The 138337-nt window shown below is 40.6% G+C and overlaps 5 protein-coding genes across 10 annotated transcripts; 4 read left to right on the top strand and 1 right to left on the bottom strand.

Annotated features, from left to right (window-relative positions):
• Positions 1 to 18889: 18889 nt before the first annotated feature.
• LOC101165857 (prickle-like protein 1) lies at positions 18890 to 56641 on the top strand. 2 transcript variants are annotated; one of them, XM_011491044.4, is made up of 8 exons: positions 18890 to 19135; positions 44534 to 44731; positions 46240 to 46353; positions 48110 to 48247; positions 53412 to 53615; positions 53693 to 53879; positions 53964 to 54938; positions 55030 to 56641. In XM_011491044.4, exons 2-8 carry the CDS (start codon positions 44546 to 44548, stop codon positions 55974 to 55976), a joined length of 2751 nt encoding a protein of 916 aa, XP_011489346.1. In that variant the 5' UTR covers positions 18890 to 19135; positions 44534 to 44545; the 3' UTR covers positions 55977 to 56641. The 2 variants fall into 2 exon arrangements, with proteins under 2 accessions (XP_011489346.1, XP_011489345.1); XM_011491043.4 differs by lacking the exon at positions 18890 to 19135 and adding an exon at positions 39429 to 39754.
• A 1719-nt stretch (positions 56642 to 58360) lies between these two features.
• Positions 58361 to 78660, bottom strand: pphln1 (periphilin 1). Of its 4 annotated transcripts, none has more exons than XM_004083008.5 (11): positions 78535 to 78660; positions 78059 to 78095; positions 75109 to 75173; positions 74761 to 74979; positions 74621 to 74682; positions 73941 to 74057; positions 73599 to 73777; positions 71681 to 71767; positions 67894 to 67949; positions 61919 to 62053; positions 58361 to 59055 (listed from the first exon to the last, which is right to left on the bottom strand). In XM_004083008.5, coding segments are annotated over exons 2-11 (1194 nt in total). In that variant the 5' UTR covers positions 78060 to 78095; positions 78535 to 78660; the 3' UTR covers positions 58361 to 58782. The 4 variants fall into 4 exon arrangements, with proteins under 4 accessions (XP_004083056.1, XP_011489342.1, XP_011489343.1 ...); XM_011491040.4 differs by having other exon boundaries at positions 78398 to 78587; XM_011491041.4 differs by lacking the exon at positions 71681 to 71767.
• On the top strand, positions 78607 to 81316 carry zcrb1 (zinc finger CCHC-type and RNA binding motif 1). The gene is made up of 8 exons (XM_011491042.3): positions 78607 to 78744; positions 78884 to 78986; positions 79141 to 79169; positions 79296 to 79407; positions 79497 to 79604; positions 80041 to 80150; positions 80232 to 80307; positions 80982 to 81316. The coding sequence occupies exons 2-8, from the start codon at positions 78903 to 78905 to the stop codon at positions 81126 to 81128; spliced, it is 666 nt and encodes a 221-aa protein (XP_011489344.1). The 5' UTR covers positions 78607 to 78744; positions 78884 to 78902; the 3' UTR covers positions 81129 to 81316.
• Positions 81317 to 81578: 262 nt separating this feature from the next.
• LOC101157658 (YY1-associated factor 2-like) lies at positions 81579 to 99919 on the top strand. The gene is made up of 4 exons (XM_004083007.5): positions 81579 to 82688; positions 83048 to 83173; positions 94901 to 95056; positions 96022 to 99919. The coding sequence occupies exons 1-4, from the start codon at positions 82663 to 82665 to the stop codon at positions 96272 to 96274; spliced, it is 561 nt and encodes a 186-aa protein (XP_004083055.1). The 5' UTR covers positions 81579 to 82662; the 3' UTR covers positions 96275 to 99919.
• A 1262-nt stretch (positions 99920 to 101181) lies between these two features.
• On the top strand, positions 101182 to 113181 carry gxylt1b (glucoside xylosyltransferase 1b). Of its 2 annotated transcripts, none has more exons than XM_020714197.3 (7): positions 101182 to 101492; positions 102114 to 102315; positions 103219 to 103350; positions 103846 to 104097; positions 104173 to 104296; positions 106040 to 106212; positions 108583 to 108709. In XM_020714197.3, the coding sequence occupies exons 1-7, from the start codon at positions 101281 to 101283 to the stop codon at positions 108619 to 108621; spliced, it is 1134 nt and encodes a 377-aa protein (XP_020569856.1). In that variant the 5' UTR covers positions 101182 to 101280; the 3' UTR covers positions 108622 to 108709. The 2 variants fall into 2 exon arrangements, with proteins under 2 accessions (XP_020569856.1, XP_004083054.1); XM_004083006.5 differs by lacking the exon at positions 108583 to 108709 and adding an exon at positions 111613 to 113181 and having other exon boundaries at positions 101183 to 101492.
• Positions 113182 to 138337: the final 25156 nt, after the last annotated feature.

Below are 138337 nucleotides of genomic sequence, written 5' to 3'. Positions count from 1 at the left end.
GGCTCTGGCAGGTGTAAAGCTGTCATACTCAGTCATTCAGAAGAATGGAAATTTCCTCACTCTCTTCCCACTTTCAGGAAGTAGCTTTGTCTAAAAAGTCAACATTTTATTTAAATGACTTAAATGCTGTTTAACTTCTACACAATAGAATTTTTTCCTTTTATCTGGACTTAAAGATCAAATTTTTAAACCTTTGTTTGAGTTTTATTTTTGTTGAAGGTTGAAAGGCAACAACACTTTCGGCTGATAGTTTCCAGACATGAATGAATGTGGCTTTCAGTGCAGGTGAATGACAGACAAACAGCAAAACACTAAAGGGGTAACACTACAGACAGGATGACTGATTGACCAGGAACCAGGAGGCATGCTGGCTAAATACAAGCCAAACTTTCTCAGGCCCCTTCAGCACGTTGCGTTCCAACCATCCCTCAAACCTGCCTCTTCTTTTCCTTTTCCTCCCCCTGATGTCCTCCATCTGTCTGAAATGTTCCCTACAAGCTTGTCTGCACGTTTTTTTGGACAAAAAATGATGCAGAGCAATCGGCAGCTGTAAAAGTGAAAAATGTGTTAAAAAACATATGAAAAATCAACTTTGCAAATTACTCAATAAACTAAAACAGTTAAAACCACTTTTGTTGGTACTAAATAGGTATTAAATAAGGAAACTTTTCTACGTAAAGTTGTTTGAATGGAAACACTGCACACAACACACCAGCTCCTCCCACATGCGGCAGAGGAGGTCAAAAGCTTTTCTAGACCTCATCGCGGATGATGAGAGATCCGGTTTATTTAGCTGATGCTCCTCTGCAACCAGTGAGAGGTACTTCATAGCAGCAGGGGGCACAGCAAGAGAATGTAAAGTGGTAAATTCAAACATCCCCTGATTTTCTTAGATTTGTATATATATATATATATATATATACATATATATATATATATATATATATATATATATATATATATATATATATATATATATATATATATATATATATATACACATGTATATATACACGTGTATATATATATATATATATATATATATCTATATATATATAGGTAGATAGATATATATACACACATATATATATATATATATATAGATATGTATGCATATATTATGTTTATTCCTTTTGTTGTCTGTCATTACTTTTGGCTAAATCATGGTTTAGAATTGTGGAAAATTATTGCTGTAGATATGTGAGCATAGTTTTCAAATAACTACAGCTACCTATTATTATCATTACTGTTACTATACTAGTTTGTGGTTTGGTTTTTTGGGAAAATTGCGGTAAACAGGTCCTGTGTAGTCCTTCCTACTACTCAGATACCATAAAATAGCCATCATCCTCTAAAAGGTTGGTGATCCCTGGACTAGCAGGTGACACAAGGACACCATATGACAGCATCACCCTGAACAACACACATTATCCTGACAAATACTTCACGATACACACTACAATCCTACGTTCTGTTTTCATGGCGTCACTTGAGGTGGCCATAAGGTGATTTCCAAGACACACGCCATGGGCCCAGTCAACCCAAAAACCTGCAGCACGCGTACGGGTCCAATGTGTCTAAGGCTTTAATTCTACTTCAAAAACAAGGCGAAACAAAAACATCTGGTCTTGTTTGAGATCTGCTGTTTTCAACCACATCATTTTTCGTAAGATTTGGAATTGATTGCAGATCTTTATTTAAACTTGTGAACAGCAAGGTTCTCATACTCCAAACTGTGCAATACAGTGAGCTATCCTGATTTGATTCTGTGAATCTGCCAGTCACATATTTCTTTTTGTTGTTTTCGTTGCCAGAGAGGCCCCCCCCCCCCAAGAAAATTATTTCTTATTATCAGGCCAAAATCTGAATTTCTTCTCAAGACTTCGGGAGACCGGATTTTTATTGTTTCTTTTGCTAAACAAGTCTGCACGCATTAGTTAAAGCCCTGCACGCTTTTTTTTCCGGCTGTCGGGGAGGATATTATTGCATCATTCCTGCAGCGTATATCACAGCCAATGAAGTTATAGGAGCCGGGTCTCTGCACGTAGAGACACAACGGTGCATATATCATCTGAAACCCAACACTGGAGAAATTTTCAAATTCTGAAGTGTGCATTAGTATAAGCCACTCGCATTTAAGCTCTTCTTTGTGCAACATGTGTTTTTCATCGCTATTTTAGCCAGTTTCTCCTTGAGCTTTGGGTTTATATACCTGAGGTTGGCAAGTTGGAAGAATTCATCAAATTCAAATCGCTCACAAGAGAGGTGTAGCATCAAACCTCTGATATGTGTGGACGAAATCCCTACATGTGCAGGCGACCCACCCCAGAGATGCTAAAAAAGTTCCTATGGTCTGCAAATCAAACGCCATCATCATATCTTACTATGTTTGGCTTGTCGTGTAGCTTTAAGGATGATTTGCTGCTTTAACAACAGGAAAATTCATATCCAGGCTGTCAAAGGCATTTGTTCTCTCCCGCCTCCCAAGTTGGGTTGGGGTGCAATCTAAGGTCTCTGTTTCCCTTCTGCTTTTTTTTTTGTGATCCCTGGTCTTCTTTCTCCTCCCCCATTCTTTCCTTTCGCCCACCCTCTGATCTCCAGCCTTGCCCTTGGCTGACACGTCTCCTGGATGGTGGATGGTTGTGTGTGTGTGAGAAATTCCTAAGGGGTGGCTCAGGAGCTATGTGCTGTCACAAACTTCCTCCTCAAGGTTCTGGCCTCAACTAAAGAAGAAGGAAGACTCTTGCTCGAAAAGGCCTTTGAGGAAAGGAATCGAGAAATATCTCGATATTTTGGTGAAACTTAAGCTGATGTGTGCAGTACACATGAGATTAAATTCAACCTGCAGAGAGGCTGAATTATGATAATTAATGTCAATGGTTGTACTGCTCTATCATTCTTGCCTGACAGAAGCCCCCTTCCCATCACTTTCACATCACACTTTACTACCTTCCTTGAAGGTCCTAAGCGCTTTAGAGTCACAGTCCCATTCACCCACAAACAGATGGCAGATCCACTACCTAACACTTGTCCTAATCTATAACCACTAGGAGCAATTTGAGGTTCAGTGTCTTACCCAAGGATAGACACATGGGCGGGCAAGGCGGGAACAGAACCTGCAATCCTCCAATTGGGGTCAACTGCTCTGCCATTTTTTTATTTTATTTTTTAAATAAACTGCTCCACCGCCTGATCTTCCTCATCTTTTTGGTCCTCCTGGGTTTCTATCCTGTGCAATAAATATGATGTTCCTCATTTGTTTATCTCAGTTTGTATTGTTCTCACAATCTCCAAACCAACGCTGGTTCATCAGTGTTTTTGAGCTTTCTTTTGTCGCCTGGTACCGGCATAAATCCCTGACAAAATTATCTGCCCCTTAAAGGCCCTAAAGCCTCCGGATCTGTCTGCTCTGCGGTGAATTGATGCTACTGAACTTGGCTTGCCCTATGGATTACATTTTTAGATATTCCCTCTGGACTCTGTGTGTCTGGCTTCTCTGACTGAGCCTATAATCACACAGAACGCACATTTAGGTTATGGTGTTCACACTGGACAAGCAGGTAGGCAATTCTTAGTTCATTTTTCTACTGTTGACCAGTGCATGTCCACCACCTAAAGTTGGAAGAGGATTAGAGTGAAATGTCGTAGCGGCTCAAATCTCGCAAATCTTGCACCTGGCTTTTTCTTTCACAGCTCTATTCTGATTAATGAAAGACTTGGTGTCATATAATTCCAGCAGGAAACACATCATAATTATTTATTTCTCTTTAATGATCAATTTTCAAATGGTTGGCACTTCCATGAATTAAAAGGGACGCCATCCATATGTCACTACCAAATCTGAGTCCGATATTGGTCAAGGTTCAGTCTGGTCTTACTTTCAATGAACAGCCATTGAACATGTGTTTTGTACATAGAACCTGAAAACGGTCTTAGAAACATGCAAAGCGACGTATGAATGCCTGAGTTTTGAAGCCTGAAATGCGCATTTACGCACGCTTACATAGACTTTTTATTGGAAATGGTTGCCTGAACACGCATTGCCAAGGGGTGTTGAACGTAGCTTAAGACTTCTTCTCAGCCTAAAGTATTCATTCATTATTAATTATTAACCTTTTCTCATGGGTTTGTCAGTTTTCTCAGTCGTACATCCTAAATTCCCATACACAAACAAAAACTGCACACTTTTTCAGCTGAATCGTACATTTTAAAATCTGTAGTTTTGAGGTTGGGTTACTGCTCATCTTCTTCCTCGAAGAGCTGATCGTATGCACCGGTCTTTGGGTCAGTAAAGGTTTAAAAATTAGACAGTGCTACATAGGAAGGATTTAGTATTAACTCAGAGAGTGAAGTCATGGCTTTAAGATCCACAGAAAGACCAGGATAAAGCAGAGGATAGAAGAAATATGTAATAATGCAATATTTTAACCAAGTAAATGCCATGTGGGAAACTTTTCAGATTAATTGACATTTTACCCTTAAGAACTGAGAAGCACTAACTTTAAAAGAAAGTTGAGGGTTTTTTTTTCTTAAGTATATGGGTTTTGACTGTTTTATATGTGTCTAGTGACTATTTATAAATGATCGGTGGAGTTTAATGCCCAACTGACCACCATCAGTTTAGTGCCCTGAAAAGTTCTCTTCTGTCACCCAAATTGGTTCCTCTTCATTGAACATCCAATGAGCACAGTTTCTGTATAAACATGACCTTCATAGTCCTACTAAAAGGTCACCAGAAAGATGTTAAATGATCACGGTGTCGACTTTTTCTGCATTTTTACTTCCTCAAAAGAAAAAGCAAGGAAAAACAATGAAGCTGTCTGTAACACTTAGCCAATACATCATAGTGTGTAGTTATTATAAAGTGTGACCAAACTGTCTTTTGATAGTCCTTTCTGATTCCCTGCCGACTCATATTGGAGGTCTTGTTCTCCAATGACGAAGTCTGCACTTGTTCTTTTTGTTTTACGGTCTTCAATCATTTTGTCTAAGATTCAAATACATATCAAAGAATCTCCCTTGACTAGACAGATGCGGTTTTGGATGGATCAGGACTCAACTGTGCTAGCTAGCACAGAGCTGAACAACACCAAGGGAAGGAATTTTGTGCTTACACCGCACAACCCCATACAAAGATAATTAAAAGAGGCACAGAATGGTAGAATCCAACGTCCGCTTTGATAAACGGGCTTGATGCTCAAAAGGAAATTTTGCCTCTTTGCCTGTTTGTTATTCCTTTAGACTGTCCGGGGTCGTGCGGTGTATGGGGCACGGACAGCTCTCCAATCTAATTAGCAGTTTGGCTTTCGCTTCCCCACTAAAGTGACGTCCCCGGCTGGGTCGTTACATTGGTGTCAGAAGTGGGATGCTTGGCCGCTGCTACGCCATGGAGAGCTACGCCGTGGATGCGGAGATGCGGCAACTAATCCTGGAGGCAGTTCAGGAGAAGGGAGGAGTAAGGGCGACATCATCTCCCTGATGGTTTGAGCACCCGCCGTCATCTGCAGCCTGTCCCTAGGAGTCGGGTCTTCACACCATCAATGGACCGTCCGGAGCAGTCTGTGATGACGGTGCATAGCCCAGCTGAACTTTCACGACACAATGGCTTCTCACCGCTGGAACCACACCTGGCTCAGGTCAACTTGGCGACCGGCCATGAGGGCTGTAGTCCCGAGGAGACTCATCCCACACCCAGGCCTAGCGTTGGAGGGCGCCACACTCCAGGCACTGAAAGCAGAGCTTCGCTTTGGGGATCAGGGTTCGACGTAACGGATCTGACAGCAGCTGGAGTCTCGTCGCCGTAGCGACGAAGACGAACACCTGGGATGCCTGGGGACCTACGCTGCTGATGTGCAGCTCTTCGCTGGGAGAGGGTCTGCTCCCCCATGGTGACGTGCACCCTGATGGTGGTGCTTCCACGGAGGCGGGGACTGATTTTCCTGGCTGGGCACATACTGACATGGGACTGTGTCAGTTGCAGATGTGCTAACCCAGCTAGTTGGGAGGAAGACTGTACACGGTGGTGGTTGTAACCCAGGATTGTGTGAAGGAGTCTTCAGTCAGTAGCCGCGTTTACATGGGCAAAAGTAATCGGAATGAACGTCTGATCGGAAAGAAAATGTGTCATGTAAACGCCCCGTTCGGAATACTCTGCCCCGATCAGACTCATTCGGATCAGAATTTCTTTCCGATCGAGATAGGTGGGTTATACCGATCGTTTATCCGATCGTGGAGCATGTAAACGGTCATTCCGATCGTGTGTCACTACTGCTCTGGTTTACGTCACGCATAGACGGTGTTTGGCTGTGAGAAAGCTCATACAGGACCGTCCAGCTCTACGGACGCCCCGTGAAAAGCGCCGCTCCGCTCTCGCCCCGCTGGCTCTCCCCTCTCTTACACCCCTTACGAAGGGAATGCGGGGAAGGGGCGCTTCGTACCCCCCGACGCTCACTCGGTCCACTGGCACCCGAGTGAACAGAGGAGCTGGATTAATAATTTTGTGTCCGAGGGGGGAGGATGCTTTGTTACGTGTGCGTTTTTTTATGTGTGGGAGAATCCAGACTGCGAGCCGCGCCGCCGCTCTGGGTTAGCGGCTGCAGGACTCAGGAGGAACGGTGTTCGAACAGACTGAGCTCCGGCCGCTAGCTCAGAGTGGCTTTGGTTGGGGCGGTCTGTGTGAACTTTTCAGAGCAGAAATCAGAGCAGAAATAAATGTCGCGGGGTTTCACGTGGATTTGTGTTTCCAGTTGTGTCCCGACAAAATAAAGGCTGCTGTTATTTCCAGACATTTATGTGCGCTAATATGCAGATTGCTGCGTTTGTCGCACGGTCCTGGATTCTCGTGTCCATCAAGGCTAACGTTGTTAGCCCGTGTTAGCCTGTCCTCAGCCTTCTTCCAGCTGTTTCATTCACAAAACAGCACTGACCACACAGATTAAATATAACGATGAGCGAACAGGCGCTTCATAATATTCATGACATTAATAAAAGCACGTTTGAAAGGTCGTCTCGTATTACGGAGCTGCAGCACATGCTGTCTCTCTGTGGCAGCGGTTTGTTTACAACGGGATCTAGTTCCGCATCCGGGTGATTTTACACTACTGCACAGTGCGCATGCCCAGATTATTCATTCCGAACGAAAGCGTGAGCCATGGGAACGTTTGTTCTAATCGGAAAAAGGTTTTCTGTGCCCATGTGCACGGGTGAATTTTAACCCGACCATTGATCCGATCAAGATATTCTGCCCATGTAACCGCGGCTAGTGTGTCCATATGTTTTGCTATTTGTGTTGTGGTGTTCTGCAGCTATGTGAGGGTTGTGTGGACACTTAACCCTCTTAGGTGGGGGCAGTGTAGCGACCTGGTGGTTAGCCCCGCCTTCAGCCCCTAAGGCTCATGGGAAGTGGGGAGTTTTGGGGTGAACCCTTGAGTGAGAGGGTTGTGAATTGAAGTGAGCTCCATGCTGTTTGGACTGTTAATGTGTGCTTCAATAAACGGGCTTGATGCTCAAAAGGAAAATTTGCCTCCTTGCCTGTTTATTATTCCTTGAGACTGTCCGGGGTCGTGCGGTGTATGGGGCAAGGACAGCTCTCCAATGAAACCATCTAATTAGCAGATTGGCTTTCTCTTCCCCACTAAAGTGACGTCCCCGGCTGGGTCGTTACACAATGTTGGCTGGAACTGTAGAACTTGTTTGGAAAATGCAACACGTTAGCACATGTTATAAGCATTAGCCATGTTAGAAGCATTAGCCAGGTTAGAACCATTGGCCACGTTGGAAGGGTTTGTCACGTTAGAAGCGTTAGCCTCTTTAGAAGCATTAGCCACATTAGAAACATCAGCCATGATAGAAGTGTTAGCCGTTTTAGAAGCATGAGTCACGTTAGAAGTGTTGCCCATGTTGGAAGGGTTAGCCATGTTAGCAGCATTAGCCACTTTAGAAATGTAGGAAACATTAGGCACGTTAGCAGCATTAGCCACATAAAGCACTAGCCATGTTAGAAGTGTTAGCCAAGTTAGAGATGTTTGCCACGTAGATGCATCAGCATATTCAGAATACCTGTAGCTCTCAACCTTGTTTGCAACAAGTAAAAAAACAGACCCATGTCAGTAAAGCAATTGTTACATGACCACGCTGACACCGAACCTTGTTAGTGACCTGTAAAAAAAACCACATCCTGACACCGCTACACGTTAGCTGCGTCACAATAACACCCAACCTTGTTTGCAGCAGAATGAATCCCTATATAAAGCACTCCAGGTCATAAGGCACACTTTTGTGGAAGGCTCATAGTGCGGAAAATATGGTACTTTTTTTTTTTCCTTAAAGAGAAGCTGATGACCTTGGGACAGAGACGTGCGACAATACCTATTCCATAAGAATCTAGTTTGAAGAGATTCTGCAAGACACATTTTAGATTTTCTGTCTAAACCCCGACTGTCATGAAATGGCTTTCAGGACAGAAGAACTAGTGAGAAAATGGGGGCAGAAGACAACATAGCTTGAGCACCATCCAACCCAATATGGTCAGAAACTCAAAAGTGAAACATTCCACTTCTCCATCATACCTGACAAAGCTCTGAGGTGTGCTTACTTGGCAGATTACCTGCTGGTGGTCCTGTTCAGTTGGGTCGTAGCATTTCGTTTGAGATGTGTGTAGATGCCTAATTAGAGGTGTGTGTGTGTGAGTGTAGGGACAAGGTGTGCTTTCAACCATGAACAACTCATCTACTAAATGAGATTAAGGTTTGACCAGCGTTTCCTTGATTTCAGACACCTGTTTATGAAAATAGCACACTGTCAGGAAGCTATCTCTGCAGGGGGGCTGGAGACTGCTGATTTACTAGTTTCAAAAATGACCTCACCATGGGGGCAGGAATTCCAGAAATGTTGATGGCTTGTGTTCAGTTTTATCATGAGCTTTTCTCGCACAAAGAACATACCAGAATTAGTTGGCTAACCTTTTTTATTGTTACACTATCTTTCACCCTCAGAGGTCCACTTGTCATTCTCACTTAAGCAATTCACTCGGAAAGGGTATGAGCTCTTCGGCAGGAAAATGACTTCTATAGTTGAAAGCTTAAATTTATTTAAGTTTTCAAACAGATTATGTGTGAACTTTTTCTTTAAGTTTTTTATTTCATGTGTTTAATTATCTTTTCTATGTTTTTGTTTAATATAGACTGAGGGTGAGGACTAAAGTTGTTTGGCACAATGGCTACTCTGCTAGCATAGCTCACTATATGCTCTACGGAAACAAAGTTGGGACACAAAAGAAAGGAAATTTGACTTGGGTTATGTCCGAATTCCTTCACTACTCCCTAACCCCTAAAAGGCTAAATAGTACAGGACTGTCTAGTGCCCTGGATTTTAAAGCATTTCGGACATATGGTCACTTCACTGCAAATATAATGTCACCTGTTTACAGAAGTAAAAATCTAACAAATCTGAACATTTTTCAAAGACTATTAAAGAATCTACTGTATTATAAAGATGAAAACTTAGATAACTTATAAAATAAATTGTAAAAAAAAAATTTCAAGTGACAAATCGTTCAAACACAACAATGCATTGTCGTCTATATTCCCAAATTTAATGAGCATCTTTAATGAGCATCGATGCATGCTAGTTTTAGGAAGAGACTTCTGGGGAAATTCTGGGGAAATTTCTACACAAGATCTTGGAACTGAAGGCTAATTCCCGTCCTACGTCCTAACTACTAAAAATCTAAATAAAAATATTATTACTCCTAGACCTCTTAAGTTAGCACTTTTAAATGTCAGATCCTTAGCAGGAAAAACATTTGTAATCAATGATTTTATCACTGAGAACAAAGTTGATTTTATGTTCTTAGTTGAAACCTGGTTAGATGAGAACAGCAATGGAGCTGTTCTCACAGAGTCAGCACCTCCCAACTATGGTGTTTTTAGTAAGGAAAGAACAAGCAGAAAGGGAGGGGGGGTTGCAGTTTTGTTTAATGAAATGTTTCAGTGTAAAAAGTTATCTTTTGGAAGCTTTCCATGTTTTGAATATGTAGCACTACAGCTGAAGGCCTCACTCAAAACCATATTTATAAATATCTACCGCCCCCCTACATACTGTGCAGAATTTAACATTGAGTTTAGTGAACTTCTGTCCATAGTTTGTCTTGATTTTGACTGTATTATCATGGCTGGAGATTTTAACATCCATTATGGAAATCTTGAGAACAAAGGGACTAAGGACTTGATAAACACTCTGGACAATTTTGGATTGACTCAACATGTAACTGAGCCCACACACGACAGGGGGAAAATTCTTGATTTATTGATTTCCAAAGGTCTGAACATCACTAAGGTTACTGTATGTGTCCTAGGTCTGTCTGATCACTGCTGTGTTTCCTGCGAGAGCATTATTCCAGTATGCACAAATGTTTTAAGGGAGGAGATCACAAAACGGTATATAACTGAAAATACTAGTGAGCTGTTCAATCAGATGTTCTCTCTGACTCCTCCCCTCTCAGGGAATGCAGTCAACGAACTTGTTAACAGCTTTAATTCCAACATGTCAAATATCATGGATAATATTGCTCCTAGTAAGGTGAAGGTGATTTCTGGTAGGAAAAAATCTCCATGGAGAAATTCCATTATTGTAAACAATGGAAAAAGAGAATGTCGGAAATTTGAACGCAAATGGAGAAAATTTAAACTACAGGTAGATTATGACATTTATAAAGAGAAACTTCACTTATATAATTTATAACTGTGCAATGCAAGAAAGTCCTATTTTTCTGAAATTATTACCAAAAACTCCCATAATGCTCGGGTCCTATTTAATATAGTCGACAGGTTGACAAAACCCACTGTGACAGTGGCACCAGAATTTTACTCCATCAAAGGCTGTAATGACTTTGCCAAATTCTTCAGGGACAAAATCAAAAACACTAGACAAATAATAGTTTCATCAACTACAAGTTCAAGATATGAACCCTATCCTCTAGAAACCAGTATTAATCCAATGGCTCAGTTTCAACCCATAAACAGCAAAGAACTGCTGGGCATTCTATCGCAACTGAACTCCTCCTCTTGCTGTCTGGATATTCTACCCACAAGCTTTTTCAAAAAAGTCTCAAAGACATTGGAACCAGACCTGCTCCAGACTATCAACTTGTCGTTAACATCTGGCATTTTCCCAGATCCACTGAAAACAGCTGTAATTAAACCTCTTCTAAAAAAGGACAGTCTAGACAAAACTCAAATGAACAACTATAGACCGATATCAAACCTGCCATTTTTAAGCAAGATCATTGAAAAAGCTGTTTTCCATCAGCTAAATGAATTCCTAATAAAAAATAACTGCTATGATGCCTTCCAGTCAGGCTTCAGACAGAATCACAGCACTGAAACGGCCCTGATCAAAGTGATTAATGACATACGTTTGAACACAGACAGTGGGAATATGTCAGTGCTAGTTCTACTTGATCTCAGTACTGCGTTTGATACAGTCGACCATGCAATACTACTCAGACGACTGGAAAGCTGGGTGGGTCTCACTGGGCCAGTATTAAACTGGTTCAAAACGTACTTAGAAAACAGGAAATATTTTGTGTCCATTGGTAACTTCACTTCTGAGCCAATAGAAATTTCATGTGGAGTACCCCAAGGCTTCATCCTGGGACCACTTTTATTTAACATCTACATGCTCCCACTGGCCCAAGTGATAAAGAACAACAACATTAGCTACCATAGTTATGCAGATGATACACAGATATATATTAGACTGACACCAGGCGTAAATGCATTGAGGAAATTAATGACTGGATGTGCCATAATTTACTTCAGCTAAATAAAAACAAAACTGAGGTTATTGTCTTTGGGGCTAAAGAAAAAAGGTTGGACGTCATCATAGAGCTTCAATCCATTCAACTAAAAACTACCAACCAGGCCAAAAACTTGGGTGTATTGATTGACACAGACCTAAATTTTGATAAACTCATTAAGGCAGTTACAAAATCAGCCTATTTTCATCTCAAAAATATCTCAAGGATTAAAGATCTGATGTCTAAGCAGGACCTGGAGAAACTAGTGCATGCTTTCATCTTTAGTTGACTTGATTACTGTAACAGTGTGTTTACAGGACTGCCAAAAAAATCTATCAGGAAATTGCAGCTTATTCAGAACTCTGCTGCCAGGGTTCTCACAGGGACCAGAAAAGTGGACCACATTAGTCCAGTTTTATGGTCTTTGCACTGGCTACCTGTCTGTCAGAGGATAGACTTTAAAGTTCTGCTACTGGTTTACAAAGCTTTGAATGGTTTAGCACCAAAATACATGGCTGACCTCCTGACCCAGTATGTACCAGCCAGACCTCTCCGCTCTTCTGGATCTGGTCTTTTATCAGTCCCTAGAGCCAGAACTAAGCATGGAGAAGCTGCATTCACTTTCTATGCTCCACAGATCTGGAATAGACTTCCAGAAAACATCAGATCTGCTGAAACACTTAGTGTCTTTAAATCCGGGTTAAAAACGTACCTGTTCTCAGCTGCATTTAATTAATATGTATTCAAAAGTTTATGTCCGCACTGTTTATTTATGCTTGTTTTTAATTCACATCTTGTTTACTATCTTTTAACTTTATTTTAATGATCACATTTTTACTATTTGTTTTTAATTGTTCTTTTAATTTTTTATGTAAAGCACTTTGAATGGTCTCTGGACAGGAAATGTGCTATATAAATAAACTTGCCTTGCCTTGCCTTGCCTATATAGTGCAGGACTAACTAGTGCCCTGGATCACTAGTTTGTTTTTTATCAAACGACAAATCTGTCTTCACTGATGTCACGAAGTACCAACCTAATAAATATTAACATTTTACGAATACAATTAATGAATCAACTGTGTTTTGATGAAAAGTTTGATGTATTATAAAAAAATGAATTAAAATACTTTTCCCCCAAAAAAAGTTGTTCAAACGCAATGCATTGTGGTCTATGTTTGCCAATCTAGTGAGCATCGATGCACATGGGTTTTTTGCAGAGACTCCTGGGAAACTTCTAAGGTACTCAATTTTGGATGGTAGATTATGACATCTCTACAATAGGGCGAACGCACCATAGTGCACTATGTAGAGAGTAGTAAAGAAACTCGGACATAACCGTAGATACAGACGCCCCAAAAAAATGGTATATTCCTTATATATTTGGCCCTCTAAGTAGTAAAGAGTTTGGGTGCAACCTTAGTGTTTTGTTTTTATTTTTAGCAATGTTTCTTGGCAAAAGAAGGGTTACCACACTACTGGAAACGTGTTTATGTCTCTTTTAAATGAAGCAATATTTTTTGGAAACATCGATTTATGGGTTTAGCAAATATTGGAAATTGCTAGCTAATTGCTAATTAGAAATTCTGTTGCTATTAAACTGAAGCTTCTTTTAGAATAAAGGTAACTGGGGCCAGATTACATTTTTAAAAATTAATAGAATTTTGGGTATTTGCTACTGTAGTTAGGTATTTTTTGTCATGAAATAGACTCCAATTTGCCTAAAAAAAAGTAGGCTACACAAAGGTAATAACAATTGTTTGGATTGTTTTTCCCGCTTGTTTTCACACTTTTATAAATAAAGATTAGAATTCTGAGAAAAGCCATCTTACAATCTTACAATACTTATTCATTCATCCATTTATCTTCTGCCGTAATATCCCTTTCGGGGTCACGGGGCTGCCGGAGCCTATCCCGGCCACTTGTGGGCGAAGGTAGGGTACACCCTGGACTGTTCGCAGGGCCGCAATCACACACCCATTCACACTCACACTCACTAGGGTGTTTTAGAGTTGCCAATTGACCTATAGAGCATGTTTTTGGACATTGGGAGGAAGCTGGAGAGAACCCACGCATGCACGGGGAGAACATGCCAACTCCACACAGAAAGGTCCCGCATTGATTTTCTGTTTCCCCGGCTGGGGACTTGAACTGGGGGCAAGAAGGCAGTCTACACTCAGACACAGCTCAATCTCTGAATCAAATTAGAGGTAGTAGGATCATTATTATTCCACTAGTACATCTAGATCATAACTTTTAGGAAGCTGACAGAAATGTGTCTCTACTGTACATTCCTACAGTTACCTAATCCTCTCTGATTTGAGTGAACTAATGTGTGTGATGACAGATAGCTCAGTGATAACAGTGCACCTCCTCCAACCCCAACTCAATGACTAAGATTATTTAAACAGATACACAAAGGAGAAAAAAGAAAGCATTTGTAAGAAAAACACAAACAGAAGGGATAAAAACTGTCAGGACTTGTATGTGACCGATGTAAAAGCAATAGCCAGGAAACGAATAACAAAGTTAAATGGGGGAATGATTCTTCTAAACTGTTCTCTTAAAGACATAGTCAGGGAATGTTTTGGTATTATGAAACACCGATTCCCACAGTTTGATTGGCAGTTTTTCTTCAGGCCAAATATGGAACCACTTACCTCACTCACAAAAAAAGGGGGCAAAGGGTTTTGAAGCCGGGTTGCATGGGGTCATGGAAAGAAGAGGTTGTGGGTCAATACCAGGAAAGGAAATTTTTTTTTGCATATTATTCATTTAGAATCAATTCTGCTTGTATCTGAAGCTTTTGGAGCCAAATGGAGGAATTTGCACAACAACACATGCGGCTAGTTTGTTGTCCGTGGAACAAGAAGGCTCGTCTTTCGTGCCACAATTTCCCAGGGTTAAATGTCGCCTTAACGCAAAAATTCATTGCTATAATAATCTGTCATGTATCCTAAAAAAATATGATAATAATGCAGAATAATTAACCCTGTAAAGCCCAGTACACCAACAAAATGACAGACCGTCTTAAATTTGATCCACACATTTTTAACATAAATTAACCGTAGTTTAAATAATTAATCAACAAATTTATCATTCTCTCAAGTAGTCAATTACAAAATCGGATAACAATACATGAGTTATTCTTACCGTAAAGTATTAAAAATTAGCTGAAATATTTTCCCACCAAAAGTGTTCATGGAGGCAGCATTTTGAAATGAGCAGGAATAGCCTTTCTACTGCCCCTAGTGGAACGATGATGTACTACAGGGCAGAAAACATGGACTAAGTTATATACAATGGGTCTTTAAGGGGGCCTAAATAATGTAAAATCAACTTTTTGAGCTTAAGTGTATTATAATGTTCATTCCTCACGGTAAACAACCCCAAAGTGGTATTTTGATCCGTTCACGCATCTTGTCTAAAAACTTGCGCTTTGACCAGCAAAAGTAGGTTCTCCCGTTTATACGCATGAAAGTGAAGAACAGCCCCTCCCAAACTACAAAGTCAGAACAAAATCGTTCTTATGTTTGCCAAATGTGATATATTCTCATATATATGTAGTTTACTCTGAAAGGCTTACGAAAAGCATGATATGGGCCCTTTAAGGACATTTTTAATCATGCTAATAGGATAGGGGTCTCAGAAATACATTGATAAAATATGATATGAATTGTTTAATAGGGTTAAGAGTTGTGATAAATTATGATTTTTTATTATTTACAAATAAAATGTCATTAGTCATTGTTTTTTTGTGAAGTGGAGAGAAAACAACAACATCAGAGATGTGCGACTCGCTCCGCCTGACCGTGACACTTTTATCAACTGGGCTGTGTTTCTGCACAACAGAAGGCGACAAGGGCAGGATTTTCTGACCCAGAGGCCCCTTTTGTGCTCTCCACATAGCACTGATCCTGATTTCCTCTCCGGCTGCATGTGTTGGCTTACCTTTTATTCCCCCTGTTCTGCTGTCTGTGTTTGCTGCGAAAAGAAAAGGCTTAATGTTACCGATGTCTGCGCGTGGAAACACAAAGTGCCGGGGCCACGGGGAACCGATTCTATTCTGAATTTAGTGAAAGGGAACAAGAATCGGATCACAGATGCTCGGAATTTTCCCTGGAAATTTTAGGCTACGTTCACACAGCCATCAGTAACACACTTTCAAGTGACTCCTCTAAAAGAAAGGTCTATGTTAAAGTACATATATGCGCGTTCCGGGCTTCCGCGTTCAAAGCTCTCATGTTCGCATGTCACTACACAATTTTAAGTCTGTTTTTGGGCTCTACGTACAAGACATGTGATCACTGAGCGCGAGTTGAAAGTTAAACCAGTTTGAACTTTGACCTCTTCTAACTTTATGTTCCAGACATGAGCTAGTAAGCTGTAGAATAAAGAGAAAAAAACTAGAAATAGAAGCCCCTCCCTGCCTGTCCATTGTGAACACCATATGCGTTCAAGAACGCGCGTCACATTCCCGATTTGACTTCCTTGTAACTAAGGGGTTTGAGGCGCACTGCAGGTGAGTTGGCTGCAAGAGTAAACAGGCCAAATCTGCCCAAGGTATGAACTGTAACTCTATGTTGTAAATCAAGCTGTCAGAGCGCCGGCGGAGCAGCCAGCAGGGTGAACGAGGGCGTCAGTGGGTCCTTGGCTGTGTGGGCTAACTGGCTGGCGGGGACAATAAGCCGTACTGTTCAAGCCACTCCGTCTGCCCAGTTGCCAGCTTCACAGACTCCCGAGCCTCTCTCCTTCCACTCCATCTCTTACTCGTCTGTCTGAATGCTCAGCTTCACAGATAAGGATCTCCTGCTCTTAAAATACTTTATTATTTTGACAGTTATAAAGCTCAGAGCTTTCTTTTTAAGGCACTGAAAGAAAGAAAACAGTTCTGTCATAATGCAATGTGTGGTCAGTAATTCAGAACATTTGGTCAGTTTGGGAACAGATTCAATGGTCTGCATGTGCCAAATATTCAAAAAGAAAACCAGGAAAACCCAGCTGCACTGATCAGGAACCGATTAAAGATACAAAGTTGATGCACCCTGAAGCTAACATCAATTATCAGCTTCATTGTTTTGAAAATCTGTACACATATTTTTGTACACGTGTCATTTACATTTGATTATTTTGCAAGAAACACCAGGATTCTGGAAAATTTCACCCGTGCTCCAGGTATTTATCTGAGTCACTCTGGTTTTGTCTAAAGATGTCCTGGATCGATTTTAGGTCAGTGAATTGAATCAAATCGTCCAAATTGAACCAACATTGAAAGTGAATTGAGTTTGCAACCACAGTATCGTTGTTAAAAGGAATTGTTACACACTCACTTCTGGCTCGTCTCGCGCCCCCAACCGTCCTCCAACTCCATCTGGATGAAGCTCATCTGCTGGACTATTTAAACATCTAGTTGTAGAGTTACATAAGCTAATTCTTCTCTAAGACTTCTGGTACATCATCGGTCCATCCTAGGGAAGGATCCCTCCTTCATGTGGACATCCTAGAGGTTTCTCCTTTTTTCCCCCCTGGAATCTGTTTTTTTAGGAGTTTTTCCTTATGGAGAAGGAGGGTCTAAGGGCAGGGATGCCCCGTTTAGTTTAGTTTAGCAATCAGCAATTGTATTTTATGACTGATCTTATGTTTTGTACAATAAGGGAAGCCCATTAAGACAACTGTGATTGGGATATATAAATAAAACTGAATTGAAATGAAATTAACCTTTCAACATTATTAATGATGACAAAAATGCATTTTTATTTTTATAAATTATTCATTTGTACTGTATGTTACATTTTTCTATCAGTTTGATCTCAACGTTAAGCTTCTTTATTGTTTCCCAAACCGTTCATGGTAAAAAAAAAAAAAGGCTCATAAATGGATTATGATTGTAGTTTTAATGGATTCTTAGAACACTTAATATCTAAATTATCTCTCCGATCAACTTTTGATCCACTGTAAATGTGTTCCCAGTGGTCTTTTAATTGTGATTATGCTGTTTTTAGTCAAAATCGTAAAGCCTTTGTCATTTTCTAGGACATAGTTTCTGCAGAGCGGCAGGAGTTCATTAGAAATTCACCTCTTGAGTTGTGTCTTGTCTTCCCCTTGCTGTCATCCCTCTGTTTTTGCGCACTCCTATAGCTAATATCACAACCTAGCATTAGGGGTAAGACAAAAATGTTAAACATTATCAGAGCTCGGATGGGGAAAACAAAAACGTCCATGGATGTGTTTGTCCGAAAGCGGATGCATCGGAATGGAGCGGAACAGGGAGCTTGTGAGCCCCCAATTTTATATGTTACCTCACAACTTCAAGCTTTTTCCAACTGCATTTTTTTTCATCTGCTCATGTGACACAACAATTTTAATAACTAAAATACTCGGAAATGCAACTCTGAGCTCAGTTTTATTTATAAATATCCTGCATCATCAGAAAAATCCCACAAGATCCCAAGATTTTACAACATACTGAGAGATGTTTTGTCAAAAGTTGAGAAACAAAATTGTTAAATGACAAGGATTGCCTCTGGCTACTAAAAAAAAAACTATTCCCCATTGCAGACAGATTGGTTGGCATTTCTTTTAGGGAGTATAAATAAATAAATCTCTATTCTTTCTATTAATATTTGTGGGCAACTAGTCAAAGTCAACCTTTATAAATCTTAAAAGAAAGTAAAGGAAGCCCCTTTTCATCATTTCTTGAGCAGCTCTGCCTAAAATAACTGGAGAACTATTCCAAAACAGAAGCACATGTTGTGACATTTGCTAAAAATCTGAAAAACTGTTGCAGCTGTCAGTCAGTGTGACGATAAATGCCACACAAGCAGGAAGGACAACTTTTGTTGTGAGAAATAATCAGGCTTTGTGATCAGTCTAATTAGGGATTTACCTAAAATCTTTGGCATATAAGAAAAATGAGGATACTTTCTAGCAGTTATTCTGTCATATTTGGGTTTGATCCCTTAAAATCATGTACATGTTTATGGTTGGGAGGGTGGTGATCCATCGGGGCGTGGGGGAAAGGGTGGGGCGTGTTATTGTATGTGTGGAGGGGGGGGGTGCGCTCCAGCTTGAGCCAATGAGCGCAGCGCAGCTCTTATGTCTTTTCTGGACGCTTTCATTTGGTGCCAGAGCTGCGCCTCGCTCAGCCCTGGTCAGCGCCTGCTCCGCTCTCTGTCCGGCTGTCTGCATCCGTCCACGGCCATGCTTTCCTGAGCCGGTCTGGACCCGAACAGAACTCCATTTTCCTTCCTTTTTTTAAAAAAATGGCAATCCGAATGCATCCACAGTTGTGATTTTATATCCTAAATATTAAGGAAATATTCAACCCACTTCTACAACCAGGTGAGTGTTTGCAGCTTTACATTTTAACTTTGTTATTGATATTACAGCTTTTGATGCGTTTTTTTTCTTTTGGTGTTTTACCTTAAATGTAGAAGGGAAAAAGCGAAACAAAGAAAGTGCGACATTTCTTACATCTTTTAGAATTATTCTTAAAACCATCTAAAAGCAGTTTAATTGCCAGGCATAACTCAAAGGAGCTTTGCTTTTTTGACATGTTCCCCGCGGCAGATTAGAATTCTGCGCCTGGGCTGCGTTTGAACCTTTAAAACGGTGCGTAAAGACGCACGTAATGTGTTTTTTTCCCCGGCTTTCCAGATGTGTGGACTCAGCTGTTGCTTGTCACTCAGGTGGACTCTCCTTCTATTCTCTGTTTTATTGTTCGCCTCAAAAGCTCCTTTGACGTTGTGTTTTTTTTCTTTTCTTCTAATTCTTCCCCAAACGCAAAAGTGCGTAAAGTTTCCAACTCACGCGTAAAGTTACGCACAGCATTTCTGAGAAAACCGTTTTATTTGCATGTTTAGTGACTTTAATCTATGTTCTGCATTCCATCCTTTATTTTATTTTTCTTTATTTCAATACTGTCAGGCGCGCGGAGATGTGCAGCAAACTTTCAGAAATGTATGCAGTGGTGGCATCTAGTGGAAGGAAGGAGATGCAACCGTTTAGAGCCAGATTATTGTTTTTCTGCAACAAATCTTAACTATTAGTCTATTTTGTACCTTGAAATAAAAAAAATAGTTTATTTTAAAGCATGATGTGGTCATGCAAACTGCCTTGTTTGTTGATCCAGAGTTGGAGCGGCAGAGAATCAGGTGACTGGAAGTGTATCTCCCCCGCCCCTGTGGGAGGCCAGTCAGCCAAAACTTTGCTGGGGGTATACAAACCCTGTGATACTAAGCCTTTGTTAATGAGTATGTATCTGTGTGTGTCCTTGTTTGTGTGTGGTACCGGGGTCCTAAGTACCTGTGCATGTGGGCGTCCATTACTATTAATGTGTTTGTGCATGAATGTGCCGCTTTCCTGAAAGCCTCTCCTCTTTTTTTCCTGTGTTCATGCACGTGTGCTTGTGTGTATGTGCGTGTATGTGCGTGCTTGGGATACAAAGAGAGGTGTTTGGACTCAAAAGTTAACCGGTTGTTAATTGGTTAGCCATTTGGACCACATGGGAGTTTGAAGTCAAGCAGTAGCTAAAATAATCAGGATGTTGGGTTTGATTGCTGCCCACTCTGGGATTTATTCCATCCGAGGCTGGAAAGAGAATTATATTTATGAGGAACATTCTTGCTGGTTGCTCCTCTAAGTGTGCCGTTAAAGGGGGAAGGGGGGCAGTTTCTTGGCTTTACACAAACACTGCTTTGGAAAAAATAAACTTAACATCTGCTAAGATACAAACCCTGCAAACTTCAGTAACTGATATTTCATTGAAGGTGGTATGGGGTGGGCTACTGGACTCCACCCCATGTCTTTCCACTGGACGAGTCTTGTTGAGACCAGATTATGAGGACAAAAAATGTAAATTAGGGCAAAAAAGCCATCCCACAATCTCTTATGCCTGCTAAGAACTGTATAAATAAGCAATTCAGGTCTGTAGCCTGATTGCTCACACCAATATGCATAAAGAGGAGGAACTTATGGTGTCATTATGGCACCTTTAAAAGCACCAAAAACTAAAATGTGATTTTTATTTTCATTCATTTATTCATTTTCTAGACCGTTTTTCCCTTTCGGGGTCACGGGGCTGCCGGAGCCTATCCCGGCCACTTGTGGTTTTATTTTTATTTTTGTCTATATAATTACAAAAAGGTAGAAAAGGGTATACCAGATATGTGAGCAATAATCAGTGTGTCTCCCAAATTAATTAGTCTGATGGGCAGTTTTCTACTATTGTGAATGGTAGTGATTTTATTTAAATCAATGTGGTCATGTCACTGATTTGTGCTGACTTGACGATTTTTTGCGTTTGTAGCTATTTTGGCCAATGCGGACCTATGCTAACTTTTCTGGAAATGAACATTAACAGTGTTACAGTCGGCAAATGTTGTTAGGACACAAACAACGTGGCTGTTCTGAAGCTAAAATATCAAATGACATTGTTTATTTATGTTGCTTGCCTGAATCCCATTATCAGGATTTTTTAAAAAGTTTGAGCGATGTAGTGAAAAACTTTTTGATACCCCTATATTATTTCTAGGGGGTGTGTATCGGCAAGAGCCTGGCGATACGATACGTATCCCGATCGGGGGTCTAGGTGGACAACAAGGACGCTCATGAATAATTAAATAAATATTGCCCTAACAGGATTTTAAATCGATACAAATACCGCCAAATACATCGCGATATTATTGCCGAACTGACTTTTTCCTACACCCCTTATTATTTCTTTTTTGTGTGTGTTTATTTTTGTAGTAGAATTAAGCTGTTTTGCATTGCATTTACTTTTTTGTGTGAAACCAGCCTCTAGTGGTTAGTTGGGGAACTGCACCTGGATACAAATATTTGGGTTTTAAATGAGGTTCAGTCTGGAATGGGTTGTGCTTGGTTTAAAGACTCACTGCAAACATCTTTTGATCAATTTTAAAAGCATTCCCAGTTGTCTTTTAATTTTGATTTTGTCATATTTAAGTTAAAATCAAACAAAATAAAAAATCGATGTTGTTTTCTAGCACATACTTTTTTGCAGAGCGGCAGGAGTTTGTTAGAAATGCACCTCTGAGTTGTCGGCGGGACCATTGACAGACCCCCCCACCCCAGCCCCCGCGGAGCAGGGAGCTCAGAAGCTCAGGTGGCCCAAACTGCCTTTTTTTGTCTGCTGCTGATTCCCAACGATTTAAATAAAGAAAACCACAAATGCAAATTTAAGTTTAATTCTCTTTACAATTTCAGTCTTTTAATACTTTGTTGTATTACTTTACTTTGCAAGAAAGGAAGCAGAGCTAACTGATGTGAAGCCTCATAGTCCAAAGAAAAGCAAATCAAGTGAAAGAGTCGAGCATATGCAGAACAAATACAGATACTTCTGAAGGACTTAGTGGACAATTTTCATTTTCAGATTAGATTTCAGAGCAGAGTCTCCCTAGTTTCTATTTCTTCCCTTATGCAACCCAGTTTCTACTCCTCTGCTTGGGGGACGGGGTGAATGCCGTAGAGAAAATCCAGCCTGGATATTATTTTGATATTGTTGGATGGTCTCCTGGAAAACCATTTTTTTTTTTTTTTTTTTTTTTGGGAGTTCTGGGTTTAGAATTATTGGCTCCAAAACTTAAATGTGATCATGGTAGCTGATGGTGATTTTAAAAAGCCCCAAAAAGTGCTGCCTGCAGACCTCGATAGAAAGAAGCAAATTTGATTATTGATTAGAGGGGTTATTTATTGACCTGAAATGAAACTTTGCATGCATTTGTCATGTCAAACCTGGCCTTATTCCGTGTTAATGTGTGGCTGTGAGCTGATTTGCTGCAAACTGCTAACTTCAGGGGGGTCGGGGGAGCTTTCACACACACCTTGTGTCCCACTGTTTGGCTTGGAACACAGATTAAATAAGCAGGGCAAATAAGGACGTGAGCTGAAACGCCAGTCTTATACTTACATGTGAGCGTGAGCATATGAGACAGGGGGGCAAAAAAGAGACTTCCATCTATTAGTGAGTCAACACTGTTCTGTTTATACATCTCTCTGAGCCTAAAACCAACACGCGTACACAGAGGTTAGTTTGTTCAGTCATAGTGGATTTAATCGAGTGTGGAGTCGTGTAAATCATTCCAAACCTCAGAAAAGGCAGAATTCCTTAAAATCTCATCTCTGTGCACACATGCTTCTCCAAGCAGCCGTCCTTTGCGGTAGTGGGTAAATCTGCGTTCACATGCGGGCCAAAAGTGTGTTTTCGAACGCGCTTTCAGGTGGTCGCTACCCGATACTAGCGCATGTCCGCCACCTACTGCTAGAAGAGGGTCGGTGCGAAGCGTTGGTGCAAATGTCGCAAATCTTTTTTTAGGCCGTTTCTCTGGCAGCTCTGTTCCAATATATATAAGAGACTTGGTGTTGTAGTAGTTCGGCCAGACACAAACCGTAAATATTCATTTCTTGTAAAAGATTGATTTTCTAATGGTTAGCGCTTCTGTTAACAAAAATTGACACAATCCATACGTCACCACCAAATCCAAGTCCCTGATTTGACTTTCAACTGACGTTCAATGAATGCAGGTTTTGTATGTAAAGCTCGATAATGGTAATAGAAACATGTGTAGATACGCATGAACGCAAGAGTTTTGAACATGGAATCTTAAAACGTGCATTTACATAGATATTTTATTGGAAGTAGCTGCTTGAGCGCCTTACTATTGGCGGTGTAAGCGTAACCTTAGACATTACTGTAAGCATCCTACAGGTGTTCTACTTACGTCCACTTACGGATCATAGTCCCTGTCCTCAAGAACATATTCAATCCTCACTAGTAAATCTAGGTCAAAGTTAAACCTATTTTAACGTTTGACACGCGTCCTGTGGAGGCGTGTTTTTTTATGTCACGTAGAGCCTAAAAACTGACTTAAAAACATGAATGCGAGAGTTTTTAACACGGAAGCTTGAAACACGCATTTACAAAGACTTTTTCATTGGTGGCTTGACTGGCATTGCGAAAGTGAATGTCGTGAACGTAACTTTAGAAAATTAAGAAATTAGGCTACGTTCACACTGCAGGGCTTAATGCTCAATTCCGATTTTTTGAAAGGCCGTTCACATTTCCAATTAAATGCGAACTTTTGTGATCTCCTGTGTGACCGTGAAATGACCCAGAAGTGACCCGCATGCGCAGAAGAGTACTCAACGGTGAACAACGTCACTGTTGTTTGCTGAAGTAGCTAACGTTAACATGGATGTCAACAACAGTGTTGTCAACAGCGGAGCTCTTTTTGCAGTATTAAATTTATTTTCACAAAGGAGCCAGCACAATTACAATCTTTTCATTTTAAGAAGGCAATGGAGCCGGGATCGTCTGTACCCACTGTTGTGGAATGCGGGATGTGTATGTGCTGGGACCGCGCCTGTGTGTGTAAGAGAGAGGAGAGAGCGCGTGGAGTGGGGGGGGGGGGGGGCAGCGGAAGTGTTTAAGGTGCGCGCATTCGTGTTATGTGTTACGAAGAAAGGAAAACGGTAATAAAAGAAGGCTTCCCCCAGATTAAATGCTATTGACTCTTTATTAATCCGCCCTGGAGAATCTGAGGGTCCGAACGGGGAAGTGAACCCTGGAGGAGGATCCGCCTTTGGCCCTGGAGAAGGTCTACCCCGCGCTTCTGACCACAGTCGGAAAGTAAAAATAGTCATTGCGGGAAAGGTTCAACACCGCGCTCGGCCATTTCTCTCGAAACGTTTTAAAAACCGCCCGGTTGCAGTAAGAGCCCTTGAGTTTGGCTTGAATAGAGCTGTCACCTCAAATATCAATCAAATCGGTGACCTCGCATCCCTTCCACTGACTGGTCTCAGCAGTATCGTCCGCCATGGTTGATGTCTATGTTCTCGTTCCCGCCTACTTCAATGCAGAATTATGAAGTTTGTAGCGTATCAATAACGTACGGGTCGGAATACATGCGGCCTGGCCGTTCAGACGGAGGTCGCATTTCAAAAGATCAGATACGTATCGGATACAGGACCACATACCCAAATGGCCTGGATCGTATTTGAAAGGGGCAAAAAAATCGGAATTGGGTCGTTTCAGTCTGCAGTGTGAATGTAGCCTTAGACAATCGAGGCATAGGTTCTGTGAGCATTCTTCAGGCGTCATACTTACCTCCACTGATCACGTGCTCTCCAAGCGTCACTACCAAATCTAGGTCAAAGTTCAACCTGGTTTAACTTTCATCACACATCAAAGGACTGACGTTTTGGATAGAGGGCCCTAAATGCAGAAACTTGACGCGTTTTGAACGCTGGATCCCGTTCCTGTAGACTTTTCATTGGAAGAGGGCGGTGTGAACATAGCTTAAGTGATGAAGCAGCAATCAGTGAAGACCAGACAGCCTCAATTTTTAGGATAAAAGTCCATTTTGGGGGATAAAAGTCAGCCTAACAATCATTTGTGCTGTACAAATGGCGCTAAAGTAGGCGTTTTAATCCTGAAATTGTTTCTAAAAACACAATTTAGACAAGTTGTCTCAACATCTTTGAGTGGAGGCCTTCTTCAAGTCAAAACCCCGACAGGGATGGGCACAAAACCCATCCCGACAGGGATTTTGTGTTACCTAGATGTGCGCCCCGGTCTTTTATTTTTTACAGACGCCGTCGTCAAGCCCTAACCTAGTTACTATAAAAATATTATGAGTTGTAACTGCACTCAAACGCTCCTTGCCGCTTTTATGAGATGTGATTAAAATGCCCGTCAGGCATCAGTCTCGGTTGAGTCTTTCATGCGCGTGGGGGGGCTGAGACAGCACGACTTCGTGTACAAACACAAGTTATGATCCTTGTACTCATTGAGTGGTTTCAGACCAAACCCTCGAGGCCACGCTGGCTTCGCAAACCCGCTATTATGGTCAGCTTGTGGGAAGCAAAAGTAATCCAAGTCTTTAGAAGTCCTTGAGACGTTGAGTAATGGAGCTGCGTTCAAAACTTGCAGCCAAAGCTGGGATCGAGTGGCCTGCAGCGCTTACCAGAACTGTTGGTGCTGTCGAGAATCCCCGACTCGATTGGGGGTCGAATCGGCACCAGCTTAATTACCCGTACACACACAAATCTCTATTTGATGATTTAAAGCCACTCACGCACTGAAACGCACACCTGCCCAGACACTGCCAGTCGCCAGCTACGGAGACATTAAAAGGAATGATTATTAGATGACAATAAATAAAAGGCTTTAAAGCTCAAGTAAAGGTAAAAAAAAAAGAAAATATTTAAATAGAGGAGTTTCTTCTGTTGGGAAGACCGCTGAGGAACAAACCTCACAATTATTCTCAGTCAAATGACCACCCTGAGGCGGCGCACAAATGATAGGCTTCCATTTTGTTTTTGATTGGAGTAAAACATGAAAAGCTCTTCAGAATGCAGTCAGAGGCCATTCAGACACATTGCAGGAAAAGAAAAAAACTGGATTTTAGGTCTTTAAGACTCCACTGGTGGATATTTCAGGGGTTTTAACACATGTGGGACCGATATGTTTCAAATTGGATGATTCTTTTAAAAAACTGTTTCATACCATAGTATTTCTGTGCCAGCCTTAAACTATATCCTTATGTATGATATTACCTTTGGCTCCATTTGGGTGCCGCCCATTTCATGACGTCAACCTAGACTCGGCCTCAACAGAGTGTCGCCCACGAAAACAAACAACATCCAAACTTTTGCAAAGAAGGATTTGCATACTGTGCATATATTTTAGTCGATCCCCGCAAGCTCCGCGGAGAAAGTGGGTGTTTGTGTTTGCCTGGGGGCGGGGTTGGCAGCGCAGACTCTTCCTGGAAGTGGCTGTTCCTCACTTTGTGATGTCACAATGTGAGAACCCACTTGTTTTTATGGATTGGGTGGGGCTAGTGGTCAGGATGCAGGTTTTTAGAGGAATACTCAAGGTCAAAATATCGTTTTGGGGTTTTTATTTGGTCAGTAAATACAATTATAATACACTGAAAACCTCAAAAAGATGATTTTGCACAATTGTAGGCTCTTTAAGTCCTATATTTTTAAGGATCAAAAAGAAAATTTTCCTTAAATTTTAAAATAATTTAAAAGTGCTTAACTTGTTTATTTTCTGCCCCTAAAAATCAAAGAAAAACATCCTATCGTCATATCAGTTAATCTATTCATAAATCTAAACGTTTTGTATTCAACGCTCTTCCTGACATTTCCTTCCACATTTACCGGGCTTGGGACAGGCACTAGCAGGGCCCTGGTTTTATTTTTTTTTCCCTTTTTATGTCTGACCATCCATTCTTAGGTTTTTGCATTTCATTTATTTATTTATTTATTGTGTTTGTTTTAAAGGTTGTTTCTGTTTTTTGGGGGGAATTTCTTTAATTAATTGTGGATTTTTGTGGGCCATCACATTTGGGGGCTGTAACGGCACATGGGGGGGCATGTCCTGTGTTGGATCATCCGAAGCGCTGTGTACCTTTTATCCCCACTTCTATTGTTTTATTTTGTAGTATTTTTGTGCGGCGAAATTCCAAACATAAACCGTCAAACAGCTAAATCCTTGGATTGAAAACAATGTGCTCGACTAGTTCTTGGTACGGTTTGATAACAGGGCGGTCGTGGCGCGCCCCGCCTCCAGCTGTCTCCACATCAGCTCACAACATCCCAAAGGAGCACTGGAAATGGCTCCCTCCCTCATTCCAAATCTAATGCCACCCCAGAGTCAGGAAATGCTCTCTTTAGATAAACACAGTACATGTTAGGGGGGAGAAAATTACAGCGTTTTCAAGAAATTTGTTAAATGCAGCTTTTTTTTCTTGGTGTTTGCAGAAGTTTGGGTTTAGGATGTAACAAATCCTTTGTGTTAGTCATTGATCGGTTCCCACATGATGTATATTACATACCTAATAAACATCTATAGTAGACGCCTACTGGAAATCAAAATAGTATCAATAACAAATGCAGATTCTTTTGTGTCCACTTGAATGAGATTGTTTAAAAACCAAATCTTTTAGCATACGTCATGGTAAAGTTGGAGTCCTGCCGACCCAGATCTGTATTTGTTCTTCACAGCTTCTTGCACACGCGTGTGGTTTTTCAACTCATTTGAACAGTTAAAGTCGGCATCAGTGTTTAAAAATTAATCAAAGGAAGCGCTGCGTCATTTCCACCCATCCATCCATTTTCTTAACCCGCTTTTATTCTTTTTGGGCTACCAGAGCCCAACCTGGCTACTTTTGGGCAAAGGTGGAGTACACCCTAGCCTGGTCACCAGCCTGTCCTTTCTTTGGAGAAAGAAAAAAAATCCTCGTTAAATAGGAAAGAATCACGTAAAAGCTCGTGATAAGTTACCCTTTGATCACAAAAATCCATAAAACTGAAAAGATTTGCAAAATGTGTCCTAGAAAAGAACACTGACGGAAGAACTTCATAATCATAATTAAAAGACCACTGAGAACGCTTTAAAAACAAGATGATCAAAGCGGGGCATTTTGGGTAGCAGTGCCACTAAAGGGTCACCTGTTGTAACTATAGATTGGTCCATTTTAGTCTTTGCCATGTGATGAGTAAAAGTAAACCAGATGAAGAAATATTACCCACTTGATCAAACATTCTGTGTTTTATTTGGGTTAATATTTAAGGAAGTACATTTTATTTTGAAAGGCGACGTGTTTTATTTTTTGACTGACAGCAAGCCACAACACTTTAAAACAACCTAAACCAGGGGATTGTTTTTGATCAACATAGCACAAATTTGTCTTGTGCGGTTTATAACCCTTGTGCTATCCAAGGCACGTTAGCGTTGGGAGTGGGGTCATCTGGACCCCACAAGACAGTGCGCTGAACCTTTTTGCTTCAATGATCTTCACTGGTGTCTATGGATTATATTAAATCCTCTTCAACTTTGTCCCCCTTTGTCATGGTAGGACTAACACGACAATGAAAAAGTGGGGTCATTGTGACCCCATAAGATCGCTCAAGGAATAAAATATCATTTTTCTCAATTGAGTTGCATTTTTGCTGAGTACTGACAAAGAAAAAGCCCCATCCTGCTAAGATACTGACAGGTTTGGTTACTGTCTGATTCATGAAAGAAGGTTTAATGGTTCTGAAAGAGAAAAAAAGTCCCCAGGATTTAGCTTGAGGGCCTCTCAGACATCTGCTCGTATCTCTTATAATAAGTGTTGCTGAGCCTCTGGGAGTTACTTGCCATTATAAACCTCTGCAGGCTCGGAACTTTAGCTGAAATCCCACCGTTTTCCTTCTGAAGGGTACAAATTGTTGTGCATCCTTTTGTACTGCTTCTCCTCGGTTGGATTCCCATCTGTTGCAGATTAGTCTTCCCTGTGTGTTTAGAGAGTAAAGCCTGCTGCGGAGTGCAGCTGATAGCAAACCCAGAGGGTTTTTAGTCAGAACTGTCAGGTAGGTCTGAATTAACAAAGAGGGCCGACGGAGGCCTATGGTTGGGTGGGAGTGGGGGATAGGGATGGGGGGTGGGGGTGGCGTGGGGTTTGCTGCAGACGTGGAGAGGGCGAGAGAGGCCCTGAAGTCACAGACCAAAAACCTGCTTTCCGCATGCCGTCCAGGGTCGAAGCAAATCCGACCACGGGGTCCATAGCAGACAAACCTTTCGCTAAAGTTGCCGCTCACGCCACTCCCACTGTGAAGAGTGGAAGGCAAACGTTCACACAACACACTGCCTTGATATCTATCACCCTTGTGGGATCCAGATGTGTCACCGACATGTTAGCACGCGGAGCTGCTAACATGTGATTTGTAGAAGTAGAAGTGTGTGGTTTCCACGGAGCGTCTGAGACACTCTCACTCCACCAGTGAGCCCATTTACATGCCCACAAACATCCCACAAGCGGGAATAATCTGATTTATGCCGATTAACATAGAAATCTACTCTAGTATTCGACCTGCTTTATTTTGCAGAAATAGTGTAACTTTCAGAACTTCCTCCAGTCCGAATATGCCGGTAAATATATGTTGCTGCTGTTCTCTGTAAGCCCTGAGAAAAATAAACCTGGTTGCCTCATGCGTTCCCAATGGGCTCTGCAACATGTGTTTGAGTGAGTGACCACTTTCAATCAAAGCTATAGATAGATAGATAGATAGATAGATAGATAGATAGATAGATAGATAGATAGATAGATAGATAGATAGATAGATAGATAGATAGATAGATAGATAGATAGATAGATAGATAGATAGATAGATAGATAGATAGATAGATAGATAGATAGATAGATAGATAGATAGATAGATAGATAGATAGATAGATAGATAGATAGATAGATAGATAGATAGATAGAATTTATTGTAATTTGCACAGCTTTTACACTGACATACGATATGAATTCCAGTACAACCCGAACAAGATCATAGTAAATGTGCTGCCTTTCTTAGGATGGGTGTAGATACGTTACAAATGGGGGGGGGGGGGTTATAGGGGCAATGGTGACAAAAAAAGTCATATCTAAACACTGTGATACAATATGTAGATACAAGAAAAAAAACTAAACAGTTGAACACAAAAGCACATATTCACACGAGCACATGAAACTTTAGCGTTCACACATTGCTATGCAAGTTTCTTAAGTCAGTTTTGGGGCTCTACATTCAAAAAGTGCAATGATTGAAGGCACGTCAAAAGTTAAACCAGGTTGACCAATCAGGGACTTGGATATGGTAGTGACGTGGGCATGGGAAAAGTGTAAAAAAATCATTCAATATTTCACTATAGACTATATGATGTAAATGTTAATTGAACTGTTCGATAGCTCTCAAAATCAAAAAATGATGGGATATTCGGTGGGAATTGTAAGGAATCTCACAATCCCACGAACGATTGACTGCATTCAGAGTCGAAGAACTCCAAACTAACGATTCCCAGGTTTTTTTTTGTGTGTGTTTTTTTTTCTAAGCTAAATGATGGGAAAGTGAAGGTGCTGGTTGTGTAACACCAAGACGTCATGTGCGTGTATATGTGTCTGCTTGTCTGTTCCGCTCGACTGCCGATGTATCCCTTCAGGGTCCTATCATTAAGCCTCTGTGTACACAACCCCGATCCTTAGCCCACATTTATCTCTTATTCTAAGTCATGGTGGCGGGGGGGGGTTCACACGTACAGGACACGTAACGTCAAGTTAGCGCGGTTTTCCCATGCTCAACATGATCTAATACACACATCATCATATCTGGCTCATTTTACCTCATTTTGTTATTTTTTAATCTGTAATACAGGAAATGACTTGCGTCTTTATTGGTGCTCGGCTCATTAAAGCCATATTTCTTTTGGCTGAAACGCTGCACGCCATAGATCTATCAGAATGGGACTGAATATCGTTGTGAATATTAAGGCCAACAATAATACTAAAAAAAATAATAAAACGTTTCAACAAGTGCAGGTGACGTGTGTCGCTCTTATTGCTCGGTCAACAAGAGCAAAGTTAGGTCAGTTTTTTATCTTTGCCATGAGAAGAGCACCTTATATTTAAAGTTTTATTTATTCAAATTGACTGAAGCTAAACCCCCTCCCTCCACAAAAATCCTTTTTTCGCACTGGAAATACATCAAATTAAGAAAATACAAGCTTGGAGGCAAGTCAGCACCACATCAACACAGCATTCCATCTGTGTTCATACACGCAGGACACTCAGAAACCGTGTAGAGTTTGAGCGGCTCTCCTTATTAGGTCAGACTTCTATTTACTTTGCATCTGTGAACCCTAACCTCTATTTACATCTAAATGATCCTAATCGTGACCCATAACATTATCATCTTTCTATTTAGTCAACAAAGTTGGTGTTTTTTTCCAAGGAAAGGTCTAATAAGGTAACAAGCACAGACTAGACACACCTATTTCTCTCAGAAGAGGTGGTCACAATGTTGATAATGTCACCTGGCTTTTATTAGAGAAGGAATGCATCGCTTGACAAAATCAAATTAAATGTAATTGGATGTGCTGTTTTCCTTGTTCCACACAGACTCGTACCTATTATAGAAAGGCAACTTTAATAGGTTTCAATAAAGACCCACTTCAAATAAAAAATAGTGTTTTTAGTCTTTTTTACATGAAGAAAATTAGGCTTAACATTTTATTTCTTTACTCAATTCGTTGGGAATCAGGAGCCGGATAATAAAAAAAAGCTGCATTTGTGATGTAGAAAATACGCTGGGCGGGGCCACAAGCTCCCTGCTCTGCTCCATTCTGATGCATTCGCTCAGTCTTGCTGGGTTGGGGGGTGTGAGGAGCAGTAAGCTACAGGAAGAGTGTGCAAACAGATGGATGATGGGAAGTGGGGGCAGGTTTTCTCAGCACAACTTAGAGGTGAATTTCTTATAAACTCCTGCCGCTCTGCAGAAAACACGTCCTAGAAAATTAAAGGTTTTGAGATTTTTCGCTAAAAACCGGATAACGAAAATTACAAGACCACTGAGAACGATTTTACAATACATCAAAAGATGATTGGAGTGGGACTTTACAAATGCAATGCTCAATGAATATAATCGCTGATTTTGCATTTTCCTTTCTGCAACAGTTTAATCAGAGTCTGCAATGGAGCAAGCGAAAATGAAAGGCAGCATTCTGTGGTGAGCCGCTCAGTGCTTTCACCATGTTGTTGTTAAGCTGCAACATCATTAGTAGAAAGAAAATCATTTGTTTCCGATCCATCATGATTAGTCGTCTGCATTATTACGCCTCCTATCATCAGATAAAGCTCGATAACATTTGGCAAAAACATAAAGCACCCGCAGGGGTGTTGTGCATGTGTGCAGCTGGATTTAGGTATCGACGCACATTGGATAAGGTTAACTCCGCCTAAGTGAACAAGCTGATAATAATGTCCAGAATGAGCCTCCGTAATATGTTTTGGCAACTTGAGTTAACAGCAAAATGATTCCTCAGCCTAATCTAATCAAGAGTCTTGCAGGTATTTACAGAAAAGCCTCGTGCAATGTTAGAATTCATGCTGAAGCGGAGCAGTAAAGGCAACAAAGGCTGACAGATACTAATGAGTCGCCTAGCTGCAGCCATTTAACAGCAAGTTTGACTGTTAATAAGAAACTAACTTTAACTCCAATCATAGTAGATTCAGTTCAGTTTGTCGACCTTGTGGACTGGTGGACCCAATATGCAGGAGACCAGGCTTCATGACAGAAACCCAACATTTAACACATTGACCAGAACAAGTCAAAAACCAAAGGAGCGGCAAAAAAACAAAAAGGGTGACAAAGCAAAACAGATGACTTAAAAAACCAGACACTTAAATACACTGAGAGTAATTAACTAAATGAAAACAGCTGTGGATGGTTAACCTAAACATGGAGTGACTGACTCAGAACATGACCAAAAACACAACTGAAAACCAAAGTAAACCCCAGAATCTTCACAGTACCCCTTCCTAAAAGGGCAGATCACAGATGTCCAAAGACAAAGCCACACATGAGAGGAGAGGACCTGGAAAAAAAAAAACGGGAAAAAAAACAGCTAAACCAGAAAACAGTCAGGGCTCCGGCAGCCAAACAGATTAAAGGAGTCTCAGAGAACTCCTCCTCAGGAACAGGCATGAAGACTCACAGACAGGGACGGCAACATAGAAGGAGAGCAGCCCCAGTGACCCTCCTCTAGAACAGGAAACATAGCCAAGAGGAATCCTCAGGGGCAGGGAACATGGAGGAGCGGTCCTCCTCAGGCACACACATGAAGAGGAGCGGCCCCAGTGACCCTCCACAGGAACTGAACAGGGAACATGGAGGAGCGGTCCTCCTCAGGCACACACATGAAGAGGAGCGGCCCCGGTGACCCTCCACAGGAACTGTACAGGGAACATGGAGGAGCGGTCTCGATGTCCATCCTCATAAAAACACGCATGAAGAGGTGCATCCTCTGCAATCTTCCACAGGAACAGGAAAAAAACAGTGGTGACAAAGTTGAACATGCGACCTGACCACCTTGGACCAAGCAGAGTCAAACATCATTTTTGTTATTGTAAATGCTCATGTAAGTGACAGACATCAAACGTTGTTGTCTGTCGACTGTGCTGCATCTTTTCCTCACTTGTGAAAAAGACTTACGGTACTTGAAATCCTCCAATTAAAGAAAAATGCTGCCATTTTAATGCATAAATGTCTGCCCTATTTATTTAAATGGGGCAGACGAGTGGGTTAAACCACCTTACTGAAGTGTCGATTCTCTTCTTTTGTTGGCATGCAAAGATAACGCTGAATGTAAGCTTTTGTCCTCATTGGAGAAATGTTGTTGACGTTTCGTCTGTGAAGGGACGTCTGCTCACTGCTTTTAAATAAAGCAGAGGTGAATGTCAATACGCACCAACATGATGCAGAACCATAGATCTGTGGTCTCCATCCCTTTCAGGCCACGAACCGGTTTGAAGTTGAAGGCTCTTCTTCTGTTTCCATTTTTTTGTGAAAAGAAACTTTCCTAAAACATTTGGCTTGGTTTTACCTTGCTAGCTTGTGGTAGCGGATGTATTATTTATCGACTTCACATGGGTCAAGAATGAGTCGGATGTGTTGGAAAGGATGCAGTAGTTTTTCAAAATAAAACTTCCTTCACAATCAGATTATAAATAAATTGGAAAAAATGTAGGTTGTTTTTTTCTCTGCTCGGCTGTTTTTAGTTTTTATTTTTTATCTTTGCTGTTGCCAAAGTCTTTAAAAATAACTGATGGAAGCACAAACAAAACAGACAAGATCCTTTAATCATCTTTGGGTTTTCATCAAGTGAATTTTACTGTCGTTCAACTGTAAATGTGGTTCTGGGATCTCTGCAACACCAGAATTATCATAATTTATTATAACAGGGATTTATACAACAGTCATTTTTAGATTTAACCATAAATCTAAGAAGAATCCAGAGCTTTCCTGACATTTTTGCATGTGTTGATGGAAGGATTTTGTCATGTATTAGGTTAAGCGACTGTTATAAAAAGGGGAAACTCAAGAACCATTAGTGGTCCAAAGCCGTCCTCACACTCCACCATTTCCGGCATTTTATTGCACTTTTATTGGATCCTCTGTTGTCTCTGATGTGTGTGAGTAACACTCTGCATGGGTTAATCTTAGCTTTTACGACCAGAATCTTAAATTACTCTTGGATTGAACGGGTCAAAGAAAATTAGCACTGACCTGGCAGAAGGACTGAGGGATCTGATGTGCAACAGCAAGTCCAGCCAGGGAGGTTAGTCAGCCTAGGTTTGCATTTCCTGTCATGAAAAGCGGCTGTGAGACATCCGTCAGCAGGAATATGGCAGAATGAGGTCAAGTGGTGGATTAGCAATAGATGGTAATTGACATCTGCATAGGAGGCCTTCATATAGAGCCTGTCGTTGAAATACAAGTCTGAATGTTAGAAAGTGTTAAAATTTCCCAGAGGAACCTTACCTTCAAATTTAAAAGTACTGTTCATTTTCATTTTTTTTCTTTAACAGCTTTCTTTAATCCTGTAAAGTTAAAGTACCATCATACCTCAGTGTGTGAAATTTGTTCTCCGCATTTGACCCATCCCCAGGGGAGCGGTGAGCTGCAGACACAGCTGTGCTCGGGAACCATTTGGTGGTCTTGGTTTTTAAAGCTTTTAACAAAGCCTTATGGGTAAGAGGTGAAACGTTTTCAACATTGAAAAACCAAGTCCAGATGACAATTTTTAAACCTACTACTGTGATGGAATCATCCTGGATGAATGAGACTCTTCACAGACACATTTCTTGTAATGTTCGTGTTAATCTGAATTTTTTCTTTATCCCAAGTTCTTCAAGTTGTAAACTGTTCAATCAAATGACTCAACAAAAGTATGTGGTTTCACGTAAACCGTTCAAAATGTTTGATTGACAGATACTCACGAGCCAGTTTCAGTAAAAGGGGATTTGGACTTCGAACAAGCTCACTCCTGATCGGTGACAGTGGTTGCCATAGAAACGACAACATGACAGAGACTTAGAACAGTCACTGGATAGTTAATATCCCTTTATTTGATAAGCAATCGAGGTATGAGCAGGATAATTCCAGCTGAGGGGTCCATCATCAGAAATGAGTGGATTTTGCGGAAGCATACGCCTGATGTGATCAGCCTCCTGCATCATCATTAATTTATGATAATTTGTCTTTGTCTGGGCTTTATCTCTTACACAATAGATAATAGTTAAAGATTAAAAATGGGATTGACTCGAAAAAAAATAATGCTCTAACTTGTCTGTATTAACGGTGACTAACACGGTATTTTTACACCCCTAATTTTTTTTGTTGTGCAAGATATTGAAGTTAGAAACGCACCAATCAGAAGCCTCAATAAAGGTATGTGCTCTCACAACAAACATTCAAACTTGTTGACAAACTCTCCAGAGCCGCTTTCAGTGTGCGGACTTCCTACAAGCTCACTCCTGATTGGCAGGAGTAGTTGCTATAGAAACAATACGCAGACCAACTCGGACCAATCACTGCTAACTAGCGCTGTCTGACTCCAACGTGAGGAAAAATCGGTGATTAAATTGACTTCATTTCGTTGGAGAGGGAAGTAAGTCATTTTCTATGGGTCTAGTTCTCATATACAGTCAATGCCAAAAATGGGTCTAGATTTCATAACCTCCTGCCACCCAGGGGTTTGGCATATAAACTGCAGCATTGTGTGTTGATGTAAGATTCTTTGACAACGATTATGCTGGAAATGATTTTTTTGTTTTTTTGTTTTTAAAGGGAGTGAATTGGATTTTCTGTTGTGTTTCTATAAATATCTGGCTATTTGTGTACAAACAAGGTCTTCGCCTCAGAGGCAACATACAAAAATCGGTAGAATGGGTGACAAAAACATTTTCCTTTTACCCAGAAGCCCTGGTTCAGGGTTTTGGCCAAAAATAAATTGTAAAATAGTCTGGATTCATCCTGTTTTGGTACTTTCTGTGGAGTTCCAGCCACAGGCTGCCTTTAGATAAGTAAAAGGTTTGTATGCAACCTTATTTTGCATTTTCACTTGGGAGCTGTTGTAACAAACCAGACTAACTGCATTTTTTTTTTTTATTTTAAAAACATTCATCTCTCAGTGTTTTCTGTGCGTTTGTGTCACATGGGGCCATAGGGCACCAAACTCTGTTCTTAAGTTCCTGGTAATCAGTCTTCAACGTCTGAATGAAACCGGGACACCAGCCTTTCACCACAAAAGCATCTCAGAGAGATTATTGTGAAAAGTTAATAATGCTCAGATGCTTTCTGGACAAAAAAACGTCAAGATTATGCAAATTTATGAGTTCATGAAACCACAGTTTGTTTGGGTCACTGCTTATAGTCAAGTGACAAATCCTAAAAGTGAGTTTTTGAAATGTCTTTATTTTCGTTTTGTTTTGTAATCTTTTGTCTTTTAGAAGGAAGTTGAGGAAACTACAAGGTCTGTTGTCCTCTTGTGGTTTTTCATGATAATCAGGTCTTTGGCCGCTACCCTAACCTATGTCTGAGGAATAGATTTCATTTTTTGTCTGAGAAAATAGACCCCCCACACCCCAACATCACCAGATATGATCTCAATTTCTCTTTCCCTCACATATAATGAAGAACTTTTCTAGAAAGACACAAATGTTTCCTCAATGGTTTATCGAACGGCTTCTGAAGGATCCGTGAAATTCCTCTCCAGATTTTTTGCAGAACCCACTTGCTTTAAGGGCTTTCTCTGATAGGCTGGACAGTGAGGGTCCGCCCATCGCGTCACCTAGCTTCTAATACACGATAGTATGTCTGCGAATAAAACGTCTCGTGCTAAGTTCACACCAGGCTCGGAAACTTGGGTGTTAAGCGAACGCTGCGTAAACTGGCGTAAATGAGTGTTTTCGGGCTTCTGCGTTGAAACCTTGTGTGTCCACGCATGACTCCGTTTTCTCTGTTTCCAAAAGTTAAACCACTTTGCCACTACCAAATCTCAGGGATTTGGTAGTGGCATTTGGGTTTTCGCAACACCTAGGTGCCAAAATCGCTTTTAAAGAGGAAGTTGATAATTGGGGTTTGTGCTCAGCTGTAATTTCATGCATCGGAATTGAGCTGTGAAAGAAAAAGGCTGGAGCAAGTTCACAAGGTTTGCTCCGCTTTAATATTTTGCACCAAGCCTCTTCCAACGTGCGCCAACGTAGCGACAGACCTGTGTGAAAACTATATGCTAAAAGCGTGAACAAAATCCTAAAAACCTGTTGTTTTCTAGGACATAGTTTCTGCAGAGCAGCAGTAGTTCATTAGAAAATTCACTTCTGCATTATGGGCAGACTTCCCATCATCCATCAGTTTGCATTCTGTCCCGCTAGCTTACAGCCTCTCGCACCCCCAACCTAACATTAGCGGTGCAAAAAAAGTGCTGAGCAATATTTGGAGCCATCCAGTCGTGCAGTTTGAGCCGGATGCCACCTCAGATGAGGACGCAGACGTACACGGATGTAGTTGCCTATAAGCGGATGCATCAAAATGGAGCGGAGCGGGGAGCTTGTTGCCCCCCCAGCATATTTTACACAAATAGGTTCTTTTTCAACAGCTTTTTTTCATCTGCTCCTTATTCATGAGGATTTCAATAAGGAAATTGCTCAGAAACAGTTTTAATCTAAAATTTCTCTCTGTATGTCCTCCATCATGAGAAAAATGCCACAAGAACATTTTAAAAACATCAAAAATCCCATTTTCATGGGAGCAGATCTTTAACTCACACAAAGAGTTCTCCACCTCCTTTCCAACGGAGTCATTTATTGTTTGTAACAGGTAACGTGACAAACAGCCCTGTTGCCCTCTCTGACTTTGTGGCGTTGATAGAGGAGAGGGCAGCTTTGTGGACGGCACCATTCAGCAAACTCATTTGTAATCTGTGACTCTCTAAATGCAGCCTTTGCTTCTTCTTCTTCTTCTTGTCCTTTTGCTGTGACTGATAGTGCGGAGCTTGTCAAACATCGCCTGACCCATTCTTGCGAGTTTCGTCCGAGTGCGGATTCTCCTCCTCGTATTGTTTGGTACTCACTTGCCTCCGTCCGCAGTTAGAATAAGTCTCCTCTATAACTAGATCTGGATGGCTGGGAGTTGCCTTAAGTGTTCTTCAACAATGACATCATTGTCATCGCGCGAAGTGAGAGATGAGAACAGGAGGACCCTATTCTTCGGACTCATTCAGTTCTCCAGAATGAGAGAGAAAGGGGGGGGCGGCCAGTTTAAGGGGACGGGGTGAGCTGGCAGAACCCGTGCGTGAGAATATTCAGAGATGCATGAGGCCAACTCCAAAGCTAGCGCCGACATTTGTGGCTGAGATATTGGAGCAGATGGGCCAGGACCCCATTAAAGACCCACACTGGGGATCTAATCAGCACCTGAATACAAATTAATGTGACATAATGGGATCATATGACCTCAGAGACACCAGGAGACAGAAAATAGAGCTATTTTGTCTTAAATGTTTAAAAAAAAGAGGAAAATTCAGTGGGTTTTTATGCTTTAGCTGCAGTTTTTGCTCCAAAAGCTTAAGGCGGATTCAATCCATGAAAGTGAGCACTCGTCTGGCTTGTAGAGCGAAAGATTCTGAAAGAGGGAGGAAAAAAAAAAAAGAGACAAAGGAAGGAGGAGATGTCATGTCATCTGGCTCTCAGGAATCCTGTAGTTTTAGGGTGGGGGGAGGAAGGGGTGTGGAGGTTGTTGATTCGGTGTGAGAAGTTGACATGCAGTGGCTTTCGGTCGCACTGGGGGAGGAGGACAGAGGGCGGGAAGGGTGAGGCAAGCATCTCCCCCAGGGGCACAGACCTTCATTGGGATCAGACTCTCCACACTTAAGTGTTGAACAGGTCGCTCCGGTACCTGCAGACTTTCAGACAGACACTCCTAACAGTCGACTTTCAAACTCAGAGGAAGGTGATCTGGAATGATCTGGATCTGTTTGGAGCTCCGATGCTGCGGAGATGTAGCCACAGGAGCGGATCTGAGAGCAGCTTTGTTGTTGCGGAGGTGGATAGGAAGATTCCTTTCCAGCAGGTAAGCCTCAAAACAACTGAAGACTGTTGTTTTCAGACAAATCTTTCAATCCTTAACAGATGTGTGCGTGTAGCTCCACGCCTCGGTTATTTTCCAGCGGTGCAGGTGGTCTCCCTCCAGCTGGGTCCAGTCTTCCGTGCCCCCCCCCCCCCCCCTCCCCCACATCACTCATATCCATTTGGCCTTAAAATAACACTCTTCAGCAGGCAAAGAGCAATGACCTCGACCTTTGAACCACACTGAGTAATAGTTTTCTTAAAGTAAATCTTACGACATAAAAAAACTATACTTTTGACATTTGTCCTCTAAATTAACTGTCAGAAAATAAAGTTTTTTTATAGGATCAGCTTGAGCACATATTTGATTTTTAAGGAAGCTAGTTTAAATGCTAGAGCATCCTGAAAAGTACGTCAGGCTCAACCACTACTATCATTTTTAATTTTAAAACATATTTGAGACCCTCTATCTCAGTAGCATGATAAAAATGTTTTAAAGTTCATTTCCCTTAAAAAAAAGTCTGTCAGTGTTTGTAAAATGTTGTTCAGCCTCGACCTCTGATCGGAAGATTGTGGGTTCAATTCCCGGGTTGCCCGCCCATTTGTCCAAGTGACACAAAGTACAGAAAAAATAGTAATTGATGTGATCTACAGCAAACAAAAAAATTATATTCCAAAACTTTTTTCTTTGGATTTTCCCCAAAACATCTTATTTTTTCTGTCAATTCTTTGATGTATTGGGATTTTACGGAGTTAAAAAATAAAAAAAGTGCTTTTTTCCATTTGACTACTTAACCACCTTCTGTCATGTCTGCACAGCTGCCTGAACCATAATAAGGTGAACTTTCTGACAGTTTTTCTTTTTTTTTTGACAAAGACAACCCTTGTGTTATTGCCAAGTGGTGACACGGTGAAATGTGACTTGCTGCAGGTTTAGGCTCAGTCACCTTTTCCATGCGAGGATGAGGAGCTGAAGGGCAAACAGGAGTCAGGGGTTTAATAAACAAACATATACCACACATCCTAAAAACAAATTTTAAGTGCAAAACAGTTCAAATCATCTGCTTCTTGTTTCTGATAAAAAGTGTTTTAAAATCAGTCATTGTGTCTGAATGCCCCCTAACCCCTAAGATTGTGTGGGACTCTGGTTCACTACGGGTATTTTTTTTTAATGATGTCAACCATTGACCTCACTAGCAATGTGACGTCACCAGTGCAATGCATTGTGGGCTGTATTTGCCAATCTAGTGAGCATTGGCGCACCCTAGTTATTTGTTTTTTCATCAGTGTGTCTTGCGTTCGTTGATGTGCGCAGATGTCCGTCGAGGGTGTGGGTTGACGGGTCTTCACGCGAATTTAGTTTTGAGCAGTAGTATTTTACGTAGTTTTTATGCAATTGTCAAGTGAATCTTATTCAATTGTGCATGGTTTTTTTGGAGATAGTCGTGGCTTTCCACGACTGTTCCGTATATGTCTAACGCAGTGTTCTTCAACCTTTTCTGAGCCACGGCACACTTTGACCTTGACAAAAATCCCGCGGCACACCAGCATCCAAAAATGGAAAAAAAAAAGGAGAAACTCATAGTCTGTATTGATTTACACGTGCATTTTTGTGATAATTGTGGCAGAAAAAGCAGGAAGCTGCCGCTGTTTTTTTTAAAAGATGTAATAGAAGTTAAGTTAGAAGATTTAAAAACTGTTTGGTGTGTGTTCGTTGTTTCAAGACGTTTAAGAGGAGAGACTCATTGTGCGCTGAGACGCTGTCACTTTAACCCAATGCATTATGGGAGATGTAGTGCAAACAGCAGCCGAACGCAGAGAGACAAGCGTCTCTGAGCTTCATTGTTTTGTTCACTTTTCCACGGTCTGACACCGGATTCTGCAGAAAGCTACACCGCTAAAGATGAGCTTTAACTGGTATTTTTGTTAGAACTGAGCGACTTTATGAGCTGATCAGAACAAGGAAGTGAGGACTTGAACCACTTCTGATTGGTCAGACTGATGACGTGTGATTAAGCCTTTCAAGAATGATTGGCGGAGACGGTTAAAGGGGCGGGACTTTTCAGAAAACAACTGACGCTACGGCTACAGCATAACCATAATAAACACAATTCAAGGGAATGGACAGACCATTTGGAATGATTTAATAAGTATGCATGGACAAAATAAAATGAACCCATGATTCAGATCTTTTTTAGGCCTTCAGAGAAGGCTTGAAGGCCCTGACGGCCCACCACTGTTAAATTGTACGAAGTGGCTGTGTGACACGACCTTAACTGGCTTAAGGCCCGTACACACCGGGACGAATATTCGCCAGGCGTTATTCGCCAGCGTTTTTCGCCACGTTTTTTGTGTTCACACCCAGTCGATTTTCGCTGACGATGAGTGGAGTGAACATGCTATTTCATTCCCTGACATTAGATGGCGCTTAATGTAAACAGAAATACTCCTGTACACAAGGTGGCGCTGCACAACTTTACGCTTCTTAAAGTCGCTTTTCACTCAGAAGAAGAGAGCAAGTATTTACACGCTTGTCAGAATCAAACAAAGAAAACATGAATATTTCAAGCACCAGTAACTCCAACTGGTGCTTGGTTCAGGGATATTTTAAAATGTCCGTCATTATTTCGTTGTGGCAGTGTAGACGCTACTTGGCGTCTATCTTCTTCGCTGGTATGAGTGCTCAGCAAGGCAGTTTTGTGTTTGAGCGCCCCCAAGTTGTGTTTTACTGTAACTTCAGAAGCTCCAGACACGTGAGCAAAAGCGCCATTCTCATTGGTCGAGTAGATTTCGACGCGACGCGTCGAAAAAAAAAAACGAACCCGAGGCGTTTTTTTTTTTTTGCCGCTTTAACGCGTGGCGTTTTTTCGCGTCGGTGTGCACACTCTCATTGGTGCCCTTTGTTTAGTCACGAGGCGTTAAACGAAATTCGTCCCGGTGTGAACAGGCCTTTAGATGAGATAAAGCAGGACAGGCAGAGAAGAAAGTTTCTGCGTGATAACAGTATCTACCCTACCGTAAACCTTTCTGGATTAGTTGTTGAAGAACAAAGCCACACTCGCAAACCTTTTCGTCCTGTGATTAAAAAAATAAATAAAAAAAAGCAGGTCGACCTTTAACTGAATTCTGCGCTCTTGGGCCTTGTGTGTTTATACTTCTAGGAGGTCCAAATGAGAGTTTATAGGTTTAGATGATCTTTAAAGAAATAATATCCTGTTTTAGTAGGGTCTACAGCAAATTTGTGGGTTTTTTTTAAGTAACAGTACTTCTGCAGTTGAATGTTCATCTGAGTGCTCCAAAGTCACTTTCGACAGGGTTATAACTCACACTACAGAAGCCGTGGAGTTGCCAACACCCCTGAAAGTGCTGTTCTTATGTAAAAGGTGGAATCTCCATACAGTTTGGAGGGCTGCTGTGAAACGACTCCCATTCTTGTTTGGGATTTGCATGCCAAAGAGGCAGAAGGCAAAGCCAGCCGACGACTGGCCTTTTCAACACATCCGGCGGCCTGTTATCAATCAGGGCCTGGAGAACGTAGCAGCTGAGATAAGGAAGCTACCGCTAAAAGAGGGAGGGGGCGACGAGTTCACGTACCGACCCGGCTGCTATCAGCTCGTAAAAGACGGAGAACAAAAGCGATTTGAGATGCTGCTGCATGGAGATGGATGCAGCCTGAATGGACGTTTGCTCAGCTTTATTCTGGAGGCAAAGTTTGACCACGTCAGCAGCGGATAGTAAAAGCAACAGATGTTTTGCAAGAAACAGCTGGAAATGTTCAATCGTTACATAAACTTTTTAAGAGATGGGGGCTTTTAAAGCTACATGTTTGCTGAAGCATGCAATAAAATGCAATCTTCGATCTTTTTAAGTTTGTCTGGAGGCATTATTTCATCAAGCAGTATGCAGGGATGGTTAAACAAAGGAAGTTTGACTAAATAAAAGCACTAATGGGAACAAAAAATACTTCCAGAGTGTGACTAAATGATTCTTTTGTCTTGATAAGAAGAAACCTCTTGGGTTTTTTTATGTTTATGCGGCTATTCTGATAAAAGTTTTTTAACACTGCCTGGATGAGAGCATTTATCTTATTGAGTAACAAAAATAAACACGGACAAAGTGACTGATTGCAAGCACTAACTTGAGGAATTTATGGTTTGTGCAAAGAAAAACTGATCAATCTGAATGTTTAATTAAAGTTTGGACACACCAAGCATTGGTTCAAAAACATGCTAAACACGCTACACGCCTTATGCACGCTAAACGCAGGTTTGGAACAGTCATGGTTTTCACATTGGAAAATCTGAATTCTTCTTATTTTTCTACTGTTTACTGGCGCCTAAAGTTGGAAGAGGTTAAGTGCGGAATGTCGAAGTGGCACAAACTTTGCTATATTACGAAATATGAAAGATTCTGCATCATGTAGTTCCATCCGGGCACAAACCGCGATTATTACTTTATTTACTCGTCTCCCTACTTCCGTGAATTCAAAGGAAGATCATCCATAAGTCACTACCAACTCGGAGTCCCTGATTGGTCAAAGTTCAACCTGCTTTAAACGGCAATGCTCGTTCAATGGCCACACGTTTTGTTCGTACATGCTCAGAGAAACCGCTGTAGCTACACGTAAATATCAGAGTTTTGAAGCCCGAAAAGCGTGTTTACGCACGTTGACATAGACTTTTCACTCATAGTCGCCGCTTGAACGCCATGTCGATGTGAGCGTGGCTTCAAAATAAAAACGTGCATAAACATCAATCTTCCATCTGTCTTCATCTGTTTGCAGCACCCAAGAGCAATGAATTTAGAGCGCAAAGACAGAGGGGAGCGGCCCTCACCTCGAGGCCCGGACGTGGAAACCCGTGCTGGAGGGAAAATGGGAAAGACGAGCGTCGGCTTCCAGAGGAGCTCCACCTCCGACGACGACTCCGGATGTGCGTTGGAGGAGTACGCCTGGGTGCCCCCGGGGCTCAGGCCCGAGCAGGTAGCTGTCCCTTCCAATGATGTCAGTTGAATAATTAAAGCTCCGAGTGTTTTGGTGGATCTGACTGTCACCCAGAAAAGAGCTGGAAAAACCCACAGAAGTGGAATTTCAGTTGGCTTGAAACAGTGTTTGAGTTCAAATGAGGGGATTTGTACCAAAACGCTGTTTGTTACGCTTTGCTGGAAGATTATTGTGGAGTCAGATCAGAATCAGCTGAAAGGGAATAAGACAACAGATTGGAAAAAAAATTTAAATTTGAAAACAGTTTAAAACTCAATAGTAAACTTGAAAGAAATTAAAATACATACATAAAAAAGGTAAATCTGAAAAAATAAATACATTTTAAAATTAAAAGACATTGACAATCAGAAAAAATACTTTTTAAAGAAATTTAACAAATTTGCAAAAAATATTAATTTGGAAATTTAAAAGAAACACAATTTTAAAGAAATACTAAATACTTGAAAAAATATTGTAAATTTGAAAGCAATATTTTTTAAACTTCAAAAAATGGGAAAATGTTTTTGTAAATATTTTTTTTAATTAAAAAAAATTGAGAAAATTTAAAAAAAGGAAATCTGAAAATATAATATTTAAACCTTAAAGAAATATTGAAAATGTTTCAGCTTTTTTTCGAAACATAAATTCTTTCAGCTTAAAAATACAAAATTAAAACAAAAGGAAATCTGAAAAAACATAAAATTCAAACTTTAAAAAACATTAAAAATGTAGAAAAAATGTAAATTCAAAAAATAAAGATATTTTAAACTTAAAGAAAAATATTTAAAAAAAGGAAATTCTGAAAAAATATATACTTAAAACGTTAAAAAAAATACTGAAATCAGGAAAAAAAAATTTACTCGGTAAGAAATTCTAACTGGAAAAAAAGTAAACTTGAAAGAAAATATTGAGAATTTGAAAAATAAAAAGTATATTTAAAAGTTTTAATAAAACAGAAACTATAACCCTAAAACTGTCACCAAATGAAAAAAAGTGTACTTTGCGCTTTGTGCCCATTGGCTGCTGGGACGTGAGTGACATCCCCAGGGAGAATATGGTGTAAATTTAGCAACACAACAGCGTCTGTTGTTGGCTCTGCATATGGCCTCCCTCTGATGTGTTGTACAGTGAGAACGCTCTCAAAGTTTGAGGTTTGACTCTTTTTCAATAAAAACCTTCATCTCCTCTCAGTCAGATGCCATGAAATCATTGTTTATGTTCAATTGCCCCACATGTTGCTGACGTTTCGGTTTGTTCTCGTCAGGGGGAATTAAGAAACCCAAACATTAAGCGTTCCAGTCCGTTGGTGTCTCCTTGTGGGTTGAGATCTCACAGTGACTGGATTCACATTGACGTCTTTGGCTGTCAGTCAATGAAAAAAGACAAACTTTCCAATACTTTGGTAAAAGCAGGAGCCTTGAAGTACAGGAACAGTCAAGTCGCGTGACCTGACATGACTTCACTGCTGTCCGTCTTTCTAAAAACCCTCGTGCGATTCCTGTGTGCAGGTCCAGATGTATTTCTCCTGCCTGCCTGACGACAAGGTGCCGTACATCAACAGCCCAGGAGAGAAGCACAGGATCCGTCAGCTCCTCTACCAGCTGCCACCACATGACAGCGAGGTAAATAAAACAGAAACTGGATTATTATTTGGGAGATGGAAAAACTTGGATCATCTTTTGATCTATTGTAATAGAGTTTAATCGCGATGATGCTGTTTTTTAGCCAAAATCCAACAACTAGTGTCGTTTTTAAGGACATAGTTTCTGCAGAGCGGCAGGAGTTCATAGTTCACCTATGAGTTGTGGGCGGGACCTTTATCTATGACATTAAAGCTGTCATAGATCAACACAATAAAAAGACATGAATAGACATTTTTACTATAGTACTGTTCACAAAGGTTGTCGTGGTGGTTTTACCCATGAGGTGTTGCAAAAGACAAGCCCACGCTTGACTCAACCAAAGAAAATTAGCGCTTTTAGTTGGGTTTCGGATCTGAAAAATGACAAATTTAGCTTCCAAAGAGAAAAGAAACGGGGTAATATTTCCAGGAAGTAGTTGATCTCTGCTATCTTTGGAGAAGGTTGGAAAAAAATAGTAGATTAAGATATGGTTCTCTTTAATTAGTAATCTGTGTGTACAGATTAAGAATAGCTCCCTCAATTAAGTAATCTGTATACACAGATGAAAACATTTTTCTACTAAATTAATCATCTTTATGCCCAGATTAAGAAATCGTTCTCTCAACTAAATTATCTGTTTGCTTAGATTAAAAATTTTTACCAATAATTTAGTAATATTTATGCACAGATAGAGCAATTGTATTGTTAACATTGTAATCCATGTGCAGATTAGGAAATAATTACTTGAATAATTTGTGTGCACGGATTGCAAAAATGAATGAATAATCTGGTAGTTTGTGCAGATGGAATTCCTCCGATTTTTAATTTTGACACCTGCTGGGTTCCTTACCTCCTTATAACCCTTTGTGGGCGTTATTTCAGCTGCCATGTGGAAAGTGGAGTCCTCAAGTTAAGGACGTAAAAGGCGCTGTAAACCCGCAGCGTCCTTAAAAGAATCTGGATTGCTTGATTACAGAGTGTTGCAAGGACAGCACTCAAGACTAAACACCAACGACAGCATCATTTGTACGTGCAAGGGCAAGCCTATCAAGTGTAAAAAGGCCGTCTTTTGTTTCACTATCAGGTAATAAAAGAGAAAGAGTTTAATGGCACTTAGCCCTGAAATAAGCTGCAGCTGAGTAAAGTCTGTGCGGCCATTCTGCTCTTTTTCCACAACAATGGCCGCATTCTCCGAAAACCAGACGAGAAAAAGTGTGGTGACGGCAAAGCACACAGCGGCTTTCCCCGTACGACCGTTTTATGGCGTGCAAACTGGCGTTCCTTTCACATCTGCGTTAGTGGGGTTTACATTCGATGATGCGGTTGGAGGGCTCTCACCACATTTATGATGTTTGTCGTGCAGGAGGAATGAAGTGGCGTATCAAAGCGACATTCGAGCACGAGCTCGTCCCACAACAGCGAACAGCCGGGTCGCTTCTTTAAACTCTAAAAAAAAAAAAAAGGATCTGGCGGTTATTCTAAGCGACTGTCTAAACAACCGTCATGACAGTCTTTTATCTTGACTTTCATCCCCATTTGTAAACACAGATGAAGGATGTGTGCGTGTTCCTCCAAAGTGGGCCTTCAGGGGAATTTGGCTTTGATTAAACCCTTTTCATGACCATATATGGACTTTTGTTGTTCGACTCTCTCTCTTAAGGTTGAGCAGCAAAATAAAAGCAGGTCTATCAGCAGCAACTGTGAGAATTTAGCTCTTCAAAAACGTGTTTTTTGTTACTTTTTTTCCCCCCATCAGGTGAGCTATTGTCACTCTCTGACAGAAGAGGAAAAGAAGGAGCTCCTTATGTTCAGCTCCCAGAGGAAGAGGGAGGCACTGGGGCGAGGAGCGCCGAAGATCCTTCCCAGAGCTTTGCAGCACGCTCGCTGTGAAAACGTAGGTTTCATCACTCACACGCTTGCTTCCGTCAGTTGGTGGCGGTTGAGCTTATCTTATTTTAAGCGCTACAATAGTCCAACTGTCCCTATTTCTAGACCACAGTCATCTTAAAATAAAACTAGTATCACACATTTTTAGATAAATTTGTCTTTGTAAATGTTGTAAGTCAAATCAAACATCTACTAAGAGTTAGAAAAAACGTATTTCATTCGAGCATTCAAGCGGCTCGGTGAGCGGTAGCTCGGTTGGTAAGGTGAGAGACCGCCACGCAGGAAACCAGAGTTCGATTGAAAAATGGTACTGGGGCAATTACCATATCAACGGCGAGCAATTAACATCACCCAGTGAGGGCCTTTGGGCAAGACCCTTACCAGCATGAATGCGCATGAATGATGATGGTCAAAGGGACTGTAAGCGCGAATTGGCAGCCACACCTCTGCCATCACCAAGTATAGAGTAAATAAAAAGTGAATTGAAGAGTGAATGAATAATCAGAAACTATAGAGATAAGTTGTGGTGTCCCACAGGGATCAATTCTGGGCCCGCTGCTATTCAATATATACATAAATGATACACTCAATATTTCAAAGCTTATGAAACTCACATTATTTGCTGATGACACAAACATATTCTGTTCTACAGACAATCATAGGGAACTTATCAATCTGGTAAACACAGAGTTAAACAAAATAAAATTATGGATGGATTACAACAAATTATCTTTGAACATTGATAAAACCAAAGTGATGTTTTTTGGTAACTACAAAGCCAATACCGAGCTCTCAATTGAAATAAACAATGTCCTAATTGAAAGTGTTACAGAAATCCAATTCTTAGGGGTTGTTATCGATGTCAAACTAAATTGGAAGCGACACATCAGACATTTACAAACTAAAGTCTCAAAAAGAATTTCAATCATAAATAAGTCTAAACATATATTAGAATACAACGGTAGATATTTATTGTACTGCTCCTTAATATTACCATATTTGACTAACTGTATAGAAATTTGGGGGAATAATTACATGAGCTCACTACATCCTCTCTTTTTACTTCAAAAACGAGCCATCAGAATTGTACATAAAGCCGGATATCTTGATCATACAAACAATCTAGTTTATCAATCTAGACTTTTAAAACTGTATGACCATGTTGATTTGACAATGCACAACTTTTATACAGAGTCAGTGCGAAATCGTTACCATTCAACATCCAAAAACAGTTCTTAGAAAATGAAGGAGGCTACAAACTGAGGGGATGTGGGAACTTCAAGATCAAACTGATAAGAACCACAAAGAAAAGTTGCTGTGTGTCAGTTTGTGGCACTAAACTTTAGAACGGGTTAAGTAATGAGCTCAAAAAATGTTCCAATATCCAAATATTCAAGAAAATGTATAAAGAGACTCTTATTTCAGGATTTGAAGATAAGAGGAGTAAAGGCTCAATAGGTGTTTGAATAATTCCAAATTATTTCCAGAAATGTGTGAACTTGATTGTGGTGAAATAATCAAAGCTCTTTTGATTACAACCAATGAGTAATATATTGTAATGTGCAATGATGATTACTAAAATGCTTAAATTACAATCAATAAGCTATTGATTTGTTTACTTGATCTGCAATATGTAGAAATAATTACTGATTTATTGTGATAATATGTTCCAATAAGAATCAATGATTATTACATATTGGTTATAGATACTGTTTACTGAAATTATGAATGACTGTTTTCCGAAGATAATGAATTATTTTGTTACTTGAAAAGAATCTATCTGATCAGAACCAGATTACAAAAACTGTAAAACTATAAAATGAATGAACTCAGTAGGGGTGGGATTATTTAAATTCACTTCCTCCCACTCCTTTTCAAGCAATAAATCAAGATCCACTTGACTTTAGTTAATTATCACTGTATTTAATTAAGCAAATGTCATTTAAGTGACTTTTTTGTTTTGCTTTATTTTCTGTCTTTTTAAACTATGCAACATTTCTGTAATGCGTTTGATAAATACATGTAAATTCTTTATTGCTTTGACTACAATACTTGAAATAAATCATTAAATCAAAATCAAAAATCAAATCAATAATGGACACATTGTACGCTCTTTGAGCATCTGGAAAAGCGCAGTTAAATCCTATCCATTATGCTTTTCTGAATAAACGACTCAAGATATTATTACTTCAAGATTCATTGTCTTAAAACAAGTTGTTTCAACTAGTTAGTTTGGTTCATATCAAGTGTAATCAGATAAACTAGAAACTACATTTAAAATAATACACGCTCGATTATGTCTTTGCAGTACAAACCTATTTTCAACTAAATAAGATATTTTCAGTGGTAAACGTTCATAACTGTACTTGACTGGTTCTCATCATATCTGGTTGACAGAATCTTCTGGATCCTATTTTTTAACTGCTCTGCTGTTGTTTGGGGTTCCACATGGCTCTATATCGGGACCACTTTTATTCTACTGAAGCTGTGGAACACGTTACCACTGAGCATTTGGCTGGCAGCCTCACTGTCCAGATTTAAAAAACATCTGAAAACCCATTTTGATGGCCAGTCTTTTGACATGGCACAAGATTTTTTTTTTTTTATTATTCTTTTTACTTGATCCTGCTTTTATCAGTGTTCCTATTTTAAAATTATATTTATATTTTACTTTTTTTTATTGTTAATTACTTAATTGTTGTCTTTCTCGCTTGTGGATTTTATTTTTTGGCGCCTTGTTTGACTTTAGTTATGCTAATAAATAAACTAGAAACATCAAAGCTGTCCTACAAACTAAAAAAGAAAAAAACAGTTCAGTTCTTCATCCTGAAAAAGTGGAAGTTTGTTGCATGCATGCTGGTATTTCTATGTTTGGAGCGTCAAAATAGATCTATAATGGCGAGATTTATTAGCACAAAATATATACCTGCTCTGCCTCTTACCAATTTTACAACCATGTGGTTGTATTCATTCAATAAAATGGTGCAATAGTAACTAATAAAACATGTCCGGCCCATTGTAACGGAGTAAAAACACTCAATTTTTAAATCAAAAATCTACTTAAGTACCCACGTCTAAGTTCAACGGAAAAAAGTGAACAACTGGGGGTTATTCTTATCCTGTGTGGCATCCACTGTCCTATCTATGGTAGCCTAAAGGACAATCTTGTTTGATATTTATAGCAGTTTTAATCACAGGCACAAACTTCCTCATTAGAACAGAGGAGGAAGCGGGGGGGGGGGGGCTGCAAGGTTTCTGCTCGAGCCGAATGACGAGGCCAGTTCCTCGTGAGAAGTTCAGCCAATTTCCTGCCACCCATCTACATCGCAGCATGAACGACCACAAAAACACTCGAGCTAATTAGTCCTTCTTGCAGAGTTCTGTTTGCCCCCCCCCAGCATAACAAGTCCCAGTATGTGGGGATAATTCCACATTAACTGCTGTAATTAGATCTGTTCCCTGTGTGCGGCTGCTTTGCAGGAAATTTTATGGAATGCAATGCACCCCGCTGTATGAAAAAAAACCTCCTAAAAGTTTTTAACATTTCAGCTTAAAAAGAACAAAAAAACACACAAATATCTCATGTTTTGTCGACCCAATTTGGCACCAGTCGCCTCAACCATGATCGTATTTCAGAAAAACATCCTTCCCAAGTGCTAAACATGGATTCCCATGTGGTTTTGTCCAAATGCATCCATGACAAGTGACTAAACCCCATTGTGCGCTGGGATCCGGGGGCAACAGCCACGCTAATTCCTGCTGAACAGGCAGATGGAGCTTGTCATTGCTCAAACACGGATGCAAGCCCCCCCCCGCATAAGCCAAAGAGATTCACAGGAATACCAATGGGTGTGCATTTGCACTCATGAACATACCTGCACATTCACAAGGACTCTGTAAATACATCCTGTGGTCAACGGGGCATAGAGCGTTCGGATATCAGGAAGGCATTTGCACAAATATAAACACACCTCTCCAGTTTCTTTGCACTTTAACCCCGAGGGACCCCCATAACCAAGGCCCCCTGTGTGTCCAAACTGGTAATAATGGCTAACAGCTGGGTATGCTATCCCTTAGCTGCCCATTGGTGTGTCTCTTGAATGCTTAGATATATAAATACTGCAAGTTGAGGCATGCTATGTAAAGATTCCTGGAGTCGTAAGATCTATCAAGGCCATGGTTCTCCAGGAGACACGTGGTGCAGCACCATAAATAATTGATGCCTTTAGAACTACGTGAAACTGCCATTTGTACAAATAAAACTGGAAAACATTCTGAATTTTGCTTTTTGGCATGTCAAGGGTTTCCAGAGCACATTACCTTTTACCAATTCCTGCAGGTGGCTTTGCAGAGTTTTACGCCGGATGCCCTTCCTGATACAACCCTATATTTTATCCAGGCTGGGGACCGACACAGGGGGACCCTGTTTTGGGCCTCCACCCTGTATTTTATCCAGGCTGGGGACCGGCAAAGAAAGACCCAGTCTTGGGCCCCTTTTTGGCCACATAGTCTTGCCCAAAGGCCTACACTGGATGAAGCTCATTGCAAACCCTGGGAATTGAACCCTGACTTCCTGTGTGTCGTTAAATTTTGACAACAATATGGTTTTATTAACCCATTAATACCAGAAATGTCACAGACGACACCAAAATAAAAAAAAGGCCCTCTGATTTTCTGTAAATCTTTGACCGTTTACTTGATCACAATGAAACAGCTGCTTTTTGTGTCAATTCGTAACAATGCGAACACATGCTTTTCATTTCAACTTTACACCGAAATACTACAGAACTGTACAAAGCTGTTGTTCCCTGAGACTAAATCAGCTGGAATTACATTATTTGTGGGAAAAGAGTTACAGTGGTGGAAACGCTGTAAATACTGAAGTTAAAGCGCCTGTGTATAACTGTGTAATAACTTTATTATTGTATCGATTATCGTAAGATACTTTTGGTTTTTGTCTTTTTCTGCATGGGTATACTCACTGCTACAAAATATCTGGAAAAAATGAAAACCATCTCCTTTGTTTTTGTTATGACCCATTCATAAATTTTCATTAAGCTTATTAGCTATCAATTTTGTACTGTAAAAATTTTTGCTAATTGTGCGTTGTCAGTTGTCATTCAACTTCAAATGTGACCAACAATTCATATCTGTTTGTGTGAACTCCCCAGTGTTGCAGCGGCATTAATGGAGGTGAGATGGCAGTTTTTGCGTCCAGAGCCGGGCCAACCCCCTGCTGGCACCCAGCATGCTTTGTATGCTCTACGTGTCAAGAACTACTGGTGGATTTGATCTATTTCTTCAACAATGGCAAGATTTTCTGTGGAAGGCATCACGCCGAGCTCCTCAAACCACGATGTTCTTCTTGTGACGAAGTAGGCCCCAGTAGTTATGGTTTTAGGTCATCGAAAGGGACAAATGCTTATCAAAGCTACGTCTTTTTTCTGTTTAGATCATCTTTGCTGACGAGTGTACTGAAGCCGAGGGCCGACATTGGCACATGAAGCACTTTGCTTGCTTTGAGTGCGGGACGATGTTGGGTGGGCAGCGGTACATTATGAAGGATGGAAGACCTTTCTGCTGTGGCTGCTTCGAGTCCCTGTATGCTGAATACTGTGAGGCCTGTGGCGAAAATATTGGTAAGTCAAGAATGGTATTTGTCTTTGGGTAGGGTCAACTTCAGGACCTGACTTTTTTTTTTGTCTCCACACAACCATCTGAAGGGGTCGATCATGCTCAGATGACCTACGAAGGTGTGCACTGGCACGCCACCGACCAGTGCTTCTGCTGTGCCCAGTGTAAGATGTCACTGCTAGGTTGTCCCTTCTTGCCCAAGCAAGGTCGTATATACTGTTCCAAGGCGTGCAGTCAGGGGGAAGACATTCACGCCTCAGACTCCTCGGACTCTGCGTTCCAGTCGGCCCGATCTCGTGAATCACGCCGCAGTGTCCGCATCGGGAAGAACAGCAAACCTGCAGAACAGTGGAGACAGTCGCAGTTGTTCAATCTCTACAAGTATGGGGACGGCGAGGGGGATGGAGATGCTGATGGCAATATTGATATTGTGGGGCAGAAACTTGCCCGCCTCGACCTGGAGGAAGAGAGGTTTTGGAGGGAAAGGGAGGAACAGGATCCTAGTGGTGAGGAGGAACCAGAGGAATGGGCCCAGCATGAGGACTTCATGACTCAGCTCTTACTCAAGTTTGGAGACAGCGGAATGCTACACCAACTTCAGCAGCCATCTGCTAAATCACCCAGTTCCACCAACGATAGAAACAGGCTATTAAGTGTATCTGATCCATGGCTGAAAGCTGAGTCTGTACTGCTGGGGATCAACAGCTCCTCTCCCACCCCTGCCAGCCCCACCCAGAGCCAGATCTCTAGCCAATCCCTGTCAAACAGTCTCAGTCCTGGATTAATGGACAAGAAGCACCTACCTGAAATGTATTGGGCCCAGTCACAGGATGGACTGGGAGACTCGGCTTATGGGAGTCACCCAGGTCCTGCAAGTGCCAGAAAGATCCAAGAACTGGAGCTGGATCAAGATCAGGAACAGTCAGGTGCAGGAAGACAGGCTTTCTGGCCAGAAACAAGGGAGTGGTATGAAGACTCCCTTGAATGTATCGCTGACGAGCTGAGGAAAGTTGAGAAGGGCGTTGGAGATTCCATGGATTCTCTGGCACTTTCAAATATTACAGGTAAGGATTGTACTTGAAGAACAAGCTCTGTAGTGTATGTATTTAAAAAAAATGTGCATGTGATTGATTCTTCCTGTTTTACCCCTCCTAGGCACGTCTGTGGATGTAGATACCAGGGACAGACCTGCACTCTACTCTCTTCATGCCATGCAGGATTCCTCTTTGCTGGAGGGCTGCGACAAGATGAGCAACATGGGGACCTTTAACTCCTCCCATCTTCACCACAGCGCCAACTCGCTTACCATTAGCATAGAAAAGGGAGTGGAAGAGGCAGAGCAGGGAGTGGTGCTCGGAATGAGGGGAGGCATACCAGTGGGACTTCACTCTCCACAACCCGAGTGCCTCTCTCCATCGTTTGCACAACCTCCAGCCCTAAGGAGGAGCAAGTCGCAGTCCAGGCCACCTCAGATGGTCAAATTCTCAGAAGACACTGTGGACAATGGATACAATGATGGCTACGAGGCTAGCATGGCAAAACATCCCATGAGCGAGAAACCCCAAAGGAGGCTATTCTGCCCAGAGGAGATGGGCAGAGAGAGAAGCCACTCCACGAGTCACCACAGGCGCAGCAGGCAGCACCATCACCGACAGAGCCGGCACCACAGGAGCCGCAAATCCCGCTCGGACAACGCCCTTCACATGATGCCCGTGGAACGAGCTCACAGACCATTTGAACAGCAGATTGTCAGAGACCCTCAATGTGGCGCCGTACGCCTCCAGCAACCCCCACACATGCTGCCCCTTGCCTACTCTCAGACCCGATCCGACTACATGCTCCGCTGCTCGGCACAGAACGACCCGCGGCTTGCACATTTTGCGGAATTTCAGAGAGACGAGGACGACTGGTGCTCCACTTGCTCCTCGTCATCCTCGGACTCTGAAGAAGAGGGCTATTTCTTGGGCCAACCGATTCCTCAGCCAAGACCTGCCGGGAAATACTATGCAGAGGACTACCCCACTCGGGTAACCGCCCTGAGCCCAGGCTCTCAGACCAGTCGTCGGAAGAACCGCCGCTCCAAAAACTGCATAATTTCTTAACATATGAACGTCAGAACAGCCATTTCTGTCAGGTTGTTTCCCCAACTACGATGGTTCAGTTCACAGGTTTTAGAAATTCAAACGTCATGGAAGATAACAGCAAGGAATTCACCTTGCTGCCTTTTTTTGCTAAAACTCTGAAGTTGGACGCTCTCATTTAGACCCAACAGACTAAACAAAGTCTACAGTGGACATGGAAACTCTTCCCCCGCCTTTTTTGTCATTCCCATCGTGCTTTTCAAATCGTCCCATTTCTTCATTTGAGCATTAAAAAAAGCAACACTATTGTACAAAAGTGCATCATTCAAGTAGAAAATAAGAACTAACCCTTTTTTTATGCACAATAGCACAAAATCAAAATGTATATATTAAGTTAAGATTTTATTAATGGTATTTTTCTATACACGGTTTGAAGAACTGTTTAATTTTGAAATGTATAATTAAAAACATAGCATTTGTGCATAAAAAATAATTCATGGCTATTTAATAAGACGGATGTCTCCAAACACGGTGTTGGTGTAGAAATCATAAACCAGCAGGCAGCAATATTTCCAGCTGTTTGATAATGAAAGTCGCAGAAACACAAATAAATGTTTTGTGATTTAAGGATGCTTGTAAAAAAACATTTTGCTTCCCTCAAATAAAAGGAAAACAAAAAGCGGTGATGAATTGTTTGGTTGTTTAATTTTTTTTACATGCCCTGTACTAACATTTTGTGCGTTTTCCACGTATGAGATTTCATTCTTTCGTGACACATGCGTGATGATTCCAAAGAGCTTCTTGCGTTCGTTGATGCGCGCAGATGTCTGAGGGTTTCCGCCAACGGGTCTTTACGTGAATTTTGTTTTGAGCTGTACAAGTTTTTTTTGTTGAGAATTACGCAGTTTATGCGTATTTTTCCTAGTTAGTCCACGTAAATCTTATGCAATTGTCCTTGGGTTTTTCAAAACGTATATGCAAATCTGTGGCTTTCCACAACTGACTTTTAATGCATGTACCACCAATTTACTTCTTGCTTCTCTTGTTATAAAGATAAAGATACTTTATTGATCCCAGCTTGGGAAATTGGGTTGTTGCAGCATTAGGCTCAAGATACAAACATACAAACAAGGGGTGACAACAGAGAACAGAAGAATCAATCAGAAAGAAACATCAGTGAAAAACAGATGTATTGCATGACAGCTCTGGAGAATAACAGACAGACCTTAACCCTTATGCTATCTTAGATGACCCCACCCTTGAATTGACGTGTTCTCCCTACCATGACAAGGGTGGATAAAGGTGGAAAGATTTCATGTAATCCATGGACACCAGTGAGGTTCACAAATCATAGAAGAAAAAAGGTTCAGTGCACTGTCTAGTGGGTCTAGATGACCCAACTCCCAATGTTAAAGTGCCTAGGATAGCACAAGGGTTACATGAGTTTATCTATTGCAAATGGATGACAAGTTATGGAGTCCAATGGAGTGAGTTAGGAATGGTCTTCTGTAGCGGTTGGTGTGACAGCGAAGCTGCCTTAGTCTGTTGAAGAAGGTGCTCCACTGACTGTCAAGAACAGGATAGAGAGGATGCTCCGGAAGGGAGAGAGCACAGTGCCCTGTGGGTTCCCCACACTGCTCAATCAGACATGGGTTATGTTTAAACATACATGACATGTTTCGACGGACGTTCAGTCATCGTCAGAGTTGTCATCAGCTGATTGTGCATGACGTACATAAAAACAGTTAATCGTCACTGAGGCGGAGTCACCTGTCAACTTGCTGTCCGTTTGCTGCTGGAGGATGTTGCTCCAGGTATGGGAGAGCTGGAAGGCCCCCCTCATCCCGGTTCCTGGCTGACAGACAGTATGAACTTCTTGCATCGATTTACCATCCAATGTATAACATTGATATTGTGTATACGTTAAAATAACATAATTGACGCACAAATCAGAGCATATAAACAGTGCAATAATCCTAAACAGTTCATGTATGATTGGCATATTGTGTGGCCTTTAGATTTACTCTACGTGTTGTCTGCATGATTTATCCGTACTTTTTCCGTGGTTTTAACATGCCTCTGTAAAAATGTAACGTAAAGACCACAACTTTTCTCGCTTTTTCCGCGTATGACTACTTTTCATCCGTGCTATATGTGCAAAATGTCATAGTGGCTGTGTGACACGGCCATGAAATCATGATTGTATTTTTTCTGTTGGTTTGGGGCAAAGCCTGCTGGGAAATGGAATTTGTGGCTTTGAAAAGCCTCCATATTAAAATGAGTAATAACCACAACAATGAAAATAATACACATCTGAAATGAAACTTTGTGCATCAGGGTGAAGTGTTATTCTCTTTACAATCAGAGTAAATCTAGTTTTGTAGATGCAGAAAAATTAACTCCACTTTCTTTTATGTATAGTATAAATTTATACAAGTTTCGTTTTGCCAACATACAAGCGTTGCAAAATTTAGCAGCACAAAACACATTTGACTGCTACAAAGTATGACAATATTGAAAAAGAAAATGTACAAAAAGTGTTATCATGCTTGAGAATTGTTTTTTTTTCTCAAAAAAAAAAATCACGTTTAAATAGTGAGCACACTCGGGAACCGTTTCCACGGTGATGTCAAAGCATTCTTAAATACATTTCCTACCAAAATTCAACAGAAAAATCAAAACCATTTGAATTCATTTCTAACATAAAAGACACAACCGTAGAAAAAAAGAAAAAGTGTTCAAAAATAATACTGTTCTTTTCTGTCCTATTTTGTTGGTGGGGTTGCTATGGAGATGGTTTCGTCCAGCATCCTGAAAGTTTGACGCCTCAGTAGGACGAGCTGTGATTGACCCCTGTCTTTGAGTGTTTGCTGGGCGCCGCTGACGTGGAGGGAGCTGTGGAGTCGCAGGTGGGAGGCTCTGAATGCGGCGCCGCCTGGTCCAGCTTGTTGATGAAGTGTTTGAGGTCCTCCAAGCAGCGCTCGCGGATCTCCCCGAGGTTCTCCCGGAGGGGCACCTGCAGACGGTTCTCCAAGTTGGGGTCTTTGGCCACCAGCATTTTCACCACCATCCCGAAGGTCTCGCAGTCCCTGCGGTACACCTGAAAGCGAGGAGCGGAGGAGCACTGAACACACCGATGCACGGGAAACAGTCGCCGTTTTGAAGAAACGCAAATGCTCATGTTTAGATGCTTACATCACATACATTAAAAACCTCCAAATACTTTAGATCTTTGCTCCCAGCTGAACACAGAGGGGATAAATATGGTTATAAACATGAACTCTTCATGCTTCATGTTTGTCAAAGAGAAAGAGCTTCTGGAATCTAACGCTGCTGTTTGCTATGTAGCGTGTGGCGTTTCTGCATAGAGACAGCAACACGCTTTCGTGTGTACAAGTGTGTGGAAGGAGCAGACGGGTCAGGGCCGGCATTCGCCGGATGGCAACAGTGGCTTCTGTCGCCTGCCGGGCTTATTTCTGGATCCTCACAATGATCCCAGAACAGAACGGCCGCACGGAGAAAAACCCCAAATAAAGAGCTGCTGTCGAAGCGAGTTACCGCGCCAACGCCGTCGTTCCCGTTCCTAAATGTGGTGCACGAGCGTGACCAACAGCACACGGCTGCAGTTGGTGGCTCTTGTGGGATTTTTCTCATGATGTAAAGAAAATAAACCCTTTACGACTGACTGATGGCTGCGTGTGTGAATATGGAAAACAGATGAAAGTTTTGGTCACAAACTGCAACGGAAAGTGACTGAAGGAACCAAAAGCCATCAAGGCTTCCTGATCTATTTTTAGACATTTTGGGCTGAGATAGACGTGAAAATAGTGAAAATAAAACCACGCGAGGGCTAACAGGCTCATTTGTGATCCTGCTAAATGGACTTTTTTTGCCTCCATTTGGCTCTCACTACTTCTGTTTCCTAACAGTAGATTTTTAAATGAGAGGATAAAACACAGAGAGCGGACATGAGTTGTTCCTGCTTTTAAAAACATAAACTCTTGTTAGAAATGAGCTTTGATTGCTGCGAGACTGAAGTTTTTAGTTTACAAACTCAATCGGAAAAAGAACGGTGTTGTCGTGAAACTCTTTTTGTGTTTCAGACACACATTCCGGTCGTGTCTGTGATCTTTTCTGTTCCCTACAAAGCGTCCAATCAGGAAATGTCTCATCAGGGTGTGGACGACATTTTCAGAGACGAGCGGAGAGTACAATGTGGTGAAAACGCACTTCCTGGAGTCCAGCCTCTTAACCCCTCAGGCAGGAAGGAGCAAGTTCTTGATGTGTGGGGTGGGGGGGATTCTGTGGATCCCCAAAACGAGAATCCTTGAAAATCAAAGAGGTGGAGGAAAACCCCTAAAAAAATGCCTTTTGTAAAGAAACAGGCTGTTCATCTAAGGTTTGCTCTAATACTTTACCTTTAAAATCTTTTTTTGTGTGGCATTCCATAACTTTTTTTTTTTTTTAAATATTCCAAAATTCCATGATAAACCACAAACTCGACAAAAAACACATTTGTTGTTCACTTCTCAGCATTTCCCTTCAGTCGCCACAGCGAATCAGCGTTCACCGATTCACGCAGGCCGTCAGGCAGAGGCACATTTTACTCCTTAATCACAAATTGTTTACTTTTTTTTTTTTTTTACAGATTTTCCTGACTTTGGAACAATCAAGTTTTTAGTAAACAAAGGAAAGCGACGAAAGCACCTAGACTACTTAAAGACGTCATCAAAAAAAATGTTTGTATTTTAAAAAGAGGAGATTTGAGATTTTTAAGAACAAGAAATCCAGAAAATTTATTTTTTTGTACATTTTAAAAGAAACCTTTCCTATTTTTTCCATTTTTTCACAGTGGAAAAAACCAGCAAGAAGAAAGGAATGATGGGATAGAAAAATGTTGGGTACTGGAGCTTCAAGTGGGAGTGGCATGAGTACTTCAGGGGCAAAGCTGCCTCAGGTTTAACCATTAACTGTATAAGAGAACTGGACTGAGTGACTCCTCCCCCCTCGCTTTCCAAACAGGAAGTACAAGCTGGCTCAACGAAGCCAAAAAATAATAAACAGCTATTACTCAGTCATTCTATTTATCAGAATAACCTTTCTCACTCTGATACCTTTTTTTAACATAGTGTTGCTAATAATGCTAATTCTATCCTTTTTTTTCTATAGTGCAAGTTATTCATCATTAAAAACTGACCAATCTGACATAGAATGTTCCAAACATTGGGTTTACTTTCAAATGGGACGCCTGTAATGTCAAAAAACTTCATTTGGCTGAAGCCAGCCGTAAATCCCTTTCTATTGGTGACATCACACTCACTCGGTCCAGTTCTTCTATACAGTCAATGGGTTTAACGCTCGCAGGAGGCCTCGGTGGCGCTCACTGGTGCAGAGACGACCTTCATTAGATACCTGAGCAGAGCTGGAATGTCTGAGCGCCACATGAGCAGAGCCTGGGGGGTTCGGAGCTCTACTCAGCAGCTGGGTGCTGGATTTAAGGCGTGCAGGATTCCACCTCATGACCAAGTTTCTGCTCTGCTGACTTTAGGCCGACATTTCTATATTAGATATATTATCCAAACGTAGCCCAAAGGGGGTCAAATTCAGGATGATTCCAAATCTGAGTGTGAGTAACCAGTTTTTTCCTCCTGTACCTCAAAATCAACATTAAAAAAACAAAAATCCAGCCAATTCAAGAAATTTAAGTTGGTTTAAGTCTTTTTGGAAAACAATTAGGTTCTTAAAAATTGGAAAAAAAAAAAAAATGGAAAACGCCACTCTGATGCGAAGACGATTACGTTTTTTTTAACAAGATCCCAGTAAAATGCTCTGGTTTTCCAACTTCAACAGAAGTAGAATTGCAAAAATATACACAATATGTATATTGTAAGAAGTAAAAAGCTAAATTTTCCACATTTCTTTTTAAATTTCCTTATTTCTGGCTAGTTTTGAACAGTTTGTACCTTCTCTATCTCCAGAGCTTTGGCTGAGATGGCCGAGGCCCGCCTCTCCTGGAAGTTATCTGTCGACTTGTTCTCCTTGACAACCGACGCCACGGCGGGCTCCTCTTTTTCCACGTCTGGCGGATGGCTGTCCTCCTGGAAGGGATGGAAGGACTCAAAACTCAGTGGGACAGATGTCAAAACACCACAACTGGAAAGAAAGTAACCTGAGGGATGACAAAATTCTCTATAGAGAGGAATATATAGAACGTGAGTCAGTAGCTGGCAGATGAACATCAGTCCAACCCTCTGCCTGTCTACCGACGTTACAAAAAAGATGAGATTGATGAAGCGCGCTGAAGGAGGAAGCGTGGCTTATTTTAGCTCTACACAAAGTTAGCGCTGTGTGATTCTGTGGAAGCAAACTAGCAGATCTAAGAACTCTAGACACATAGAGGCCGTGCCCAAACTCCTTCACTATTCACTACTACGTGCACTATATAGGGCAGTCGCCATAATTCAGGATGTCCAAATTTAGAATTCCGAAATCCAGTTTCCAATTATTTCCCAGAAGTCCCTGGAAAAGGCTGCTGTGCATTGATGGTCACTAGATTGGCGAATATAGACCACAATGATAGACCACATTACGTTAGAATGATTTGTCTTTCAAAAAATGTATTTACATTTATTATTATATTTGATCAGAAATCTATCATAAATATTATATATATGGTTTTTATTTAATCAAATGGATGACGTAATATTTTCCATTTAAAGATGAACGGCGATTAAAATGTTTTTTTTTTCTTGTGGCCTTTTACTGACGATGAGTATGGTATTTCTTGCACACATTAAAGCATTATTAAAAAAAACAAAAAAAAAACAGTACGTCTTACAATCTAGAGCACTTTATACATGGATTACTTCTGGTTGCGTTTATAGATGTTAAAGCCATTTTGAGAGGTACACGGTGTTAGTTGGGTTACTAACTAGGCTGTGAGTTAGCGTAGTCACAATAATGTTAGTTTTAGCTGTATCTGTCTGTTTTTTTACTTCATAACAAGGATGGGTGCTATTGTAACTATGCTAGCGCAACTTGTGTTCGACGGAGTCATTTTTTTTTTAATGTCTTACTTTTAAGGTTAAAAGTTAGCGTAGTCACACTAATGATTGCTTTAGCGGTATTAGTCTGTTTTATGTGTGTTGAAAACAAGGTCACAAATATTGTAAACACGCCAACGAGGCTAACGTTTTTAACGTGGTTAACATGTAGCGCGTTACAAACAGGTTCTAGTGTTGTTGGGAACACACTTAAAAGTCTGACAAACTGACTTACTTATGTCTCTTTGCTTAATGCGCCTTATATATGACGGGTTTGAACAAAGACCATTCATTGATGGAGCATTTTATATAATACGCAGGTGCGCCCTATAATACAGAAAATATGTTATTTATTTTTTATTTAAATTGTTGTGAATCAGAAGCAGACAAAAAATACTGTTTGAAAAAAAAAAAGAGCTTAGGTGTAACATAAAATATGCCATGCGGGTCATAAGACCCCTGCTCTGCAAAATAGAGAGCTCTCAGCATCGGGGAGGGGAAGGGGGGCGGGCTTGCTCCACACCAACAGTCCCGCCTACAGCTCAGAGACAAATTTCTAATGAAATTTCTTCTGTCGCTCTGCAGAAACTATGACCTAGAAAATGAAACCGGCTCTTATGATTTCATCTAAAAAGGGCATAATCACAATGAGAGGACCACTGGGAACGCTTTGGAGGCTTCTAGTGGTTAGGGAGTAGTGAGAAAATTCGGACATAGACAGATCTGCAAACTCAAAAGCTGCCACGCTAAGGGTTTGTAGAAATCAGCCCATCTTGGACCATTGATCAATTTCTTTTGCTCATTTTCCGATTCCACGGGAGCTCGCAGTCTCAGCAGCAGAACCGCCTGACCGTGACTAAAGTCCACCCCTACAAGAACAGCAAACGGGCCACGCTCTGAGTCACTTCACATCCCTACATGACCGACTCAAGATTACAGACAATGGTACATCACAAGGCCAGAATGTGGTCCAAAAAAAAAAAAAAACACAACTCATAAAAGAATCATCCAATTATTCCGGCCTATCCGCCCCCGCCGCCTGAAGCCACGCTTGGGAAACGTCCCCATGTAGAAGCTTGTAGGAGAGATCCAGTTTGGCAGTCTCCATCCTCCTTTGCCTCATTTGAAAAAAGGGAAAACTTTCCCTGTCAGAATCTTTCATTTCGGCTGGCTGGCTGCGGTTAAACCTGGAAATGTTCTCAATTCAAAGCTGGGCAGAGACGTTTGCCGCCAACTGGCCTAAATAGAGAATGTCGTGAACCCAGAGGCAGCAGTTGGCTCTACGGCATGAGGAGACATTTCTATTTCACTGTACATTAGCAAATATGAATACTTTGATTTATTAAAACGCATTGATTTTTTGTCTTTTTTCATTCTGAATTTAGTTTGCTATGAAATATATATTTTTTGCTACGTTCACACCGGGCATGTGACGCTTTTAGCACATGGAGTCGATGAATGTAGCCACACCTGGCAGAGGCTTGGAGCCAACCGCCGAAGCGGTGCAAATTTCACATTTCCTTTTCTTTCACAGCTCTATTCTGATATATGAAAGACTTGTCATTTAATTCTGGCTGGGCGCTAATCGCAATTATTAATTTCTCCCTCATGATCACTTCCGTGAATTAAAAAGAACGGCGTCCGAATCCGAGTCCCTGATTGGTCAAAGTTATAATGGTTTTAGTTTTCAACGCACATCAGACATTGCGTACGTACAGCCCAAAAACAAACTTCAAAACTGAGCGGAGAAGCCCGAAACGTGCACATACGCGTGTTTACGCAGACCAGGGGTCCCCAAATCCAAGGGCCTCAAGGGCCGGTCTCCTGCTGGTGTTCCAGAAAACCTGCCTTATTTGCTGACGATAACCTGGATCAGGTGTGTTTAGCCAGCAAGGAGCTTCAATGGCAGGTTGGTTGGAAAACATGTAGGACACCGGCCCTCGAGGACTGGATTTGGGGACTCCTGACGTAGACTTGTTATTCAACCGTCGCTTCAAAGCAAGTTGCTGGATCCACTGTTGATGTAGCTTATGAAGATAACGTTGGCCGACATCCACAATCCCAAAAGGCGTCAGTTTTTGCAAATAATTTAAGAGAAAAGTTTGGGAATCTGACATTCCTCTGCTGTACAGTGTGAAGGAACCCTAAAAGAAATGAACACAATGAATTCTCTTCAGGCTCCTCAGCTCAAATCATTGCTGCTGAAATATTGAACTGTGACTGGAGGGAATTTGTTTGGCTGCTCTGGTGACCTGGATTCTGCTGTAGGACGGCCCCGTTCACGTTCTGGGTACTGGGGGGGGGGGGGGGGGGGGGGGGGGGGGGGCTCCAGGAAGCCTGCGCTTGTTGACCCTCCACCACAGGCGGCGACCAGAGCCATTAGGGGGGAGCTTCGCTGGGGCCTTTCATCTCGGTCAGGGTTAGGAGTCGGCAAAGAGAGAGCAACAATGCGGCGACCGGGATCAAACGCAGCAGCGGGGGCTGCAGTGAGAGCGAGCGAGCGCGTCTGCGCGGATGGAGCTCATCTGCGGTGGAGCGCGGCGTCTGATGGAGAGGCGTTTACAGCTGGCATCTCGTCATTCCTCGTGTTTAAAGTTCTCTTGTTTGTTTCCTTTGAGGGTCGTTGCGTCGTTTATTTACACTCTGCATTGTATTGTTTAAAGCGCTAAAAAAAAACTATACATCTTAAAAGTACAGAAATTCACAAAGAAAAATTTATATTTTTGACAAAAAATAACTGTTTCCGTTAAGTTTAATACAAAAATTCCTCATTTAATACAAAAACCACTGCAAGCGCTACAGGGTCATTCTTTCACCTTTTGTCGTTACAGACACATTTTTTAAAGTTTTTTAAAACAGAAACACTCAAATTTTGGAGCTCCACCATTCTCACAGTCATAGTCGAAGCCTACGGTTTACCTAAATACCTGCCTAGTATAAACATGCGATACTCACTAGTATTAGCCGGCTAAAACATTGTACAACGGTAGTAATCACTCATTATTAACCAATTATTACTATGTTATTACTATGCTTTAAAGCAGTGGTCTCCAGTTTAATGAAAGACAGACAATATTTTCACAAATGGGCCTGGAAGAGGTTAATATTAGAATGGAATTCGTAGCTTTGGGTTTCCCTTAACTTTTAAGGGAAATATATTCATCTAAAATATCTGCAGCTGGTTTAAACTTTCTTTGTTTACTAGATGTCGCATAGGAGCCCATAAAATGTGACATCGACAAAAGTGGAGGCCAAAAACTGGAGGCCAACTTCAGCCTCATCTGACTACTACTAGACTATACTACCAGATGAAATAGTTCAATAATTCATTCAACCGTTAATTAAATCAAGTACTGAATAGAACGGAAATTATGTTTTTTTTTTCTCTGCAGCCCAGTACCAAGTGACTAACGGATCAGTATTGGTCCAATGTCTGATTGGCAGGTACCATTGCTTTAAGGTAAACTGTTTCATGGATTTTTATATGATAAAACATTTTTCTTAGAAGTGAAAATCAAATTTTAATGAGAACATTTGAATCAGAATGGAAACCATTCAGTTTGGGAAAACCACACTGACAGAATCCTTTTTGTTCTTGGTATCTTCTTTGGGGGGTTTCATAGAGGGGTAACGCCCAGCGAGGCGTGTATAATCAGAAGTTAACGGAGAACGCGGAAGCCTGATCAGGTCGGACGCTTGCTTCCACGAAGTCCGTTAGTTTCCGATAATGTACACCTCAAAAGGCATTATGCTGCCTATACCATGGTCACATACAAAAGACATAAATATTAAATCAAATATTAGTACTATCATCTTGCTTTTTTTTTTTTAGGTCTAAATCGATTTTAACAAGAAGCAGACTATTTGATACACGATGTGTTGACATGGTAACGCCCACAGAGCCCGATGTGATACAAAGCAACAGTTGAAAGGGAAGGTTCACCTCTTACCACTTGTTTTTGTCCAAATGATGCAGATAAAGTTTAATCCAAACAAAGTCTAAATGGTCCAATTCCTCCGATGTCGCCTCCTTGTGTCTCATCTCCCTATAATCTCTTCTGCTGGTCTTTAAATCCGTTGAATTCCCCAAACAGGAGTCCGATTCTGATTGGCTGCAGGTTGTCCATTATCACTTTTAATTGAGCATTCCCCCAGATGGCGGTGTAAAGCCTTCGTAATCAAATGTCAATAACAAAAAATGATAATAAAAGTCAGCCAGACTTAGTTTCATTAAAAAGCTCTAAAGACTCAAAGCAAAGCGGCCTGTGATTGACAGGTAAACTTTCACTAAATTTACTTTAGATAACCCAACAGACAGATTTTCTTCATCTGCATCAGGCAGCAACTGTTCCTTGTAAACGGCGTCAACAAATCCCAGCGACCTCCGCAGGGACTTCCACCCGGCTCTGCGGTGAAGATCATGTGATAAAGTCATGACTCGGGCTACTGACTGACCTTACGCTTCTGGGTGGCCGCGGCCAGACCCGGCGCTCCTAATCACATCTGATTCCATTTACACTCCCGCCTGGCACGGCTGAAGATGGATGGCGTCAGCAAAACAAACTGCTCTTTGCAAATCGCTCAGGAAACGTCCGCATGCGGCACTAAAAGTATTTTCACAATCGCCAACACTTGACCCCTTTTCCCTGAACTATTAGGAGTCCTTGTGACTGAAGTCTGCTTACAGTGCAGGTAAACAAAACCCGGGTCTCCTGGCTTTTGAGCGGCGTGTGCGAGCGCCGCTTTAAAACCCATTAACGTGCTCCGAATGCTTAGAAGAAAGATTTAAAAAGTTCCAGATGCTTCCTGCTGCGGGATGACAGAGACAGAAACCGGCGAACACAGCGGCGAGTGGAACAAACGAGGTTTGGGACGCAGAAACGGCTTGAGCTCACCTTGGTTAACGTCGTGCTGTTTGGGGATCCTTCTCGTGACAGGCCGGGAATTTTGTCTACAATCATAAAAAGAGAAAAGGTCAAAAGGTGAAACATCGTGACATGAATAAAGGCCAAACTTGGTCTTTTAATGAGGGGGAAAAAATGAGGAAAAACAGTGGAGTAAGAATGTAAAAACCACTACAGAACGGATGGTTTCAGCCATTAACTGCACATAAGAACTGGACTGGGTGACCCCTCCCCCTTCACGAGAGGGGGAGGGGTCACTCCCCCTCTTTCTATTGAGAAATGGCTTTTACTCAGTCATACGTATTTTCTAGGACATCGTTTCTTCAGCAGGCACAGAGAAACCCCGCCCCCTTACCCTCCCTATTGATGAGAGCTTTCTGTTTACACGCTCATCACTGACCATCACACCCGCAAGCTAACGTTAGCGCTGCAACAAAAACAGCGAGCAATATTGGAGCCATCCACCCGTACAGTTTAGAGCCTGATACAAACGAAGACGTACGCTGATCTAGTCGTCTACAAGTGGACGACTCAGACTGGAAGACGGAATTTTTTCATCTGTTCCTGATTCACAATCATTTGAATAAAGAAATACTCAGAATAAAATGTTGCCATTAATTTTCTTTATACATGACCTCCACCATTGGAAAAATTTTACAAGAAAACATTAAAAACGCCCAAACACATCAAAGTGGGTCTTTAACATATTCTACCCAATCCAAATTTAATGTCATATTTTTTTAAGTTATTCAAGTTAGAAATGGACCAATCAGATGCCTCAATAAAGTATGTGCTGACGTCAAACAAACTCCTGAGCCTGCGTTCTAGTGGTAGGGGTGAGCTCACTCCTGATTGGGGAGAGTGGTTGTCATAGAAACGCCGACTCCCACAGACTTGGATCCATCACTGCTTACTGACGCCATCTGGCCATAACATGGAGGCATCCGTATCGTGAAAAAACGGCGACTGAATTGTTTTAAACTGGAAGTCAGCCACTTTCCTCCTATGTGTGACGTCACACTCACTCTGTCCAGTTCTCATATACAGTCAATGGAAATGACAGACCCCGCCCACCCATTGCATTGGCTGAAACCCGGCTGTCTGGTTTTCAACTACAACGTTTAGCGAGAACCAAAGCAACCAAAAAATAAAGAAATAGGAAAAGGAAACCAAAGTGGAAGCTAGGGCTTCGGGAAAATCCATCAGACACTCTACACCCGCGCCGTTGACTTTCATGCACGAGCTGGAGCCGTCTTTACGAGGCCTGACAGAGCGGTAGTGCATAGATCAGAAACAAATCCTCCAAGTGTCACCTCAGATTGCTTTAACTGAGTTGTAATGAGTAAAACATCAAGTTATGGCACCCAACACTCCTTGTAATATAAAGCTCCCCTAGTACTTAAAGTATCACATTTTAGGAGAAAGGGATGATTTAAATGTCAAAATAAAAAATGACTACCATATAAAATTCTGGACAAGAGCCTTTAAAATCTGTAAAAACCTAATATGCATGGACTAAATTGTTATTTTTAGTTTTTTTCAGCATACTTAAAAGGTTTTTTCTTTCACTAATAGATGGTGACTGACAAAAATAATACATTTTCCAGCTTCTTCTTTTTAAGCTGATTCTGTCTTAGTAGCTTCTTAGAAATAAAACCCCACTGGATTCAGATAATCAGAAGCATGTTTTTAATTGAAGATTTTACAATTTGTACTTATTTTTAAATAAAAGCTTCCTAAAAGAGCAGAAATCTTGAATTTCATAAAGCGGAATTAAAATCATTTTTCTATTTGTCACTTTTGAAATCTTTATGTTGAGGGAAAAATTATTGTATATTAGCACAGCAAATATTTTTTGTTACTTTTATCCCGTTTTTAGGAACTTGATTAACTCTATAGAGCATACATCGACCCATGATATAGAACTGGGGTGGGCAAACTACCGCGGGCTGGATCCGGCCCGCCTCCAGGATTGGTTCGGCCCACTGAACAATTTAAGAGACCCATGTTTTTTATTTTTATCTGGCCACACGATCAAGACCCGCATAGAATGTACCATTTTATTCCACCCTTCTGCAGTCTGTGCTCCAACCTGAAACCCTCTAACATTCCTATCAAATAGAACAGAAGACAGTCTTCCCTTTCTACGTCGCAGTTCATCTTTCCCCGTTTAGCTCATCATTTTAGAGCGATTATGCTGCTTTTTTTAAACAGCGCACCCTGTTCTGTGTCCCGATTGGCTGGAGACCCTGTCAATCAATCTCCTCCATGTCTCCTGTACAGAAACGCGGAGCTCTTCAGATCAGAAATCTGTGATCACGATCAGATCTTTGTTTTCATTCTAAGATCCTGGAGCTCATTTTTTATGAAGGTTTGAGAATTTAAACAGGAGAGAAAAGGGTGAAAATGTTCATGTCTGTCTGAGAAAAGATTAGGGTCTGTAATCATTCAGTGGATTTCACTGATCACCGGTTATTTTTAGAACTAGGGCTGCACGATATGAGGAAAACTCGCGATATGCGATATTGGAAATTAATATTGCGATAACGATATAATTTGCGGTATATAAACAAATAGCAAAAAAAACAAAAACATAATTTCCATTTCACTGCAACAGTTTAAAAATTATACTCCAAATGACCCTTGTCGACGTAGGAGGCAAACATCAAACATAAAAGGGCTCATCTAATTGATCAACAATATAAACGGGTCCTTCTGATTGGTTAAATGCATAAAGGGATTTATTTCATTTGTTCAATATTTCAAGCTGCCATGAGTTTGTTTTAGCACATTTAAGGTAATCATTTATTGCAATTTTTGCCGTCTTTTGCGGTATGCATATTGCACAGCTTGATTTCGCGATAACGATAAATTTGCGGTATATTGTGCAGGCCTATTTAGAACGTAACTCCTGCAATAAACGAGAGAACTCTGTATTGGTGAAAAGGTAACGCAGAAATATGCGTAGCTGCAGCAGAAGACATAGAAATTTGTTTTTTTTTCTATTATTACTGGATGAGAAACAGACGTGCAGGACACAGCTGCTCCGTTTTAGTGCAAACTGTAAGATGAGCTGCAGCCCTCAAAGTCTCATAAATACTGAAATGTATTTAAGGATTTCCTCAAAGGGGTTTAAATGCATCTTAATTCCAATTTTTTTTTTAATTTGTCAATTCTTTAATGTAGTGGGTGAAATATAGGGTTACTGTATGGAAAATACATTGAAAACATGGACACCACCATATAAACAAACTACGATGGACAAGAACAAAAGAACACTTGTTGGAAAAAGGGGGACTAGGAGGATTTAGAAGAAACTAGGAGCATGCAGTGAGGTACTTTAGCACCTTAAATGCATTTTGCAGCAACATCTTCACATTTCTGTTTGCCATGCCATGAAGATTTAGTTATATATTTCTTTTTAATGGCTAAATAGTAGCACAAACAGTGGTAATGTACCTCTGACAGGACAGGAAATGACAGGAAAATGACATACGAGTCAAATACTAAAGATTCAACTGGATTCAATTCAAAGAAAAAAAGTTCAAAAGGAAACTTACTTCGAACCTGGGTGAAAACATGCAAAACAACAACAACAACAAAAAAACGCTACTGGTAAATGGAATGAAAGTATCTCCAATCTTGTGTTTGAGTCCTAAAAATTGACTTCCTGCCTCCATTTTTTTTGTTTTCACATCCTTCTCAAGTCTACTTGACAAGGATGCAGCAGAGAGTGTCACCCAAGTTGAAGCTCGTTCAAGTGGCTCAGAGTACAGACCCAAAGTGTCATGTCCACTCTGCTGAGGAAACATCGCCCCCCAGAGGTGTTCAGAAACACTGGCATGACCTTCTGGACCGTCCACGCCTGAAAAGCCAATCAGCCAGATCATCAGTGTTGGACATGGTCAAATATTAGTGAGGAAAAAATATTCAATTGTCTTTAGCTTGTTGAAAAAATGTTCATCCAAAGATTTATTATATTAAAAGATGAAATGTGAAAATGTTTTGGTTGAAATCAGTGAATATTTGCTCTGAAATATTTAAAATGAGAGTAAAAGTACAATGGGGTAAAAAAGTATTTAGTCAGCCACCAATTCTTCAAGTTCTCCCACTTAAAAAGATGAGAGAGGTCTGTTATTTTCATCATAGGTAGACCTGAACATGAGAGACAAAATGAGAAAAACATTCCAGCAAATCCCATTGTCTGATTTTTAAAGAATTTATTTGCAAATTATGGTGGAAAATAAGTATTTGGTCAATAACAAACAAGCAAGATTTCTGTTACCTGTATTAATGGCACCTGTTTGAACTGGTTATCTCTATAAAAGACGCCTGTCCAAAACCTCAAACAGTCACACTCTAAACTCCACTATGACAAAGACCAAAGAGCTGTCTAAGGACACCAGAAACCAAAGTGTTGACCTGCACCAGACTGGGAAGACTGAATCTGCAAAAGGTGTGCAGCTTGATGTGAAGAAATCAACTGTGGGAGCAATTATTAGGAAATGGAAGACATAAAAGACCACTGATAATCTCCCTCAATCTGGGGCTCAAGATCTCACCCCCTGGGGTCAAGATGATCACAAGAACGGTGAGCAAAAATCCCAGAACCACACGGGGGGACCTAGTGAATGACCTGTAGAGTTGGGACCAAAGTAACAAATGCTGCCATCAGTAACACACAACAGGACTCAGATCCTGTATTGCCAGACGTGTCCCCCTGCTAAAGCCATAACATGTGCAGACCCATCTTAAGTTTACTAGAGAGCATTTGGATGATCCAGAAGAGGATTGGGAGAATGTCCTATGGTCAGATGAAACCAAAATAGAACTTTTAGGAAAGAACTCTACTCGTCATGTTTGGAGGAGAAAGAATGCTGTTACATCCAAAGAACACCAGACCTACTGTAAAGCATGGGGGTGGAAACATCATGCTATGGGTTTGTTTTTCAGCAATGGGACCAGGACGACAGATTCATGTAAAGGAAAAAATGAATGAATGGGGTCAAGTATAGTCAGATTTTGAGTGAAAACCTCCTTCCATCAGTGAAGGCATTAAAGATAAAACATGGCTGGGTCTTTCAGCATGACAGCGATCCCAAACGGCCAGGTAACAAAGGAGTGACTTCGTAAAAAGCATTTCAAAGTCCTGGAGAGGCCTAGTCAGACTCCAGGTCTCAACCCCATTGAAAATCTTTGGAGGGAAGTTGAAAGTCTGTGTAGCCCCACAACAGCTCCAAAACATCACTGCTCTAGAGGAGATCTGCATGGAGGAATGGGCCAAAATACCAGCAACAATTTGTGAAAACTTTGTGAAAAAATAACAGAAAATGTTTAAATGTGGTCATTGCCAACAATGGGTTTGTAACAAAGTATTGATTTGAACTTTTGTTATTGACCAAATACTTATTTTTCATCATCATTTACAAATACATTCTTTAAAAAAAAAAAAAAAAAAAAAAATCAGACTGTGATTTTTCTGGATGTTTTTTTTTTCTTATTTTGTCTCACTGTTGAGGTATACCTATGATGCAAAGGCCTCTTTCATCTTTTTAGTAGGAAGAACTACACAATTAGTGGCTGACTTTTTGCTCCACTGTATATCCCTACTTGGGTTGTCAGTGGATAAACTACAAAAACCAAAAAACCTAAAATAATGTCTCTTATGGCTTTAATTTGACATCATTAGTACGTACTCTTGCTTTGCTGTGAGGGGAAAGGAAGACTCTTGGCTCTGTCTGGCGAGTATCCTCTGCTGCTCACGCTGGAGCCGGAGCGACTGTGGGGGGAGCGGGCAGCCTCCCGGCGAACAGGGGAGCGCTCTCTGATGGGAGGAAACAGTGCCGCCTTTCTCCTGTAGGGGTCTCTGTCCTCCCTGGAAAGAACAGCAGGACGTTTGAAGAGAGGAATCTCGCCAATCCTACTTAATATTCCAATAAACCCCCCCCCCCTATTTTTTTTAACTAAAACGACAAACTAAAGACAACAAAATGAAAATGTGTGTAAACACTTGTGTTTGAGACAACATTCCTCCATACCCCCTGTCTAGGTTGCGGATGGCCTGCACCAACGTGTCCTCCCCGCTTTCAGGGAGCGACCGGGGGGCGGGATAGATGCCCTGGTTTCGAACGCTATGAGGTGGTGGAGCACGGGCGCTGCAGACATAAAAAAAAAAAGAAAAGAAAAAGAAAACGGTGCATTTGCAGTCAGGACACAAAAACTTGATGTGCAAAAAGATTTCCAAACCGTAAAATAGAAAAATTGAAACTGATGGAATTTACTGTTACTAATCCTCCTCGTTCTCCAGAAATTTAAAACTAAATCAAATTAATATGTAAAGTAAAACATATACAAGTATGATAGCAGATGCATAAATATATTTTAAAAATAAGTTTACAACTAAAAGTTTGAAGTCATTTCTACTTTTTTTTTGCATTCAAAGGTCAGAGGTCGACTCACTGTCGAGAATCCTGACCAAAAACACATCAAATTGCACAGTATTAAGTAAAAGATTTCATAGAATGTGATTTGTTTGGGTCAAAGATAAATTTCTATCAAACTCCTGCTGCCGCTCTGCAGAACCTATGTCCAAGAAACGACACGCATTTTTTTTACTTTAGCTAAAAACAGCATCATCATGATTAAAAGACCGCTGGGAACGCTTTAGCTAACGAACAAAAGATGGTGGGAGTGGGGCTTTGATAACTAAACGATTTACCTAAACTCCATGGGCCGTCCCGGGTGGGGGTCCTCCCTCGGTCCTCTGTAAGGATACTCCTCCTTCATAAAACAAAATGGAACATTTTAAGGAAAAATCCAAGAAGACTAAACCGTTTCGTAAAGGAAAACCGTTTTTACCCTCCTCGATGGGGGAACGCCTCTGCGTTCTGCTGGGAAATGGGGGCCATCCCCCTGGTAGCCTCTCTGGTCTTCATGAAAACCCCTGGGGCCCCCTCCATTTGGGTAAAAACGAGACCCTCCTTCGTAGTCGTACCCGCCGCGACCTCCATAGTCGTCCTCCGGCCTGCCAAAAGGACCCCTCCTCTCTACCCCACCTCCTCCTCGGGGGTAGGGGCCCTGAGGTGAGCACAAAGGACTTTCCATGAAGCACTTTAAAAACAGGGCCTTTCATTTCTTTATAGAACTTTTTTATTCATGCTTAAGGACATTTGCATGAAAACTTTTACGACCCAGCGGGTCACTTACTGGTCTTTCTGGTAAATAGCGCTCATCGTACACTTCCCGAATACTTCTGTCCCTCCTGTACGTCACTGCCGAGGTGAAATGATGAAGAAAATCCATAAAAAATAGAAAATGTACGCATTTTGCACAAAATGGAAGTTCATTTCATAGAAAAGTTTGAAAAGCAAAACTATTTATGATCTATATTGATAAAACTATTTACTGTAAATTCCGGACTACAAAGCGCACCCGATTACAAGCCGCACCCACCCATTTTCACGTGTATAATTACTTTTATACATACACAAGCCGCACATGTGTTAGGCGACGTACAGATCACGTCCTGAATCCCAGAGTAAGTGCAATTCATTAGCACACCATGAGTGGAGTTAGCTTTGACTCAGGGTCATGTCTTTGAATATGTCAACATCCGTCAAACAGCACGCACCTCTATTCTGTTCACAAGTTCCTCAGTTATGGTGTTTTTATTACATTTTTTTTTTTTTTTTACTTATTGACAATCTAGGTATCATACATAAAATTACAAACAGTAACCATATAATCAACATTACATCCCTCAGTTATGATGAGGAAATTTACATCCGCGATTCCCCATTTCCCATGAGTCTTAGGGGCTAAAGGCGGGGCCAACGCCCGGCTCGCCATACTGTTGTGCGTGTTTGCATGCAGCTGACCGGCTTTTCCAAACCCGTTGGTGATGGTGGATTTTTTAACGCTGCTTTTAACGATTGCTTTTAACTTGAAAGCTGCATCATACTGTAATGGCGATCACGTGCACGTTGGGTCTAATGGCACCAAAGGATTCTGGGATGCGGCCGGGCATGCGTGTTTCGTTTTGTTGAACCATGACTGAAGTGTCTAAGACCTGAAGCCAAGTCCATGCTGTTTGTCTGCTAAGAGGTGTGTTGAAAAATAAATGCCTTGTGCTTAGTGTTAGATAGAGAATTCGAACCACTCACTGAGTCCAAAAGTACGTGCACGGCGGCCGCCAATTAAATCCATAAATTAGCCGCGTCGCTGAATAAGCCGCAGGGCTGTAAGCGCAGGAAAAAAGTAGCGGCTTATAGTTCGGAAATTACAGTAATAATGATCTTTTTAACTAAAAAGAAGCCAGACTCTTTTCTCCCAAAAGGAAAATCAAGTGGAATATACCACCAACCAGCTGGAACATAGAAAACATTTCTGGAGTTTTTCTGTTCCACTGATACATGGCGAGGATTAGGCCCGCACAATAAATCGTTATTGCAATATCAAGCTGTGCAATACGCACATCGCAAAAGACGGCAAAAACTGCAATAAATGGTTCCCTTAAATGTGCTAAAACAATCTTATGGCAGCTTTGTTTGAATCAAATAAATCCTTTAATGCATTTGACCAATGGGATGGAGCCTTTAATTTTAGATGTAGACTCGGGTCGTTTGCAGTGTGATTTAAGTTATGTTGACTCTTATTTCAATTAAACTGTTGCAGTGAAATGGAAATTATGTTTTTGGTGGTTTTGCTATTTGTTCATTTATCGCAAGTTATATTGTCATCTCAATATTGATCATTAATATCGCAAATCGCGAGTTTTCCTCATATTGCATAGCCAAACCCCGGATAAATGTATGTGCTGTAGCCCTTTTTATTTCCATAGGTATACCACCTCATGACAAACATTGCACTGTGCTGCACCGTTGCACACAGTTTTTTTAACTCAGGTTTTAAATCTTCAATATTTTTTTCAAGTTGACTTTTTCTTCTTCTTCTTCTTCAGGTTTTCAATCGTTTTCAATGCAGGCTGAGGTAGTGGCTTGTTCCGCCGGTCCTAATTACATTTCTGTCTCCGTCAAAAAGCATTTGAGACAAAGTCCCACCAAGGTTTTCCATTTTTGGACAGCAATAGCTAAAATGCAAATTAAAAACACAGTTTTCAGTCAAATTTTAACAAAAATGTTCCATCTTTTTCACCTTAAAGCAGTATCGCCGGGTAATTTTCACCCGAGCAAAACTATTTACATGAATTTTAATATGTCGCGTGTCAAAGAGTCTGGGCCTTCACCATGGAAGTCTGACATGTCCCAGGAATGGGAGGACCAAAGACCAAGTCTAGTTTCATTTTACTATTTTTAAGGATTTTTTTGTTCTCAAATTCCAAATTTTTCAGTAATTTTTGAGCATGTTTTTATTTTATTTTTAGGAACTACCTCTGTTTTTCTTTTTCATTTAGTTACACATCCCAGAGTTGAAAATAAAAGACAACCACTCTAATTTATCATGTGTTGTCACATTTTGATCTTTTTTTTTTTTTTATAAGAAGTACTTTTTGTTGGGAATATTATATCGGGTAAAAATTACCCGCCAAACGTGACGGTGAAACTTGTTATAGCGAAAGTGTTCCAGGGCTAACAAAAAAAGAAAAGAAATATAAACAGTTTATAAATATAAACTGAGATCACGCTCACATTTTTTGTTTAAAATAAACACATTTTTGGCAATAACCTCTTTTTAACTATTTACATTAAAAGAACAGCATGAAAACTAACAAGATCATAGAAATTCAGAGCTTTAAGTGTATGCACTCCCAAATTTAACAGAAATAAAGCTTTATTTATCTGTCACTTTGTTATGTAGGTGATTTAAAGATGACAAAAATATTCATTAACTTTATAGGTCGTGCAAAATTTGCCATGTTTGGAGGGTTTACTATAAATGCAGAAAGGAATTAAGACAAATACGACAAAAGATATTTTTTGTACAACTAAACACATTTGCATTTTTTTATTGATGATGACTCAATTTTTGAGATTTCTTCAAAGAACATCTGTGATGTTTGGATTCAAAACATAAAAAATATATATACTAGTAGACATTTTTTAATGCATGGCTGCTTATAATAAAAGTTGATTTTCATTTTTATCAAGTATAGGAAAACATGGTGTCAGATAATGCACTTTATATTATATTCACTTACTTTTTGAAGGAAATCTCTAAGAGCCCTGGAGAACAATCTGTAATTAAAGAGATAAAACATAAATTGTAAACATAAAGACAGTATTGATGTGAGAGATATCATAGAGAAAACGTTTCATTTCTCAAGTCAGGCTGGGGAAACCATGATAGAGCTATCCTGCAACTAACACAGCTGACGTTATGCACCATTGAAATATATACACATTAAACCAGCTTAATATGATAGCTGTAGCAACAATATGGCACAGCTTTCCCGGTATCAGTGAATTTTCACCGAGATCCATTCAGTATTCAGGACTGCATTTGCTAACAAGCTAAGCTACGTCAGTGCAGCAACTACCTCCACGTTTTCCTTTGAAGACTTGTTGTTATTTCTGCTACATGTTACTGATAAATGAGGGCGTCTACTTGCAACATTTCGTAACCAAAGGTGAATTGTTGTGAACAAAGACGAGCAAAGAAGTGAAATATTCGTACCGTCCACACTCGTTTAGTTAGCCTAGCTTAGCCCCTTTAGCCACGGGAGAAAGACCTATCTACGTGACATTGCGCCATTGCGTCATCAATCTGCGACGCACAGGAAGATCGTTTGTTGCTGCGCTTTGGATTTTATTTATTTTTATGTTTTTGCTATTAATACACACAACGTCGGATAATTTGATGATCTAAATCAAAATTTCGTGTTTGGTAATTGATTTATGAAATGTTTTTTTGTCTGAACCTACATTTTGTTTCTTCGAAGTGACCGTATTTGCTTCAACTGAGAGACGGTGCGCTGTGTTTATGTTTGTTTTAGTATATTTAATGTACTTTTATTTTCTTCTAGAGTGCTATTTGTAGCAAGTATGAGCGGCGGTTTAGCACCAAGCAAAAGCACAGTGTATGTGTCAAACCTGCCATTCTCTCTGACCAACAATGATCTGCACAAGGTAATAATAATAGGACTTCCATCCACAGTTTTAGCCAGATGTGTCTCCATGAATGTAGTTTTTTGCTTTTTTGCTAAACTTACTGCAAATAGGTACATTTGACCAAATATTCTCCTAGTTACTGTAATACTGAAACACTTTCCTGTTATTTAAGCTATTTACCAAGTATGGAAAAGTTGTGAAGTAAGTATATTTTTTACTGTTTTGTTACATTATTTATTTGCTAAATGGAAAATAAATCGCTAAATACAAAATAGAATAAAAAAACAGGATTTAAAAAGGATTTAATGTTTTTTCTCTTCTCCTCAGGGTTACTATTGTGAAAGATAAAGACACTCGTCAAAGCAAAGGCGTTGCATTTGTGCTTTTCCTTGATAGAGAATCTGCGCACAATTGTGCAAGGGCAATCAACAACAAACAAGTAAGATGGTACATTACAGGGTATCATAACACAGAAATGTGCAGTTTCACCTCCTCAAATGGATGTTGTTCGCTTCTTTTGTTTTCTAGTTGTTTGGCAGAATGATTAAAGCAAGCATTGCCATCGACAACGGCCGGGCAACTGAGTTTATCCGACGACGAAACTACACAGACAAGTCCAAATGTTACGAATGTGGGGTCAGTGCATCTGTGACTTGAAGCCTCCCTCTATGAAAACGTTGTTTTTGGTGTTTTTAACATGTTTTTTGACCTTTTTGTGATGATTGAAGTCGTAGATTAAGAAATTTAAACTTAAAATTTGCATTTCTGAGTATTTCTTTATCCAAATTATTGTGAATCGGGAGCAGACAAAAAAAAAAGCAGTTTAAAAAAAGATGTATTTGTGACAAACGACGGATGATGGGAAGTTTGGATGGGCTTCACCCAAGCTAACAGTCCTGCCCACAACCCAGAGGCAAAATTCTAATGAATTACTGCCACTCTGCAGAAACTATGTCTTGGAAAACGATTCAGGTTTTTCTTAGTTTTGGCTGAAAACAGCATAATCTTAGTTAAAAGACCACTGGGAAAGCTTTTACAATAGATTTGTATTTCCTTTTATGCAATCTGCCAGGATGTGGGACATTTGAGCTACGCGTGTCCAAAAAACATTCTCGGAGAAAGGGAGCCCCCAAAGAAAAAGGAAAAGAAAAAGAAGAAAAAGGCTCAAAAACCTGAACACCTGTGAGTATTTTTAGCCAACCCAGAAATGGTTTTCGTTTTAACAATGGGGTGACTCAACGTTCAAGGCTATTTTTGGTTTAGTGAAGAAGATGAAGAAAGTGAAGAAGAGGGAGAAGATCCAGCCTTGGAAAGTTTAAGTCAAGCTATAGCTTTTCAGGTATGTGTGAGCACACTCGTTTTTACATTTTGATTGACAAATGTTGTGTCTTTTATACTGCGAAAGCACTCAAAAAGATAAGAGTGTAAGTATAGATCCCTGAGGAACTCCAAGACTAATGCTTTTTAAAGGAAATGTATTTGAAAACAGAAGTTCAAATCAGGCACATTTGGTTTGTTTAAGTCTCTATTATAGAATATTAATTTTATTTAAAGTTTTCATTTCATGGAAGATATTTCAATTGGAAGGTTTTTATGTATCTAAGGGAAATGAGTGAGGAGCAGCCAGGTTGTACTTTTGACTACAAAGTGGCAAATTTAGTTCTTAAGTTCTCTAAACTTTATGGAGATTTAATGATGTTATCTTCGTCTTGGTTTGTATCCGTGGTAACCTCTTTTGAAAGCAAAGAGTTCAGTAATTTACTGGTCTGGATTTTCTTCCGTGGTTAAAGGGCCTGTATCATCAATACAGAAATCTGATTTTTTTTTTTCATTTACAATTTTATTTTTCAAATTTATAACATCACCTTTAGGTTGTATTTAAAACTGTTTTCAAATTAAATGTGATTATTATTTCTTTCCAGTTTCCAATGTCTATTTTATTTTGTCCCTTTTTGTTTGTCTGTTTGTTTGTGGGAAATCTTAACTATTTAACTTTTTTCTTTTCTTCTCCAGCAAGCCTATATTGAGGAAGAAGAGAGAAAACAGAAGAGACAAGCAGAAGAGGACAGCGTTCGTGCTTCAACTTCCTCTGACGCGAAGAAACCGCGCATCAAAAAGAGTGCATACTTTAGTGATGAAGAGGAGGAGCTCTGTGACTAAAACGCAAATGTTGTTTTTTTTCCTGTATAGAATGATGTCAATTTTTTTTTTACATAAACATATTGTAGATGTTATAGTTTGAAGGTTTTTGATTGAGGAAAGTTATTTGATGTTTTATGAAGACAGAGTGTATAGTTTGCTTCTTTGAATAAAGTCATTGCCATTTTTATGCAGTTTTAACTGTAAAATCTGAATGACTGAGCTTCTTGATTTCTTGGAAAAACAACAATATAATAGGAAATAAATCTAAATTCCTTTAAATGTACAGTTTAAAAGCTTAAAACCTGCATAAAACTACAAGATTCACAACATATATTTTAGACAAATTTTGAGGTTTGTAGTTTTTATGTTGGTTTTAAAAGATAAAGTAAACTAAAAATTCATTTCATAATTGTAAATTATTTGTGGTTTAAAGAGCAATAATTATTATCACCTAGATTGCCAGATTAGATCGCTGAAAAGTTGTTAACAGGAAGACGAAAGGAAATAAATTCCTTATTTTTTATTTATGTTTTTGTTCCTCATTTATGGTGCTACATTTTTAAAGTCTCACTCCGAGCATTGTTTGAGGGTTTTTTTTTTTCAACTAAGCAACTTTTAGCCAAAATTCCAAAACCTATGTGCTTTTCTAGGACATAGTTTCTGCAGGGCGGCAGGAGTTTATTCGAATTCTGCCCCCACTTCCCATCATCTATCTGTTAACATGCTTTCCCGCTAGTTTACAGCCTCTCTTACAACCCCAGCCTAAAGGCCCGTACACACCGGGAAAGTAGAAGTTTCAAGCCGGATTCCAGCTCGGACAAGGAAAACAAAGGTGTGCATGGATCTAGTATACTAAAAGTGAATATAGTGGAATGGAGCGGAGCAGGGAGCTTGTTGCCCCGCCCAGCCTTTTTTTTTTAATGTCACAAATACTATTTTTCGTCCGCTCCTTATTCACAATTATTTGAATAAAGAAATAATCTGGTTTAATTTCCTTGATATATTTCCTACAACCAATTCCACATAAATATTAAAAACAGCCTTTTCATCGTAGCGGGTCTTTAAAGCCCATTTGTGAGGGGAAAAGCCAATTTGACATGGTATGGCGGACAAAAACGTGGTTGTTGTGTGCAGCTCAGAATATTTATGGTGTGTTGTGTCGAAGGCTTCTCATATCAATAAATTACCTGAAATTGTAGCATTGTTTTCTTATTTTTACACCATACGGATATATGAATGAGAATCCGTGCGTTATAAGTTGCCACAAAAAGAAAAAGGAGTACTTTGAACAGCTGCCAAACACAAAAACACAAAGGTTGGATTTTTACCACGAGTACGTGAACGCCGCAATGATTCAAGAAGAGGAATGTCCTCGGGAAGTAACCCGACCGGTGATTGGCCCAACCGAGTCACGTGTCTGTTTCCCAAGCGGAGTTTCCACGACAGCTGGAAGCCGAGCGGCGCGGAGCGGCGCATCGCTTCTTCCCTGAAATAATAGACAAAAACTGGACTCCTGCTTGTCTCAGCTTCTCCCGATAAACCCTGCTCTGGCATGGGCGACAAGAGGAGCCCCACAAGGTAACTACCGCCTTCCTGCGTCCGAAAAATTCGTGCTTGGGGGTGGTGGAGGGGGGAGCGGACATTGGCGGTTGTTCGGGGAGGGGGGTGAAGAAGAGAAAAAAATGCGTTTTTCTTTTTTCATTAAGGTCTCTCCCTCTCCCTCGCCGCTTGTGTTTGAGCGCCTTAAAACCTCATCAGTGTCAGATCCAGCACTCTCCTTAAAACCCCGCAATATGTATAGATGTGTTTTTATTTCAAACGTCGAAATCCTTTCAGGATAAAAGCCGACGTGACGTCGCTCTTCCTTTTCACATGTTTTTGCTTCCAGTAATTTATTTTTTTAACGTTTCCTTTTTATTTATTGTCTTATAAAAAAGGCCGAAGCGTCAACTGAAGCCTTCCTCCGACGAGGGGTTTTGGGACTGCAGCGTGTGCACATACAAGAACACAGCGGAGGCTTTTAAGTGCATGATGTGTGATGTCAGAAAGGGAACATCAACAAGGTAAGGCGACCGATCAACCATACCTTTATGTGTTTGATAATAGTGGGCCTCAACGAGGGGGTGGGAGGTCCCTGATAGAAGAAATAAATTAAAAAAAAATAATGTATATGTAAAGATCTGATTGAAACAGGGCACTGTTTATACCATTTGTACATAAGATTAAGAAAATAAAAGCACGCAGTTGACTGATTTCTTCTCCAGACACGTTAGTCTCCATGTGCACACACTGGTTTTGTTGCCCTGGAGATATTTGGAAGTCAGGCGGGAATATGGATGTCTCTCTGAACGGTGCACATGACCTCGCTCACAAATAAACAGCAGGAGGAAAAGTGTCCACTTGGTATAACCTTCACTCCCGCTTGTGATGCTTCCCCGGTGAAATCAAAAGAGGAAGTGGCACGTCGATCAGAAACAGAAGCGTGGGAAAAGTGTATCCTTACTGCTATGTTTACGACTAAAGCATTGACTGTAAATGAGAACTGGACCGAGTGAGTGTGATGTCACCCACAGGAAAAGCCGAACTGAGTCAATTCAGTCGCCATTTCTCGCGATACTGACATCGCCGTGTCAGAATGGTCCAAGTAGACATTTCTATGGGAACCACTCTCGCCAATCAGGAGGGAGCTTGTTGGAAAGCCACACCCATCGTGGTGGATATGCCAATCAAAATTTTTCAAACGTTCGACGTGAGACCACCTACTCTTATTGAGGCATCTGATTGGCTAGCTTATAACTTGAATAACACGTGAAAGGAAAAGATATCGGGTTATCAAGAACGTGTTAAAAAAGGTAGCAGAAGAAGAACGGTTATTCCGACAAATACAATAACGGAGTCGTAGCTGTTTATTTCTCAATAGACGTCTATGGGATTTTGACTTTTTGTTGCTAGTGGGTACTTCCTGTTTGGAATGCGAGTTTGGTCTCTCAGTCCAGTTTTCATATACAGTCAGTGGTTGAAAGTGGGCTTAATTTATGAAGAATTTATTGTTTTATAGCATCACGCTAGGCTTACAATCAGCCAACTGTACACTTTTTCTTTTTTGTTCCTTGCTTATTAGCAAATTTAAAAAAACAGTGATGTCCCCGAATTTTTTGTGTTTTGTTGTTATTTTGTAATACACAAAGCGTACATTGAACCAAAACCGTGACCCAAAAATCGAAGTTTGAACCGAATCGTGGGGAAAGTGGATGTTACATCCCTAAAGCTACGTTCAAACGGCCACTACTAATGAAAAGTCTACGTAAACGCACGAAAATGCATGTTTGGGGCTTCCGTGTTCAAAACTCTCGCTAAGCAAGTTTTTACGACGGTTTTCGGGCTTTTCACATCAAACACATGGCCATTGAGCCCCCGTTACCAGTTATGCATGGTTGAAATGGACTAATCAGGGATTTGGTAGCGAGTTGCCAAGCGCCAGTCGTTGGAAAATGAATCATGAAGGAGAAATGATCAATTCCGATCGGTGTCTCTTCGGGCGCAATTATACAACACCAAGTCTTTCATATGTCAGAAAAGAGCTGTGAAAGACAAAGGCAAAGGCTTCGACGGTAGTTGGCGCTAATAAACAGAAGAAAAAGAAAAAAATGAGAAGAATCCCCTCCCTGTCCAGTGTGAACACCATGGGCTTAACGTGCGTCAAATGCCCTGTGTGTGTGTGTAGCTGCATATGTAACCCATCACCATGAAAACACAACAAAGATACACAAGCTCTCATGATCCGCCTCCTTAATGCATCACCAGTCATCGTCTGCAAACGGCACAACTTTCCGAACGATTAGGCATAAACAGAAATCATTGGATGGCTCTTGTGGGCTCACTTGTTTTTTTGTTTTTGTTTTAAGGGTTTTGTTTATTGCTTTGTGTGGGAGGGCTGCTTGTATAAAAGAGGTTGTCCGAGCAGCTGCCAGACAGACAGGCTTAGCTCATTACTATTCAACAGCTTAATCAGCCGGCTGTCATCAAGAGACACACGCATCCAGATGCACTCATCATGCTCATTTTCAACGTGACTGCAAACAGACTTCATCTCACGAGCGTTTCTGGAAAGTTGGCCAAAGCCAGAACAGTCCTCCTAATGAAGCTGAATTTTTAATGAAAGGAAATAAAAAGAAAGGAATGCCAAGAAGGTGCTGTTTGAGGTTTCTGCAACTGCACTGCTGCAAAAGTGTTGGGAGTGTGGCTGTGCTCCAGCGGGATGACACACATGGATACACATGCCAAACGTGGCCTTGCACTGCAGCAAAGATGGCTGCACAGGTGGTCACAGCTGTTAGACAAGTGGGTTTCTTTCTGCCAGCAAAACCAAAAGGCTCTCAAGGGCAATGCAGGGGGAAGAAGGGAAAAAAAAAAAGCAAGCAAACGCGAGGCTCGACCAACCCCGTCAAAGGACACAGGTTACCAAATCAGCATGACTGAGCAGCTGTGAAGAAGTGATGAATTGGTGTCTGACAGGAGGTGTGGAGACTCCAGCGGTTACACAAAACAGAGAAAATGGAGAGCAACCTTTCTTGAGTCAAACAGACGAGTAATGATTCAGTGAAAACTTTTCGTTCTAATGTTGTTTCCACCAATTTGAAGCCTTGAGGCTTCGATCTTGAGACTAAAGCATTAAAGGGGGAAAATCTAAAGCCACAGAGACCTCTAAAGAGCACAACCAACGCTTTTAGCCTAGTGTCAGCAGCTACAATCCAGCAAAGACCAAAGATCTGGATGTTTAAAACCGTCTAGAGGAAGGCCTTGAAGTGCAGAGGTGTTCGGATAATTTTGATGAATGTTTTATGAAGGTGGTATGTGGAGGATGAGATCAGATGAAAGCTGCTGGACGTTCTTCCGGACAAAATTAGATGTGTGTGTGTGTGTGTGTGGGGGGGGGGGGGGGGGGTGACTGTATAAGAGAACTGGACTGAGTTACCACTCTCCACCTCGGGTTCCAAGAACCCAAAATCCCATAGATTTCAATAGAGAAATAAACGACTGTTACTCAGTCATTCTATTCATCCGAATAACTATTCTCGCTGTGATACCTTTTTGTTTAACACGTTCTTGCTAATCCTAATCCTTTCATATTTTTGTTGTTATTTAAGTTATAAACTGTGCAATCAGATGCCTCAATGGATGCAGGTGGTCGCACGTTTGAAATGTTTTACAGATCTTTCTGAGCCCACCTTAAGGTGGTAGGGGTGTGGCCTTCCAACAAGCTTCTTCCTGATTGGTAGCCATAGAAACGTTGACTCAGACCAACTTGGACCAATTACTGCTTGCTGAAGATGTCCGGTTCCAATATGGGGACGTCCGTATCGCAAAAAGAATTGACCTCAATACGTCGTTGGAACCGGTAGCAAGTCATTTTCTATGGGTGACGTCGCACTCACTCTGTCCAGTTATTACATACAGTCAAGCCAGAGTGGTTGCCAGAGAAATGATGACTCAGACCAACTTGGACCAGTCATTGCTTAATGAGAATTACTGGTTCCATCATGGCGACATCTGTATTCTGAAAACTTGGGGGCTGAATTGACTTTGGAACCAGAAATAAGCAATTTTCTATAGAAATCGTCAAACTCACTCAGTCCAGTTCCCGTATACAGTCATGCTCGTCTATAGAAATGGCGTGAACGAATAACGGTTCAACTAGGCAGGAACTGATGAGCGACGAGCTGTTCCCTTTTGAGAATGAAGAAAATGTCGGAGCTGCACTCCACCCATCCCCGCGCCTCCTTTTCTTCACACACAACATTGATTGCTAACCCGTTTTTAATCAAATATCCCTTTTAAGTAGCTTTGGGCACATAAAATGTCATTTCGAGTTTTCCCCAGGAGGGAAAAAAAAGTCAGAAGCTGCCTGTGCAAATGGATGTTTAACAGCCGCTATTTAAGGAGGCCGTTTAATAAAGGAGGTGCAAAGTTGAAACTTTCAGAGCATAAGCTTTTATCCATAATGGCCTGTCAGGATTAAGAACACAAAAAGCTGGTTTGAGATTTGTTTTCCGTTTGATGCGTAAAGCGTTTGGCCGCTGACAGCACCCCCCCCCAACAGCCTCCTTAGCCAAACACTGCAGGGTGTAGCCGAGCCGTGTGCGACCTTCTCTGGTGTCTGCTCCACCAGCAACACTTGGCTGAAACGACCTGACAAGCCAGAGCCACCAGTGACACGCCGGGCTGGAGGAGCCTGTTCGGCAGCATTTCACAGAGCGTCTGTGCAGGTCCTACTTGTTTTCTCTTTGTGTTCCTTTAAAGCATATTGCATTCAACAACAACAAACCAAAAAAGTGGGTTTTGTGCGAATTTTTTTAAGAACTACAAACACGTTTACATCGACTTGTCTTTGAAAATGGTTGCTTGAACGTGCGTCGCTGATGCCGGTTTGAACGTGACACCAGCTATAAGTTACTAGTATGAACTGTTTATTTTTGTTTGCGGTGATGCAGAAAATAAGTAACAGCCGGAGATTTTTGATAAATAGGATCCGCCCGTTCTAAGCTTTGATGTTTACCTTGATGTTGCTTTTAAAAGAGTCAGAGACCATCTAGTAAGTATAGGAAAACACCTCAGACAAACAAAGTCAAGTTTTAGTAACTCATAAAAAAAATTAGCGCAAAGTGCGCAGTTAAAAAAAAAGAAGAAATGGCACGAACACGAAAAAAACTATAAAAATTTAGTTTGAAATGAAAAAAATTACCACGAAGTAAACAATGTAAAACTGGCACGGAAATGATATAAATATGTATCTTGAAAAACAATGATATAATTATCACAAACACATTTTTTTTTAATTTGGCTCAAAAAAACAAACACGAAAAACAATTTTTTAAAAATTAAACAAAAAAATAGCTCAAACACGGAAAACAAAATAAGAAAAATGAACACAAAACGCACTGTAAAAAAATGAGGTCGACAAACACGAAAAAAAAAATGGCACGGAAAAACACAAAAAATAAAAAATTTTAGTGAATCGAATATGCTTCCATACATTCCAACCCCTCATTTTTAATTTTTCTCTGTCCTTACCGCTCTTTTCTCAGCATTTGCTTCTCCTCCACTTCGATTTAAACGTCTCTGTGGGCATCTTTCTGACAGGTTTGATGAATGTTTTTCCATCTTCGTCCAGACAAGCACAATCCGTTTTTTAATGGTAACAAGTCGGCATTTGACTCATGACATTTTGTTCTTTTATTTTTAAGCTTTGCAACACGTTGTGCAGCCCACACACCAAAAGCTATTCCACTGCCGGTTAACCAGAATGCAAAATATCGTAAAACTAATTCATCTTTTTAAAAAAGCTCGAGAAATTAAGAGAAACTACTAATTGCAAACTGTTTCTTTTTGCTGCTTTATTTTGAAAAGAAAAATCTAAGATTTCATGAGTTTTGCCTCAAACAAATTAAAAAAGTTGATTTAAGTTTAAAAAATGTTTTTTTTCTATGAAATCTTGCTGAAATATTTGAAAAGAAAGAACTTAATGAATCAGGTTTTGCAGAAAACCCCTAAAGAATTAGATGTCTATAAAAGCTGCAAATCCCCCTTCTTCTTTCAATTTTTAAATCAAACTCTTTAGGCAGGTCACCTAAAAAACTAATGAAATCACAGGAAAAGCCTCGATTTCATGTGGAGTTCAAACCTGCGTATATTAGTCGGATTTCTAACATGAACTTTATGAATTCGGTCTTTGCCAGTTTCAATCACAGATGTAATATAGATGAAGGAAAGATAGGAATCTGCCCACAGGAGGTTGTGAGTCAGGGAGAGCTGCAGAGACAAGTCTGTCCTGGATTCAACACATCTGCATCTGTTCTGTTTGAATGCAAATTATTTTAACGTAGAGGCACCTTTTTTATTTTTATCCTAAACCATTCAGAGCTATGGACTTGTTTGTTTGGTTTTTGGGTCTGAATAACCGAATGGAGGGCTTTGCTTATGGATTCTGCGATTTTACTATCAAAAATGTGTAAAAAGAAGTAAACAAATCGGAGATGTTCTTTTTTAATAACTGGTTTGATCTTGTTAAACATGGCTACACATTTTATGTACTATCTATTTTCTATATTTTTTTGTTTTCAAGTAAGTAATAAATGGTTATAATTGGTGGAAATGATCAGATTTTCAATGAAAAATATAAATTTTTTTAATCGTTTTTTTCATATCTGCTATTATCCGACATAAGACATTTGGTTTAACTCTTTAACAGCAGTGATGATGCCTAAAAACGTGCGCTTTTTCACCCACCGTAACACTTCTATGGTTTACGTCATGTGTGATGCGCAGAAAAGCCGATTTCCATATGGACTTCTCTTCATGTTGACTGTGTAAACACCTCACTACTACTGTAAAGTGGGACAAATCAGCGCGAGGCGGTTTTTCTCCACTTCAGAATCTGCTGGAATTATGTTAATTGCTTAAAATGATTAAAGAGTCGAAGGAATGTCAACACTGAAGCTAAAGCTCTGCTGTTGATGGGTTAAGCTTAAGTAATCTGATTGCGTAATAAATAAGATGACAGTCAGATCTTTATCACACTAAAAAAATAAGGCTAGATTTCATTTTTTGTTTCTCTTCAGGGAGTCTTAGACTCCTGGCATTAAATATCTCACAGTTTCTGAGGCAGTTTTTCTATAATCTGCACATTTTGTCTCCTCTTTTTAACCAGCATAAAAGCCCTTCTCGTGCCGGAGCAAACTGCTAGGAAAGGAAGGCCTTGGTTCACTTGCAAGTGAACCCTGCTGCAGTTCTTTACAGTGTGCATGCAAATGTATTACTTAGAATCTTGATGGAATTTGAGGAACACATATAAACTTTATGTAAAAGAATAATAACAGCCTAAAGTATAAATCAAAGATGAGCAAATCACTAAAAGATCAATAAAAACAAAGAACCAGGTTATGTGGTGAAATCTGTAGTTGATCAGACTGAGATGAGAAGCTAAGAGGATAAAAAAATCTAGCTTATTAATCTTTTTTTTTAAATATTCTTTCAGATAATTGTGTTTATAGATATTGTTATAATGTAAAAATCTCTTCTCACCCTCCACGGTTGGTTTCTAACCCAAGCTTGGGTCGTCTACCAGAAGCCCGGGAGCTTTAGGGTCCTTTTTTTTCCAGTGATCTGCTGTAGCTACTTCTCCAGTTTGGGGGTTAATACCTTAAGGGCTCTAATCACCACAGAGACCATTGTCATCTTCACCCTCCATGCTTTCTCTAGTTCTTCCCCGAGTCCCTGGTATGTGTCCAGTTTCTCATGTTCCTTCTTCGTGATGTTGCCATCACCATGTATTGCCACAGTCACTACGTCCTTTGTTCTTTGTCCAACACTACTATGTCTGATTGCCTTTAACCCTTTAGCATTATTTTGACCACTGTGACCGTTTTCACAATTAACGTAGTTCTAGACCCATTTTCAAGTGTTTAAACGGGTCAGTTTTGACCCGAACCATTATATAAGGGGTATTGGGACAGAAAAAATCAAAAGTAGATATAGTGACCAATCAGCAAAAACCAATAAAGATGTGAAACTTTTCGGCATTCCTTTGGCGATCATAGAAGAGCGGTAAAGACAAAATATGTTAGTAAATCCATAAAGGGGACATTTCTTTGTTCGGATAATTTGGGAGTTTTTTTTAATCAATTCTGATGGTCTGAACGGGTCAGACTAATATGACATCATGTATGAAAACTTTAACAGTAGCTGTGGTAGCAGTAGAGTGACTGACAGACATAATGTCGGTTTATTGACAGGTAGCACACTCATCAAGCAGGTTATTAATAACACAGCGTCCATGTGTCGGCGTGTTTTTCTGAAGAATCCCCTCCTGGATGGAATAAGCCTCACATTGTGTACAGGACGGAAAGCACACAAACGAATGCCGGCTGTTATCACGTCCGCGTGGCTCAAGATCGCGGCGACGCAATAAGCATGTAATTACTGCGGTGACACTGATGCATGACACTCCGCACGGCGTGTGTCTACAGAGCGCGTGCGAGAGGAGAATGGAGCCCAGTGTGGCCGGCGGACAGCGGAAGGTGTCATAAGCCGCGGGACGCGGAGAGAGCCATCTGTCTGTGTGCGACGCTCGCATAGCGCGGCAGCATGTACAGGCAGGAGGAGAGACATCCATCATGGAGGTTGGAGGAGCTCCTTGGAGCAGCGTATAATCTGCTGATAATAAAAATAGAAAAATATGACCTCACATAGACACCCAAACGAACACATTTGGCGTTCATCGGGGTGTAAAATATCCCATTTTACAATAATCCTAGACAAACAAAACCAGATTTGTTCAAACCCTCATCTTCTGATGCATATTTGCAGACCATCAGTTGTCCTGAGGCGGCGTTTCACACACTGATCGGCTCAAACATCACGACTTCTAAATATTTCATGTGCACCAAACACTGTTCCAGCTGCTCGGTCAGGACAAACGCCGCATTTCAAGCTTTTTTAGAGTAAAATAAACATGAAATATAAAAGAAATGCAGGGTTTATTTTCTTGGATTGTTTAAATAAATATGTGTCTATTGTGAATTGTCACAAGCCAAGATAGCCTCAAATGATCCCTCCATCCATCTGTTTTCTATCCCATCCTGTTCAGGGTCACAGGAGGGGCTGGAGCCATTTCAGAAAAACGGGTGGGGGGAAAAAAAAAATCAATGTCAGTCTAGCTAATGCATTTTGCATTGCACGGGGAAGAAAAAAAATCCAAACACAACACATCACCAAGGGGAAAGAAATAAAGTTTGTGAAGCCAAACGTGCTGATTGTGTAAAGTTTGACCTCTTGGAACACGCGTTGTGTTGTGAAAGGTCAACGGGTGCCACAAAGCTAGACGTAGGTGAGATGTATTGAGGAAGGGGTCACCCAGAGTTCCTTGTTGAAATAAAAAACAAGAAAATTCGTCTGCACCATTTTATTCCCACAGTTCCCAAGTCAGTTGTGCTCACATTTCAAGTTTTAGAATTAGAATCTGGAAAAAGGTGTGGAGTCATCCCAGCAGAAAGCAGGTTGGTGAGAACGAAGTGGTGCATATAAGGGGAAAGACTTGAATCCCTTTAGGAAACGTTACATGCAGAAGGTATTGTGGAATTAAAAAAGACACTCATGACCTCAATGGGTCGCTGGAGTGAAGTGGGGAGATAAACAGCAGCTGATTGAGTGAACAGAAGCAGGTCTGTTGGGAGTTGCTGCTTTGCCTCTTTCACCTTCAGTTCTTCAACTTCAGGAGTCGTTCTCAGCAGAAGATGTGCTAAATTCTACATTATAGATATATTATTCACATAAGAAGGAACTTGTAAATAAATTGCAATTGTTCAACATAAAAAAAATGTATCTTTGTATTTATTGTCAAAATAACAAAAAAACTATGCTTCTGTAGAAAGAAAACAACAGTTTGTAGTTTGGTTCTATTTTACTGATGACTCAGTTTTATTAGTGGGTCTCAGTCTTCATATCAGACACTTGGTAGTCCCCTGCCCGCAGATCGGTACCGTTATATGGGTCACAGTACTAGGCCGCAGAGCAAAAAAGGCTCAAGTTGCATTTTTTTCTGTTTTATTTACTTATTTCTAAAAAAAAGTTTTATTATTTAAAACCACTGGATTCCACATTTGTCCGTGACTCACTCTTGACGGAAGTCGTTCCTCTCAGTCACGTGTTTACTACCTTCTTAACCCTTTAACACCGGGGATGTCGACGGTGACGCCTATAAATCACACGTTCTTTGACCTACCATAACACTTCGACCGTTCGTGAGATCAACAGGACTCGGCCTATCCTGACGCAAAGAAAACTAGCTTTTCGTTTCTGCTTTGCACTGTTATCCAAGACGTTACTAACGTAAAGCATTCAGATATGTTCACCCCGGCTGCTGCAAGCGGCCACATTCAATGAAAAGCCAATAAATGCCCTTGAAACTCTCGTTTCGGGCTTCTGGGTTTGAAACCCTTGAATCCACGCGTCACTATGCAAGTATTTAAGTCTGTTCTCGGACTCTACGAAAAAAAATGGGTGTTCACTGAACGCACGCTGAAAGTTCAACCATGTGAACGTCAAACAGCAAAACTTTGACCAATTATGGAGTCGGATTTGGTAGTGACTTATGGGTAGCGTCCCTTTTAAAACAAGGAAGTGCCAAGAAAAGTGATCATTAAGGGGAAATTAATAATCGTAGTTTATATTATATGACTCAAAGTGTTTCATACATCGGAATAGAGCTTTGAAACGACATTTCGCACAAAACTTCTTCCAACTCTAGGAAGACAAGAGCTTGTAAACCGTAGAAAAACTAAAGAAGCAGATTTCCCTCCCTTCTGTCGGCGTGATTGTCCGTTGTGAATACCACAGGCTGTATGCGCATTCATGAAACACTGTGTAGCATGTTCTTGAACGCAACACATTTGCTGTGAATGTAGCGTCATGTAAAGGCGCAAAGGCACTCTTCTCCGCTTCCAAATCTGCTGGAATTACATTATTTGTGTAAACAGTTGAAGCTTTACGGTAGTCGAATTAAAGTTGTCTAAAATAATTAGTGTCATAAATTTGCACCAAGTTTGTAAGATTCAAAGTGTTTATTGTCACAATGAGCAACCGGGAAGAAAAGTTCTCCGTGCGATGAAATTCTTACTTTGTAGTCTACACCATACTGACATATACAAAAAAAATAAAAGTAAGAAATGCAATAAGTTAAAATGCAAAATAGAATCAAAGCAGAAATGCATAAAGTCAACAGTAACTTGGTTAATGATTTTGCGAGGCAAAGACACTGAAGTACCGTAGTCTGTAGTGTAGTGAAGTAATTGCATGAATAGGAATCTTGTCAACTGGGAAAAGAAGAGCTTTTGAGTCTTGTTTTGCATTTCACACTTGTATATGTCTGGCCTGAGGGCGAACGTGTGAACAGTCCGTAATGTGGGTGGGCGGGGTCTTTAGGTTTGAAACAAAGTAAAGCAGTGAACTAATTCTTCTATAAGACTCAAACTGGTGTGTTTCATTGGTCTGTATGGTTTAGATAAAGGAACAGCCTACATAAGAAGAGTAAATATCTGTGTCAGATTATACTGATTTGTAAATAAATGCCCACACGTGTCATGATGATGGTAAAAAGTGATAAAAAATTAGGTTTAGGGTTACGCTCCATTAACCTCCTCTCTTTTCTTTTAGACATTTACAACTCAAAGACTTTTTTCTTACACTGTGATGCTTTCCTAGATGCAATAATCTACCACCTAATCATCTTTTCACCATTCCTCTGAGCTGGAAGTTAATTTTTCAGTACCAGCTGTTGTGGACAGGTTTGCAATAAAAAAAATCAAGCTGATTGCCATGGAAACCACAGGAGCATCATTTGGTATCTGTCAACTTGGATAAAATCCAATTTCCTATACTTGTCATCAGAGAGGAACATGGTTAAATACCCTTCAAAAAAAGTTACAACCCCCTTGGTTTATCCTTCCAGTAAGATGTCTTAGAAAGAAACAGATCTTTGGAAATCCAAGTGTATTTTTGAATTCGTCTGCACAGAGCTTAGTATCAAATGTTCGATATCTCATTTTAGCTACGTGTTCCCTTTTTTCAGCCGGTGTTAAGCACACTTCAGCACCACCACCCTAACCAGCACTGGCAGCGATTATTGACTCTCGATTACTGTGCTAGGCTAGCATGAAGCCACGTGTTCACTCTGATTTTCCCTCCCATTCATCTGCCCCCCCTCCCTCCCCCGCTTTCTTTTCTGTCGGATGCAGGAAGCCTCGTCCCGTCTCCCAACTTGTCTCCCAGCAGCAGGTAACGCAGCAGTTTGTGTTGCCGTCTCAGCCCAAAAAAGAGAAAAAGGAAAGGGTCGAGAAGGAGAAGAGTGACAAAGAGCCGACACTCAAGAAGAACAGTAATAAGAAGATGAGGTAAACAACCGCCTCCTTCAGGACCATCGGGGGGAGGAAATGAACCATTTTGTTATTCCATTTTTGGTTTTTGAGTGTCGCACATTTTGAGAGCTTTCAATTTAGTTCGCTTTTTAATTTGTGAAGGGATAAGATGTTTATTGACAAAATAGAAATATTCGTTTTCGGTTTAAGACTTTTATTGACAAGATGTGGTCAATTTTTACTCAGTTTGAGATTTGTTTTTACTCAGTAATTTGAGAAAAAAGAAATTGCTTTTCCACTGGACAACAACAGTATGTTTCTTTGTTGGATATAAAAGCTTACCTCAACCGTGGATCAAATGAGCAAAACTCTAGTTAGCATAAGAACGATATCTTCGATTCACTTGCACGTGAATCCTGGTATGGTTCAGCAACAGTGCTAATGCAAGCAGACCACCCAGCAAATCAACAATAGGAAATAAGTCAAAATCCCTTTGCATTGTAAGCGCAGGAAACTTGGAAGAGAACATTTTTGAAATACTACATCACTAAAGAGAAGACAGATTCCCAACACGTTTCATGCATTAAAGGGCTGTAGTGAGGAGGACAGACATTTATACTCTGGACAGATAATGGACATCTAAATGCCAAAAAACATCCCTGAAGTCGTATAGGCTCATTGACTGACTGGTTTGCTCCATGCATCCGAGAACCGGTGAAAGTGACAGAGTGGGCGTGGCTAGGTTTTGCTAACCCATTAACAGTGTTGATGTTCTTTCTAATGTTCACACTTCTTTGGTTGGTGCTTATTTCAAGACGTACCTTTCCCAAAAAAGTTTAGTCCCTCCCTTCCCAATTCAATCAACATTTCAATGACATTTATGGTGGAGGGTTTCTTCCATTTGACTTTTTTTCTTCTTTTGGTACAACATCCAATTTGTTTCTTTATTGGTCGTTTTTAAATACCCAGTCAAACTGTCTCCGTCTTTTCTTTCCCGTCAGGCCCAGATTAAAAAACATTGACAGGAGCAGCGCCCAGCACCTGGAGGTGACGGTTGGAGACCTGACGGTCATCATAACGGACTTTAAGGAGAAGCCCAAGCCATCCGCCGCCTCGGCCACTTCCTCCGGTTCCGCCTCGTCGGCCGATCATCACAGCCAGAACGGCTCCAGCTCGGAAACCACAGAGAGAGGGCTTTCCCGTTCGTCGTCGCCTCGAGGAGAAGGAGGCTCAGTCAACGGGGAGTCCCACTGAGTCACTCCTTCAGACAAACGTCACCCTAATCCCCCACGTGTTCCTCACCTTCCTGCAGTTCCACATGTTTTTTTAGTTCGTTCCTAACTCTTACCTCAGGTGGACCTTGTTTTCTTCTGACCTGGCGTGTTACATCTGCTGAAGGATTCTTCCAACAGGTGGAAGTCAGTAATTCCGGAGCCTTGCAAAAACCTATTTTTTGGGGAAAAAAATATTTTGTGACATTGAAAAAGGATGCCAGTCCCATGTAGAGCCGCCAGAACCTTTACTTCTAGACAGTTTGATCCTAATGTGAGGCTTCCTCAGAACTGACGTATGGATGGGACTAGAAGTTTTGGACAAACTTCAGACAGAGCTGGATCCTCCTCTGGAAACGCTGTGGCAATGGGCCATCAGGACGACCATTTTCCCCCCAAAACTATTTCTGTTTTCTGGCTGGAACCTTTACTCATCTAATGGAGAAAGAAATAAAAGTGTCCCTACACTGACACCAAACCCTTACTCTTTCGTAATCTTGATACTCAAAGCTTTTCCTTCTGGATTGCCTCTGGTGTCGGATAGCTTTTTCGTAGAGTGTGTGCTCCTGGCTCTGTGTGAACCATTTACATGTAATATGAAACAGGTTTCATCTTAAAGAAATGATTGTAATTTTGCATATTGAGATACCAGTTAGAAGGATGCAGTGATTTAAAATTAAAACTGAAGGTTTGGAGCGTTCACTATCTGGAGAAATTCGTTGGCATATTTACAATACCTGTAACTCCTGGAGAAATTCTCTTTTCAAGATCTCCCACAAGCAACTTGAATTCATACTCTGAGGGGTTTTATTCTCTGACATTGACCAGATTCTATTTTCAGCTAATTTGATGTATTACTGCACTATAAGGCGCACCGGATTATTAAACACACCATCAATAAATGGTCTATCAAACCTAAGTCGTATATAAACTGTTAGGCTATAAACTGTAAGCTATAAGGTGCATTAAGCGGGACAAAAGAGCCAGAGATAAGTCCGTCAGACTTTAAAAACAAACACACTTCATGTTAGCCACATTTGAAGCGTTAGCATATTTACAATACCTGTAACTCCCAACCTTGTTAGCATCACGTAAAATAAAACCAACTGATGCAACTAAAACAAACATTACTGTGACTACACTAACTCCCAACCTTGTTAGTAACATAAAAAAAGTCCGACAATGCTACACGTTAACCGTATTAGCGTAGAACACTTGACCATTTTTGCATCACATAAAAAAAAACAAGACTGATACTGCTAAAAAAAACGTTAATGCAACTACGCTGACTCTCCACTTTTTTAGTAAAATGTATAAAAACATTCTAACAGCTACATGTAAACCACATTAGAAGCATTAGCGGTGTTACCATATGCACAATACCTGTAACTCTCAACCTTGTTTACACTACATATAGATAAAACAGACTGATACCGCTAAAACAAACATTTCTGTGACTATGCTAACTCCCAACTTGGTTAGTAACATTTAAAACAACAGTCGGACAAAGCTACATGTTTGCCCCATTAGCGTATTCACAATACCTTTTAACTCCAAACAAAGTGTTTGCAACACTTAAAAAAAACAGACTCACTAAAACAAGTGTTACTGTGACTATGCTGACTCCCAACCTTGTCAGTAACACGTTAAAAAAATAAATAACAGTGACACAGCTTCACGTTAGCCCCGTTAGCATATTTACACCAAACCTTGTTTGCAACTTGTACAAAAAAAAAAAGACATTTTGACAGAGCACTGCGTACCTCTAAAAAACATCAGTAAACATAACTAACATTAACTCATATGAAAGCCATTCCAGAATATAAGAAGCACTGTCATTTTTGGAATAGAAATAAGGCTTTTAAGTGTGTCTTATAGTGCAGAAACTACGGTAGTCTATTGAAGTGTGAAAAAATTTGCCCTGAATGGCAACTGTCATTTTGCAGTGGGGGCACTGGTCTGCGTTGATTAAAAAAAAAAAAAAAAGTTAGCATCACACCTAAAGAAACCTTAGATCGCTTTGGCGTTCACCTGTTCCCCTTAGTGCTACTGCAGTTAGCATGGATTCACTCGGCTTGTTGCTTCTTTCAACATGAAATGCGCTGGGGAAAAAAAGAAAGTAGTCAAAGTTTGAGGCAGTAGGATAATGTTTCAAAAGTTTCTTGGGTTGTGTCCAAATTCCCTCACTACTTGGTGCACTATAAAGAGCGGTCGCTATTTTTCGGGGTGTCCCCAACTTACAATTCCTGTATCCAGTACCCTGGAAATATCCCAGAAGTCTCTGCTAAACTAATGTGCATGGATGCTGATTGATTGGCAAACGTAGACCACAATGCATTACGTTTGAATAATTAGAAAAAAAAAAATGTATGTTCATTCTTTTTTTTATTTTTATAAACCATCCAAGTTATCTTTGCAAAATACTTGTATTTATTAGAATTTTACTTAGGCAAATGTGTGACATCATATTTTCCATTTTAAAAAAAAAAGTAAAAAATAGTGGATATGTGTCCGAATTGTTAAAATCCAGGGGAGTAGATAGTCCCGCACTATCATCTTTCACAGGTTAGGGAGTAAGTCGGGAATTTGGACATAGCCTGGCTTTCATGTCACGCTTAAATTGTTGTATCCTGTTTACAGATCATGATTAAACAGAAACCATGTTTGCCATTCAGAACATCTTGATATAAATGTCCAAATTCTCTCATTTGTGCTTTCAGTTCATGTGCTTTTACTTTTATGACCATATAAGGCAGAATCCCTTCTGGTTGGCTTCCTTTTCAAAGACACTTTCGACTCGGTCAGGAAGACGAAAGGAGAAAGACGGAGAAGTGACTAAACGGAACTGCGCTCATTTGACGTCTCCGCAGAAAAGCACAGGAGACAGACCCCGCTTCATATCCCCCCCCAATCTTCCCCCTTTTTTGGATACCAATTGGGGAGAAAAAAAACTGACTTCTTGGATGAACTTTTTCCAACCATAGGGGGGAGTTTTGAGTTGGACTGGTAAAGCAGAGATTTAGAGGATATTTAACTCTCAAAGAACAACCGTACACAGTAACTTATAAAACCTGTAGAATAAATACAAAGATGACACATATTTCTAAATATTGTACTACAGCTGGGTTTTTTTTGTTTTGTTTTTTGATGTGGTGTTATTACTTATCATTTCAGTGTTGTTGAGATTTTTACCAACCATTTTAGCACACATCCTGAGAATTGTCATGGCATGATGATATTAAAGTCTATATATATTTTGTGGGACGGGCTGTGTTTATTAGTTAGTGTTGTTAAATGTGGTTCCTTGTTTAATGTGTTTTATGCCGCGTTCACTACTCTAGCTGGGACTAGGTGTGTGAACTGTAGAAAGGACTGTTTGATAAGGAAAAGTCAATTTTTATTTTTGTTTGTTTCCACATTTTTTTGTTTTTGTCTGAACATGTGTGAACTTGTCTGTTTAAGAAAAATGACAAACTAGAGGTATTTTGTCCATTTTTTATTGTGTAATGAGTTTATTTTCCTCTTTTTTTAAACAACTTTTGAATTCTTTAAAATATGTTTGGATCATAAATAATTGTGCCTAATTTTTTCTCATTTGCATTCAATTAAAGTTATGGTTAAAATGAAAGTTTTGAAAAACCTTTTTTTTAATAACAGAACAAATTTCTGGAAAATATAATTTTGGGAAATCGACTGACAGTTTTTAAGTTTTACCTTTAATTTAAAAAAAAATAAAATAAAGTGAATAAAATGTAAACAAACAAAAAACAACATAAGAAAACTTCCATGGAAGTCGAGAACAGACTACCTTTTTTCTTTTTTGCTGGTTTTCCCGGGATAAAAAAAAATGGTGTAGACCGTGTTTGCCTTCCGTAGCGTAGCGCTGATTTAGATCACTCAACCAAATTGCTTTTCATTTTAAAAAATACATTAAATTGATTTTACTTTACAAGAAGTATATTTCTCTTAACACCCTACCTGATTTAATGTCATTTTTTTTTCTTTAAATGAAGGAATTTAAACTTTAGTAATGTTTGTGTGGTTGTTAAATTTAATAAATGTGCTAAGCCGTTTTTTTAAATAGACCAAAACTGGTTTTAAATTGTAATTTAAACAATTCAAATGTAATTAATTACATTTGAAATTAGATCGATTTGACAATTAATCAATGTTAGGTTGTTCAGAACTAATTTCTAAAAGTACTTTGTAAAAGTAATTGTTTTCTTTTTTAAATATATATAGATACTGGTTTTATTTTTGCAGTGCCACTGTCGTTTCCTGAGTATCATCGGTCAACCATGCAATTTTCCCACACTTAATAAAAATTCACTTGACATTCATGTTTGCTAGTCAGACGCTCCCCTTTCAAAGAGGGCGACTTTCTTAAAGGCGACACTGAATGAATCTTTTCAGAGGTGAAGCCATTATTCACATTTGGCTCACACCCTTCCCCCACAGAGGCTCTCCGGCTTCTGTTTCGGGATCCGGACGGAGGAGGGTCAGGTTCAACGGAAAAATCAAAGGACAATTCCGGAAATGTTCAAACGTCCTTCAAATTAAGAGTGTCAAAAACGGAAATCAGTCACCACTAGTTGATGTTTGAAGCTATGTTAAATAATAATAATGAAAACAATAATACGACCATAAAATTGATAGCTTTATTTTTTTCAATACAAGAAAATTTAACTTGAATGTCGTTTAAATGTTTTATAGAAGAATTGTCTTGTTCTAATATGCAAAAATTGATAGGGGAAAATAAGAGAAGTAAAATATTCTAATCTGCAATCAGCTGATATCTGAAAAATATAAATAATAGTTGGTCACCAAATGACTTTCATGAATCTTTTTTGTCAAAAACGTCGTAAAGGGTTCTTATTTTCTAAACGCTAACCGGAAGTGCTTTGTCAAAGCGTCCAAATTAGCGTCGAGTGTCGCGCGACAGTTTCTGTGTCATGAATTTCCTTCCAATGCGCGTCTTGAAATCCTATAATGCGGCGCTACATTCGTGCACTGGTGCTGTGCATGGTGTTTGCCGTGTTTTCGGGCTTGTTCGTGTACAGTAAACTGTTTTACTCCGACGTCTCAGTCGCTAGCGGAGCCAAGAGGTTGGTCAGCCCCCCGCAAGACCCCGGAGCCGGAGGAGAAGAAGAAGACGGAGCCGCCACGGGCGCTGAGCAGCGAAACCCACACCGGGCCAACAGGTAAAGACGGGATATTTAGGCTACAAATAAAAACAACAAAAACAGTCATAAAGTATAGCATTTAGTGTAAATGGTGTGGACACATGCTCATAACTGCTGGTTCTGACCAGTGTTGCATAGGAATGTCTGGCACCCAAATCAGATCTAAAGTCACTAAATAGGCAAATAATATTATAATTATCATCTACTCTCATTTATGCAACGTTCATACTGTTTTAGCAACAAACCAACACAAATTACGCTTACCACACATTGACTAGAACTGTTTTTTTTTTACTGTAAATACAAATTGTGAAAACACAAAGTTAAAAAAGTGCTTTATAACATACTTATTTATTTGACTATCTTTTTTTTTTTAAGAAAAGAGGAACCTACAGTCAAAAGGAAGAACTAGCAAATGAGACGACAGTAGATTTTCTGGTCGCCGGCAGAGGCCGCTGTTGCCTCTTTAAAAAAAAGCTAGTTGGTCTGCATTTACATAATGTTAATTAAAAAATAAATAAAACAAAGTTTTTTTTGATAAATACAGTATCGTTAATTTCTTTGACATCCATGAGAGTTTGTATGTATTTATACTAATTATGTGCTGGTCTTGCATCTCCGTGCATTTTCCCTCTTAAGGAATGTCACGCGTGACGGCAGGGATGCTGTCGGAAGCACGGAAAGCCGACTCCCGCCCCCCATGCATCTGGCCGTGGTGACCTGTGGGGAGAGGCTGGAGGAGACCCTCACCATGATCAAATCGGGGGTGCTGTTCAGCATCAAGCCCCTCCATTTGCACATCTTTGCAGAAGATCAGCTCCATGCTAGCTTTGTAGAAGCTGTAAGAAACATTTACATTTTTGTGTGTTGTTTTTGCAAAAATATCGCCCCTGTCACATCCTCAAAAACTCACAAGTGATGACATCAGAGCAGGAGAAACTATCCCAAAAATGAATGGGGCCAGAATTCTCTTATGGGGCTCAAAACCATATTTCAAAATCCACTAACAAAACCAACATAGACGTGTCGGGGAAGGATGTTTTGAAATTATTATGGGTTGGCCACATAGTTCATTGGCTCAAGCTGAACAAAGCAATATGACATAAGATATGAAAATATTAGGAGTGTGGGCGTGGTTAACAAAAAACCTCTGTTGCTAAGGAAATCCAAAAATATAATTTAGCAGATTCCTCTAAAAACGACATCGACCTGTCAGTCACCCTCAGACAACAAAAAAATTAAATGGTAGCTATGGAGATAAAACCAACTGAAAAGCCGCCATTTTGAAAAAAAAACTCTGTTGCCAAGGAAATCCAAAAATTTACTTCTGCAGATTCCTCTAAAAACGACATCAATCTGTCAGTCACCCTCAGACAACAAAAAAATTAAATGGTTGCTATGGAGATAAAACCAACCAGAAAGCCGCCATTTTGAAAAAAACCTCAGTTGCCAAGGAAATCCAAAATTGTACTTTTGCAGATTCTTCTAAAAATAACAATCTGTCCGTCACTTTCAGACGACAAAAAAATAAAATGGTTACCACGGAGATAAAACCAACTGAAAAGCCACCATTTATAGAAAAATAAACATTTTTGTTTTTAATGAATTTGTTATGTGCAGGCATTTAGCCTCCCAGGATGGGATAAAGGAGGGGGCCGAGGGCAAGCCATACAACGGCATTCTCAACTATATTTCTTTTTCCTCCTCAAACATCCACGCTTCTTTTTTTTCGTCTGTTTTCTAGCTGGAGAGTTGGCCTGGGTTCGTTCGCTCCACCTTTACCTACACCCTCCACCCCATCAGCTTTCCCAGCGAAAATGCAAAAGAATGGAAGAAACTTTTCAAACCCTGCGCGTCGCAGAGACTCTTCCTGCCTGTGAGTTTCACGCGAACGTCTGTCCCTTAAACCAACTTTTACTTTGAAACTTCCCAACCCAAAAAAGGGGACACTTCTCTTTATTCATAGTTTGGTTAACCAAACTTCCAACTTAAAAAAAACTGTGATTAGTTGTAATTGTAAACATGTTGTTCATCATAAATGCATATGGGGGGGACTCTTGTTACCCAAATGAGATTTTTGGGTTTATGTTGTAAACATTAATAAAACAAAAATTCATAGTTGATGCAAACACGGAAATGAAATTTAGCAAATTTAGTGTAATAATAAAACAACAAACGTGTTTAATTTGTGCTGAATATGAATCGTTTTCTATTATTAGACACAAACTCAATTTCATTGGATTTGGATTAGTTCGTAGGTTTATTTTGAAATCTTTTCTTAGCCAAACAGGAAATGGACTCTCTGTGCTGATTAGTAGTCTTCATCATCATCTTCAGTCCCTGTAACACATCTGGCTTTACCCCGTGTCAGTTGATCCTAAAGGACGTGGACTCGGTGGTCTACGTCGACTCGGACATCCTCTTCCTGCGGCCCGTGGACGAGTTGTGGGGCTTTCTGACGCGGTTCGACCGCTCCCAGCTCGCCGCCATGGCCCCAGAGCACGAGGAGCCGCGCATAGCCTGGTACAACCGCTTCGCCATGCACCCCTTCTACGGCAGGACGGGCGTCAACTCGGGCGTCATGCTCATGAACATGACGAGGATGAGGAGCGCCTACTTCAAGGTGAAGCCGAAGCGCCGCCTTTTGGTCGGCTGCAGGCCCGGTAAAGTGACCGGGGGCTGGTTTGTCTGTCTGCAGAACGACATGACGCCGGTGGGGCTGCTGTGGGAGGAGCTGCTGATGCCTCTGCTGCAGAAATACAAGCTGAACATAACCTGGGGAGATCAGGACCTTCTCAATATCATTTTCCACCACAACCCCGGTACGACCGTCGTCTCTCTGCTTTTATTATGAAAAAACTCACCCCGATCATCATTTGATCCATTTTCAAAGGGTTCCCAGTGGTCTTTTGATAAAGACAAATAATATAATAATACAAAAATGACAAGTACTATCCAGCCGTACAGTTTTGAGCCAGATTCCAGTTGAGGAAAATGAAGTTGAACGTGGATCCACCAAGTTACTTTGACACCGTCCTCGTCCGCGCATTCAACAAGCCACTTCCAATGAAAAACATCTGCGTAAATGCGCGTCTTGTGTGTTGACCAATCAAGGACTTGAGTTTGGGGAGTTTAACTACATCACTACCAAATCCAAGAGTGTAGCTGGTTCTGTCGATCTCTGCGTTTGATTTTTCTGAAAAAGGTAAACCAAAGCTCCTCTCCTGACATTATGGCAATCCACATCTACCATTGCAAGGATGTTAGCTAGCATTGACTGTACACAGAACTGGACAGAGCGACTGTGATGTCACCCATTGGAAACGTCTTACCTCGAGATTCCCATTTGTCCACGATAGGAGCACCACCGCTTGGAGCCAGTCGACAGTGATTGGTCCGAGTCGGCTTGAGTCACGTTTCTATGGCAACTACTGTCAGGAATCAGAAGTGAGCTTGTTCCGGGGCCACTGAAAGCAGCTCTGGAGAATCTGAAAAAATAGAATTAGTAAAAAGATGTTAAGAAAAAGGTATCAGAGCAGGAATGACTGAGTAACAGCTGTTCATTTCTCAGTAGAAGTTTATTTTGGCTTCTTGGAGCCAGCGGGTACTTCCTGTTTGGAAAATGAAGGGGGAGGATTCACTCAGTCCAGTTCTATGTACAGTCAATGTATGCTAGCATCCCAAATCGCAAGATTTGCACTCCTTTGACATTTCTTACCAAGCCTCTTTTGGATAATAAACAGTAGGAAAAAAAGAGAAGAAGAACCCCTCCCTGCTAGCCTAGTGTGAACATCAGAAGCTAATTGTACGTTATTCAACCCACGCCAAATGATTACGGAGCTTCAGTGGAGCAGGACGCTTGTGCCCCGCCCAGTTTTTTATGTCACAAAAACTGCTTTTTTTTTTGTTCGTCTGCTCCTAATTTACTATAATTTGATAAAAAATAATCAGAAATGCAATTTTTAAGCTGAGTGTTCTTAATAAATGTCCTCCATCAGAAAGATATGGCAGCATTTGTGTAGCAATGGAGATGCTAACTGGAGTTATGCGAAAACGAAAATGCAATCCACTCTTTGCATTTTCATTTTAATTATGACACAGAATAAGCGGTTTTAAAGTAGAAAAGGAAAAATTATTATGGAGGATTGATTTTTATTTTATTTTATTTTTGAGTCATTTGATGCAGTTAGATTGTGAAAATGAAAAAGCATTTGTTAATCCATTTTAATTGTCAAATTAGACATTTCTAAATGAATTTTGCTACACATTTACCAGAGAACTTTTTGAAAATGAAATGTCAAATACCATTTTCTTTATCATTTTAATTAAGTGACAGAGGGAGCGGTGTTGAAGAATAAAAAGAAAAAGCGGTTTGGTGGATTGCTTTTTCTTTTTAATTTTGATTCAACAAACGCAGCTTCATTTTGAAAATGAAAAAGCATTTCTGGTATTTATTTTTATTAATGCTACACAAATGCTTCTATAGAAAAATGCCACAAGAACATGTGAAAAACACAGTTTTCGTTGAGTGGGTTGTCTTTCTTCTGTTGGAACGCGGTTCTCAGAGAGGCTGCTGGAGTTTCCCTGCAAGTGGAATTACCGTCCGGACCACTGCATCTACGGCAGTAACTGCGCTTCAGCCGAGGAGGACGGCGTCTGCGTCATGCACGGAAACAGAGGCGTGTACCACGACCAGAAGCAGCCGGCTTTCAGGGCCGTTTACCAGGCTATAAAGAAGGTGGGTGTGCGCTTCTTTAACCCGCCTCTACGTCTTTTTCACAAATCTTCCAGTCCTACAACTCTCTGAGCCAGAACTTAGCCCACGCCACTTCCTCAAAAACTCCCACTCAACCGAGTTTTTTGACGTAACGACCACATAAAGTGATGACATCACAGCGGGAGAAACTGTCCAAAACAATGAATGTGGCCAAATCGGAAAATATTTAAAATCCACCAACAAAACCAAAACACGTGTCGGGGAAATCCAACGGAAGTTTTGAAATTATTATGGGATGCCACAGAGCCTGTTTTGTGGCAAAGGGGGAAATTTGGCAAGTTTGACATTTTTTGCACGATCTGGAAAAGGAAAACTACGTTTTAGCGATCGTCATGAAACGGCACCAGGTTAATTCGACAACCACAAAAAAACTTTTGTTGACCTTTGACCTTTTGACCTTTGAATTTAAAAAAAATCCTCTTTTCCGAATTGAAACTCCTCCCATCACCTCCTTACTCTTCAAGCATCATTGGAAAGCTTCTTGGGGGAAAAAATGTCTGTTTTAGACTTTGTAGAGTTTAAACGACCTCGAATTTGAACTTTTGGCTCAAGCTGAATAAAACAATATGACATACGATATGAACATATTAGGAATGTGGGCGTGGTTAACAAAAAGCCCCCGTTGCCAAGGGAATCCAAAAGTTTACTTTTGCAGGTGCTTCTAAAAATTACATAGGCACGTTCCTCACCCCCAGGCGACCAAAAAATAAAATGGTTACTATGGTGATAAAACCAACAGACAAGCAGCCTTTTTGGAAAACAGGGAGGGGAGAGTGAGGGGCGTGCAGTACCCACTCAGCCAGTGAAGGCATGTAAGGAAAGGGGGAGTTTTTTTTTTTACTTATTATTTCTATTTTTAAGCCTGTGTTTTCTTTTGGGACAGTCATTTCCCCTTTGTCTTATGTTAAAGTATGTTGTACATAAAAATAAAATCTTAAATCTGATGCATGCGGATGGAAAGACAGTTTAGAAAACCTGGAAAAACGCTCAGAAACATTCACAGTATTCCTTAAACCAAATAAATAGCTTCACTTTTCTTTATAAGTGGCAATCAGGGCTTTGAAACGGCTGTTATTTCACCTTTTGGAGATGTTTGCGTGGAGCTGTTGTTTTTGAAATGGTTTAAGAAAACTGAAGCAAAGCCAAGAAAATGTAGTAATTTATGATGAAAAATTAAAATCAAGCCACAAAATCCCCCTTCTTCTATGATCATTTTCTGAATTCTGACTTTTTTCAGATGATAAGGAATCAATTTTTGTCATATAAATAAACAAATTTTTGAAACTTTTTACATTTTTTTTGTCAGTTTGGACTTTATACCAGCAGGGGGAGCTAACGTACCATGTGTGGAATTTTACTTTAAAACGTCAGAACAAATATTGAGATTGCTCAAAAACTGAAGTGTTCTTCAACTAACGATTTTATCAGGATTAATTATTTAGTCCGTTTAAAAAATATTTTTTTATTTAAAAAAAAGAAACATTTAATCCTTAAATAGAATTTCCTCGCCTGAAAACTCCCTTTAAAATCTGAATGAAATATTTTCCAAGTCACATCTTCATCTTTTCAAAGCACACTTAATAGGTAAAAAAAAGGGGGGCTGCATCAAAATGAAGTGAGGAACAAAACGTATGAAACTACAAAAACAGCTGAAAAATGTGAGGAAGAACCTGAAGCAGCTGAAAAACAGACGAGACGGAGGAGTGATGGAAAGATGACAAACGCCATCTGCTGCTGCTGTGTTCACGTGTAAAAGTTGTCTAAAATCAAACGTCTGACTGTATATTCTTCCATTCATTCATGGGTTTTCAAAGCAGCTGCTTCCTGAGTAAAGAGCTCCACATCGACGTCTCTTAAGGGTCCACACGTCGTAAAGAAAAGCAGGGTCCACGGCTCTGCCAAGCCTCACGGGTTTCATTTAGCCCGAAACGTGACAGAAAAAGGCGGTTCTTATGACCTCCGTGACACAGAAGGCCCTCCACGGATGGACGTTTGGGGTCAGAGTCGACCTCCGACGTTTCACGCTCCGCTCACCTGCTGTGTCGTGGTATTGACGACACAAGTGGCATTTACTTAATGAAGCCATCAAAGCCTCATTGCTCGGCAGGTGAGCATAGATCAGGCTGATGGCGCATCTATACCTCCATCCAGAGGCTGCAGTTAAGACTTTGGCTTTTATAGGACAGGATCAATTATTGTAGCGTCGTGTTTTACAGCGCTGCCACAAGTGACACAAACATGCGTACATAGATACACACACAACACTCACACACAACACTGCAGGATTTTTATAGATCTGCAATTAAATTAGATTTTTATTTTTGTCTCCAGGCAGATTTTTTTGAACTCAGAGCAAGGTTTGTCTGTTGACGAGAAACCATCGACACAGAAAAATGGAAACAACATTGAAGGGAAGCCTTCTGTGGAACTCCAACCAAAAAATAAAATAAAACTGCTAGTTTTTGGTTCTGGACTTTTATTTTGACGATCTTTGGGTGCTCATTTGAATGCCGGTAGCTTCTTTAGTACGGACCTCCACCGTCCAACCATCTGTCATCTCTGTCCAGAGCAGGACTTTTTGGTGTTCAGAGGGGTGTCTGCTGTCCTTCAGAGTCCAGGGGCCTCATTTATAAAACTTTGCGTAGGATTTGCGTCAGAAGTAGCGTACGGATGAAACATAGGATGTGCGTACGCACAGAAATATTCGGAGTTATAAAACCGTTCGCACGCACATCCTACGCATCTTTCCCTTAATAAATCACAACCAATTCTAAATGCAGCGCAGCTTTTGCGGCTTAGTGACACGCCCATAGTTGCCCATAAATAGTCCGTGAAACGCCCACAAATTAATATTCATTGATTGCGAAACCATGGAACACACCGAGAGGAAATGAAAAAAACGTAACTTCACTCAATGTGAAGTAGAATTTATCGTTGGCGAGGTGGAAAAGAGGAGAAAATGTTGTTTGGAGGGCACAGTGTGGGCATTACTAATGCCAAAAAGGCACGTGAGTGGCAAACGGTGGCAGACGCCGTAAATGCTGTAGCCTCACAACCTCGGACCGTGGCCGAAATAAAAAAGAAATAGTCGGACATCAAAGTCGAGGCAAAAAACATCTAGCGCTCCACCGGAGCGCCAGATGCATCGGGTGACACACCCCCAAAAACCCGCAGAGGAAGTCGGAACCGGCTCATAAGCCACTCGTCCTCGTTTGCCAGCACGTCTTCTTGCCGTCTAAAGATGCGTTCACTCCGAATTCTTCCATTTGCCACATCTTCTAAGAGCGCAAGATCAGCCATTGTGCGTCATTACGCATTGTGATGAGGCATTTTATTTCCCTCCATTTAATTGCATCTGACAAGCTACAGATGTCAGTAATAATCGACGTGGAAATGGGAAATTGATCAGCGCAAATGTAATTTCTTGTTGCTTTCTGAATGGTTGAGACATACGCCATACATTGTTTTATCAAAAATAAAACAAACTAAAGGCATATGCATGAATACCATATTTCTGTAGCTTATGAAGAAATCTTTTACTATGAAAACAACTTTCCCCAGTGGACAATTAATGCATCTCTCTCTATCTATCCATCTGTCTGTCTGATTGCTCCTATATCTGCTCCGCCAGACGGACACATTAACGAGAATATCAGTTTTGTACATTATTTCGTTCTGTTAAATATATTATTTATGAGGATGAATTGCACAACATGCCAATATTGCAGAACATGTTTCACTTTTCTTTTTGCAAATATGTGTTCATTTGAATTTCTGTTGTAATTTTCGTTTGATTTTTTTATTAGTTTCACTGCTGATCGATCAAACGGGTGTTCGTGTTGGCTGTTAATTGTAAGACTTGCTTTGTGAAGTCTTCATGTTATTTCTGAGAGGCAGTATTGTCATTTTCACTTTCACGTGTTTCTTCCATCTGCCGACGGTGTCGCCGTTTCTCATTTCACCCGTTTTTGTGCGTACGCCTGGGTCAGAGCTTGCGTGAAGGACCGCACATTTTCCCGTCAAGTTTGCTTTTTATAAATCTCAACTATTGCGTAGAGAGTGGCGTACGCCTTCTTTTGTGCGTACGCAACGTTTATAAATGAGGCCCCTGGTCCTGGTTCAGATCATTCTGACTAAAGTCCAGCTGTGAGAGCCTCCGTTCCGGAGCCTGTTGTTCTGCGGCTCTTTACCTTGTTGGTTCCTTCTGAGTTTATCTGGTGCTGGAATGTTCTGGTTTCTCAAAGGTTCTATTCATGTGGGTGGAGGTCGAACAAGAGAGCTTGATCACTGTGGGGAGCGGGAACGGGGGCGGGATTTCCTGTTCACCTCAATGGTCCGATTCCTGCCTTCCTTAATTTCTGTGGAGCAATCCTTCGTAGCATTTTTGGATTCTTCCACTTCCTGGGTGTTGATTTGAAAAAACCTCACCGATCATCTTTTCATCTGTTTTCAGGGTTTCCCCAGTGGTCTTTTTATTATGATTATATTGTTTTCAGCTGGAAAAAAATAGGTTTTCGGTGTTAGCATGGGGGAACCCCACCCCCTATTCCCTCCCCATCACCAAGAGCTAGAAGCAGGGAGCTTGTGGCCCGGCCATTGTATTTTCCACGTCGCAGATAAGCTCCTTTTCAAAGCCTCCTTTTCCCGTCTGCTCCTGATTCACAATACAAAATACTGACAAATTAACTTAATTTATTTAATATTATCACAAAAATGGCTCAAGAACATTTTAAAAACACCAAAAACACAATTTACGAAACGTTTTCTAGAGTTATCACTGATGAATGCTGGTCCTGCACGAAAAGAGCATGCTCTGTAACCTCAGAAGCTCATGATCAAAGCTTTTTCTTTTGTCTGTCCGTCCCGTGGCCCCGCCCCCTGCCAGTGACAGTTGAGGTTTTTATTTGTATTTTTTTATTTTCAGAGCCCGCGGGGCCCCGCCAGCCGCACCGAATCAATACAGCAACTGTAAACGCTGCATTATGAGCAGCGGCTGTGCAGCGCCACGCGCTCATAAAAACGCCGTTTTCTTTGCGACCCGTCATCAACAACCCAACTGCAGGCAAATGAGCCGGCATAAAAACATACCGGATGATTCCCCTTTGATTTCCTCCGAGCGCCGTAAAGACCTCGGCTTTATTGGGAAGACACGGAGCCTCAAAGCCTATAGCAGTAAAGTTACCCCCCAGCGGTAAAGTGGTAAAGTCCAGCTGACTGCTAACGTTTATGTATTTCTATATGACGAAGAAAAACCCACTTAATCCACAGGTTGCCCGGGTTTATTAAAGCAGCTTTATTGCATGGAAGCAGTAAAAAGGAGAATAGAAATGTTTCAAACTGTTTGTTTGAATGTTTTGGCAGTACGTCTTCGGCACAGACCCCGTCACCGCCCTGCTGGACGCCCTAGTGGAAGAACTATCGAAGACCACGCACACTTACTGCGGCAAATCTCACACTCTCTTCACCAAGAAGCTGGCGCACAGTCTGGCCAACGTGAAGAAAGACGACGGCGAGAAGCCCCGGCTTTAGATGCCCAAACCTGCACAACGCTGAAAGAAAGGAGGAAACAGACGAACCAGGAGAGCAGTTTGATTGTCCAATTCTGAAAAGCTTTAACAGACTTGAAAAAAAATATATAGTTCAGGTGTTTACATTTTTGTTTGTCTGCATTTTTTTTTTGCTGATCAACAGTGCAGAAAAGCAGACGTTGTTGTGGAATTTCCATATTGGAGAATTGATGTCAAACTCTTATTAGAAGAGATGAGAGCATTGACTGTACGAGAGAACTGGACTGAGCGAGTGTGACATCACTCACAGAGAACGGCTTATGTGTTAGAGTCGTTTCTATGGTAACCACCCTTGCCAATCGGAAGTCCAGCCCCCTTACCACTTGAAAGCGAGCTACACGAAATTTGTCAAATGTTTTGAAGTCACACCACCTACTTTTTTTGAGGCATCTGATTGGTCGGTTTATCACTTAATTTGCACAACAGAAATAATAAAGAAAATAAAACTAGGTTTATCGAGGACATGACGAAAGGTAGCAATATCGGAAGTCTGTGGGATTTTGGCCTTTTGGAACCAGTGGGTACTTCCTGTTTGGAATCCAGGAGGGGGAGGAGTCGCTCAGTCCAGTTCTCATCTACAGTCAATGTGGTAGAACCACACTGAACAAATGTCTTCAGATAACTTGTGTTGAAGTTTTTCCTTCTAGCATTGTGATGTTAATTCATCTTTGGTTGACAATATGAAAATGTCTGTTAGCATATTTATTAGCTAATGCAAAATATGCGTTTTCAGGGAAAGGAGTTGAAACCAGGGATGGCGCCAGGGACCCAATTTTTTGAGCCAGCATTAGTATCAAAATGGTCAAAGCAACCATTAAAAAGCAATATTTCTAAATAAAAAATCTTGAGCGCCTCAGTTCTTTTGCTACGCCCCTTTATTGTGTACGCCGGGCCGCCAGGCTGTTTTCATATCAAAAAGAAATTCTTATTTTTGGAACTCATTAGTTATAACTCATCAATAATAAAACTGTTTATTTTTGTAATCGACTTCCAATCTACTGTTCAAATGTGCCACCCTTACCAAGTCCCCCCTCTGGCCCCCACATAAAATGCTCTAGCTCCGCCCCTGGTTAAAACTGACGTTTTCCGTTTTTTTCCACGAGCACACAGGAAAATAACTTGAATTTGTGAATAAGCTATGATCTCTTTTATGATACCAAAGATTTTTTTTTATTTTGATGGGTATTTTTTTTCTGCTGAATGTACTTTGTATCCGGATTTTTATAGAAAAAAAACTTTTTGTATGTTTTGTTTCACTTTTTTGTGCTTTATTGTGTTGAACAACAAAGTTTTTTACTTTTTCTGTGATTTTAGATTTTGACACATTGTTCTTGTTTTTTTTAATAAAATACATTCAAGGACAGCATTTTGTTAATGAAAAAATGCCTTACATGTGCTTGTCAAATGCAGATCAACACATATTTTTTTACCAGTTGCAGTTTATTTTTTTGTCTTCATCAAACTAACTGACGTCCCCTTCTTTGACCGATCGATGGAGCAGCCGATAATCTATGACCGGCCCAGCCGATGCTGCAGACTTCCCGCTTCGGCGCTGAAGTGCTCATAAAGTGTAAGTGATGGACCAATAACGCAGACCTATAGGTGCCTGTCAATGACGCGGCGTTGCCATTGACTTCAGGGAATGAGTTTATGCTTATTCCCATTAGGGTGGAGCGTACCATCGTCTGTTTATGGCTCCACAGATAGTTTGATACATCGCACCAGAGATACCCTTCATTCATCACTTTATTTTCAGATGAAAGCTTATCAATTATCTTTATTGACCCGTGCACCTGAATGCAACATGTAACAGGCGGGGTCCTCCAGAGAAGGACAGCAGGGTTGGGGGTTCTTGAATTGAGTTTCATTTTCCTGAAACCACATGTTTTATATCTCAATAAATAACTCCGATTTTATTTCTTTTGTGCCCTCGCAACCGCAAGAGAAACTATTGAAAAATAAATATGTGACCTCCAGCGTTCAGAGGGGGGGGGGGGCACGGTGGGGTAATTAAATGTGTGTGTGTGGGAGAGAGAACTATATATCCAGGTGAATTTTTCCTTTTTCATTTTGTTGAACACAAAAATCAGAGAAAGGATGAGCAGTGCGAGGACAGGAAAAAAGCTTATGGAGTGTTTTGGTCATTGAAAAGAAAGAAAGATAAAAAAAGAGGCTCTCAGAGCCACAGATGCGGCAATTAGAGCACTTTGCCGCTTCACAACCCGAGGTTGAGTCGAACCTGAAAATGGCAGCGTCAAAAGACAACAGAAGAAGACTATTTGTTGTGTTCTTTGATGACATGGTGTAAACTAGTGCTAATGTAGAAAAACAGCCTTTTTTTGGCCATGCTTCAAAAACACTCACTGAGCCAATGGAGAGCTCTTTTCTTCCTCTCTAAATAAACCGATTATAAACAGAAATGGAGTGGTGCAACACGGGAAATCTGCTTTGGTTTCTTCAACTAAAAGCATTCTTGTTTATATATCAGTGCAGAAATGAAGAATTGTGTTTTGAAAGAAGAAAGGACAAGCTAACATCATGCCGTTAGCAAGCTAGCTGTTTTCTCATTTGTCTCTTATTTTGGTTACTAAATAAAAACACGTTTCAACAGCGTTTTACAACAATTCTACAGTTCCCTTTAAATCTAAAGATATAATTTAATCATTACAAAAACAACAGAACTCTTAACTTTCATTCTATATCTTCTTTCTCTTTCGGCTTTTCCCATCAGGGGTCGCCACAATGAATCATCCTTTTCCACCTCACTCTATCAAACTTTCATTCCATATATGAGAGTGAAATATTGGTGCTTTTACTTCAGTTTTATTGGTTTTAAACCAAACCTGTTGTAGACAAGTTTTTATGAATGTTGGTTACTAGTTTTGTTTTCTATAAAGTCCCATTCTTCAATAATAAAATGAACAATGTTAGCTTGAAGGTACCTCCACACCGGCCACATGTGGCGCAATCAAGAACGCAAAGAATGTGAAGTACGCGGTTCCATTAATGCGCATCCAGCCTATGGTGTTCACACACCGGACCAGCAGGAAACGGCAGGGAGGGGCTTCTTCTTCGTTTGTTTGTTTACAACGGTTGGCACGTAGAACATGAACAGTGCATGATTATTGCGATGTTTAGATGCAAATCATTAGAGATTCGTGAGTCAATTAGGTAATCTGAACGTGATGTGTGCGCCGTATATAAAAGTTATATATCGGTGAAAAGTCTGCTAGTCATTTATGGAACGGTTGTTAAAAGCCACAAATTGGCGCATGCATCTCGCAAAAGTCACACACAACACAATATTATGTAAGATTCACGTAATATTTGCGCATAAAATACACATAAACTGTAATTTGAAAACCCTCAACAGAGATCTGCGCACATCGACGAATGACGAACGCAAGAAACACTTATGAATTATCACGCATGTATCACGAAAGACTGAAATTTCATGTTTGGAAAATGTGCAAAATATAGTGGCTGTGTAACACGGCATTCAGTCAAATTTGACATTTTTAGAAGGGTTGTTCTTTAAAAAAAAAGATTGTACTTTTTTAAAAACATAGTTTATGTTTCTCTTCTACTATAGGCTTCATTTTCACCATACAAAATCCAATGGGTGACGTCTGTCTAACCCTTGAGATATCTTGTGGGGTCCAGATGACCCCACCCTTACATTTACGTGTTATCCCTACCATGACAAAGGGGGATAAAGGTGGAAAGATTTCATGTAATCCATGGACACCAGTGAAGATCATAGATCACTGAGGAAAAAAGGTTTAGCGCACTGGTATGTGGGGTCAAAATGACCCCACCCTTGCATTGACGTGTTATTCCTACCATGACAAAGGTGGATAAAGGTGGAGTGGATTTCATGTAATCCACGGACACCAGTGAAGATCACAAATCATTGAAGAAAAAAGGTTTAGCGCACTGTTATGTGGGGTCAAAATGACCCCACCCTTGCATTGACGTGTTGTGCCCACCATGACAAAGGTGGATAAAGGTGGAGAGGATTTCATGTAATCCATGGACACCAGTGAAGATCACAAATCATTGAAGAAAAAAGGTTTAGCGCACTGTTATGTGGGGTCAAAATGACCCCACCCTTGCATTGACGTGTTATTCCTACCATGACAAAGGTGGATAAAGGTGGAGTGGATTTCATGTAATCCACGGACACCAGTGAAGATCACAAATCATTGAAGAAAAAAGGTTTAGCGCACTGTTATGTGGGGTCAAAATGACCCCACCCTTGCATTGACGTGTTATGCCCACCATGACAAAGGTGGATAAAGGTGGAGAGGATTTCATGTAATCCATGGACACCAGTGAAGATCACAAATCATTGAAGAAAAAAGGTTCAGCGCGCTGTCTTGTAGGGTCCAGAAGACCCCACTCCCAACGTTAACGTGCCTCCAAGGCAGAGTGGGGTCTTCTGGACCCTACAAAATAGCACAAGGGCTAATGTTAATATTAACTGTGCTTCCGTCTGGCAGTGAACGGACCAAAATAACTAACCTCATGCTAAACTGGTATTTTTGTTTTTTTTATTCCTCAGTTTGTGGAGGAATTCATGATCATTGTAGCTGCAGAGCCAAAACCAAAATGTTAAATCTCTCCTAAGCGCTGCAGAGTCTGCACATGTCTCTGCGGTTTCATCACACTGTCATCATTCCACAGCAAAAATATTGATTAGAGCACTTCAGCAGCTCTGCAAGAGTTCAGATTATTCTTAGGAGCCCCATGCCGCGTATTATTGGTCCATAAAGAATAAATTATTCATCCAATCTTATTGGAGCACGACTCGAGTTTCAACACTTCGGTCTGAACTTTGTCTGGGCTTGCAGGTGCAATTTGCTGCCAGAGTACGTTTCAGGAACGCGTCTCCGCGCGCTGAAAGACAAACCGGCGTCGGTCTTGCGTCGACAGCTCTTGCAGTTTTATAGTTTGTAGATGACAAATGAACATGTGTTTAGGCGCACGTGCAGCTTTACAAGGCGTAAAAAAGCCTCCGCTCTGCACATTGAGGCATGGATGTCACTCCTAGACTGCACAGGAGGGGGTCATTTACATGCTGTAATAGGATCTACGTGTCACTGCTGCAGGAGATGAGAGGCCCGAACGCTCCCTGTGTTCTCCTTTTCCTATTTACATGTGCTCGACTCCAGGGTTTGTTTTGATTCCCAGTGAGATGGAATATCTTGGCTCGCACACTGTCGCTGAGTTGTTTTTTTGTGTGCTTTTTTTTGTATGTGTGTGTTTTTTTTTCGTTCACATATTTACTCAGAGCTGGATGGAGAGTGTGACGGACGGGTATCTGGGCAGATTGCTTTATTTACCTCACAGCTGATATACTGTGCATGCTTGCCTGGCTCTGTGTGGCAAATGCTGCAGGGCTCAGCCAAATCAAATAGGGAGCCAGCATCTGGGATTGTGCCACAAATACCAGGCTGTCTGCCAAAATCCGTGTACCTCGGTGCCTCTGATCACGCTTCCTTTCTTAAAGTCACACTTTAATCGTTTTTTGATGATCCCAGGGATTTTCTAATTAGGTTTTCAGCCAAAATACAAAAACTAGTTGTTTTTCTAGGACCTAGTGTCTGCAGAGCGGCAGTAGTTCATTAGAAATTCACCTCCAAGTTGTCATCAGGACTGTTAGCACGGAGTATGCCCGCCCTGATTTCCCGTCATCTATCTGTTTACATGTTCTCCTGCTACCTTACAGCCCCTCGTACCTCCACCCTAAAGCTGCATTCACACGGGACGTGATTTGCGCGTAAGAACCGTCAGGTTTCAATCTTAAGTCGACGTACCGACACAGCGAGGTTGACTCAGCTTTGGGCACGTGACGTTTTCAGTGAAACAAAAAAGAAATCCAATACGGCTGCTCTGTACGAGTATATTTATCCTGAACAACAGTATTTAAACCTGAGCTGGACGTCCTCAGCCAATCAAATGATCCGGACAATTTGGGCTCCAATCTGCTCACAAATGTAGGAGGGGAAGAAAAAGAAAGAGAACCTCCCACTGCAGCAGAAAACAAAAACAAAAAAACATTACTGACACAGCTATAACACACTAGCGCTCATTATCATCATCCATCAAAGAAGACGTTGGCGTCTTCGTCATGGAGCGGCGAGCTCCTTACACGGGGAGTGGCTACGGATGAAACCACCATTTTGGGAAATGTTCATTTTCACAGAGAAGCTGTGGATCCAACATTCCTGCATGACATGCTCAACTTTTGACGAGCTGAGTGATGCTGTGGGACCTCTTGTGGCGCCCGTCGTGCAGCAGGTTCCCACTAAGAGGCCATCCGGTCGTTGGTCACGTGACTCATCTAATTAGAAAAAAATGTGTTTCCATTGCAGGTTTGCAAAATCTGTCAATTTCGATACGCCTCAAAGACTTTTGTTTCGATAAATGCGTTTTTTTTATTGAAATTGTCGTGTTTCCATTGGGCAAATTTATTATAGCAAATTTGCAAATCTAATTTTTGGATTTGCAAAGCCAAAAAAAGCAATTTATTATCGCAAATCCAATTTGCACAATCAATGGAAATGTAGCTCTTGATACAGAAATACTCAGAAATGCAATTTTAAGCTTAATTTTCTTGACAAATGTCTTCTATCTAAGAAAAAATGCCTCAAGAACATGTTCTTTTTTTGTCAGAGTTAAATTAAACATACATTTCTAGGAAAAGTCCTCTGAAATCCATCTGATCCTTGCGTAAACAGACTTTTACGGCAAATACAGAGGCACTCGATGCACCTTTCCATCACAGAACATTTGGAGGCTCTTCAAAGCCCGATTTTTTTTTTGGAGATCCAACTGCTGCTGCATCTCTGAGCACTTCCAGAAACGGTTGGTCGAGTGCGTGCCTGCTCACAAACGCCGGCCTTGGGGAAATGGGTTGTTTCACCTTGTGCTGTACTGCAGGCACACTTGTCAAAACAAGACCGCTCCGGTGCATCAAACACACTCAAGGACAACAAGGTCAGGCTCGTCTTTTTAAGTATGTGGGTTACTGAAGTGCTGCTTGCCATACAATTAGGATTTGCAGAAACCTTAACGCGTTTGCTAAACATGGAAGCTGGGAAGGGCCAAATCTGTTCAGTTTTGTTGAGAATTTTAGGTTTAGAGAAGTAGAAATAAGATAAATCACTGTTTGGTTTGAAGAAAAACACTTAGAGCTGGCAATATAACTACCAGAATAAACAAAAGTTCCATTAAAAATCTACCAAAAACTACAATTCCCACTGTGCTGCTTGTTTTGCGGCTTCAGAAATGGCTGGATTGAGTGAGTCCAGTTTCTGATTGACAGAACACACCTGATCCAGGTGAGCGGGAATTCCTGAAGCAGGGCAGTCGCTCACGACCAATCACAACTCGGTTCCAATCTTTTATGCTAATGAGCCTAGAAAGTTATTCGGCAGGTTGGTGTGTAATCTTCTCAAGTCGGCAAACGAGACGCGAGCGAGCTGGAGGCATTTCAACGAAGTCCTCTCCATATAAAAGAAGAAAGGTTTTAAAAGTGAAAATAGTCTCAGTACGCGGGATGGTTTGGACCTCCGTTTCAGACACCGTAACTATGGCAAAGTGACGAAAGGTTTTCACCGCGGTAACGCTGATGCTGCGGGGACCGGAGAATGACCGTCAAAGAGGTTACGGGTGTGGTTACGCAATGAGAGAACAGTTATATCACCCTTGATTATGATGTTAATGGAACTTCGTCTGCGTGCTGACTCCTCGTACTTACAACTGCAACCATGACCACGTGGGAGGAGTTTTACAAAATGGCGGAGACCCTAGTGGAGACACCTTCATCAGTCATCTGTGGATGGGAGCAGCTCCAGTGGGCGTTCCACTCACTATTAAAGGACATGTGGTGTGAGTAAGATTGGTTTTAATGTTATATAATATTAAAAAAAAATGTAATAATTAAAAAATTGCAATTGAAGGTGCTTCCTCTTTGAATGTAAAATAAAAGTTATGGTTTTGCTATGTTAAGTCTCCGAATCAGCATGTAGGCCCACGCCAAGAGGGCTGTGGCCTCCAGGGGGCGCCAGAAAATCTAGAAAGCTAAGAAATCTTCTCTGTTCTTACATTAAAACTCTTATAAAAATCTAACAGAGATAAAGTAACGTCCAAATGTTATTGCAATAAATTACTATCAAATAAGGTGACGAGGGGTAAAAACAGTGCTGTTTGATGGCTTTTGCCAATTGCCAGTTTTAAGGGGGCGAGTACTGAATAAGACCGGTTCTGGGGGAAAAAAATCCCTCTGCTACTCTGGCCTTGATCTCAAAAAGATATTCAAAGGTTGGCAACCATAAAAAGAATAAAACACATTTAGCTCTTAAAATAAAAGGGTTAAGAAAAATGAATGCAGCAAATCAAAGCTGTTTCCTACCAATCAAGTGCAACTTCAGAAGGGTGTGTAGTTTGCATGAGGTCAAAAGATTCCCATTTACTTTTCCTCCAATCCTTTTAATCCAAGAATAGCCATGTTGGATGACGCCGTGCACACTGCTGCTGGGTCTCTTCAGGGGGTCTTTTCATTAGCCGTCTGTCCATTGGGTCTCATGCTTGGATGGAGCATCTTGTTATTTCATGTTTTGAACTTCAAGGGTTTCTCATTGTTGTGGTTTATACCACCCAGGAGCATTAAAATTTGACTACTTTTTACCCAAGATGCACCATGGGGTTTGAAATTACCCACTGATGCATTTAAGGTTTACTCTTGTAAAGTTGATATCATCTCACTTCAGGCATTTTTCCTCAGAAACAATACATTTTATTTACATTTCTTTTTTAACATTTGACATCATTGTTGAAGTTTTTGTATTAACTCTATTTATGTGTACGTTTTATGACTTTTATGCCTTAGATCAGCGCTCCCCAATCTCTTTTCAGCCACAGTGATTTTGTCAGACAATATTTTCCCAAATCAGCCTAAAGAAACTGAAGTTGGTGTCTGCTGTTTAATTTTTGTATGTTTTTTTTTTTTTTTTTAGCTTCTGGTTTCCCTGAACGTTGAGGGAAAAATTAAGGGAAAATAATTATCAAATAAAAATGGTCTTTAATAAAATCTGGTAGGGTAAAAAATGAAACTGCCGGTTACTCACGTAGAACTATTTCAATGTGACAAATAGATAGTCCCTTAACTTTACCCTTAATAATTAGGCAACAGCCAGAACAACAAAAAGCTTTATAAGCTGTGACCTCATAACCGTTTTCCAAAATAATAAACAGTGGCTTTAAAGGAGGGACGTCCATATGGGTCATTTTGACCCCCTTAAAAAAAGACTGTCAGCTGTAAAATAATGCTAAATATTTTCCACCTCATCCTCTCCCTTACTAGAGCTTTCAATATACTCGACAGATATCTAATCATTTTTATTGATTTCTTTTTAATTGACTTATTTATAGAATAAAGTATTTTAAATATAATAAATACTTGAAGTGAAACAAAGGTGGATTAGAAATAGTAACTTCCACATGGGTCATTTTGACCCACTTTTAAAAGACTGTCAGTTGCAGTCACTTAGACATCTGAAAAGTTATCACACTTAAATAAATTGCTATATAAAATTTTATTTTTAAAGGAAGAAAAAAAACACTAATAATTGTTTCTAATAGAGGATAAAATTGTTTTGCTGTGAAGATTTATTTTCCACTTCATCTAGTGCTTTCAATCTAAATGATTGATGGTGACGCTGCAGATAAAATGTATTGGTTTTATGGAAAATATGGAACGAAAATGATGAGCATGTTCCATAAAAATCCATTTATGTACGAAACACATAAAAAATAAAAAACTCTGCTATCAATTTGATCAAAGCTAGGGATTTCTTTTTTGTCAAATAAAAGCATCAAAAATGGTTGTGGCCTTCCAACGTTGGTACATCCACATATTTTGACCCTCCTCTCCTCTCTGCTGTATGCTTGTTGTACCACTACATTTCCAAATACTTGCCCTCCATCACCTCATCCCATCAGAAGCCCCTCCACAATATTTACCCCGAGTGGTCAGAACAGCCCTCATGCTTGTGCAGGCTGGAGCATGTGCGCAGCTGCTCACACGTTGCACACAGATGTCTTGGCAGTGCATGCATGGCGGTGTGAAAGCATGAGTGTTGCACTGTAAAATCTTAACGCTTATCTCCTTCGTTTGCACCCCCCCCCCCCACACACACACACACATAACATACATTCTCTTTTCTTTCCCTGTGGGCTTTTCAATTAGGTAATTACAGTGGCAGTGAATGGAGCCTGCCAGGACACAGGCGCTCCATTGTCGAGGCACCTGTCCCCCTGTAGACAGCAATTACTTGACAGGCTGGAGGGGAGTTGGAGGCTATTGTCCACGTGCACGCGTTTGAGCGCACGCATGTGGGAATATGAAATTGCATGTGTCTGCTCTGTCTGCGTCCACGCAGGTATCTCCGCGAGCACATCCACTTCAGGCTTGGGGGGCATTTATGTTTGAGTTCACGCTTCCACACATCGTCCCATCTTTAATTATGTATACGGTACAACGCTGAAGGGACGTTGGGAGTCTGTGATCAGTGTTCAGTGGGAGGTCAGTGAAATATTCCGCCTGCGGGGTTTAGCAGCTTACAGACCGCCCACGAGGAACACATTTACTCCTCTGATAAACACTTAGTTAACATAAAAAAAAGCAAAAGCAGGAAGCGTTTTCTTCCAAGAATCGAGATCTAATTATACTCAACTATTTTTTCAGGCTAAATCCATTTGGTATTTGAATACAGCATAATGTTAATCCAATTTCAATTTCATTGTTTCTGATTACGACTTAACAGTTGCTTTCTCCCAGCCCCCAAAGAAATGACCCAAAAAAATTGAAAATATTGGTGACAAAAATGATCAAACTGCTTAACCAATTCAATCACAGCAACGTAACTAGGTTGGATGTTTTCAGTTTCATCAAGTCAAGTGTTTAATTTGTCTGTTGTTCTGCTTAGATGGAGTAATGTTGCATTTTCTTTGATTTCTTCAAAGGTTTGAAGGGTCTTTTCATTAGCCGTCTGTCCATTGGGTCTCAATAAGGTTCTTTCTTATTCTCAAGGGTTGATCATACCAGACAGCAGTGGATGCAGTTTGTTTTTCCTCAGACAGAGACCACATTTTTCTACTATAAGATGCATCTAAAAGTGCCTTCTGGTGCATTTTTAAGTGACAGTGCACCTATTAATCCTTATCATGTGGATTCATTCTGGTTGTGCTCAATGATGTCGGTTGTTATTCTGAACACGCTAACCGGGTAAACGTGTAGTTGTGTCCGACTTTATCATATTTCTTTTCGTACGCGTTACTAACATGATTTACAGTTAGCATAGTCACGGTAACAAAATTGCGGGGAGTTACAGGTGTTGTGAATATGCTAACGCTACTAATGTGGCTAATGTGTTAGAATGACTGACTCACAATTAAAGTCTGACTTGTCTAATTTTCATAACTTTGAGGTAGGAATAACTTTTTATTTTTGTAAATGACATTTTGCTGTACTAAAAAATATGTTGAGAACTAATTATTTATGATACAGTCACACCACAATAAATATGTGTGGATCAAATGATTTTAAACTCATGTTAATATTTTTTCATCCTAAACTAACATTGTTGTTAACAAAAGCATACCAAATAACTAAGTATCACAATTAATACCATTATAAAAATTATATATTGTAGATTATATATTGTACATTGTACATTGTATTGTACATTATATATTATATATATATTTAATGTGGACATATTATGATGTTTCAAAACACCTTTTAAGAAACCATTTTAATGAGAAAATAGTGCAGGAATTACCATCATTTACCACTAAAGAGGTGTTCTATTGCTCCCTGGTGGGGCTCCTTCTGCTGCCTTGCTCCAGGCTGTACAAGTTTACCCCCCGGGTCCATTTTACAGTGAGCACCTATTGATCTGCCTGGACATCCATTCAAGCCTCTGTAGCTCAGTTAAGACGGCGAAATGTCTGCCACAAACGGCTCAAAGGGTAGCATGTGCGTGGATTTTCCCACCATCATCCCAAAAACCTTTGAAGAGAACACTAAAAATAACATCCAATCCCATCTGTTCCCGTGACAATAAGGACTTGTTAATTAAAGCTTTTTTACTTCACTGTTATGTCACACGGTTGGATGTACACGTTAAGGTGTGAGCGTTTCCCTGAGCACGCACGCCTCATCATTTAGTGATGGGGACTTGCAGAGGGGAAGTCTGTGTTTCTCCTTTTCCAGATGGTTTGTTTTCCCCCTGGCTGAAGCACCGACGCATGACAAACACGCCGCGGTGGAAGCTCCATTTGCCGGCGCTTTTTGTGGAATCGGTGGGCAAAGTGCTTTAACAACACCTGGTTAAGACCATTTAGGCCGAGTTCTTTTATCAAACGCAGGTTCATCCGAGACGTTCATCATCTCCCTGTTGTTCCGGCTGTGGAGGACGCCAGGCCGGATGCCAGCCTGATGATCAATTACCGACGAAAATCACAGCGGATTAACGAGGCATCCGAATGGACAAACACTGACAAAGAGCGCAATTAGCAACACTCAAAATCCTCTCCTTCAAAGATGGATTCATTTGAAAGTGGAAGACAGGAAGCGGACGAGAAATAAAAGGAACACACACTGATATGTATGCTGGAATATCTATATCTATATAAATAAAATATAAAGTTTTTAGGGATTCACATCTGGCAACTGTCAAAATAAAATCCCATTAAGTTTTTTGTTACCTTAATGCGAAGTTTATAATCAATCGACAAGAAATATAAACTTGCCTTCTGCGTTTCTGTTAAAGATCTGAGGACAAATGTCAAGAAAAACGCCGTCAATCTGTGTCAAGGCGCTGAACTTTGATTCTAGTTCAGAAATGGACAGTATTTAAGCGGCACTTTTCCAGACTTTGGAGCAACACAAAGCCGCATCCTCCCAGCACTCTGGGCCCCCAAGTGTCTTTTCTCTGTAGTAAGGTCAATCCCACCGTCATGAGCACATCAGGAACACTGTAGATTTCAGCGTCTGGCTTAAAGACGCTGAAATCTACAGGGGGACATGTAAATAAATAAAATAAAACAACAAAGTTTTAATATTTTAAATGCAGAAATAATCTAAATTCGATGTCATTTTATTAACTAAAAGCTGTCCAGGTCAAGCCTCGGACTTTACAGTAGGTTCTGCAGAGCGGCTCATGTAACTGTATGTGACAGCATGATGCATCGGTTTATGCTGAACCAACATCAAGGGTTTATTTATTCTTTTTTCTTCCTGAATCAAGTTATGGCTGGAAAAGACCACTCTAGAAAAACGTAAAAATACCAAAAGTCGATACTCAATTTCTTCCAATCAGTTTCAATTTTTTGAATTACAATTTTTACTAAAATGAGCAGAAAATAACTGCACCAACAGGAAGGAATTGTTGGCTTCACCCACACCTTATCTCCTTCACATGGTTGGTACATTCCAGACAAACCAGCATAACAAACAAAAATAGCTGGAAAGCTGCCCCAATATCTGAAAAACCTCAAATTTCTAACCTAAAAAAGAATTTTCGGTTGAAAGCTGGCATCATTTTCACATTTTTTTTTTCTTTTTTGAAAGGTGCCCGTTTCCTGTATTCCCTGTATTGCAGAACATTGCGACTTGCAAATTTCCTTCTGTTGCTTAGTTACAGCCTCCCAACAGTTTCTTTTCTTTTATTTTTTTTAGCTACCATCAAAATGAAGCTTTACTGGTTTTCAACTTCGGGCAAATTTATGCAGCTGGCTCATCTTTTCTTCCAGCATCATGCAAGCGAAAGTGAAATCTGTCAAAATTTTCAACAGAAAATTAAGTTTTTTTGACAAACTGTCTGATTTCCAGTGTCCTTTAAATAAAACTATAATCAATCATCTTTTATCATATCAAATCTCCATCAGCGCAGCCATGTGGCTGAAAAGAAAGATTCTCTTCTTTTCTTTTCTTTTTGCAGCCTCAGATTTGAGTTTTTTTTAACTTGCAGCAGACAAGAAACAAAATACCAAAAAAAATGGAAAAAAAAAGATTTTATGTTCAGTTTATTTTATAAGGGTTAGTGCAAATAAAAAAAACAAATTAAAATGGAGTTTGTGGTATTTTAATGTTGTTATGGCATTTTTCTGATGATGGAGGACATACATAAAAAAGTTAAGATTAAAATTGCATTTTTGAATATTTCTGTATTCAAAGATGATTGGAGTGGGACTTTTCCCTTATTTTTCTGTCTTTATTAATTTCTCATTCCTTGATTTTTTTTTCTTTTTTGCGTAAACAAAAAAAAAGGAAAACCTGTGATCCTGTGTCTCTGAGAAGACTCAAAGTCCCAATTTTTGTAGGGTGCAGCTATGTAAGAAGAAGTCGAACCCGTCTCTCAGATCTCTATGATTCAGGAAGGAGAGGCGGTGAATGATGAGATGGAAGGACGGAAAAGATGGAGGAAGAGTAGCATCTAAAAGTGGAAGATGTTAAAGTTAAGTTAAACCTATAGACCTATAGGTGTGTGAAATTTGACCCATCCCCTGGGGGAGCGGTGAGCTGCAGACACAGCTTAGGAACCATTCGATGGTTCAACCCCCCAATCCAACCCCTTCCTGCTGTGCGTCAAGCAGGGAGGCACTGGATCCCATTTTAAGAGTCTTTTGGTTTGACTCACCCTTGGATGTGGACTCAGGACCATCCAGTCTCAGGGCGGACACTCTACCACAAGGCCAGTGTCACCCTTCCTTCTGCAAGGAAGACTTTTCAAAAAGTACTGGAACCATCAAGGTCGCTGACTCATCTACAATCCCCTCAGTGTGTCAATTATTCAAAGGCTCCTGAACTGATACAATAATGATTCTAAATTTCAAATTCCTTTAAATGTAATGACCCCCACCCCCCACCCCCTTTTCAAATGTGTTTTCCAGGGTCGGGTTTGGTCATCAGCCAAATGTCCCGAGACGAATAGACAAGCTCTACTGCTCCATTCGCGGTCATATTTAATAGATTTAGTAAATTAACACTTTGCCTTCCAAAAAGACGGTCATAATTTCAGAAGCAATCCATTTATCGTTATGGTGGAGTTATAAACCTGACCCACAACCAACAGGTGGTGCGGCACCCACTGGCACTGCCAGCCAACGCTCTATCAAAGCAGAGCCATGACAATAAAAATGAAAAAAGGAAACAGCAACGACTGTCGACCGTGCGCGGCAAATGCCAACCTACAACTCATAATTTACCGTGATTTCCATCGCCATAAAGTTGTGTTTGCAAAGTGGTTAACTCCCCGTCAATGGAGTGTCGTCGTAAACACACTCGGTGGAGTGGAAGAGTCCACTCGAGACGTCCAAGGGTCATTTCAGCTGCTTTGACCATTGTGCTGTCTTGTGGAGGCACGTTAATGTTAGGGGATGGGTCATCTGAGCCCCACAGGACAGTGAGCTGAATGTTTTTTCTTCACTGATTTTATGATCTTCACTGGTGTCCATGGATTACATGACATCACCTCCACCTTTGTCATGGTAGGGATAACACGTCAATGTAAGGGTGGGGTCATCTGGACCCCACAAGGTAGCACAAGGGTTACATTTTTGCAGCGATTGGCACTCGAGTGAAGCCTGGGAGTGTCAGCAGCTCTGCTATTTTTCCCCCCTCTTATTACTCGATGAGTTTTTATCCTGCATTGATGACAAATCAATGAAGCCAACATGAAGCTAATTTATTTGTTGATCTTGTATGCGCCATCAAACAGCCATCTTATTAAGAATTTATTCACTTGGGTGGAGCAGGCGTCTCCACTGAACTGAAGGAGAACGCTGCTGACTGACGATGTAAATGGCCTCCAAGACCAATTTTGTAAATGTTATTTTATTTTATATATGTTCTGCTATTTAGTCAAATGTGCAAAAGTTAGCTGCTTTTAGCTAAAGTAAAATATAACCTGTTTTGTTTTCTAGGACAAAGTTTTTACAGAGCGGCATGAGTTCACCGCCAAGTTGGTGCAACAAATGTACTGTTGGTGCGAATAAACCCCTTTACTGAGAGCTCTTCGTTTACACTCTCTCCCACTAGCTTACGTAGAACCCGGAAGGGTGCGTAGTGATAAGCGTTTGCTGGAGTTTTGAACTGGGAAACCTGAAATGCGCATATACGCAGGTTTACATAGACTTTTCAGTGAAAAGTTGCCTACAACATAGCACCACACATGAATTAAAAAAATATATGTATATGAAACATAGCAACAACCACTAGAGGGCAGTGTAAGTCTTTGTATCAGTATTTGCTACGGACAGAAAAAGAGGAAGAAGCGCCGCTCAGTCTTACGTCAGGCTTGGCTGAGTTGTTTAGAAGTTACAGAGGATGAAGAATTCAACTGATTTAGTAAATTAAAATGATGTAAAGACTTGTTAGCGTTTTCTTTACGGTACGGTTATCGGAATAATTGTTGCGCTAACATACTAGATTCCTCCCATGAGGCTAAAAAGCCATCAACGTGTTAGTGAAGCGTACATATATTCAGTCTGTTATTCTTATCTACTCTGTAATTATGATTTGCCTTTCAAGATCAAGTGTGACTTATATATATAATATTTTCGGATTTATTGTGCACTTTTTGGCTGCTGAAATTTAGACTCTGGAGCGACTTCCAAAAAAAAAAAAAAAACACTCAAAAATGCAATTTGTTTCTTTATTTACGTCCTCCATCATCAAAAAAATCACCAGTGGAAAATATAAAAAACACAATTTTCCATGGGAGTGGGTCTTTAAGGTAAATAAATGTAATTTTCTGCAATTAAATGCCATCATCGTCATGGATATCGGGGTCTAAAAACACCTGGATGTCAATCACAAGGAAGCAGACTGTTTGCAGCAGTCACCACGTCACTGTTTGTTTGGGAAGAATTGGAGCTTTGGACTCAATGAAACCTCCAATGAAAGCAGACTCATGGAGGGCAGCCATCTGCTTCGACCGGCTGGGGTGAGAGCCGACTGAGAAGAGTGAGGAGGCTGAGCGCAAACAAGTCTTTTCCTTTGCTTCCGCTTCAGTTTGCCCGAGCTCACAGGCTCAGCAGCTCAATCCCAGTTGACGGTGGACAAGCGTCAGGGTACAAGCTGGACAGGTTGTCAATCATTCATAGCACACTCAGACCTACCCTAAAGCTCATTTGAGCACAATTCATGTCATCGTCTCCCCAAGTTCCTTCACCTATACTGTTTCAGAAAGGAGATGCTGGCATGTATTCCTATTTATTTATCATTCATTTATGATCTTAGTCATCAGTTGATAAAACCAATAAATAAACATTACCCATATTAGTGTCATGGAGCCAAAATCCTGTTTTATTCATATCAGTGGTCAGTTTTGTAAAGCTACAGCTAGCTATGCAGTTAGCAAATTATTTTTCTTTTATTAACTGTAAAGAGTAAATTATATTTACTCTTTTATTTTTGGATCATAAATTCCACCGGCGAATATAGACCACAATGCATTGCGGCCCGGGTGCTCTTCAGCTGCCATTGAGCCTGAGCAAAGGAGGACTTAACGGGGCGTCACGCCTGAATCCTCCCTCACCACCCACGAGAACAAAAGCTCGGCCGCGCTCTCGTCATCGAGCAGCATCCTACGGGCGGATTTACTCTCACGAGAGTTTCTTTTATTGTTGTTTTAAGAATTTTTATACAATTCTTTTAGAACTGTGTTTTTAACTGTGCATTTTATTGTTTTAATCCACCTTTGTCCCCCCCCCCCCCCTTAGTCCTGAGGACTCAGGTGTCTGTCCTGAGTTTTAGGTGGAGGCTTTGCCCCGGTTTGGAGTGACGTGTCCTTGGGTGAAGGGTTCACAAGTGTGTATGGTCTGCTTCACGTGAGTGGGGTGAAATTTTAACTTTGTTCTCTGGGAGCCTCCACCTCGCTTAACTCTTCTGGTCCTCAGCGATCTGAATCTGTTTTGAGCATGTCTTTTAAACTGGTCTATTTTTAATTGCTTTTAACGTTTTCTAATAAACTCATTTTAACCTTGGTACCTCCGTCTCCTTCCTTTTTGTGTGTATCCGCCAAGAAAATAAATTCCCTCAGGACCACATTATCTAACTCCACAACTACATATTTGAAGTCCAGCAGACGAGCTTCATCCAGACGGAGTTGGGGGGACGAGCCGGAGACAGGATCCACAGCCAGGTGTAGAAGCAGTAGTAGAGGCGAGCCAGAGACGAGGTACAAGGTCAGGTACAGGAGAACGGATGAGCCAACTGGAATCTGGAAGCACTCCCACTCCCCAGGAGGGGAGAGGGAAAGAGGGACAGTAGATGTATCGCACTGCACCAAACAGAGGCATGGAAAACTAAATGATAAATAATAATTAAGAATAGAGAAGAGAAGGAGCGTAGAAGTAGATGAGAAAAGAGGACAGAACCCCAGTGCACCATGGTTACCCCAGCTTCAGCCTTCTAGCAGCCTACTAAAAACAAATTGTTATTGTTATTAAGTTTAATTTAAAGACATTAACAATAAGGTAAATATTCTCTGATTACTAGCTAGTCTGACAATAAGCCTGTCCAAAGACGAATGTTTTCAGTCTAACTTTAAATGTAGAAACTGTGTCGGCCTCTCTTATATGAGCTGAGGGTTTATTCCATAAAACAGGGGCTTGGTGGCTAAACGCTCTACCTCCAACCGTACTTTCACTAATTCTAGGAACCACAAGCAGTCCTGCATTTTGCGAGCGAAGTTTTCTATTTGGTTGGTAAGGAAATGTGAGGTCGTTAATATAGGACAGGGCCATACCATGTAAGGCCTTATAGGTTATCAGGAGGATCTTGAACTTGATTCTATAATCAACTGGGAGCCAGTGAAGTTTAACTAACACATGAGTGATGTGATCTCTTCTATTAGTTCCTGCTAACAATCTAGCTGCTGCATTGTGGGGTTCTAAAAAAAAGAGAAGATTTAAGGTGTCACTTACAAAGTAGCTTACATTTTTTAGCTCCAGTGTTGACATTCTTTCGACAACCGTCACTCTTCAACTGTTTACTGAATTAACAGCATTCCAGCAGATCTTTAGGTGGAAAGAAGCGGTTTTGAGCCAGTACAACACTGTTAGTTATGCGTTCCGTGCAAAAGCGGATCTGAATTTCGGAAACAGTTTATTGAAGTTTATCGTGTAAACAGCTAAAGATTGTTGGTCGAAGAGCGCGTGTTATTTAGATGTCAGTGACGACGGCTCCGGTGTTAAAGGGTCACATATAAGCATGTCGGAGAATTCCAAACTCAAACATTTTTATGTTCCTCGTACAGACTTAAAATCCCAAAAAATGATTAAGAACTATATTTAATGAACAACTTAACTTTATTCCCATTATCCTACAGTCAGAAATCAGACTAAATGACTTTTTGTAGATTGTTCACTTTGTTTAAAGGGTTAGTGGTCATTTTTAATACAAAAAAAAAGTCCTACAGTTTTGTAAAAGTGTTTTAGCTCCTAAATAGATGATAGATCACTTTGTTCTGGCAGATTAAATGCTTCTTTTTTCAAACTGCATATTTTTGAGGCTTGACTACATTCAAAGGTTTAAGAAACATCTAGAAAAATGTGGTAGGGTTTCATGGTGATTTTTAAATCCCACGCCGTAAAGCTGAGAGCTAATGTAAAGTAAAAAATGGCAAACAAAACAAACAAATAAAAGTGACTAAAGCTCAGAATAATGGATTTATTAACCTACACAGCATCTCTGAGTTTTTGCGTCACTTATCAACAGTCAAGGGACTGATGCGGGGAACAAAGGACAGATATGGATCGTTTGGATCTCCAGCTCTGCAGAGAAATAATTACAGCTTCTAATTGTCCAGAGTTGGTGCTCTCGAGGGAACGCCGTGCTCCAAAACAAAGAGAGATTATTAACGACATGACGGGATGTGGACCATCAGAGGACGAGGAAGTTACAGTTTAAAGATCTCGACGGGCGAAGCCTTAATTACTTTATCTGACTGGTATTCTGAGCCATGAATCTCAATTAGCAAGACTCTGGACCTTTATGGCAGATATGAGGAGTCTATTTCCATGATTAGAGCCGTTGGAATTAATGTGATGCAGAGGTGAAAAAAGAACAAATATGGCACCCAAGAGATGTTAAAAAAAGATACTTTTTTCAACCCCCCCCCTTCTTGCTGTTGTTGCCCTTTTGTCTTAAAATGAGCAATCTTCTCTCGTTTCTGCTTAGTGAGAATTCCTTTGCCGCTGTGTTCTGTTGTGTCTCGTCTTTGTCTAACCCAATTATAGCTGCTAAGCAGTAAATGTTTTTTTTTTTTAACCAACAGACCTTTTTATCTCTGATTAGACCTTTCCACAGCTATTCAAATTAACCATCTTTGTGTCTGCTGCTTCCGTACCACAATTATAGGAGAACTGATTTTCAGGGCGATCTTTACATAATATAGTTAGTTTATCTCATTTGTCGGAAGTAAAGGATGAAAAAAGAAAATCATAATTGGACACTTTGATGCGTCCCTGCTCTAGAAGAATACAATCAGCAAAATAAGTTCATTGTTTTCTTTCACACCGCGTTTGGAAATGTGCCTTTGAGCGACTACTTTCACTGGCTAGCCTAACGGACGTATGCTGTTATCGCCTTTAGGGTTTTTTTTAGTTCAAAACTCCTTTGTTCACAAGCAAGTTTTCGAGTCCGATTTAGGGCAACAAAACAGCCATTGAGGGCACGTCAAAAATGAATACAGTTAAACTTTGACCTATTCGGGTCTCTTGATTTAGTAGCGACATATGGGTAGCATCCTTTTCAAAACACAGAAGTACCAACTGATTGAAAATTGGTGGGAGGAGGAAGGAGGAGAAATTAATAATTGTGTTTGGTGCCCGGACGGAATTATGTGTCACCAAGTCTTTAGTATTTCGGACATTCCTCACCAAGCCTCTTCCGACTGTAGGTAAATGTGCTAGTATTGGGTAAGCGACAGCCCAGTGTGAACACCCTATGCTAAAAGCACGTCTAAGAACCACACGCTCGGTTTGAATGTAGCTTTAGACTACAGTCACAAATGCCAAAATACCACTGCATGGCGACCTAAATGCAAGTTTTTGGGCAAATTGGGCCGGTGGCTGTTCAGTGGCTACACGGTGGCACTTGTGATTGGGCAACGCCAGTTGCATTTTTACACGTCCTGCAGCGGCTGCTGAGGTTTTAGGAAAAAGTTAAAATTCTTTGACAACCGGAAGATTTGTTCACATCAGTCGGCCACTGCCCTGGCACATTTGGTAGTGCGGTGGTAGTCCGGTGGCAGGAATGTTCCCTTTATTTTTTCACGTGTCTGTGCATTTACATAAGCTCCCCGAGCGTACTGTGAGCAACATCCCGGCCACCATGAGTCCTAAATATTTAGGGAGACGACATTGATGCTGCACAAAAGTCACAGCGTTGATAGCACCACGAGTCTGAGACCTGCATCTTTACGAATCGCGGTTGATGCCGAGAAGAATACGAAGATGGCAGAACATTGTGCTTCCTGCACTACTCATAGTAGAAGTGCCATGTTCAATTCCATTCACTTTTATTTGTATAGCCCAAATTCACAACAACAGTCGTCTTGATGGGCTTCGTACCGGTAATTGTAAGGTAAACATACAATCAAAAAGGATAATAAATGCATAGAATTCAATAGGATAATACTAAGCTTTAACTAAACAGACTAAACTAAACTGGCATCCCTGCCCTTAGACCCTTCTTCGCGGTAAGGAAAAACTCCTACAAAAACAGATTCAGGAAAAAACGAAGAAACCTCAAGGGTGTCCACATGAAGGAGGGATCCTCCCCCAGGACGGACAGGCGATGTACCAGAACTCTTAGAGAAGAACTAACTTATCTAACTCTACAAGTACATATTGAAAGTCCAGCAAATGATCGTCATCCAGTTGAAGTTGGTGGATGACTGGCGGCGCGAGACGAGGAGGATCCACAGCCAGGTGTAGGAGCAGTGGTAGAGACGAGGTACACGGCCAGGTACAGGAGCATGGATGAGCCAACTGAAATCTGGAAGCACTCCCCAGGAGGGGAGAGGGAAAGAGGGACAGTACATGAATCACACTGCACCAAACAGAGGCATGGAGAGCTAAATGATGAGCAATGATCAAGTATAGAGGAGGGAAGGAGAGTAGAAGTAGATGAGAAAGGAGGACACAACCCCAGTGCACCATAGTTTCCCCATTTTCCAACTTCTAGCAGCTTACTAAAAACAAATTATTGTTTTTAAGTTTAATTTAAAGACATTAACAATAAGGTAAATGTTCTCTGATTACTAGCTAGTCTGACAATAAGCCTGTCCAAAGAGGAATGTTTTAAGTCTGATTTTAAATATAGAAACTTTGTCGGCCTCTCTAATATGAGCTGGGAGCTTATTCCATAAAACAAGGGCTTGATGGCTCTACCTCCAACTGTGCACAAGAGGGACAAATAAGAAAAAGAAGTGTGGTGGTTGCAGCGCAGACTGTTGCTCAGACAGTATATAGACCATTGACTGTAAAAACAGTGGACAACTCAACCCATCCCTTTTCATGTACCCAAATAGGAAGTACCATTGCTTCCTGATACAGGCGACGCCATGTCGACAGGGTCATCGTATCTATGGAAACCACTGTTGTCAGTGCCATAGATACGATGAGTTAGAGCAACTCGGACCAATCTTTGTCGAGTGGTTGCAACATGGCGGTGCCCGAATCAGGAAGCAATAGTGAGGGATTTAGCCTCATTTTGTGAGAGCCAAAGGTAAGGCATTTTCTGTGGGTGATGTCACACCTCCACGAAGTTGTTTTAACAGTCAATGAGATAGACTGGATAATATACGCTACCGAGCGGCTGGCAGCACTTGATATGGGCGTCCACAGTTCAGACACAATCGCACATCGTCCAGAGCTGAGACCGTCAACCATTTTTCAACACACACACACACACAAAAAAGGTGTGGCAGCAGCTAATCTTGAAGACTGATGAAAAGATGAACATTTTGGGAATTCTTTTTTTTAATCTTTTCACTCGCGAACTTGAACATCACCTGCGGTGATTCTGAAGGGATCGCTAATCTAGCATTCGCTTTGATTATAAGTGTATAAAATATTCACGCCTCTCCCACTTTCAGAGCGTCGTCTTCAGCATCCTGCGAAGCGGCTCTTGTTGCAGCGCGTGCCTGAAGCTCTGGGGAGGCGGCGTGCAGGTGTGAGGAATGACAGGAAGGGATCAACTCCAGACGAGTATCCTGCTTGACAGTTGCTCGCTGCGTCTCACCTGCAGGCTCTGACATCCTTCAAAACCAGCCGCCCGTCGCTCTCTGCTAATTGATTTGTCCTTGGATTGAGGTGTCTGGGAAGGCTTTCGGGTGGATATGGATTTTGACAGATGCCATGTAACATATATACACACACACACACACAAAAATAAGGGCGGGGCCTTGATGAGACACCACTTTGACGCCTTGAGCTGAGATGAACTGAGCTGTGAAGACAAAGCAGCTGAGAATCTACACAGCGAAGCGTCTCTGCAACTCCTGCAGCTGTGATCTAGTTTGTTTTCATGCAATCAAGTCTCAATTCAGTACTTTTTACACACACAGCATTTAGACCTACTCTGATTAAAATTGTGTTTTTGGTGTTTTTAACATGTTCTTGTGGCATTTTTTCTGATGATGGAAGTCATTTATAAAGAAAATTGAACTAAAACTGCATTTCTGAGTATTTCTTCATTCAAATTGTTGTGAATCAGGAGCAGGTAAAAAAACGGCTGTTTGAAAAAAGATCGTAGTTGCAATGAGGAGGGTAATAGGGGCGGGGTGTTTCCATGTCAACAGTCCCACCCGCATTCGTTTCTAATGAACTCCTGCTGCTCTACAGAAACTATGTCCAAGAAAAAGACAGGGTTTTTTCTAATTTTAGCTGAAAACAGAATGCTTTATTTTTTGCACTTTAAGCCGCATGTAAAAGCGTACATTTTCGTTATAAAAAAAGGGGGGGGGCCTTATATATGGATTAAATCTGGTATCGAAGCAATTTTGTCAAATTGTCAGACTGTTTTTTAACAAGTTACAAAGGAGGTTGTGTGGTGGTTAACACGCTAATGTGGCTAACGTCTAGCATGTCAGACTGTTTTTTCACATTCTTATATTTTTTTTTGTGGTTGGCAATGAGTATGTTTTGTATGTGTTACAAACAAGGCTGTGTGTTATTGTAAATACACTAACACTGCTAACATGTAGCCACGTCGTGTTTTTGTTACGCGTTACCAGCATGTTTGGGAGTTAGCATGGTAGCGTTTGTTTTAGCTGTATTATTCCGATTTTCTTTTTACACATGTTGCAAACAAGGTTGGGAAATATAGGTGTTGGTAATGTATTAACATAGCTAAATAAATTTATATGTAAATATGTATTTTTTAACCTTAATTGATTGTTTTTAGCTTATTTCTTGTAATTCTGTAAAAATACTGTTTGTACACATTTAAGTTTGGATTGTATTTCACACGTTTGAAATAAATAAACATTAAAAAAACTAATTAATAAAGAAAAAGGGCTTTGACTCAATAAGTTTTCAGACATCAAAGTATTTCTGCTAATGAACTCATGAACACCATGGGCTTACAAGAACGCACTAGACGCAGGTTCTTGAGCGTGGGTCTGATTCCCGCTTTGAACGTGGCTTAAGATGGAGTTACGATACATACACCTACAGTGCCCTCTAGTGGTTGGTAGTTACATAGAAATAAATTCATAAAGTCAAAAACATGTCGCTTCAGAGAATAAAAACAAAAGAACTTCAGAAAATCATGTTAAAAATGAGAGCCATTTATTTAAAAAAAATGTAAGACAAACGCTGGGGAACAAAAGTCATGACACTGTCTACGTCTCCCTCAATCTTTTAGGCAGAAGTTCCTCCTCCTCACAAAAGAGATGCACATTTTCTTTTAGGTCAATGAGTGGAAACCACAGCAAGATTTAGAATAAACAGATTTTTTCTTCTTTTCTTGATCTGCTGTTAAGTAGATATTTAGAAAACTCGGTTATGTGAAACAGTTAATTAGCAAAATGGATCCAAAAGCGTACAGTTCTCCGTCATGCTGTCAAAGAAGCAGTTATGGTTCAAAGCTGTTTTTATTGATGTTCCTCTGAAGCTTTTCTTACTTTTTTTTCCTTTCACTGGCTTTCCTTCCCATCTCATATAAATCTTTTATTGATTTTTAGAGTTGTGTCTTCGCTGCTGCCAACGTCTGGAGTTGTTTTTTTTTTCTGTACTCATTGAAAATCCTGTTTTTTAGCTGTGGTATTTCTTCAGGAGACCCCCTGTCATCACCTTTTTACCCTTTTTTTCTCTTCGCCATTTCGATGCATGTTGTGAGTTCGTACAAAACCTGTCCCTCGCCTTCGAGTAACGATCTCCCTACAAGTCCCAGTTGACGTGACTGTCTTCACCTGGACAGAAAGAGGACGACCAAACTGTTTAACGATTTCTTGTTCTTCTCTTTTTGTTCATTTTTCGCTGCAGGACTGCGGCCGTTTTCTGCCTCAGCAGCATTTCCTGCCCATATTCCTCCCTCCAAACCTTCTTGGATGCTTTGGACTGCATCATCCTGCCAGTTTTATTTCTTTTGAAGGGAAAGCCGCATTACTCCCCCACGTCTTTGCCCCACGTTTGGGCGGGGGCTCTTTTCTGGAAAAGTGAGCTCGAGGGGCCCTTCGCCTCATGGTAATTTGCATATGTTCTAAACCCCCCCCCCCCTTCATTTCTGCTTTGAGATAGTGAACAGAGTGTCTGGGCGATAAGACCTAGAGATGATATGATCATATGAATAAAGAAAATTTTTCACTTATGATATACAACAAAAACCAAAATAAATGTTTTTCATTATAAAAGGGTCAATAAAACCAAAAGGGGATCAAGATGATCCTAATGAAACAAAGGGTAATACTGCAAAGTCAAAGACCTCAATAAGATGAAGTCCGAGTTAAAGTTTAGCTGCGGGTTAGATACCAATGTGTCTCTGCAAGCATGTTTTTTACTTATTTATTTTTAAATCATGATAGTCTAGTGAATCTGGTTCAGTTGGGGGAAGAATGTGGGAAAATACAAATATAATTTGAATTTTCTGCTTTCACATTGCACTCTTCACAGCCTTAGAATAGTTGCTTTTTGGGGGAATATGACCCAAAAACAAGCTGCCAAGCTGACCAGAAGAAAAAAAAAAGAATTTTTCTTTGAACTTTTTCACAATTTCTGCTGTAGGCTGCGTTACTGTCCTTGTAAATGCGAGCTGCATTACAAGCATTTTCTTCGGCTCTTTGGTGATCAGAAACGCCATGAGGGTTCACATGGAAGGGAATTGGATTCAATTTGCAAACAAAAACTCACGTTTCACAACGGACCTTGATAGAGTCAGTTGATCCTGAAACGGATGGGTTAGGATGAGACCTCGGTAGACTCGACTGAATCAG

This window comes from Oryzias latipes, chromosome 23 (genome assembly GCF_053564925.1).
Source record: "Oryzias latipes strain Hd-rR chromosome 23, Olatipes_Hd-rR_3.1".
Taxonomy (NCBI): Eukaryota; Metazoa; Chordata; class Actinopteri; order Beloniformes; family Adrianichthyidae; genus Oryzias; species Oryzias latipes.
Note: the sequence above shows the minus strand (reverse complement) of the source record. Positions and strands in the feature narration are given on the sequence as shown.

What these genes read in the sequence shown, in the direction of transcription:
- LOC101165857 (XM_011491043.4), top strand. Translation starts at nt 39,671, where the DNA reads ATGCTGCGGAGATGTAGCCACAGGAGCGGATCTGAGAGCAGCTTTGTT. An exon ending in GGCCTGTGGCGAAAATATTG is followed by an intron (nt 53,880 to 53,963) that starts GTAAGTCAAGAA and finishes AACCATCTGAAG; the next exon opens with GGGTCGATCATGCTCAGATG. An exon ending in GGCACTTTCAAATATTACAG is followed by an intron (nt 54,939 to 55,029) that starts GTAAGGATTGTA and finishes TACCCCTCCTAG; the next exon opens with GCACGTCTGTGGATGTAGAT.
- pphln1 (XM_004083008.5), bottom strand. An exon ending in ACAGCACGACGTTAACCAAG is followed by an intron (nt 62,054 to 67,893) that starts GTGAGCTCAAGC and finishes CATCCCTTCCAG; the next exon opens with GAGGACAGCCATCCGCCAGA. An exon ending in AAGCTCTGGAGATAGAGAAG is followed by an intron (nt 59,056 to 61,918) that starts GTACAAACTGTT and finishes CCTCGCTTTCAG; the next exon opens with GTGTACCGCAGGGACTGCGA.
- zcrb1 (XM_011491042.3), top strand. Translation starts at nt 78,903, where the DNA reads ATGAGCGGCGGTTTAGCACCAAGCAAAAGCACAGTGTATGTGTCAAAC. An exon ending in CCAACAATGATCTGCACAAG is followed by an intron (nt 78,987 to 79,140) that starts GTAATAATAATA and finishes CTGTTATTTAAG; the next exon opens with CTATTTACCAAGTATGGAAA. An exon ending in GCTCAAAAACCTGAACACCT is followed by an intron (nt 80,151 to 80,231) that starts GTGAGTATTTTT and finishes TTTTTGGTTTAG; the next exon opens with TGAAGAAGATGAAGAAAGTG.
- LOC101157658 (XM_004083007.5), top strand. Translation starts at nt 82,663, where the DNA reads ATGGGCGACAAGAGGAGCCCCACAAG. An exon ending in GACAAGAGGAGCCCCACAAG is followed by an intron (nt 82,689 to 83,047) that starts GTAACTACCGCC and finishes CTTATAAAAAAG; the next exon opens with GCCGAAGCGTCAACTGAAGC. An exon ending in AACAGTAATAAGAAGATGAG is followed by an intron (nt 95,057 to 96,021) that starts GTAAACAACCGC and finishes CTTTCCCGTCAG; the next exon opens with GCCCAGATTAAAAAACATTG.
- gxylt1b (XM_004083006.5), top strand. Translation starts at nt 101,281, where the DNA reads ATGCGGCGCTACATTCGTGCACTGGTGCTGTGCATGGTGTTTGCCGTG. An exon ending in AACCCACACCGGGCCAACAG is followed by an intron (nt 101,493 to 102,113) that starts GTAAAGACGGGA and finishes TTCCCTCTTAAG; the next exon opens with GAATGTCACGCGTGACGGCA. An exon ending in ATGCTAGCTTTGTAGAAGCT is followed by an intron (nt 102,316 to 103,218) that starts GTAAGAAACATT and finishes TCTGTTTTCTAG; the next exon opens with CTGGAGAGTTGGCCTGGGTT.